Source organism: Manis javanica, chromosome 3 (assembly GCF_040802235.1).
Source record: "Manis javanica isolate MJ-LG chromosome 3, MJ_LKY, whole genome shotgun sequence".
NCBI lineage: Eukaryota > Metazoa > Chordata > Mammalia > Pholidota > Manidae > Manis > Manis javanica.
This window is the reverse complement of record NC_133158.1, coordinates 29303439-29445919: the sequence shown is the minus strand read 5'-3', so window position 1 is coordinate 29445919 and position 142481 is coordinate 29303439. Positions and strand designations below refer to the sequence as shown.

General features: G+C 48.3%; 2 protein-coding genes across 4 annotated transcripts; one reads left to right on the top strand and one right to left on the bottom strand.

Annotated features, from left to right (window-relative positions):
* The first annotated feature begins 4114 nt into the window (after positions 1 to 4114).
* SSUH2 (ssu-2 homolog) lies at positions 4115 to 29991 on the top strand. 3 transcript variants are annotated; one of them, XM_037019388.2, is made up of 12 exons: positions 4115 to 4244; positions 12133 to 12231; positions 12549 to 12630; positions 14097 to 14226; positions 15481 to 15541; positions 16589 to 16713; positions 17277 to 17339; positions 18952 to 19037; positions 20364 to 20456; positions 21000 to 21105; positions 23530 to 23637; positions 27729 to 29991. In XM_037019388.2, exons 1-12 carry the CDS (start codon positions 4217 to 4219, stop codon positions 27873 to 27875), a joined length of 1128 nt encoding a protein of 375 aa, XP_036875283.1. In that variant the 5' UTR covers positions 4115 to 4216; the 3' UTR covers positions 27876 to 29991. The 3 variants fall into 3 exon arrangements, with proteins under 3 accessions (XP_036875283.1, XP_036875282.1, XP_073087068.1); XM_037019387.2 differs by having other exon boundaries at positions 14094 to 14226; XM_073230967.1 differs by lacking the exon at positions 17277 to 17339 and having other exon boundaries at positions 14094 to 14226.
* A 42976-nt stretch (positions 29992 to 72967) lies between these two features.
* LMCD1 (LIM and cysteine rich domains 1) lies at positions 72968 to 125759 on the bottom strand. Its single transcript, XM_017668483.3, has 6 exons — positions 125599 to 125759; positions 97293 to 97381; positions 91268 to 91523; positions 86042 to 86371; positions 74615 to 74830; positions 72968 to 73623 (listed from the first exon to the last, which is right to left on the bottom strand). The coding sequence occupies exons 1-6, from the start codon at positions 125638 to 125640 to the stop codon at positions 73465 to 73467; spliced, it is 1092 nt and encodes a 363-aa protein (XP_017523972.1). The 5' UTR covers positions 125641 to 125759; the 3' UTR covers positions 72968 to 73464.
* Between the last annotated feature and the right edge of the window lie 16722 nt (positions 125760 to 142481).

Below are 142481 nucleotides of genomic sequence, written 5' to 3'. Positions count from 1 at the left end.
TGGCGGCACTTTGGGGTCAGAAGGGGAGAGGAGACAGAACAGATGGCCTCTGTATCTGAATGTCCCAGGGCTGCTCAGGGCGCAGCTTCCACCAGCCCTGGGCACACCTGTGACTCTGAGATGCTGCCCCAGTTCTCAGTGTGCTTCCTACTGTTACCCCCTAAGGTCTGTGCCCTGGAGGGCAGAGAATGAAAACCTGTGGGCTGATGGGAGAATTACCTCACTAGAGCACCTAACCCAGCTTTATCACGTCTTCACCCTGAGCCCAAGAAAGTGCCTTCCATAAAAGGGAAAAGTCTAAGACAGATTTCAGATTTGGGAGGGGGGTGGGTCATCATATTAAACTTCTATTGGTTGCTTCTTGAAATGATTCTAATAGGAAATAAGAAGTTACAACGCTGAATTGTGCTGAGTGGGCTCCTTAAGTCAGTGTTTTTTGAAAGTGTAGAGCACCCAGGTTGGAATCACTTGGGGCTCTTGTAAAAAGAGACACAATCTAGAGCTCTACTTCAGACACACTTAATCAAGAGTTTGGGGGCTGTAGCCTTGATTTGGATTATTCACCAGCCCCTTGGTGATTCCTAGTGACCAGCTGAGAGACAAGAGCCCAGGGCCAGCCCAAGTGAATTAAATAGGAAGCCCAGGGCAGACTAGGAGGCCCGTTTGGGCAGCCACCATTTTGGTGGGAAGCAAATAGCGATGGCCACCAGGGGACAGGGAATCAGAAAGCAGGGGGGCGTTGGCCAACCTGATAGTTGCTGATGGTTTCTTTTGTCTAAGGTGAGGCAGCTTTTGCTCCCTTCTTGCTAGAGTCCGGTGATGGTAGGTTTGATAGAAGTAGTGTGTGCAGGGAAGGCCAATCTATGTTCAGAGTGTCCGTTTCAGAACAAAGCCCTTCCCATTCCGTGGCAGCAGCTGGCTGATCACCTCTGAGGACGGGTCCATATGGAGGCTCAGTGTCAGTCTTGGCTGCGGTCAGACAGACTACTCAGCGGTAGCCAGGCCCGCTGTGACGAGTGGAAGCCCATGTTGCTCTGATCTTCTTTAACCTCCATCCCTGCCATTGTGACCCACTGGGTATTGCCTTCTGCTATTACAGAAGTGGCTGAAGAAAGAGCCCGGCTGGCACGCACAGCATTCATCATGCTGTTAGCTTGATTATTAAAGTCCCCCTCTGCAGAGGTCTCACTTCGGTGAGCATTAATGTGGGATATAAGTATCTTCAGAGTCTTTGCCCATTCAAGAAATCTGTCAATAAACCTCTTCCCCAGACCTCTGTGTCACCAGTTTCTCAGTGATGTTCCTTCCCAAAGTTCCTGACTGGCCAGACAAACCATTTTCCGTAGCCCATGGATCGGTACAGGCTCTTACCCTGTGGCCATTTCTTCTTCCAGGCAAAATGCAGGACCAGATGCACTTTTGGAAGTTCTGCCCACTGGGAGGATTTCCCTTCACCTGTCCCCAGGGGTGCTCCACAGAGGGACTGTCATGCCGCAGGGGCCACTTTTGGGCTTTGAACACAGGTCACACCTAGTCTGAAGCCGTAAACGCTCATGTTCTACTACTGCCCACTTGGTGTAATCCTCAAGCTTCTGCTTTAATGGTCCTTGGGGAGGATCCATCCAATGGAAGGGAGCTCCACTCCCTAGGCAGATCTCCTCTTTCTGTTAAGTTGGAAACAGTCCCCCGTTGAGGACCAGCTCTCAGCACCTCCACAAATCGGGTGAGTGTCCTGAGATTTAGTTATGCTGCCTCCTCCCCACGGCAGCCCTTTAAATAATGGAAGGCTTTTGTGAATTCTCTCTTTAGGCATTTCCCTAACCATCATATTCAACTGCAGTCACACAGTATAATTTCTAGACCACGCAATATAATTTCTAGACTCCCTTTGAAAGCCCTCCACCACCCAGACCTATTTCCTGCAGCATGTCATACCCTGGCATGTCATGCCAGCCTATGAGATTACATAGACTGTACTTCCAAGAACAAACAAAGTTCTCAGACAGTAACAAATAGACAGAGTTAGCTCTTGGACAGCTACATTCATTCAGCACATATTGCATGAGTACTTAACCACATGCAGGACATGAGCAGTGCAATGACAGGCCATGTCCATGGGCCTTTGAGGGCCAGTGCAGAACTCTAAGGAGACTCCTTCTTGGCATCGACGGCAGTGATACAGAGTGAATGTGAAAGTCCTGGCACACAACTGGTATCTCTTCCCCCACCCAAAACCCCTTTGATGCTGGTGGGAGGAGGGACCCCGTGTTACCTCACGCTGGGCTGTGTCCTGGAATTGAGGATGCTCGTTCCTGCCAATACCATGATCCTAGGTAGAGACAACCATGTTATTTGCCTTGAGCTGCTCAAGCACACCATTGCAGGGAACATTCCTATCTTGATGACTAAGCAAGGTTAGAAAGGTCTGGCAGTGGGTTTGCTCCCCTTCCGTGTTTATAAAGCTACTTCTATGTGACCTAACTAGTGCACGGCGGGCTGTGAGCATGCCCTCTGATCTGCACTCCCTGGTTCCTAAGGTACAGCTCTGGGCTGTTCGTGTTTTTGCAGCCTCAGGGTTTCTGGTACCTTTAGTACTCAGTTCTCTTTAACATTCTGTTCCTTCTGTTTGCCATTTAAATAATTTCCTATGATTGTTTTTTTCAAATGCTGAGGAGGGTTTCAGGCAAGCCTATACTGCTGCTTAAGAAGTATTCAAACTGTAATGGTGGTGTATTGTTTTAGTTATCCACAAGTAGGCTGTCATCAAGCTAACTATCATCTGTTCATCTATGTTTAGGCTCAAATACACACACAAATGCATATATACATAGGCACACACACAAACACACATGTATTATGTTTAGAGTGACATACACACACAGACACATAGGTGGTCACCTTGTTACCACGGAGACACTTGCAGACAAGGGCTTAAAATCATTGCTTAATGTATTAAGGTATCAAAAGGCTGTATTCATTCATCAGGAGCTTGGTCTTTCTTGTGTACATGCAATAATGAAACTTACATAACTCTCAGTTTAGGAAATTGAGTGCTCCTGCCAACCATAAGCCCTATCTGCGGGCCTTGGGGGTGTCCGACTGTGTGTAAGCAGCATCTGTCACATTCAGGACTGTCACTAGCATTCTGTGGGGGGTGGGGGGTGGCTGGTGAGGGTGGAAGGTGCTTTGGGGAGCACCTGGGAGGCATCTCCATCTGCAGTGTGGCTGTCTGAGATAACAGACCACTGGCCCTCAGTCACAGGGCTTCCCATAGCTGTTCTTCCTAGGGGGCTATTATGGCATGTCCCCAGGGGCTTTGCTGGATTGGGTGAGCAGCGCATAGGGGACTTGCTTGCCCTATGGAGCAAGGCTTCCCAGGATGGAGAACCCCAGGCCCAGCTACGAGGGGTCCTTGCCAAGGATGCCGGGCAGGAGATCCCAAGCTCTCTGCATCCCTCCCAGGTGGTCCAGGTCCTGGTGCTCCCTGTGTGGCCTCATCCAGAGGAGAGGGGTGGTCTTCAGAGGCTGAGGTTCAAGGAGCTCTGAGCCCCAGTGCCAAAGGCTCAGGGAGAGACCTTGAAAAACCTACTGACATGTCACAGGGCCCTGGCTGGTGTGGTGACAACAGTGACCTGTGCAGCCTGGGTCAGGGGCTGGCTCTGCCCCTGCCTCACAGTCCCAGCCTTGTTTCTTCCCCAGTGAGACGAGGAGGTTGACAGTCGGGGCCTCAGAGATCCCACCCCTATCTTCTCTCCCCCTGGGGAGGTGACCTGCTTGCAGTTTTTACGTTGGTCGGTATCCCTTTCCTGCCTACCCCACACGCTTAGTAGCCTCCCTCCCACAGATGAACAGTATAGCCCAGGGGTCAAGAGCCCCAACTGGGGAGTCAGACAGATGAGGGTTTGACTCCCCTCTCGGGAAAATGGGCATCATGAAAGTGCCATCCCATAGGCTGTGCAAGGACACAGGTGGCTAAAGCACCCAGCATGAGCCTAGCATGTAGAAGGCCTTGTGGGCAGGAGCCCTGAGACCTCTGTGGACCGGGAACAGAGCAGCCGCTCTGATGGACTCTTTCCTTCCCCATGTTTCCCTCTGTTGTATTCAAATTGGATGACAATGGGCCTGATGTTCTGGGAGGGGCCAAGTGGGGTCCCTCAAATCCAGGCAGCCAGAGCCACTGGGAGGGCAGACCCCTCCTCGGCTGGACGTCGGGACCATGGACAGGGACCCGAGTGAGGAGGACAGTAAGTACAGCGGGGAGGGCGCGGGGGAGGGCGCGGGGCGCCCACCTCTGCAGCCGGTACGGGGCCGCGTGCTCCCTCTGCCCGCGGTGCCGTCTCAGGCGCAGCGTCTGTGTTGCCGACAGCGTCCCTTCCTTCCTCCCTTCCGCGGGCGTTGTAAAGCCCATTTGCATCCTGCAGGCTGTTTCTTCCATTGTGTGCCTCTGGGCAATGGGGAAGGATGGCAGAAAACTAAGGTGAGAACTTCTCTCCCTAACCACGGTGACACCATCTGAGGCTTGCGTCTTTATCCTTCTCGTCTGTAGTTGACAGTCCCCCGTCACCCGGCGCCCATCCAGCCAAATGTGAGACTGGTTATCAGGATTCTCATTTCAGTCCCAGTTGGATGCAGTTCGTAGATTAGGTTAATTTTAAACAAATGTTATGAAAGCTCTCCCTCTAGCAAACAGCCTGCTTGTTCATTGCCTCTCCTGAAACAGCCTCGGTGACCCCATCCTGTAATTAATGAGACAGAAATACAAGGGAATTGAAGGACTATTTAAAGAGATGAAGAAGGAAATGGTAATTTTAGGAAGAAACGTGCTATATTTAAAAAGGGTATTTTTGATCCTGAATTTGGAAGGGGCAATGTGGTAGAGTACCAGATTGGGAATTAGAAGGCTAGGGTTCAGGTACATGCTCTGTGGTGAATTGGCTGTGTAATCTTAGGCAAGTCATTGAACCTCTCTGAGCCCTGATTTCCCCATGTATAAATGGAGATTACATCAGGAGTTCTTGATTTGAGGACCATGAAGATGAGGGCAAAATGTGTAAATGTGCTTTTTTTAGGCAAGGGCTGGGGGAGGGGGTGCAGAGTACACAGCTTTCATGTGAATCCCAGAGAGGCCTGTGACACTAGTACATTTTTACCCAATTTGGTGACCTTGAAAGTCCTTTGTAGGTCCAACATTCTTTGTTATCTTTAATGTTGGTATCTCAAAGCTTTAAGTTTCAGAGCTCAAGTGGGATATAAAAAATGAACCATGCTAACTGTAGAGAGAACTCATTTTAACTTCTGTTGGAATTCTTTTCCATACTGAAGCGGGAGACTGTGCAGAGATACTTACCATGTGTTTGAGCAAGGCCTAATCTGATCTCTGATATACTGGAAATTGTGTATCTATAGTCTTATCTGATAAGCATCTACTAACATTTGGATATTAGCAATCTTTCCTCTTCAAACCACTACTCATTAATAGCCTTTCACTTGATAATTATAATTTCATTTTATAATTATCAAAAGCAGTCTTTCATTTCAGATCTAGATGCAAGTCCAAGCTCTGCCTCCTAATAGATGGGTGACTTTGCTCAAGTCACTTAACCTTTCTGAGCTACATTTCCCCCAATTAAAAGTAGAGATGGTATCATCTTGCAAAACTGGTAAAGGATTAATTGGGTATAAAGTGCCTGATACATCACTCATCCCAGGGAGGCATGGGGTAAATGTTGACTCTGGAAAATTATCAGTCATGTCCCCCTGAGCTTTACAATTAAACTGCTATTATTGGAAAATACTATCACCTTTATGTTTCTCTTTTGGCATCGTGCCTTCTGGTAAACAAGGGAGAGTAAGGTGAATTCTTTAGCTCTCCTAAAATTCTAAAACCTCTGATTCTGTCACCCTCCATGCTGTTTTCCAGTATAATTGAACCTCAGGTCAGCACTTAGGGTGTCCTGGAAGGTACAGGATAGTCCAGAAAAGTTTTTAGAAAGTAAGTTGGTGAAATCTAAAACTAGGTAAATTTTTCTTCAAGTTTCAGAAAGGGAGCTGCTGTGGGACTTAGATAATGTAAGTGTCCCTTCTTAGGTGAGAGATGACCACCCACTTTATCCAACTGAGTCACCCTTCCCAGCCGCTGAAGTGTTGTCCCCTCAGTTTTTAAGCCTATAATGTGGGCAACTTCAGAGAATGAGTATCTTCCTTCAATGAATCCCTTTGGGACCACAGCAGGCAGGGATAGAGACCTTCTGGGATGTGGCAGCCACATGGAAGTCACCTGGAAGGCCTTTCTGCAGCTGGGATGCCTCTGTCAGCGTGGCAGCCCAGAGGTGGCATCTCCCACCATTGGCTGGAACACCTCCAGTGACGGGCTGGTCCCCCTCCTACAGCAGATGCTGTCATGAATTCTTTCATGCCCTGAGTTGATACTACTTTCCCTGGAGCATCTACTCTTTAGTCTTGATTTAGCCCGCAGCCCCCACCCCTCTAAGGCTACTCAGAATGTGACTGAGAAGCAACCCTTCAGGGTCTTGTCTTCTCCACCTTGACCAGGGCCTATTTATTTGATGTAATAAGGTTTCAATAACTCTTAGAGGAAGTTGACCTAGCCCAGAGCTGAAGAAGAAAGATCCCCTTCTTTATTCTAAAAGCCATATCCCTTATAATATACCTTCTTTTATTATAGACTGAACCCCTCCCAGAAATGGTAAGCAAGAGCCTCTTCAAGTAAGATGGGCTGTAATTAGAACCCCTGGTAATTTTAAGAGAGGGCTGTTGTCCAGGAACCGAAGGACCTAGGTGGCACCTACTGACTCCTGGGCATTGGCACTTGGGGAGGGGGCAGTGATCTGAGGCCACACCACTGTCATCACCAGTGACCCGATGCTAAGGAGCTGGGGCTCTCCCTTGGCACCCAGGCCAGCTGTGCTCCCCAAAGCTCATTCATTCAAGTGTTCCCTTCACCCACAGTCTTGAATTGGAGATTGGAGACTGGAGAGAAGCTGTCATGGCCAGTTGGTAGGAAAGGTTCCTGGACTTCTCAGCAGGGGCCCAGCTTCCAAGAGCCTTGGTGACCGACCGTGGGGGTCTTAGCATTTCTCACATATCCCTTTGGATGGGGCCATGGCCACCCAGGGCGCTGGCCCACCCCACCACATTGGCCCTGGCTGCGCAGGGCCCACCCGGTCTTTCCTGCAGGCTGCCGCGTTTCTGGAAAGGATTTGTGTGCCCAGCAACTCCTAATGGAAAGATACAGTGTCCTCTTTGGAGAATAAGAAATAAAAAACTTCAGTGAAATCATACTTTATCTTAGAGGTAATCCCAAGGACTTTCCCAAAGCCTTCACTTATCTTTCTTCCTAGTCTTCCCATACTCCATGAGCTCCTTATTTTAGAGAAAGATCAGGCCCTAAAACAGTAAGTGGTTTTCCCCCAAGATTACACAGGGGGTCTGTTGTGTGCTGTGCTCAAGGATGAATTCGTTGGCCTCCCTTCAAGGTGTTTAAAGTCCAGTGGGGAGGCAGACCCTAAATGGATTCTTTATAAAGCTGTTGGGAAAGCAATGGTGGAGAGGGGAACAGAGCACTGGAGGGCACAGAGAAGGGGGACCACAGCCAGGTAGGCCCTGCAGGAGGGGAGGTCTGGGCCGCGTCAGGCCGAGGGAGGTGATGGGGTGTCAAGGGCAGGAAACGCCAGAACGAGGGCTGAGACAAATGGCACAGATACAGCCATCAGTGTCATGAAGTGACCAGTCTCCCCTGGTAAGGAGAGGCCAGCTTAGAAAGCCCAGCCCCCATGTGGCCCTGTCTTGGCACAGTGTGGCACTTTCTCCAAAGCAGGAGCTCCATATCCCAACCAATTGGAAATGAATCATAATTTTTGTTGGGTTGTCTCTTGGCATATCAGAGGGGGCCTGTGTAACTTCAAGGAAAACTCCTCTGGCCCGTCCTCCTCCCTTTTCCTTGATGTTGGTCTCACTCACATGGAGGGCATCGTATTTGCTCCTCCAGATGTTTTCTCAGCAGCTCCCATCCCAAAGCTGCCGCACTTCTCTCTCAAGGCTCAGCAGCCTTGTCTCCTCCCACTTCCTGCTCTGTTCTAGGCCCCCCATCCCTTCGCTCCCAGTTAGCCGTCTTCCCTTCCCCACCCCTGGTCTGGACAACAAGGTTTTTCCCCTGTCATGAGGGCAGACAAGGCTTCTCTTCCTGTCTCCCAGTCATACGGGGCCTTAGCTGCCAAGTTTAGGAGCTTGGATGTTAGCTGTGGGCAGTTGCTTCAGTGCGAATGGCCTGGCCAGGCTTTCTGGTTTTGCTATAAAGGCCTTTATGTAATGTGGCCAATTATTTGGTTTGTTCTTCTTGGCAAAGCAGGACTCTTGCTTGCTTTATCTAATGATCACCTGACTCTCCTTCTCTTTCCCTTTTTTTAAAAATGATTTTCAATCATGGTAAATATAAATAACATAAAATTTGCCATCCCAACCATTTTTAAGTATACAACTCTATGACATTAAGTGGATTCCTGTTACTCTGCAACCATTCATCTCCAGAAGGTTTTCATTTTGGCAAAACTGAAACTCCAAAGCAATTAAAACAACTCTCCGTGCTCTCTCCTCTCTGCTCCTGGCAAACACCATTCTATTTTCTGTCGGTGTGAATTTGACCACCTGAATCTCTGACTCTCCCTTGCATTATCTTAAGTCTAATTCACGTCACAAGGCATTTATGCGCATTGACAGCATGCAAGCGGCGGGGGCTCCCTGTCCTAAAGGCTTTCTCACAACTGTTGGAGGAAACGAGGTAGGAAACAAATAGAAGCAGGATGGCTGTAGGGGGCCATCTGAGCAGAGAGGTGCTACGATTTCCCTGCTTTTAAGATGATTAATACTGGAATCAGGAGCAGGAGACGTGAACTCCTTTTATCCTGTGAAATAAAGGGAATGGCATTTGAAACAAAAAAAGTTAAAGAGGTTATCCATTAATTATGCCTGTCCCCACAGGAAGAATTCCTGTCCATACAAAAGGAAAATAGCTGGTGGCTGGTGAGGACTATCTTGGTTACACTTTGCAAAGCTTTCTGGGCTACCACACTCACAGCCATTTACATGGAGCAGTGAGGTGTTCAGCTAAGTGGAAAGGACACTGGACTTGGGGTCAAGGTCTGAGTTCTAAGTACTACTTGTTGACTCTGCTGTGAATATGTGAGCTTGTTGCCCCAAATCCCATTTCTGAGCCTCATCTTGTTCTATGAAATGGAGCAAACAGTGGTTGTCACGAAGCGCAAAAGAGGTCATGCCTGTACCATCCCTTTGTGAGCCCCAGGGCACAATGAGCGTGTGAGGGTGGGGCGGCCTGGCTGGACAACTGCCCTGGAGCTCAGCCCAGCACCGTGGAAATGGTGATGCGGCTGGCGGCCCCCTCGGGGTGCCCCACACTGGGTGTCACACAATGCCCCCTGACGTTGGTGTTCCTATTGTGCCTGACCAGATCTACACAGGAAATGACGCATCCGCCTGTAGGTCAGCCTGGAGTCCTTTATTTTTGTACCTCACATAATGGTGAGATTAATTTAGCTCTGACGAATTGTAACTGCTCAGAGAGGTCAGGGTGGCTCCCGGTTGATGGATGGGGCTCTAAATTTCCCACCTCTCATTCTTCCCCCTTCTGCGGCTTTGTTTAGTTTGCAGAAGGACATAGAAGCCACATGGCCTTCCCTGCCTTCTAGTTGAGGAGAGCGTCAATGTCCCAGCCAACCCAAGGCGTCCTGGTGGGCAGGGGCCGTCCCGCAGGAGAGGGCAGTGAAGGTCTTGCCTTTCTTTCTGTGCTCAACATTTTCCCTCTTGTCTCCTGGCTGAAAGGAGCATGTAGAGAAAAGACTTTTCCCTCCTCGGGTCCAAGGCATTGATTGAGCATTTACTAAATGCCAGGTTTGGGGCCAAGAGCTGTGTACATGTTGTCTCATTAGATGGGCATTAGCGCCATCCTGGGAGAGTTGACTTCTCCAAGGGTGTGTGGCTGGCACCGTGTCGTGCGTTACGTGTCTCAGACTGAGGCATTTCTGAGGCCAGCTTCCAGCACCGTGCCTTGGGGATCCTGACTCTAATCACCCCTGGCTGCAGTCCAACCCCGACCTTCCTCTGTAATTCTGCTAACTGGGCTCATGGGGACTGTGGTGGATGGGCATAGGCCTTGGGCCCAGTAAGGTTCAAATTCCAGCCTCCACCTTTCTGACCCCCTCAAGCCCATTCACACAGGTGCTAGTGTCTACGTCGGGCCAGGCAAAATGTGGCTCAAGACCCAAATCTGACTGACCCATGACCTGTTTCTGTATGGTTTTATTGGAACAAAGCCATGTTTATTCAATTGTGTATTGCCTATGGCTGCTTTCAGGCCACGTGGAATGAAGGATCAAGACAGACCATATGGTCCACAAAGTCTACAATATTTGCTACCTGGCTATTCATAGAAAATGCCCATCCCTGGATCACTCATGGCTCAAATAGCTTAGGATGCCAGAAAACTTATTAAAAGTAAAGCAAAATTGAGAACTAAGGTCTGAATAAAATTCAGGATGAATGATTAGACTGGAGATGGCAGTGCCCACTCGCAGGCATTGGTCCGAAGCTTTGGGGTGATGTCACTCTGTCACCCCCACTCACATCCCAGGTGTCTCACCTACTTCTCACAGCATCACTTGCTCACAAAGATAGCTTTCCTGCCAAGAAGGGCCCAGTCAACATCTGCATTCTTCTGTCTCAGCTTCCCTTGAAAATTCCCTGCAAGCCCCTCCGAGAGTCATATGTATTTCTTATTGTCAGAGGACAAGGAGGTCTGCTAATCTGGGGGGAGTGTTCCAGTGGGATCGTTCGTTTGTCCTAATGACGCCCCTCCTCCCTCCACTGTTCTTGGCACATGGTTCAGGATTTCAGGCTGTCTCACCGCCTGCCATCTCTACTTCCAGATAACCTAGGCTGCTCCAATTTAGAATAAGATCTGCTTATTTCCCTGCCCCAGTTTTTATTAAACTCAAAAGGATATTGGCCATTGCTTTTATTTTTGTGGAAGCAAAGGGCTGTGGGCTGTAAAGAGCTGCAAAATAAAAGTGCGATGGAGGGCGGGAGGTAGATCAGCTGGAAGTCTGCCCTGAGTGCCCGTCAGTGGTTTAATGCAGAAAGGATCACCTTCCATTGATTATTTATCAGCTCACCCTGTAAGGTCAATTTTCTATCATTAAGCTGGGCACTAGAGAGCCAGAGATATGAGGGATTCTTGCTTCCTAGCATGAAAGGCAGCTAGAAGTCCTGCCCGCCATACCTTCTGGAACCCGGGGTGGGAGGTGCTTTGTGGGCTGTCCACAGTTTCCAGGGACCAGTTCTTATATTCTGTTTTCTTGGAGTCTCAGGGCCGCGTGCATCTGTGTCACAGCCTGACAGATCAAGATGCGGTTTTAAAAGCAGGCATGTTGTAAGTGAGTCCTCCACGAGGCCTGCCCCATGAAAAGTACCTGAGAAAAGATTGGGCTTTGGGGACTGACGGGCCTTGGTTTGAATCCATCTCCATCACTAGCTGGCTGTGGGATCTTGGGCGAGTCACTAGCTTTCTGAGCCCCCGTTTCCACATGGGTAGAATGGGTGGTATTAGTGTTTTAGTTCGGGTCATCCATGAAGCAGACACCAAGGTGACATTAGACGTGCTAGAGGCCCCTTGGAAACACCTGTGAAGGGCAGAGGGGAGAAGGGGCAGGCGCAGGCAGGGGCTGCCCGTCTAGGTTTAGGGAGATGGAGACGAGCATCAGAGAATTGTGACTGCCTGCAATTCAGTACCCGTGTCCTAGAGTCTTGGAATGATATGCTTACAAAGAACATGTCATAGTCACCGGCACAGGGTAGGGGCCCAGCAAACAGGAGTTGCCATTTTTAATCTTTTTCTCATCAACATTATCCCGGCTGTTACTATCACCCCCCCAACCCAGCCAGTCCTGCAGGTGCGTTCTTTGTCCCCAGGGTGCCAGAGTGAGCCAGCCTCCATTCAGCTGTCATGCTCTCAGTAATGCACCCACCTCTCCTGACAGCCTCAGAAGTTGCCATCAACTTTCCCCTCCCTCCTTCAGGCTCTGACTGCCCCTCTCTCTGCAGGTGTGGGGGACCTCAGCTTTGAGGCCGAGAGCCCTCTGGCACCCCCAGATGAACTCCTGGAGAGACTGCCCAGCTATGACTGGCTTCTTCAAGAGGCTGGTAAGTCCATGGGGCTTGGTGCCTGGGCTCATGCTGATTGGAGGCCTGTCTCTAGAGCAGGCCAACCCTGGCCTGGCTCCCCTTTTCCCTGGCGGGTCCTGGGACACCTCTCATCACTGTTGAGGGAATGGGAGGACCCTGTGTCCAGGAACATGCACAGTGTCTTTGTCTGTTTAAGACCAGAATTATGCTGGTTTTAGAACCATCACGCTTGTGTCTCATGCATTAAAATGCAGCATCCTTTCCTTGTTTCACCCCCAAATACCTGTGCGTCTGAGCTGGACTTTTGAGCCCCCTACTCCTCCCTGCTCCTCCAGGACGGCAGATATTCTTCCCACCCTTGGAGGCCCCAGGGAGACCCCACGAGCAAAGGTGCTGGGCCTCGTTCCTGGAACATAGGTAAGCTGCGTCTGTGCCCTGGCCACCCACATGGAGCCACCACACTCGGTCACGCATGGTGAGCCTCATGTCACCACTGCCCCCTGAGAGCCCTCCCCCGGGACCCAGGGGCCACAAACCTCAAGTCTGACAGAACCTCAGGAACCTGGACCTGCTGGGCCAGAGTCCCCAGGGATGGAACCTGGGAATGTGTATCTCACCAAACTCTTTGGGCTGTTTGGCTACCAGGCAGAACTGAAAGCCACAGTCTAGACCAGAGGTTGCAAACTATAGCCCCCGGGGCAAACCCAGCCTGCCACCTATTTTTGTAAATCAAGTTTCGGGAGGACACGGCCATGCTTGTTCGTTTATTTACCACCTATAACTGCTACAGCAGCAGAGGTGAGTGGTTGAGCCAGACCACATGGCCCAGGAAGCCTAAAGTATTTAACCATCTAGCCCTTTACAGGAAAAGTTGGTTGACCCCTGGCCTAGCTCCCTGGAGAGGCCCACCCCTCCTCGCTTAGAGAGGGTTCAGGCCAAAGCACGGCTTCCTTGCCAGCTTTGTTCAGAGGGAAGGTGGGCTGCCCCTTGTCTGGGTCTGGCCTCTCTGCTGGGTGGTTGCATCTTGCCTCCAAGAAGTCTCTGGGGTGCTCCCGGCCCTTCCCTCCCTGGCCACCCAATCCCATGCCCAGCACAGACCCCGCTTCCTTCCTGGAGTTGTCTTGGTCATCTGGCCCATGCACGCGCTTCAGGCACACAGGGCTGTCTGCCAGTCGGGGGTGCTGGAGACACGGCGTGTGTGAGAGGGCTACCCGTGGGGAGGTGGGCTACCATGGAGAAATACATGCAGATGCAAGCAGGGAGGACTTCAGCTTTCTGGAGGTGGTGGTGTTGGGGTAGGGTGGGCTTTACTAAGGAGAGGATGTAGCAGTTGGGTCTCAGGGAGGCTTCCAGGGGGAAGGGAAGCATCCAGAGAGAAGGCCGAGGAAAGGGATATTCGTGTCTGCCTTCCCATGCACTGCCACTCTCATCTAATGGGCTCACGGTGAGTCTCTGGAGCACTGCTGCCCGACAACAGTTCTCTGCTGTGGTCTTCCCACGAGCATTGTTCACAGCACCCCTGGCCAAGGTCAAGGTGCCCAAAGGCAGGGACATCACCTTCCCTGACTCTGTGTCCTAGCTGTGCGACATCTTCCCTGGACTGCAGTTTTCCTAATCTGTACAATGGGGTAGTTAATCTCTGAGGGTTTCTTTTTTCTTTTTTTTTTTGAGTTCTAAGATTCTCTCAGCCCTTCTTCTGAACTCTGCACTTCAGCCAAAGAAAGGTTCGCCGCCTTCCCACCATGGCTCCTGTTCCCACAGTGCCCACCCGCAGGGCTGCTGAGTGCGCAAGCCCTCCCTTCTCCTGGCCTGTCTCCACCTGTGGCCAGCTGGGGTGAGCCCGGAGGCCCTGCCCAGACCCCCTGCCCCTCTGTCCCCAGCAGAGTCCCTGCGGTGACTGAGGAGGTGGCGCGTGAGGCCCTCCGCAGCTTCGTGAGCTCCAAATGCTGCTATGGCAGCAGCGCGGCCGGCGACCTCATCATCCAGGAGCTGCGGCAGCAGACCCTCTGCCGGGTAGGGGAGCCCCTGGTGGGGGCCCCGGCACTGGCAGCCTCAGGGCTCCACGTGGTGGCCTGTGTGGGGGTGAAATGGGAGACAGCTGTTTGGGGGGAGCAGTGCTTGTCAGTGGTGGTGACACTGAGGGCCCTTCTGCCTCTTCTCTGGTCTGTAGCTCTCAGGAGCAACGCAAGAAGTAATTATTATCAGTCTTCCTTGGGAGGCTGGATGGGCTGGGCAGAATGAAAAGAACAGGACATGGGCCTTAGCAAATCCTCACAGTTGGTACGATTGCCACCAGTTAGAGGAGGAATTGGAAGTCCAGAGAGGAGAAGTGACTTGCCCAAAACACGCAGCTTAAAGTGACCATGCTGGGACGCAGACTCAGGTTTGCTAGCACCAAAGGCCTTGTCCTTAAACACACAACCAACCACTTCCCGGTGGGGTGGGTTGAGAAAGGTCTATCCACTCCCCTCCATCCAGCTCCCTCTGCTTCCCCTAGTTATGTCTGTGCCAAGGAATCATTTATTTATCAAGCCTGGGCCTGAAGCTCCAGGGAAATCCTATGTCTGGCACCAAGACCACAGCAGGCACTTACATCACATTCTGCATTGACAGGGCCAGGGGGCAGCTTTTAAGTTCACATTTTCCAGTGTCACTGGTCACTGGCATAGCCAGCCTGCAGTGAGCAGTCACACAGGAAACAGAAGACTCACAGGGAGTGGCTAGAGCCGAGACCTGGGGGAAGAGGCCTCTGTGGAGCTGTGTAACCTTGGGCAAGTCACCTGACCTCTCTGAGCCTCCATTTCCTCACATGTGAAAGGAGGCACCTGATGATGTCCAATATCCCTTCCTGTGCTGTGATTCTGCAGATGAGGATCAAACAGGAGGATCTTGACATCAGGCAGACACGTTCCTCTAAAGGGAACAGAACAGTGGCTTCCAGTGGCTTCCATCTGTCAAAGGCAATTGCTACCTCAAAACTTGCCTCATGGAACATTTTTATGTATAAGGAAATGGGGAGCTGAAATTGCCCTAGTTATTGAACTGGCAGGGGGGATTTCCTGGGTGGACCGACTCCCTGCAGGCATCCTGGGGCATCTGGCAATCGCTGCTGCCAGCCTGCTCCAGGCAGCCCTTGGGTACTGTGTCTGGGGCCTTTTAGTTTCCCTGCTGAGCCGCAGCAGATGGAAGCCTCATCATTTTGCGTAATGCTTTGTCTTCCTAAAGGGCATGAGCGTCAATGTGCTATTTTTCTTTTTGCCTCTGTAGTATCGACTAGAGACTTTCAGTGAATCCAGGATAAGTGAATGGACATTTCAACCCTATACTAGTAAGTGAAATCAGTGTAATTGGGACCAACTATGGCAGGGGCTGGTGGGAAACATCAGGACTTGTCTTGGCCATCAACCCTGAGTAAGATGCTGCTCTGCTCAGAGCCTGGGTGTCTCTGTCCCCAGTAAAATGAGTAGATGGTCTCTCATCTCAGAGACTTTCCTGTGCAGATCTTAGCACATGCATCCTGCCCAGATGGTTTGCAGAAGGCCCTGGAAGAGTCTAGTGTTTGCTCACAGGCTGGTATGTGCACATGGGGCAAGGCTCAAAGGCAGCACGTGTGTTTGGGCATCTGCCTGCCTCCCTGAGTCTCTAGACCCCCAGACCCCGTTCACTGTGCCATCTTACCTTCTGCTGAGCCCCACTAGAGGCTTAAGGCTCTCTTTCTGGAAATCCCGGTGTCCAGCCTTTCTCTGCTCATCACTTTGGTTCATCCTTCAAGACCCAGCTCAGGTCACCTCTTTCGTGAAGCCTGTCAGGATTTCTCCTGCCACTCCCCTCCCCAACAGAATGAATCAGTCTTCAGAGTTTTCAGAGCCCTTTGTGCAACTCTTATCTGAAGCATTTAATATCATATCATGGCTAAAGCTATGGCTATCTCCTTGAAATGAGGAGGAGAAGGTGAAAGAAGATGGTGGGGGTGGCGACGACAGTGATGACAATTCTTGTTTATTGAACCCTCAGCATGTGCCAGCCCTGTGCTGAGCATTTATATGCCTTCTTCTATCTGATTTTCACTACCATCTATACGGTAGGCACCAGCATGATCCCCATTTTAGAGGTGAGAGAACTGAAGGTCAGAGAGGTGAAGTAACTGGTCTGGAGTTACACAGCTAGGCAGTAGAAGAACCTGGAGTCAGACCCAGGCATGTCCAGCTCCAGTGCCTGGGTGCCTTGCCGTGGACTCCAGTGGTGCCCCCTGCCCCCTCCTGTAGCCCCAGGCCTGTAGCGTGGCATGAAGGGGAGTCTCTACAGCACTTGGGGAGTAATGAAAGCTGGTCCTTGCAGCTGTCTCCTGGTCTTAAAATGATCCTTTCTGTGTCAGACCATTCAGTTGATGGGCCACAAAGAGGGACCTCCCCCAGGCTTTGGGACATCGACGTCCAGGTTCCTCCGATGTTCCAGGAAGACACCAGGAAGTTCCAAGTCCCTCACTCGTCATTGGTCAAGGTAACCCTGTGTTATATGACGTCCTCATCTAATGACCTGCCTTGTTTGCACTGTAGAATGTGACACGCATGTAATTTCACCCTCTGAGTTTTCATGGCATTACAAGATGAAGAGGACTTGGAGAGTCCACAGCAAGTTCCGTCTGTTCTTTTTCCCAGAGCGGAAAGACTATTTGATTTAGTGAATAGATTCCAATCGCTAGCTTGTTGCTTTTCCCCAAAATGCTGTCCATTGTTTATGACTTCTATTTCCAAAGACCACTTTAGTTACCTAAGGGATAAAGGACACTGGCCTTTGTAGTTTAGCCTGAGAGCTGAGTTAGGACATGGGGCTCGGAGAACACGTCTCCCATTCTTAGCATCCAGAGCAGGCTGGGCTGGGGCTCTGAGGAAATGGTGACTTTGGCTCGGCATTCAAGGCCCTTTGGAACACGAGTCAGTTGGGAAAGACCATCTTCCTAGCCTGGCCCTGAACTGCTCAACCCCATTTTGGATGGGGACATCACGGGGCTAGGGTGGGGGCTCCTGCACTGGTGTCTGGGAAACAGAGTGTCTCACTCTCAGGAATGCCACAAATGCCATGGACGCGGGCGTTACAAATGCAGCGGCTGCCACGGGGCCGGCATGGTGAGTCGTGTGTGGCCGTTGGTGAGTGAATGATCCTGTGGGAGGAGGAGCACACGGGGACAAAGGGCCGGGCTGCCTGCAAAGACAAGTTGTTCTCTCTTTCTGGGCATCCTGTTCCCACCTGGAAAGTGGGAAAGCTGCCCAGGCTGCCTCCACTGGCTTTTTTTCAACTTGATGGCTTATGATTTTAATTCTTCTCTCCTTTTCCCATCCTTCCACCAACATTCGTTGAGTACCTGCTCAGCGCTGGGCCTTATGAGAGGTCTAGGCCCTGGGGTCCTTCCCACCAGGGACCCTCCATCTGCAGGGCAGACCGACAGGTGACCAGCGCTGGTAGTACAGGGTGCTGAGTGCCGAATAGGCGACACTCAGAGGGCGTCCAGAGGCAACATGGGTGGGTCCTTGTACTAGTTTCCTAGGGCTACCCTAATAAATGACCACAGATGGGGTGGGTGGCCTAAAACAGAAATTAATTCTCCCACCTTTCTGGAGGCGGAGAAGTCCCACAGAAAGGTGTCAGCACGGTAGGTTCCTTCCGGAGGCCCTGTGGGGGAGCCCCCTTCCTGGCTTCTGGCAGCTGCCGGCAGTCCATGCCTTCCCTGCGCCTGTAGCCGCATCACTTACGCCTCTGCTCCCCGGTTACGTGGCCTTCTCTCTGTGTGCCCTGTGTCTCCTCATGGCCTTCCTGTCGGGGCACGGGTCCTGGGATTAGGGCCTGCCCTAGTCCAGTACAGCTTCATCTTAACTAATCACATCACAAATCCTCTTTCCCAATGTCTCATTCTGAGTTCCTGGTGGATGTTTTGGTGCGGACACTATTCAGCCCAGTCCAGGCCTCTAAGCACACAACCAGTGCCATTTGCCTTCTTTGCAGAAACCTCAGAGCTGCTCACTGTCCCAGGAATAAGACCACACTCCCCATGCATTCTTAGCTCTCCCCATGTGCGCCCGATACTTCGGGCACATCCTGCCGACCTGCCACTCTGAGCTGCGCCTCCTCCATCCTCCTGTCCACCTGCCTGCCCTTCCACACTTTGATGCCCACCTTCCTTCTGCCCACTGTGTGCTTGCAGCTCTCCCCACTCAGAGCATTCTCTCCTCCACCTGCCTCTTGCCCGTGCTGTGGTCCTGCCTTTTCCTCCCTCCACCCCTGCTCCCCTCCTCTCTCAGGCCTTCTCCAAAATGTCTCTGGTGCCCCCTCTGAGCCAAATGTGGGCCTGTAGCCTGGGCCCCTCTGGGACCTTTCCAGGGCAGAGCTCCTGTCTGCGGCACCAGGTCCCTTGGCCAGCCGCCCCTCTCCTTGCCCCCTCTGGTCATGGCTCTCTGGCCTGGGGGTAGTCCCCGCGGTCATGAGGATCGGACGGTAGCAGGAGAGGCTGCTGTCTCAGGAGAACCAGGGATGTCAGGATGCAGAGTCCTTGGAAGCTACAGCAGGAGAGGTCCCGAGACACACCATGTCCAACACCCCCATCTTCCAGACAAAGGGGCTGAGGCCCAGAGAGGAAGGGGCTTGCTCAAGGGCACCAGGCTGGGATTCAAACCGGGTCTTAGGATGCCCTTTGCCCTGCCTCCCAGGGAGGTAATGGGGGCTGAGGCCGTGGTGTGTCCGCAGGTGAGGTGCTCTTCCTGCAGTGGAGCCAGACGCAAAGCTAAGCAGCCCCGGAGGTGTCAGATGTGCTCAGGGTCCGGCAGGCGGAGGTATGAGTGGGTTCCTCGGCTCCGAGGTGAAATGCTGTCCCTTATGGGCTTCCGTGCTTTTCATTGTCTGCCTTCTGGAGGGCAGGCAGACGCACAGTTTGTCCTGTCACTGCTGTGTCCCCACAGCTGTGCTTACTAGGGGCTCTGTACATATTTGTGGAGTGGGTGAGCTTTTCTCGAGGCCTGATATTTCAAAACTGGAACTCATGAAGCACTCTGTGGGTTGGGCATAAGGAATGAGGCCCTGAAAGGAGGAGGGGCTGGTTTAAGGAGAGGAGACCTCCTCCTGTTCATGTGGTAGGGAAGTGAATATAGAAGACCACCCAAGGGTGAGATTCCTAACTCGGAAAACTGGGGCCTGGGCAAACCCTTATTTATAACTCATTGCAGGGCCTGAATGGAGGAGGAATCAAGGAAGGTTGGTTGATTGACTAAACAATCAACGAAGTTCCATCTCTGCTTATAGGGCTTTGCAAACAGTGGGCATTATTTTGTAAATTATGTCCTTTAATGTATTTATAAATCTTAGAAACAAAACCATGAGAAGTGAAACTATTCAAAGTTGTGTTGGTATGTGATACTGTTGGCTCATTGAGGCCCAAAGCCATCCTTCCAACAAGCTAAATGGCAAAGCTTTGGCGGGCCTGCCACCCATAGTTGGTAAAGAAGGTCTTTGATTTGGAAAGAAACTCAGGTTTCCTTCATTTACAAGTGAAGGAAATCCAGCTCAAACTGGCTTTAGCATTAAAGTTAATTTATAGGCCCACATAACAGGAAAGTTCTGGAATGTATTTCTGTCATAGCTTCAGGTACAGTTGGATCCAGGTGCTTATACACTGTCACAAGGAATCTGTCTCCATCCCTCACCCTGCTCTCCTTTGTGTTGGCTTCATTCTTAGGAAAGCTGTCTTTTGTGGTGGCAGAAGGGACCACTAGCAGCTCCAAGCTTATTAACCTCAATAGAAAAGGATGTCATTTTCCTGGTAGTTCCAACAAAAGTTCTTGGGCAGATGTCATGACTCATCCGGGTCATGTAACCTTCTTTGTATCAGCCTCTGTGGCCAGGGAGGGAATAGGCTGATTGGCGAGGCTGAGGGGCAAAGCTGGTTATAGAAGGGGTGGGGGTAGCCCAGGAATGTTGTGAGCTGGGTGGGAGAGGGGCAGTCTCCAAAGTGAAGCTGGGGCACTGCCTCCAGAAGCAGGTCTAGGTGGTAGGCAGGTGGAAGCAACCCATGTCCACAACAGTTGCATGAGGAAGGATTTGGGGTGTGGGGGGTCCTCTGAAAGATGGTCCCATAACTGTCTGTTGGTGTGTGCCCCTCTTAGGTGCAGCACATGTTCGGGGCGGGGGAGCAAGACCTGTACCACCTGCAAGGGGGAGAAGAAACTGTTGCACTTCATCCAGCTGGTGATCATGTGGTACGTGGCAGGGAGCCGGGGGGCCTGGCCTTCACTGGTTTCTGCAGAGAAACTCTCCTGGGCTGGGGCTTTCTCAGTACAAGGACCTGCTGGGAGAAAAGTGCTTAGAGCAACCTGGAAAGGGGAGAGATGCCTGGGAAGAGGCAGCGCAGGGTGGCAGAATGCTGGCAGGCTCTGCAACAGACCTGTGTTCATATTCCGACATCAACACTTTCTAGCATAGCAGTCACTCAACAGCTGGGCATTCCCAAGTGGGTACAGAGTCCCTAAATTCCCATCAGGGAAGGCTCCATGCATGAGGGGCCTTTCCTGTCAGGCACCTTGCTGAGCACTTCCCAGGTGAGGATGAAATTACGTAGCAGAACTGTTAGGCCTTTACTAGTTTCCTATTTTACAGATGAGGTTGCCAAGGCCCGAAGAGGCAAACAACCTTCTCAAGGTCCTGCCAGTAGTAATGCAAGCCCTCCAGCCAGATCTGATTCCAAACCCATGTTCTTAACCCAACACAGCACCTACTCCCTCCCTCATCCTTTTCACTTCCAGGAAGAACAGCCTGTTTGAGTTTGTGTCTGAGCACCACCTGAACTGCCCCCGGGAGCTCCTTGCTAAAGCCAAAGGGGCAAACCTGTTTAAGGATGAAAACACCGTGGTAAGGAGGGCTCTGCAGAGCGCCACAGAGAATCTGGGCTTCTCCTCCCCTCCTGTCCTCACTGCTGGCCTTCTGGCTTTCTGTGCTGCAGCATTCACTTGGAAAGACAGGTTGGGTGGGAGCGGGGGGTGCCTGGGCAGGACGAGGCATGTGAATTTCACATACTCAACTCTCCCTTTTTCTCCTTCTCCCTTTTTCTCTTTCTCTCTCCCTCTCTTCCACAAACCTTGAGACCCTCCTTCTACATGAGGCACTATTCTAGGCCTCAGAGATGCTGTGAAACAGTCCCTGCCCTCATAGGTCTTACAGTCTGTGGAGGGAGATAATGATGACAGCTTTACCACAATGTCAAATGGTGGTGAGGGTCACTGAGAAATTTGCAAGCAGGATACAGATACAGGAAGGGCTGGGGATGTTGTTTCAGCTGCAGGCAGGGAAGTGACCCTGGGCAAGAGCCGAGTGCAGGTTGTTGGGGGAGTGGACCATGTGGACATCTGAGAGAGGGCGTTCCAGCAGAGGAACAGCAGGGCAGAGGGGCTGGAAGGCTGTGAGCTAGGCAAAGCAAGGAGCTAAGACACAAGAGGTGTCAGCAGCCAGATGAGGGAGGGTCCTGTAGGCTAGGGTTTGGTAAAGTCTGGCCCTTGGCCTGCTTATTTACATAAAGTTTTATTGGAGCACAGCCATGTCCATTTGCTTGCATATTTTCTGTTGCTGTTTTTGTGTGACAAGGGCAGAGTTGAGTAGCTGAGACAGAGGTCCTGCAAAGCCTGAAACTATCTGGCCTTTTACACAAAAGATTTGCCAACCCCTGCTGCAGGCCTTGGCAGGGCACTTGGCCTTGATGGGATGTCTGAACGGCATCCTTGTGTCGTTTTCTGAGAGTGATGCCAGGGTTCTTGTTTATGAAGCCGAAGAATGAGTTTCACAAACACTCAAGGTAGGAGAAAAAGGTACAGGCTTTTATTTAGAGATAAAGTGAAAGGACAGAGCTCCAAGCTCACGCCAGGACGGGACAAGAGAGTCTGTGATGGTGCGTTGTCTAGGGGTTTAATCCGCAGCTGAGGATTTTGGGGAATGTGAAAAAAAGGCCTTTTGGGGAATGTGTGGACTTGCACCACCTGCCCTGCTCTCAAGGTGGGCTGGGCTATTGTCTGTCTGCTAGGGCTCTTTACAGTGAGAGATACCCTGGTGGAACACTCAAACATTCCAGGCCAAGTTGCTCCTGGCCTTTGACCTTTAACTGATCTCACTGAAGATGTCTATATTCTTAGTCTGGTATCTTTCCCTAGAGAATTAGTGTGACCTTGACTTTGCATAATGCTTAACACAGAGTTTCAATAGGGACTTCTTTGCCCATTGTTACATTGTTCTGACTGTAAATATTCCGCCCTGCTTTTCCCAGAGGCCCTCACCCTACTCTGACTACACCCTCGGTCCCTGTCCCAAGAGGGCCAGGTTCTCAGTCTGGCCCTTTCAGACTGGCTTCTTTCACTTTGTAATATGCATTTTTAAAAATTGAGATATAATTGACATACAACATTGTATTAGATTCAGGTGTACATGATTCATTTGTTTAATGTATAAACTATATAAACATATAACATATATAAGCAAACATTTTATTTGTGTATATTCTGAAATGGTCACCACCATAAATCTAGTTAAGATCTGTCACCACGCATAGTTACAGTATTTTTTTGTGTGATGAGAGCTTTTAAGATTTGCTTATTTAGCAACTTGGAAATCTGCAATACAGTATTATTAACTATAGTCACTGTGCTGTACTGTCAATCCCCAGAACCTACCTATCCGTAACTGGAAATTTCTAACTTTTGACTTCATTGCCCCATCTGCCTCTGGCAACCACCAGTTTGTTCTCTGTATCTGAGTTTGGGTTTGATTTTAGATTTCACATATGAGTGAAATCAAATTGTATTTGTCTCTCTGACTTACTGCACTTAGCATACTGCCCTCAAGGGCCATCCGTGTGGGTGTGGCCACAAATGGCAGGATGTTCTTTCTTATGGCTGGATAGTATTCAGCCTCCTTTCTCTGCCTCAGTCCCTTCACTTCCTACACGCTCACCTCAGGTATCTGCCACCCCTCCCCTCCCCGGCCCCCAAGGCCTCCTACCCCACCCAGGCCTGAGTTAGGCAGCAGTAAGTTTGCTGGGGAAGGGAGTGGGCCACAGGTGCTCCCCATCTACAGCCTTTTCAGGTCTGAACGCCCCAGGCTGTCACGTGGGTCATCAGGGGCCTGCCTACGGGTAATTCCCAGCACGTGTGTGATCCTGGCACCCATCACCCCCACCCCACCGCCCCGCCCCCGACACCCCCGGGGCTGGTTCTTCAGTCTGCATCCGAGCCCCACGCTCCAGGTGCTGATACTGGGTCAGGGCCCGAGCTGGAGTTGTTTCCCCCTCAGGTGTACCCCGTGGTGGACTTCCCACTGCGCGAGATCTCTCTGGCCTCGCAGAGGGGCATCGCGGAGCACAGCGCCGCCCTGGCCTCCCGAGCCCGCGTCCTGCAGCAGGTGAGCCAGGCGGGGGCCTGGGGCTGCGGGGAGGGGAAGCTGCTGGGTGGCCTGGGCTCCCTCTGTCCTGCTGGTCGCTTGCGAGGAAATGGGCAAGGACGCTCCCTCTCTGAGAACAGACGGGAGGCAGGATGGGGAGGTGGTTTGAGGGTGGAGGGGAGGCTCCGGTAAAGAGAAGAGAGCGTCAGGGCCTGACCTTAGGGCAGAGGCGGAGCGGGCAGGCGGGACCCTTGGATGCTGAGAGATTTTTGGATCTTTACGCTCTAGCAGTGGGAAGCTATTTATTGCAGGGTTTCAAGTGGGAATATGGCTCCCTGTGATTTTGACTGATTCTAACCTTGCCTTGGAAGGGAAAGCTCCGGATGCAGGGCCACAGGCAGGCCTGGAGCCCGGCACCCTGCCCCTCAGGACTTCCCAAGGGCGGGTGGCGGCCTGGGCTGAGCTTGCTTTGGTGCTGCGTCCTGCCGGCCACTAGGTGGCGGAGGGGCCTCTGGTGTCCCAGTGTGGCCCTGAGCCAGCCGCTTCCTCCGCCCCGCAGTCCCTTTCTCAGCAGTGAGAGATGCCACCATCGCCTCAGAGGGTCCAGTGGGGATGAGGTATAATGTGCCTAAAGCGCTTGGAAGCTGCTGCTGGAAATGTCTGCTTTCCTTCTTTTCCCTTTGCCATGAGTATTCCCCCCTCTCTCTGCACACCTCCCTCTGTTTTCAGGAGAGAGAAGTATGCATTTAATTAAAAATGAATAATGACCACCATGGAGCTGGGCTGGAAATCATTATTATGTCCTCAGAAATCATGGAATCAGGGCATTGCAAACTCAAAGGCCTACCAGGGCTGGTGGTAATGTGGGAGCCCCTTATCCAAAGAGGCAGGCCACCACGTACGCTGTGTGGGCCCACGGGCAGAGGTTTCGGACCTTCAGAGGCCCTGAGTTTTACATGAAGTCTTCCAGTTTTTCAATATTGAGGACAAAATTATTTAAATGCTAAGAATACTGTATGGGCCGATAGGCTGGCTTTGGCCTGTGGGCCATCACTGGCTACCCTGGTCTAGTCCAAGCCTATGACTTCTCCAGAAAACCAGAGGAGGCCCAGAGGGTGGCAGTAGTTTACCCAAGATCACACAGCTTCTTAGTGGAAAAGCCCAGGAGTTTCCCATCTCCAAGCTAAATGTTATTGTTCATTGCATTCAAGACAGCACAAACAACTCTTAGGAAAGCCAGTGTAGGTTTGTGGGGATATCTGTGTGGGCAGGATTTAGGGCCCTTTTCGCTGGGGTGGGCAGCGCAGGGACAGCTCAGTTATCAGAGTAGGGCTCCCGGCCCCTCTTGCCTTCCGCAGGCCTCACCATCCTGCGAAATGAGAGGGGGCTGGCGGGGGGACCCTGCCTTAGGTTGGGCTCTGCAGAGGCAGCTCCGAGACTAGGATTTGTGTGCAGGATGGTCATGAAGGAAGGGCTCTTAGGAGAAACCTGGAAACGAGTCTGGGAGCCAGAGTGGGCAGGGGAGGCCACACAAGGGCACCATGGAGGTGGCGGCCTAGCCTTCATCCCGTCCCAGGGGAGTTCTGAGCGCCAGCCACACCCAGCAGCTGTCCCCTGGAGGTGAGGGAGCTGGACTTGTGCTCTAAAGCACCGTCCAGTCATCGGGGACCTCCTCCTAGGCACTCCTGCTCGCCGTGGGGCAAGTGGGTTCCATATCCACAACTCTGAAGAAGGTTGAGTTGTGAGCAGCAGGGGTGTGTGTGCAGAAGCGGACTCCAGGGGATGCGAACAATGCACGAAAGGTCCCAGAATGACCTCTAGGGGAGCTTGCTCTTGCAGCACTAGTATTCTGCAGTGTGGGTCACACGAAGAGCCCCAAATACCGAGTTGTTACTCTGGGAACGGAAAGAGGATTAAGGACATGACTTAGCAGCTTGTAGACACCAGTGGTTGTCCTGGGACTCTTACTTCTGAGACTGATGATTTGAGTCCCTTCTGGACCCTTCATTCGGCAACTGGGGAAACCAAGGCCCAAAGAGGGGAAGTGACCTGCCCAAGGTCACACAGCACGTGGGTGGCAGGCCTCAGTCTGGAAGCTGTGTCTCCAGGGGCTTTCCCCTGTGGCTGAGTCCTGTCTTGGGCGACACTAGCCATTTGTGACCCAGTCCTGGAGGAAGGGAGAGAAAGTCAGGGGAAGGGACACATTTTCCTTTAAAAGGGGACACAGTGGGAGAAGAGGGACTTCTGTGAGTCATTTTCCTAAGTCATCCTTTGGTCCTGGATCTGTAGACAGATTCATGCTGAGATTTTGTTTGGGAGTGAGAAGTTGGTGAGTGGAGTTAGCACAAGGAGGCGCTGTCATGACACTGAGTCCCGGTCTTTACTCTCAGGCCTGGGAGCTGCCCGTCCCAGGTGTGCAGGCAGACGAGGGGATGGTGACCCGTGGTAAGGGGCAAGATAACCACTTGATGGCAGCTGAAGCCCTGACCAGTTTGTGGCCTCAGACTCCGTGACCTTGTGAATCAGAAGCAGATGGGACACTTGGTGTGCTAAGCTCTCCTTCTGATCTCAGTGCAGAAGTCTGGAAACAAGCCTGTCCAGGCTTTCTGAGCCGTGATGTCAGCTCTCATCTCCTCTTGCCTCTCTGTTCCCGTTTTGGGTTTCTGTATCAAAATATTAAGAGGGGTCTTCTACCTTTTATTTCCCCAACTACCACTTGGAGATCAGCTTCTGGACACCGAGTAAAACAGTCTCATGATCTCCTTTGGTGGTCTTGGCAACCATTTGACATAGAAGTTTATAATCCCCATTTTACAGATGAAGAAACTGAGGTTCAGAGAAAGGAAGCTTCATGGAAGACACACACTGTGACTCTTGAGTCCTCTCGTCCTGCCACGATGCCGCCTCTCAGCTGCCCTGCCAATAGAGTCGGGGACCTGCTTCTCAAAATTCACCCCCTAGCCTATTTCCCCTGGGGCCTCTGGACCATCACCTGCAGTGGAAGGACTTGGGGCTCTTTTCTGGAGGGGTACAGCTTCTTGCAAGTCCAAGAGTCTGACCCCGGGCCAACCACACCACCTCCCTCCGGGGTTGGGATTCCCACATCATGTCTGAGCAGCTTGCACAGAAGAACTTAGGGGGTTGATACAGAGTCTGGTCCACAATACAACCTCAGAAAGCTTGTTTCCATGATTGGGAGGAGCTTTCCAACATCAAATGTTTCTTTAGTCGTCCATACAGAACAGCGCCAAAAACTCTCAGAGATGGGTGTCTGGGAGGAGGCCAGTGATTTCTCCCAGGGAGGGCCACTACCTCCGTTCAGGACCCCTTGATTTTAGAAGGTTGTTAGCTGCTCAGAGAAGGGGCCAGAGAAGAAGGAGCATTAGGCCCACCCTGTGGCCGGGGGTGAGTGCCGGGGGCTCTTGGGCAGAGTCCATACTGCAGAGGAGATTTGAGCATTACGCAGATGGGGCTTGACCTAGATGATCCTCCAAACCTGAACCTCCGTGAGTCCACGGGCCTCAGTCTCCCCATTTATAAAAACAGGAGAATATTTGAGAAAGACTTTTCTCAAAGGAGGGTTGATGCAAAATCATGTGGTAGGGGAGGGAGGGAAGGATCTGAGAAAAGAGCCTAGAGCAGTCCAACCACCTCTGGAATTTGGTGTCAAATGTTTTATCTTGAAATTTAATTCAAATTGTACAACCCACTCCTTAATATCTCCATGGCTCTTTTACTATAAAAATGCTTAAATTGACTCTATCTTCCTACCTTTCTTTGCCCCTCCACCCCATCTAAAAATTAATGCTTTTGGAAAATGTCCTGTTTGGCTGGTGGCTTTTCATATGTGGGACTCCCCTGGGGATGCCTGTGCCCCCAGATAGAGTCAGATAGGAGGTACAGAGGAGAAATCTTGGGCCTGAGCTTAGGGTGTGTGAAGGAGCATGATAGGAGCTACATCTAGAAAGGCAGATTGGAGCCAAAATGCCAACTTCATCCCATAAAAAGCATGAACTTCATCCCATAGGTAGTAGGGAGCTACTGAAGGTTCTTGAGCAGGTGAGTGATGTGAACCAAACACTGAAGTTTTTCTTGGCCAATTGTTTCCTCAGCGCCAGACCATCGAGCTGATTCCCCTCACGGAAGTTCATTACTGGTACCAAGGGAAGACCTATATCTACTACATCTATGGCACCGACCACAGAGTGTACGTGGTAGACTACCCTGAGCAGTACTGCTGTGGCTGCTCCATCCTCTGACACGGCACGGCTGGCCCCAGAGCCCACAGCTCACAGGGGCCCAGGAGGACAGCCAAGGCCTCTGAGGTCACTCATCACTGGCTACACTGGACAGTCACGTGCAAACCATGGTATGTCGTTCCAGATAATTCATCTATCATCTGTCAAGCCACAAGTCTTTCCAGAGCCCCTCTGGTGGAATCCATCATGTATGTAAACTACAAGAATTAAATTACACACATTCCTTTAGGACAAATCACTTAAAGGTGGGGGCTGGGCCTCTGGTCTGCAAGCTAATGCTCTGAGTGAGTGTGTGGTTTGACTTTGCTCTTTCCTGGGCTCGTCTAGGTGCTGGTATGCCTCTGTTAGTGTGAGTCTTTCACTGAGCTTTGCATATTGAAATGTTTAATGATACACACAAACTGACTGCTCCTAAATGTGTACCCAACAGGATACGTAGGCATGAAGTACAAAATTTTAGTTCCCATTCTGTGGGTCAGGAATTAGTCACAGACTTGGTGGAGATAGTTTCTCTGTTCTATGATATCTGGGGCCCCACCTAGATTCAAAGACTGGGGTTGTCTCAAAGGCAGGGGGCTGAAATCCTCTTAGGGCTGGCTGACTCAGATCTGGTGGTCGATGGTGGCTGGGACCTCTGCACATGTTCTCTCTCTGCAGCCTGGGCTTCCTCACGAGATGGTGGCTGTCAGGGTAGGTGCTCCTCGTGCACATCCCGATTGAAAAATAGACATCAGTTCTCAAACTGAAGAGCAGACTTGCTGTGTTGGATGGACTGAGGGTCTGTGTGCTGATCCCTCGTACGGTACCCAGGTCAGGGTAGATTTTGGAGAGTCATTGTGCATATATGCACATTCTTATATCATGTGATGACCTTAGAGCCCGCCCATGGAGTAGGACGTGAACTGGTCCTGTGCACCAGGACCTCCCACCTGGTGCGGTGAGGCTGCGTGGTGGAGGGGGTGCTCTGCAGACTGAATGCCCTGTCCGCCTCGGAGGAGGCCAGGTACGGGGGCCAGGCAGGCCCTGTGCACCTGGCTGTCACCCCCTGTCATCTTACTGTGCCTGCCTCCACCCTGAAGGGGACTGCTACAGCCCAGGAGGGCCGTTCTGCGCCCTCTTGGTCCCCAAGCTCCTGCCAGCCTGCAGCCCTTGTCGCCCTTGCTGTGGGATGATGTGGCCATAACAGGTCTTGTTGAGGGAGGCTTGGGGAGCCTGAGGCCATCGTCCAGGGCATCGCTGACAGATGATATGCAAACTGGCACCTGCCTCCTTACCTGTTACCGTCTAGTTCCAGGGCCTCTCTGTTCAGTCACTGCTGTCTCTCAGTCTGGCCACACTGCACCTGGTGGGGCCTGGCTGGCAGGAGCAGCAGGGTTCAGAGGGGTGTCCGGCTTCCTTGGGGCTTCGTGGAAGACAAGGGAGCTTGCCTGAGAAGCAAGGGGTGGTGCCTGGGAGACTGTGAGACACCTGACCCCACCCCAACAAATCCACGAGGCTCAGATTTTGCCGCCTCCAGCTGCTCCCACTAAATGCCACAGGCTCAGCAGGTTGGGGAGCCCAAGGGCAGGGCAAGGGCCACCCTTGGGTCAGGAGCACTCTGGTTCCTGGGGGCAGAGCCTGGTGGTTGCAGGGGAAACGGGGAGGGTTGTGCTCCAGTCTGAGAGGCTAACGCCTCTGGTCCCTGATGTCCCCACCGCCTACCTCTCTGGTCCTCAGAGGGAAGCTTCTGCCCCTAGGGGGCATCGCGTGCATGGAGGGCATGGTTCTCAGTTGGTGTAATGATTACAAACAGCCCTGTTGGCATTTGGTGGACAGAGCCCAGGGAACCTGGATGTCTAGCAGTGCTTGGCGACATTGTTCTGTGAAGTGTGTTCCCCACCTTACATGGCTGGCAGCTACCCACTGATGGTCGCGTAGAGCTGAGTTGGTTACACAGAATCTCTTCATTATTACTTAATGTAATGCTACTTTTTATTTAGACTTCACCTCTGTTCTTAGGTTTTCACATATGTCTCGTTTGAATTGGTTTCTGCTCTGTCACTTCCTTCAGGTCCAAACTTGTGGCCATCTGATGACTTCATTCCAGCTCATGAGCACTAGCACATTGAAATACATGTATTTAAAAAACAACTTGTTTCTTGTTTCTCCTTTATATTTCACTTTGGGAATTAAATTGCTTTAAAAAAAAAAAAAGCCATGGTATGTAAGTGGGCTATATCAGAATATCATTTTAGAATAAAAAGGGACCATTAACTGTGTTATGGTTGAGGCCCCATGGCCTGTACACTCCATTGGCTTGTGAATCTGATGAGAAAATCTGGCTGCACTAAAATGGGTGTAAAGGGCTGCTGCTCCCAGTGAGCACCAGTGAGTCACTAGCCAGAGGGCCCCTTAGTTCCGATGGTTCTGGCAAAATCTCTGATGGATACTGGGTCCTCCAGCTGTTTGATAACTGTGGTGTGTTTTCCCCTGCAGGGTGGTATGTTTTTACAACCTTCACTGCAGCCAGGATGACTTAATTTTCTATTTCTGCCTCTTTCTGTTATCCTAGGGTTGAGTTGGCTGTGAGTGTGCAGTCATAAACCCTATTGAAGTCACGGGGGTTGGGGAGAGAGGAGAACCCGAACCCCAAACTGGCCACCACGGAGTGTGGCTTGGTCCTGATTTGATTATGCTGTAGAATGTCAGACTCAAGGGGTTGCTTTTTCTCTATTGCTCAGCCAAAGGAGAACACTAGCCCTGTGCTTTGTCAGTCCCCGACAGCCACCGGGTCTCTGCCAGGTGACCAGAGCCTGTGCTGGGCTGATTGGGGGTTTCCCAGCACCCTGGAGGCTCTGCCCTGTGCCTGTAGGGAAGTAGGAGAGGCTATATGCGCAAGCAGAGGGAAATGAAAGCAGCATCTTGAAAGTCTGGTAGCTTTACAACATCAGGACTTCCTCCCCCACCTGGGTCCCCTCCCTTCCCTCCAGATCCTTCCCCCTGCATAGTTCCCCAAGCCCCGGGCTCCAGCGCATGGTCAGGTTGTTGTACCGTGGCTGACATGAATTTCTGGCTCATGTGCAGCCCTTGACATGGGGAATGATGAAAGAGCCGTGCATGTTCATTGTCAGGCCGAAGAACCTAGGTGGGGTCATGTTTCTCAGGAGGGAAGACGCTTCTAGGTTCAGCAGCTTGGACCCTGAACCCTAGGCTCCTTTTGCTCACTGGCCATTTAATGGTCAGGAACTGTGGGAAGAGCATGGGTTTGGGGTCATCTATGCTCCAGTTCAACTTCTGCCCCTGCCCCTTACTGGCTGTGTGACCCTGGGCTCTCGAACCAACCTTGCCGACCGAGCCTCAGTTTCCTTGTCTGTGACCTGGGAATGACGTTGCTTGCTTTGCAGGGTGGGTTGAAAAGAGATCAAGGGGCTGGTTTTCAGCATCAGTAGGTGCTCAGCACCCGGAAAGGCCACCTCCTCCCTGAATGGGGCTCTTTGGGGGAGCTGTGCTAGAATCCTTGTCACAGCACCCTCCAGGGGACCTGTGAGCCGGATCCCGCAGCCCCTCTAAAGAGCTCATATGTCAGGGAAGGTTGCACATGGGTTTGTTCCATGATTTGACTGAACGTTCCCCCACCCTGCACTGGCCTGCCGGCCCCCTGGGGCAGGGCTGCACTGTGCTCACCACTGGGTGACCAGCATGCAGGGCGGAAAGGCCCTAGGGCATCCGACTTGGGGTCCCTAAGCTGGAGGAGAGTGTTGCTCCTGGTCTTTGCTTTCAAGTCTGGGCCATTTCTTTGCTTTTTCCCCATCAGCTGATGGAATTGAGACTTCCTGTTAAAGGAAAGATCAGACCTGGACGTGGGAAGCTAATCTTTTAGGCCCAAATTGGTCACTCTTGTAGTGACAACTAGTTTCTGTCCCATGATCAGAAAGGCAGGAGTTTAAGGGGACTGAGACACAGGGCGGGACTTTCTGTAAGACCGCGGTGTGGTGCAAAGGCACATGGTGTGGCCTCCATGGTCACAACCCCAGGGTTCACATCCTGCCTCACCTGCAGCTCACCTATGCTTGCCCAGAGGTTGCCATCTGTAAGAGGGGAGCACTGACTGCTAGGATTGTGGGGAGACTAAATGAACAGTGTATATGGTGTGCATGGCACACACATTCCCAAGGGATTTGAGCTGTTAGTATGAGGAGGGGCTGCAGGATGGGGCAGGGATTGGGACGGAAAGGGCAGACCCTCAGCACTGGGGGTAGAGCAGGAGGCTGCTATGGGCTGAATATTTGCGTCCCCCTCAAATCCATACGTTGCACTCCTAACCCCTATATGAGGGTATTTGGAGGTGTGGGGCTTTTGGGAAGGGCTTGGGGCATGAAAGCAGAACCATCAAAAATGGGATCAGTGCCGTTATAAAGGAGCCCCTGGGGAGCTCCCTCACCACGTGAGGTTGAAGTGAGAAGATGGGGCCATCTGTGAACTAAGAAGCGGGCCCTCTCCACACACCAATCTGCCGGCACCTTGATCTTGGACTTGCAGCCTGCAGGACTGTAGACCCCCCAGTCTCTGGTATTCTGTTACAGCAACCCAAGCAGACTAGGACAGAGGGTTTTGTAAGCACAGAATCTGAGGCCGTATGATACAAGGCAGTAGTTTTCAAAAGCTAGTCTGAGTATTGGGGCCTGACTGCACCAACCTCGCCTAGAAAGTTATTTAGAAATGCAGATCTCCAGGCTCGCTCCTAGATATACAGGGTATTGGTGGCTGAGATTCTGTAGTTTTTGCCAGTGCCCCAAGGTGATTCTTAGGCACCATCAGAACAGGAAGTTGACTTTTGGAGTCAAAATAATTGGGCTTCGGAATCAGAGCTCTCATCCTTTAACAGTTCTCAGCTCACTATGAGCCTACCCTCCCTTAACTTCAGTTTCTTCATGTGAAGTGGGGGGAATTCCTGCCCTGTGTTGCTTTCAGAGTTGTTTGAATACTCACATGAAACATAGAATGTGAAAACACTGTAGACTTAAGACACCACAGAAATATTCTGCTAGGAGTGGGCAAGACAATCTTGATGCTTCCTGGGCAACTCTGTCCACCAGGGGGCAGCAGGCGCGCACCCATGACCTCCGGGAGCCCTTCCCCGTCCAGTGAGCTGCGCGTCTCGTAAAGGTGTTCTCAGCTTCCCGGGCCCTGGAGCCCCTTGCAGGCCCCAGGGTTCAAGGGAATTGAGGAATCTCCGGAAGTTTCGTCAGAGATGCATTTACTTAGTATAGTCATACTAAATGCATTTACTTACTATATTCCTGTTAAATATTATTCATTAGCTCCAGTTAAACTGTTTTATCCTTTCAAAAATCCACCATGGGAAATGACAGTGACATTAGGAAGCCAGGCTTGAGGTACAAAATTAGAAGTTAAACAGTCTAGGACAACACTTTAGTTCTTGAATCCAATTCATTTACTCACTTATCCATTCATTCAGTGGACATGGATGGGCACCTTCTCTGTGCTGGGCACTAACTGGGCCAAGCAAACCAAAGGTGAATCAGGCACTGATCTTGCCTTGAGGACTCCAGTTCTTCAAAATAATGGTGAACATTTTTGGAACACCACCCACGTGCCCGGCACTGTTCTTTATGTGTCAACTGATAGGAGTGCTGCCAGGTAGACAGTATTATTATCTTCACTTGACAGAGGAAGGAACTACAGCCCAGAGGAGTTAAATCAAGGTCTCACACCTAAGGGAGAAGTAGGGATGTGAATAGGTGATCTGGCTCCAGAGCCCACCGTTTGTCTGGTTCAGTGGGAGAGGTGGACATGGTAACGATTTAGCATTAAGAGCCATGAGAAACACATGCCTAAGTTACTCCTCATTCCCGGGCATGCTGGTGACACCTTCCTGAACTGGGCAGTGGGGAGGTGACCTCTGCAGCCCTGTGTCTCTGGCAGGTGTGTGTGGGCGGTGGTGGGGGATCTCTAAGGTGTGTTCTACATCGCCCCCTGGTGCTCCCCGCTGGGACTGAGCCCACGGCAGTTCCCTGCTCAGTAAGGCACGTTTCCTGTCTTCCTTTCTGCTCCGTCTCACTTCCCCACATCCCTACTATTGATCCCCAGACTACACTATTCCCACTGCAGTCCTTGGCTCAGGACCTGCTTCTGGGGAAGCACTGCTTGTGGCCGCGTATCTCCCTGACTTTTGTATTCTTTAAGCAACAAAACCTAAGTCTGATTCACAACTGTGGCCCCAGCTGTGGCTGACTGGAGCTGACTTGGAGGCCCCGGAGACTTGGGGGTCATTGATTTGCCCTGTGGGGAGCAGCGGAGGCGGGGAGAGATGATATTTGCGCCGCTGACTCTGGACCGCCCTCTTTCTTTGTTACCGGGCATTATCGCTCACTGGTTTCCTCCTGCCTTTGGAACCCACACACTTCTCTGAGGTCTCAGAAAGTCATGATCCAGCCCCACGCCCCGGATTCCAGTGCCTTCAGAGCCCTGTACTTTCACAGTCAAAGCATTTTCTTCCTACATATTTATCAGCAGTGTTAACCAGCTGATTGCTTCTGTTGGAAAGTCTGTAGCCATCTGAGGTCATAGGTCACCACCCGGGGCCTCCATGTGCACATCTGTAAAACGGATGGTAATGCTCCCCTCACCAGGCGTTGTGAGTCTCCGTGTAATAGGGTGAGGACGCCTGGGTGGAGGCGGCACCCTGCCCGGGGGGAGCCTGTGGCCAGCCTGGAGCTCATCTTGTGAGTGGTGGTAGTGCCGTCACCAGCTGCTTATTTTTAGCCCCTTCCCGGGTGCTGGGCAGTCTTTCAGTCTGACCTTTGTCCTCCGTGATGGTGTCCTGGTTCCTGGAACATACCAGAAGGAGCATTGCTCCGCTTCTTTCCCATTCCTACACCCAGTAAAAAAGTGTTTAACCCCAGGGGCTCACAGCCAAGCAGGCAGCAAATGCCACTGTGCTTCCACACATGGTGCACTTATGTGGGTGTGAAAGAAGAGATGACCCCCAGGGACTCCCGTGGATAAGCGCAGGCCAGCTGACAGCGGCAGCACGTCCCCCGCCTCCCCCCAGGGGCCTGCGCGAGGCTGGGCGGGCAGCTGAAAGACCTGTGGCTGCTGCTGAGCGGAAGCACACTTGGACAGAAGTTTGGGGCCCCACTTTCTCTGTTGCCAAGCTGGCTTGACCTTCAAGGTGGGTTGGGCCCAGGGCACCCCTTTAGCCACACCCGAGAACAGAAACAGCCTTATTTTAGAATGCACATAATGGTCTTCTGTTGGCTCCGTGTCTGCGCCCTTGTCCTGGGCAAGGTGACCAGTGGAGCCCTGTGTGATCTTCCACCTGCCAGTCATTCATGGGGGTAGAATTACTTTTGCTTCATGTACTAGGTGGTATACGTGGTCCACACACTCACCACATACGAATGATGAATTGTAAAGTTGCCCCTACACTTGAGTGAATCCCAGCTAGCTTGTCCTAGCCCCGAGGCCTTGGCTGGTCAGGCTGCGTGGACTCAGTTTGCCTCTCTGAGGAGGGGGTATTAATAGTGGCTGCACCTTCCAGAGCTGTCGTGAGGACTGGAGGTAGGAAATGCCTGCATAGCCCTCGGGACGGCACCTCGCACCGACTGAACACTCAGCAGTGGTTACTCTTCTGAATCCAATGTCGATGATGATTGCTTATTTCTTCTGTTACTTCCATCTTGGAGATCACCGTGAGAATTAAATGAGAGACTGCTTGGTACAAAGTGCTCCTTGGAGGGCAGTTGTTGTTTTGTTACTCTGTTTTCCTAAGTTTTTTTGCCTTCATTTGGTCCCTGCTCTAGATCTGAGAGCAAGCGGGGATTCCTTTTCTCCTTTGAAAAATGTCGAAACAGATGCACAAAAAAGTAAAATGCCTTGTTCCAGGTTTCCTAAAAGGTCAGGGTCAGAGTCATGACTGAAATTCACAGTATTTGTGCTTGAAGTCCTGCGTCCTCCCTCCTAGCCTCCATTACTCCAACTCTGGGATCCCTTAAACTGTCCTGTTCTGTAGAACATAGCCTTTTAGACCACACCAGTCACTGCCTATTTACAAACCACTTTTCCATCTACCTTCTCCATCTGATGCACTTACTAGTCCTTTGAGGTCCATTTACTTTAAGACCCATTTCAAAGATGAGAAAACTGAGATTCAAAGAGGCTGGGCTTTCTACCTGAAGCTATGCGATAGGTTGGAGCAGCCCTGAGGTCTTCTGGCTTTTAGTTCTCCAGAAAGGAATTGAAGGGAGTTCCTCCCAGACCAGAGGAGGCTGCGATTTCCCAGGAAGCACTGCCCTCCGCAGAGTACGGTGCTTCCCTCTCTGGCCAGCTCTGGCAGCTCTGGTTGGCGCTGAGGGCACTGCTCTAATCCTGGCTCCACCCCCTCTTGTAACCATTGACTCTGTGTTAGGCTGCCATGTCCTAGAGCCCAGACCTGCCTCACTTCTCATTGCACAGACCGCATGTGACATCCCTGGCCTCCTTTTCCAGTATCTGACCCTGGCTGTCCCTAGGTCCAGCCTCCTTGCTCTCATCCCAGATCTGCCAGCTTGCTGTCACCTATCCACTGTGTGGCTAAGCTAGGGTCCTCACCCATCACATTCTGTGGCCTCCAGACCAAGGCAGGGCACCCCAAGATGGGAGAGGGAGGTGCTCAGAGGGGCAGTGGACATGTCACTGATGTCACCAACAAATAGTGAGGTAGATAGAGCAGAAAGAAAATGCAGATGGCACGTGGGTCCTGGGATACTTGGCTGCAAGCAAAGGCCAGCTCACCCTGATGGGCATGTGGTCGGCATCAGAACTGGAAAGCCTCAGGGTGGTTCTGGCCCATGGCATGAGTGTACCTGGAGGGTCAGACAATGCCATAGGAACCTGTTTCCCTCTGTCCCTTGTCCTGCAGCCAAGAGCCCACAGCTTTCCTGGTTGCTCCACAGAAGGGTCTAGAACTGAGACTCACTGGGCCAACCAGCCTGGCTTGGGCCAGCCAAGAGCCAGGCCCTGTGGCCTGGGTGGTGAAATAAGCTGACGAGCCTGGCCTGAATCCAGGGGGTGGGACCGCCCCCGTGAAAACTTCCTGGATCCAGAAAGTGGGGAAGGCTGATTCTCTTAGGAAGATCTGGGTGCTGTTCCCAGGAAGAGAGGGGTATCTACATAGGGAAGTGGCCAACAAGCCAGGGCAGCACCTGCACACGCTCCAGACATGGGGCGTTCGCCGGCTCACCACTGTCATCCGGAAATGGGAAGCTTGGACCTGTTGAGTGTCACACAGGATCTTGACAAAAACCCAAGTGGGGACTGAGGATATGGGGGCTGGGCTGAAGGTTCTCTGTCTACACCGGCCTGCGTTCAGTCCGAAGCTGGGCAGGGAAGTTGGGCTCCCAGCTTCCCTTCCCTCCTGTGGCCCACGGGGCCCACTGATGACCACTTTGCCTCAAAGCAGGGAGCTTCTTCAGGAAGACAGAGGGCTCGTTGCTTCTAAGGGACATTTGCTATGTTCAGGGAGTACAGAATGCAACATCTTCACATAGAGAGAGAGTGATTGGGACAGGCTGGGCTCAGCAGCTAGCGTGGTTTGGCGATGGGCAGACATGGGCAGGTGGCTTTGAGTCTGTGGTTATTGGTGGGCACATGAGAATCTAGATTTTTGTAGGGAAACAGATCAGATCTGCTTATAAAAACATGAAAATCTTCCTGGCTCAAAGCTGCTTATTTTTCTCATTCCTCCAGCTCTGCTCAGAGTGTTTTCTTCAAAAGATTCCCTCAGTGGCTGCCCCATACAGTTGCAGAAAAGCCTCCGTGGCTTTGCCCTGGGGCGTAGGGCTGTAGACGCAGCAAGTGATCCTCACCAGGACATGGGATTTGTATGTTTATCCAGATCAATTAGGAGAAATGATTTTTTGCGCAACACTTCCCAAACAAGACTTTGCAGCTAGTAATGATATGGAGCTGTGTAACAATGCATGACAAAAATATGAAGTGAGATGAGAAAACCACTTGCCAGATTGCCACCCCCCCCCCTCCCCCGGGAAGGCACCGTATGGTTGGGAAGAAATGCTGGGGTGACCCCTTGGAACAGAGGGCAAGATGTTCTCTCAGTTGCTCTGCATAATTAAGGAGGGAGCCATTTGAGGCTGGGGAGGGAGTGACTGGTTTTCAAAGCCTGTGACTGTGTGGAGGAAGGGCACTCAGAGAGAGGGGAGGAGGAGCACGGCCGGGAGGGGCCTGAGAATGCTGGCAGGCCCCGGGGAGCTTTTCAGGGGAGATTCCGGGTGCCAGGTGATGTGGGCCTTCCCTGGGAACGTCCACATTGTTGGTAGAAGTTACTAAGAAATCTTCAAATGGTCAGTAGACTGAATCTCTTCCATTTGGTCCTGTGGCCCTGGGAGGCCATACCTGGGGACTCTTGCCCTCTGGTTCCTTCTTTTGGGTTTGGCCAACAGGTAGCTTTGGGTTTGCCCACGAGGAGTTCCGTTACATCTGGTCAAGGCATCAGAGGGATGATGGGGGAGGCTGCTGTGGGGGGATATTTATTTCTCTATTTCCCTTCCACACTGCCTTAGTTTGCTGTGGCTAACTCCAGGCAACTAAATCATCTGTTGGGGCTTCTTTACACCCTGCCCACACCTTCGTAAGATTTCCCTCTATGAAGCCCTCCATAAATGATCCTAATTTGAGTATGCTGGGCTATTTCCTGCCAGAGCTCTGACCAACCCACTGGGGGTGAGTGCATTTCTCATAGAAGTCTGTAAAGGGATGGGTTCTGTGTCCTGGGTTAGAGGCTGACGCAACAGTTCACAGAAAGGACTGCCGACTTCTGGTTACAGGAAACAGTTTCGGGAGCTCTCCGGGGGTCCCCAGGCAGCCGAGGTCACTTGGAAGTAAAAAGTGGGAGCTGCAGTATCAGAGTGGCCCCAGGAGCTCACCCAGGCTGGGGGTCCTTGGGCCATCACACAGTGGTCCTCCTTTGACTGAGGATGGGAACAGCCAGGATCTTGAAACACAGAGAGTGGGGAATTGACAGCTGTCGGTGTGAGATCATTTCACTGATGCGGAAACTGAGGCTGTAAGTGCTTCAAGGTTACACATTAAGTAGATGGTGGTGTTGAAAGATCTGTAGATAGTGGAAACAGGGCTTGGTCCAAGATCCTTACGGTGTCAACCAGAGGAGATGTCAGACAAATAAACAGAATGGAGCAGGCCAGGTCGGGGAGGGCGCAGAGCCCGAGCACTTACAGTGAGCACTCCAGGCAAGTCGGCTGAGAGGGTTCTGAGGTGTGCGGATTGAAAAGGTGCTCCTCTGTTTCTCTGATCATAAAAGCATTGAGATTCATTGCAGGACGTTTGACAGCCGTGACATTAAATAGAAGCCATCCGGGATTTTACCACTTAGATCTAACTCAGTTTCTATTTTCGTGTATTTCCTTCTGGGCTTTTTTTCTCCAATATAGCAGTCATTCTGTTCTTATACCTTTACATTCTACTTCTTTCCTTTAGCATCATGAGTAAACATTATAGATAAATGTGATTTTTATATCAAATAGGTTGCCATAGTTTGTTGATAAAAGTATTCCCATGCATTTAATTTTTTCCTTTCTGGTTTTTTTTGCTATTGTAAACATACATATAATTACATACACATATATAATAAATTAATATATACTGTTTAAAATATATGTATAGTTCACATATATATATGTGTGTGTTCTTGTCCTTTGATGCCATAATCCACTTCTAAAATTCTGAAAGAAGGAAATAATCAGAGATGAACACAGAAATGGAGCTTGTATACAACATTTTATATGTATTTTTAACGGTCCTGTTACATACTAATGAATTGCTTTCCAGAAAAGGTGTACTAGCTCCATTTTCCACCTAGAAAAGTACAGATCTCAGTGCAGCTTTGCCTATGGAGTTTGGAAGGGCCTCTTCTCAAGGCCTGGCCCCACCCCCAGGCCTTGGCCCCACCCCCAGGGCCAGGCCCCACCCCCAGGGCCAGGCCCCACCCCCAGGTCTCCTCTCCCTTGGTATTAAAGGCGAGCCTGATGCCTGTCAGTGAGCACGTGTGGTGGATGACAGTTGCCCTGGTTCCAAGAGTAATATGTATCTATTTTCTATTTCCAGATGTTCTTCCCCTATGGGGCCTATTCCATGGCTTCCTGGAAAGTGATATGATGGCCTTGGGCTTGAGCCCAGGAAGCACGGGAGGTTTTTGGCAGGTTGATGGGTTGGTGCCAACACACTGAGAACAAAAGCTCTGTGTGCTGGGCTCGCATGGGGAACCTGCGTCTGCTTTCCCTGCACTCTGAGGGCAACAGCCTCTAGGAGGCTGCCTGAGCAGCTGGGTCCCTTTGGAGGAGAAGGCAGGATAGGTTTTAGGAAGGGTTTATGTATGGGAGCTGATGGAAGAGGAGGCCCATGCTGGGTGTGGAATCAGGAGACCTGGGCCTGAAGGGACCATTGGTACAAAATGGATGGGAGCATAAGAACCAGATACTTAGCCTTTCTGAGTCTTAGCTTCATCCTCTGTGTGGGTTTGTGGGTTAGTGTGGGAAAGATTTCTAGGGCTTTTTCTAGTGATCACACATACACTCATGCATGTACACACACGTACACAAAATGTCCTAAGTGTATGTTCTGTTGCACATCTCCTTACTGGATAGATCCCAACTCATTTGTCTTTAATTTTCACCTTCCTCCTAGTTACCCTGATGTTGGAAATGCATACAGTGGATTTTTAGTAGCCTTCAAACCCAGGGCTGCCCTTCCCTGAACAAGGCCCTCTTCTTCCCACTACTCTCATGGCCCCATCATTTTCTGAGGCTGGATATTCAATATTAACTCAAAAACATGATTAAGAAGGTTGATATTGCAGAGGTTGAGTCTAGACTTCTCCAGTGTTTATTTCATCACACCACATCATTTTCCTTTCTCAGCACCTGCAACTTTTAAAAAAGAATTGCTGGATGTGACCATCTTGCAGATAGGGAAACTGAGGGTGAGAGGGGAAATATCTAGTCCAAGAACACCCACCCAGCGAGTGGTGGAGCCAACACTAGAATGTAAGTCTCCAGTTCCCAGGCCGGTGCCTTCCTTACTTGACCTGTGGTTTCATAAAGGTAGAACCCCTTTAAGAAATGAGTCTTATGGTGACTCCTCCCAAGTCATAAACAGGCGGAAGTAGTGGGGAGGGGTTCCGTGTGGTCCAGAGCCTCGTCCACTCGGGACTTTCGAAGCAGTTCCGTGGATCCTTACAGTTCGGCTTTGAAATGACTGGATGTTTACAAAGCAGCCCACCCACTTTGTTCACTTACTCTCCCATTCATTTATCCACTCAATAAGCTCGAGAGAAGGGCTTATTGTATGTTAGGCTCCATGCTTAGCTTAAGTGAGCTACATGGTGTCCTTCTAATGAATTCCTTGCCTTTGCCTTTTTTTCTTAAGTTACTCGGAGTCACTTCTGTTGCTTTCCACCAATGAGCCCTAATAGGTGCAAGGAATTTATACTGTCACAGTGGTGGCTCCCCTTTGGAAGATTCTAGGCAGGGGTGTCACCAGGACAGATCTAGGTGCATCTAGACCATGCTTGTGGCTGAATAGTGGGAGGCTTGCCTGGGGAAAGGGGAGATAGGAGGCAGGAAGTTGAGTTAGGTTGTACTGAAGACCAAGAAAGAAATACTAATTACTTTGAAAACCCCGCCTAAGCCAAGGGAGTGAGTGCACCAAAGGCAGGGAAGTGTAGTCATTAAGAGCTTGGACTCTGACGACAGACCTGGGTTCGAATCCTGTCTCTGCCGCTTACTTGGTGTATAACCATGGGCACACCACTTAACCTCTCCAAGTCTGATTCATGATCTGTAAGGTAGGCCAGACAAGGGTCTCTCTGCTTGCGGGCTGTGGGACGATTCCTGGCGGCCACTCAGGTACAGGCTGAGCACAGTGCCCGGCTCGTAGGAGGCCTTCAGTAAATGCTGTTATCTGGTGATGGTGGTGATGGTGCAGCGGGGGGAGGAGGAGGGTGGTGGTGGGGGTGGTGATGAAGTGATGATAATGATACAATAGGCAGTGAAGGTGATGATGAGCGTGGTGATAATGCAGGGGTGGAAATAGCAAGTGGAATTTGAGGGAAAGTCAGCGATGATACCTGAACTTCTAGTCCAGGTAACTGAGAGCCCTTTTGCTTAATTTTTTAAATTAAGGTATCATTGATATACACTTATGAGGGTTTTGCAGGAGCAACATTGTGGTTACTACATTCTCCCCTATTATCAAGTCCCCCCCATATCCCATTGCAGTCACTGTCCATCAGTGTAGTAATATGGAGAGAGCCCTTTTTAAGAAAAGAAAACAAAAGCTTTTATGGATTATGTTCATGTGGTTTTATGCTTTTGTAGAATTTGAAAAGTTGGATATTGGCTCTCTTAACCCCAGTTGGCAAGACTGCCGTCTCTGTTCACTGTGACTTCCCCTCCTGGATACTGCTGCTTGTGCTGGGTGGTCCTGGGGCGGCTTCAGGAAAGGCTCGTGCAAACTTCATTGGCTCCATGTTAAATCGGTCTCTGTGTTTTTATAGTTTGCAGACTTGTGAATTGTATTTACTTACCATTTCTTTACATTGTCTTAAGGTTGTAAAAGGAAAGCCATAATCCTTTCCATAAGTACAAGGGGGGTACAGAATTAAATACGGTGAATATCCAGCCAAGTTATCAGTCTTAGTTAATACTGTTGCCTGCAAGGACTCCAGACCTGAGGCTTGCTCTGCACGTTAAAAAGGGAGCTGAGCTAGTGTGAGAAAGGTGTCACAGACATACTGGCTGACACCAAGCGAGATGTGCTCCTTGCAGTGACTGACAAGGTCCTCCAGAGAATCAGCGAGTGGAGCACAGTACTGTTCTCACTGTGTGAGTTAGTGTTACTTCATGCTGGGTCTCTGGGCCACATAAAGCCACTCCTCAACTGCCAGTGGAACTCACCCTATGCCATGGCCAGTCCTGCCACAAAAACAAGCTGTCGTATCACTTGGTCATATGGCTGCACTATTCAGGACCTGTGGAACTTGACATCGACAGGTGGACACAGGTAAAAATTAGCTCAGGATTAATCAGTTTGGTATCCTCAAGTAGGCGTCATCCCACAAGGCTTCTATTTAGGGAAGGCATCTGAGCAACTGGGTTTGGAATGGGCCGGGCTCTGCAGAGGGGTTCCGCCAATCTCCAAGCAGGCTTGCTGGTGATGTCACTGGCACAATAGTCCAGCTCAGAGAACACTAGGAAGCAAAGGGGACAGGAACATACACACACATTTTCTAGGAGCTTCCCCAGAGGTGCCCCCTTCCCGTGAAGCAGGCTGAAGCCAGCAAACTGGTCTCCCAGAAGAGAGAAGTGAGGATGAGCACCTTTTTGGTCACATTTTTAATGAGTGTGCTTCTCCCAGTCTCTGCCCTGCTCAATAGCAGTTTCTTCAAATGGCTTTCGGAAGGACTTACTAATAAGCACTGACATGATCATGGACACCAAAGGCAATCTTTGCAAAATACCTGCATCCTTTTAAAATACTCTTTCTAGGCTGTGACATCAGCAGAGATGCTCAAAATCTTGGCAGCATCTCCTTTTTTTTTCAGTCTTTAATTATAGAAAATTTCAGACATACAGGAGTAGAGAGAGGAGTTAGTGTAGTGAGCCCCCTTGTGCCCAGCACCCAGTTGTAGCAGTTACTAACTCGTGGCCAGTCTTGTGTCATTTATTACCAACACCAACCCCCCCCCCACCACCACCATTAATCATTTATTTGGAAAGGAAATCCTAGAATTGTGTTATTTCATCCAGGAGTATTTTGAAATGTATTAGGCCAAATGATGTGCCATTGTCGATAGGCAAACATTTATTTGAAGTTGGTTGGTTTGAGTGAAGATTCAGGTGTGGTCCACCCACCGTGGCAGCTTCTTTATGTTGCTGCTTCCGAGGATGCGCATCTCCATCCTTCCTCTCCTGTCCCCCAGGGTTACAGTCATCACGGCAGGGGAATTTGAGAAGGAGGTAAATTTGTCTTGGGAATCCCCAAGCTCTTCTGAGGGGCTGTTGGCTTTGTGGGGTTCCCATCCACCTAAAGGCACTCAGAGACTGTAGATTTTCTACCTATTTAGGGCTTTTTATTCTTAACAAATACAAAATCCCTGAAAAAAAAAAAAGGTTCCAGAGAGGAGAGAGCCAGTGGAATGGATGGTACAAGGGGCTCGTTGGTGCTTCTGGGCCCAGTAGGGTTGACACTTCTGTTTAAGGATTGACTTAGGCCTCACATTGCTCTGTGACTGGCCAAGGCACTCAACTTCTCTGGGCTCCAGTTTCCTCATAGGCCACAGGAGAGAATGTTTGTGTTCACTTCTTATTCCTTTCATCTCCCACCATTAGAATCAACTCTGCCTCTTTTGTTGCAGTAGCAAAATGCTTAGCACATAGTGAGCACTCACTCGTCCGCTGAGCAAACAGATGAGATGCTCAGGATCTTCCCCTCTGAGGTTGCACAGTTCCAGCATACCCAGGACTCACCAGTCCTGCCCACCTCAGGCTGTCTGTGCGTGGCGGTCATTCATCTCCCGTCCCAGACTGTCAGCTGATGATAGAGAAGAAAATAAACCACCGCAACCACGGAGGGAGAAGTGAGCAGGGACGTTGGAGGCCTCTTCTCCAGTGTCCTTGACTGAACGTCCCTCCTGGGCAACAGCCCGGGTCCTGGTGCGCAGCTCTATTCCCATTGCCATTTGGCGTGTGCTGCCTCATAGTGGCCTGGGCCCTCAGGGACAAAAGGCCAAAATCTGCAGCAAGAATGGTAATTTGAGGAAACTTGGCCCCATGCCCCTGGGGCTTCGGTGTTCTTTGGGACAAGTTGAGTGATGATATCATGGACTTAATTACTTTCTGAACTACTAGGGCCCTTGTCTCTGGGCTCCAGCCGGTGTGAGGCCCCAGGGAGCCTAATTTAGGAAGAGGAATCAGTGGGATGGCAGCTGTTGAGAGTGCTGGGCTCCCTCCTTCAGCCAGAGATGTTAAGAAAAACGCCCTTCGAGCCACCTAGCTATAGGGGCAGGTCTTCCTCCTGGGGTCTCTCAGGAAAAGGCTCAGTTCTTAGAGATGCAGGGGCCCACAGAGGTCATCCAGGCTGGCTAACACCCTTTCCAACACCCCTGAGAAGTGGCCATTCTGGCTGCGCTTGATTACGTCCAGTGATGGGGAGCTTAGCCTCCCTGGAGGCAGCCTGTTCCATTATTGGACAGCTCCGACCACTAGACCATGTCGGCCTGACTTGTGCTTAGCCCCGTCTGCCCTGATCCTGCATCTGCTGCCCTGGTTTCACCCTGTGGAGCCACACAGAACACGTTTAAATTCCTCTTCCTTGTGAAAGCAGCTCTCATGTCCGCCCGGGCTTCTCCAGGCTGACCGTAGCCGTTCCCGCCATTGCTCATAGGTCGTGGCTTCTGACTGCACCACCATCCTTATTTTTCGCTGGATGGGAACCAGCTCGCCACTGTCCTTAGTGTTGGGCCCAGAGGTGCTGTTCAGGGCAGGGAGAAGTTGGACTCCATTCTGACCCTCACACATTTGTTATCACAGCTCTTCACATGCAGCGGCACCCTCGTCTTTCTCACACATGCTGCTAAGCTGCACCACCCTCTCTGGGATTTGGGCAGCTGGGTTTCAGGGCCCAAGTACAGGCCTTCCAGTCATCTGTCCCCCCTGAGGTTTCACCTTGTTGGATTCATGCGGTCGCTGCAGGCTGCCTGCATATTTTTGGGTCCTAATTCTCTCTCGACGTTGGCGGCCCCTCTCAGCTCCTTGCTCCCCACACTGGGGATTGGGGTGCTTCCCATGCCCCCCTGGCACTGAGACACGTGACCTGTGGGGCTGGGCATGTGGGCCCCTTGCAGGCTCCATGAGACCACACACTATTCAGCACCCTTTGGGGTGGTCATTCAACGTGTCACGGGTCATAGGGTCATACAACCCCTATTTTTCTCACCACCCCCAAAGGTGCTTGGAGAAGCGAGGTGACAATCCAGATATTTCTGGTATTTCGGATATTTCAGATACTGCACATCCAGTCTGCAAATCCCTGCTCAAGTGACTCTCATGCTGTTAAAGGCACTGGGGTAGGTCATGGTGTCTCATGCTGCAAATAGAGATCTGCACCATCTGTTTGAGGACCGAGTCTCCAGGTTGCCCTGGAACCAGAGGCAGGCAAACCCCAAGGCAGTCTCTGCCTGTGTGGAGTCCTGGGGGCTGATTAGCAGGTGGTGAAGGCTTCAGGCTTTTGGCTGAGGTCGCCAAGAAGGGCTGAGTCCTGGGTGACAGGTGCAGGGAAAGGGGAACCTTCTCCCTCCTATGGGTCTGCATCCACTCACCTGTGGAACCTTTTCCAGAGGCTGGACCTGATGGATTTATAGCTGGAGGAACAGTAGATCTCACTTTTTTTTTTTTGGTTTCTTTTTCTTCCTACCCTCTTTCGATAACCTCCACCCCAAACCCCCCTGCAGTCTGTTTCTGCTCAGCATTGCCGGGGAGGTTGGTCCTCCAGGTTGCAGGTCATTGGGCAAGACACATGTCAGTCACCAACATCCATACCATGGTGAGAGGTGGGCCCAAAGTGCATTCAGTTGCTATGGGAACAGGGAGTTTCTAGGTAGTTCCAGTGTCTGACATTCTGCCCTGTGGTCTTTATAAACCACTGTCTCCCTGGCATCAGCATACTTTGGTGTCTAAATGACAACTTTCCAGATTGACTTTCACACCTGAAGAAGAGCAGAATTCCTCTGTTAGACTCTGGGCTTGGTTTTTGGTTTAGGAAGTGAGCCCCTGTAACAGGTTACTTTAAAGTCAGCCTTGGCCATTTTGGAATTCAGGATGCTACTGAATTTGGGGACAAAGCTTGACGGAGCAGCTAGGTGTGGTCAGAGGGGTATGCTGGAGCTCGGACCACCTGTGGGCTGGGCCTGGAGGAGCTAGATGCTCTCAGGACCTTCAGGGAAGGTTGTGGATTCTCACATCAGTCTTGGGCCTCTGTGGTGGCCCTCTGTGTGACCTTGAGTCTCTTCACAACTCTGAGCCTTAGTTTTGCACGTCAGAAAAATGGGGGTGGTACTCTGAAGTATTGATTGTGAGGGCTTATTGAGTGAGTGTAGTACCTGAAATACAGCAAATGTTGTATTTATAACTTCACTGTTATGCCTCTAATAGCATTACCAGCTCTTTTTAAAAATAGGACTCTTCTAAAAAGCAAAAAAAGAAAAAAATGATAGAGAACATGAATGATGTAGATTCCATAAGGTTTTTGAATTACAGTTCCAAATAATTCCTAATTTGTGTTTCTCACATAGTTTGTATAAGTTTGCGTTTCTTGCTGTTAGGTTTTGTTAGGAAGTCTTTTGAGAGGTGAAAGTGTAGCAGCATTTCAAAGGAAAATACAGCCTTGCCTTTGGGGCAGCTGGGCCTCACCGAGCGGGGTCCTGGGAGCTTGTGAACAGGTGGGCCAGGCCCTGTGCGGCGGGGATCGCTGCAAATCAGGGTGCTCCCGGAGTGCCCGCCTGGAAGCGCATCTGCGTGGCCAGGACGAGAGGGCAGAACAGTGCCGAGGGGCGCACGCAGGCTCTCCTTTCTCTGGGGCTGCTGGTAGGGCTTGAGGGGGAGGAGGGTTGAAGTGGGGAACGTCCTTCCTGTTCCTTTGGCCTTTACTTCCCCTCTCCTATTTTCAAGGGCAAGTCCTGAGTTCTGTGTTCTCCATCCCAGCCTCCGTCCCCACTAGTCCACTCACAGGACTTAGCCCGCCTGGCTGCCAGCTCACTGCAGGTCAGGCTGTCCCTCGCCTGATGATCATTTTTCTCTTGGATCCGTCTCCCTTTCTCCCGAGTCCCGATGTCGCGCCATTTCATTAGGATTTCCCAACTCCGAATTCTGCGATGTGGCCAGCTCATGCCATTCTGCCCTCGGTTAAGTCAGCAGATTTCATCCTATTTTTAGGACCATGCAACAATTCAGGCCTGGCGCCTCCTCTGCTGGCCTGGCAGCCACAATAGACTCTGTTTTCTTTTCTCTTTTTGCTTTATTCTCTCAGTGGCAAAGATAATTATTGTCACAAGTAATATCCAAATACATTCTCACTGGGGAAGATCTTTAAAAATAGAGAACTACAGAAAGACTTTGTAGAGTGAAATATTTAGGTTCCACTTCATTCAGTTCTGACTGTTACCAAGTTTGGCATATTTCCTTCCAGTCTTCCTTCTCTGTATTTATGTACATACAGTGTACTTACAAACGCAAATATATAGTGTGTGTGCAGTAGAGAGTTCAACCTTGCCCAAAGGAGGGCTGCCTTTGCCCTTAGATCCTGGGAGGTGATTTGTACTAGGGCCTTGAGCCAGCCCTAATGACTTAGGATGGGCCTCTGAGTTGTGCAGTATCAGTTGGTCTGCAGATTAGACCAACCCTGTGGGCAGTACGTGAATCAGCCACTCATGCCTACATAGTAGAGCCTCCGTAAACACTCTGAACACCAAGGCTGGGGTGAGTTTCCCTTGGTGACACTGTGCATACTGTCACATATCAGTGCCAGGAGAGTGATATGCCCATGATGCCATTGTGGGGAGGATTGTGGGAACTCCATGCTCAGCCTTCTCCTGGACTCTGCCCTCTTCTCATGTCTGGTTTTAGTCTGTCCCCTTGCCCTGTAATAAACCATCACTGTGAGTATAAGGGTTTTCAGGAGTTCTGCAAGTTTTTCTAGCAAATTATTGACCCTGAGGGTTTGGGGAATGCCCTGGAATTTATAGTTGGTGTCAGAAGTGAAGGTGGTCTTGGGGACAGTGACCTCTAACTTTATAGTTGACCTAAATTCATCACCATGTGTGTGTGAATTTGTGTTTGTGTGTATTTAAAATTGCATAACTGGGAATTCTCTCCAAGGTTCTGTGACTTGAAATATCTCACCTTTCATGTGCTTGGAGGCCCTCTTTAAGGCTTCTATGCATTTGGCCTGCTCACATACAAAATGGGGTTAATGGTGGCACTTGCAAGTATAGGGTTGTTTCTGGGGGACAAATGAAGGAATATTTATTTGTAAAGCTCTTAGGACAAGGCCTACCATGGCATTAGGCCTCCATAAGTGATGATGACGATACTTCCATGACAGAGCATTGAAGTCTAGCTTATTGCTTTATTTTTTTATTTTTTATTTTTTTTAAATTTTGGTGTCATTAATCTACAATTACATGAAGAACATTATGTTTACTAGGCTCCCCCCTTCACCAAGTCCCCCCCACATACCCCTTCACAGTCACTGTCCATCTGCCTAGTAAGATGCTGTAAAATCACTACTTGTCTTCTCTGTGTTGCGCAGCCCTCCCCGTACCCCCCACGCACTATACATGCTAATCATAATGCCCTCTTTCTTCTTCCCCATCCTTATCCCTCCCTTCCCTCCCATCCTCCCCAGTCCCTTTCCCTTTGGTAACTATTAGTCCATTCTTGAGTCCTGTGATTCTGCTGCTGTTTTGTTCCTTCAGTTTTCCTTTTGTTCTTATACTCCACATATGAGTGAAATCATGTGGTACTTGTCTTTCTCCGCCTGGCTTATTTCACTGAGCATAATACCCTCTAGCTCCATCCATGCTGTTGCGAATGGTAGGATCTGTTTTTTTCTTATGGCTGAGTAATATTCCATTGTGTATATGTACCACATCTTCTTTATCCATTCATCTACTGATGGATACTTAGGTTGCTTCCATATCTTAGCTATTGTAAATACTGCAGCGATAAACATAGGGGTGCATCTGTCTTTTTCAAACTGGACTGCTGCATTCTTAGGGGGTAAATTCCTAGAAGTGGAATTCCTGGGTCAAATGGTATTTCTATTTTGAGCATTCTGAGGAACCTCCATACTGCTTTCCACAATGGTTGAACTAATTTACATTCCCACCAGCAGTGTAGGAGGGTTCCCCTTTCTCCACAACCTCGCCAACATTTGTTGTTGTTTGTCTTTTGGATGGTAACCATCCTTACTGGTGTGAGGTGATATCTCATTGTGGTTTTAATTTGCATTTCTCTGATGATTAGTGATGTGGAGCATCTTTTCATGTGCCTGTTGGCCATCTGGATTTCTTCTTTAGAGAACTGTCTATTCAGCTCCTCTGCCCATTTTTTAATTGGATTATTTGCTTTTTGTTTGTTGAGGTGTGTGAGCTCTTTATATATTTTGTATGTCAACCCTTTATCGGATCTGTCATTTATGAATATGTTCTCCCATAGTGTAGGATGCCTTTTTGTTCTATTGATGGTGTCCTTTGCTGTACAGAAGCTTTTCAGCTTGATATAGTCCCACTTGTTCATTTTTGCCTTTGTTTCCCTTGCCCGGGGAGATATGTTCATGAAGAAGTCACTCATGTTTATGTCCATGAGATTTTCGCCTATGTTTTTTTCTAAGAGTTTTATGGTTTCATGACTTACATTCAGGTCTTTGATCCATTTGGAATTTACTTTTGTGTATGGGGTTAGACAGTGATCCAGTTTCATTCTCTTACATGTAGCTGTCCAGTTTTGCCAGCACCATCTGTTGAGGAGACTGTCATTTCCCCATTGTATGTCCATCGCTCCTTTATATTAATTGGCCATATATGTTTGGGTTAATGTCTGGAGTCTCTATTCTGTTCCACTGGTCTGTGACTCTGTTCTTGTGCCACTACCAAGTTGTCTTGATTACTATGGCTTTGTAGTAGAGCTTGAAGTTAGGGAGTGAGATTCCCCCCACTTTATTCTTCCTTCTCAGGATTGCTTTTGCTATTCGGGGTCTTTGGTGGTTCCATATGAATTTGTGAACTATTTGTTCCAGTTCATTGAAGAATGCTGTTGGTGATTTGATAGGGATTGCATCGAATCTGTATATTGCTTTGGGCAGGATGGCCATTTTGACGATATTAATTCTTCCTAACCAGGAGCATGGGATGACTTTCCATTTGTTAGTGACCTCTTTAATTTCTCTTAAGAGTGTCTTGTAGTTTTCAGGGTATAGGTCTTTTGTTTCCTTGGTTAGGTTTATTCCTAGGTATTTTATTCTTTTTGATGCTATTGTGAATGGAATTGTTTTCCTGATTTCGCTTTCTATTAGTTCATTGTCAGTGTATAGGACAGCTACAGATTTCTGTGTGTTAATTTTGTATCCTGCAACTTTGCTGAATTCCGATATTAGTTCTAGTAGTTTTGCAGGGGAGTCTTTAGGGTTTTTTATGTACAATATCATGTCATCTGCAAATAGTGACAGTTTAACTTCTTCTTTACCAATCTGGATTCCTTGTATTTCTTTGTTTTGTCTGATTGCCGTGGCTAGGACCTCCAGTACCACGTTAAGTAACAGTGGGGAGAGTGGGCATCCCTGTCTTGTTCCTGATCTCAGAGGAAAAGCTTTCAGCCTCTCGCTGTTCAGTATGATGTTACCTGTAGGTTTATCATATATGGCCTTTATTGTGTTGAGGTACTTGCCCTCTATGCCCATTTTGTTGAGAGTTTTTATCATGAATGGATGTTGAATTTTGTCGAATGCTTTTTCAGCATCTATGGAGATGATCATGTGGTTTTTATCCTTCTTTTTGTTGATGTGGTGGATGATGTTGATGGGTTTTTGAATGTTGTACCATCCTTGCATCCCTGGGATGAATCCCACTTGGTCATAGTGTATGATCCTCTTGATGTATTTTTGAATTCGGTTTGCTAATATTTTGTTGAGTATTTTTGCATCTATGTTCATCAGGGATATTGGTCTGTAGTTTTCTTTTTTGGTGGGGTCTTTGCCTGGTTTTGGTATTAGGGTGATGTTGGCTTCATAGAATGAGTTTGGGAGTATTCCCTCCTCTTCTATTTTTTGGAAAACTTTAAGGAGAATGGGTATTATGTCTTCTCTGTATGTCTAATAAAATTCTGAGGTAAATCCATCTGGCCTGGGGGTTTTGTTCTTGGGTACTTTTTTGATTACCGCTTCAATTTAGTTGCTGGTAATTGTTCTGTTTAGATTTCTGTTTCTTTGTGGGTCAGTCTTGGAAGGTTGTATTTTTCTAGGAAGTTGTCCATTTCTCCTAGGTGTTCCAGCTTGTTAGCATATAGGTTTTCATAGTATTCTCTAATAATTCTTTGTATTTCTGTGGGGTCCATCGTGATTTTTCTTGTTTATTGCTTTTAACAGCTGATTAAGGGATGTCACTTCTATTAGTGCCTTCTGGGTTTCATAGAGAATAATAGGTTGGGGCGTGGAGTACTTATGGGAAAGGACTCTTCTCCTGCACTATAAGGTCAGATAAATTAGCCAGCTGGTCTAGAACAAGTGCTTATTGAGCACCAATTATTTATCCAGCAAACATTGATTTGGCACACAGTGTGTACAGAGGCCCTGATAACTGTGGAATTATAAAAACAAGTGTTTGGGGGAAAGGAAAAGGGGAAGGCAGTGAACATCCATTGGAATATCTACTAAGTGTCACACGCTGTTAACCTGTCCAGAATACCCCTAGGACAATGTTATGACCCCCATTTTCTAGAAGAGAAAACTGAGTCTCAGGTTCAAAAGCTTGTCTTGAGTTGGTATGGCTGGAATGAGGGTAGAATTAAAGGGCAGATATATTGCATTGCCTGTTCATTTTGAGCTGCGTTTCACTGCTGGACAGGACCTGGACCTTGTTCTGAAAGAGCTCATTGTTCCTTGGAGATAGAGGGGGGGAAAATAAGACAGAACACCCTAAGCTGAGGCTCTTGGAAGCCCTTCCCCACTTATACAGTAGCTTTGTCACTCAGCATGTCATTGGGATTCTCAGAACAACTGTGACATAGGCAGTCATTATTGTTCCTGTTTCCAGATGAGAAAACTGGGCTTAGAGGGGTAAGCATGTCCAGGTTAAGCATCTCGTAAGGGGCAGAACTGGTCACTGGATCCGCGCGCTTTATGAGTGGGGGCAGTAGTATCATGGGAGACCATCTCTGTGACCAGCAGCCACAGACTGGGCCAGGGCGCTCTTGCTCTACCCCAGGACCTGTCCGTCTGTCACCAGAAGGTTGGCTGCATGTTCTTTGACTCCCGGATCTTTTCTCCTCTGGTGTAGCTGCTCAAGTTCTCAGGACACTGAAAGCACATTCCTCCGGGCTCCTGGAAATAGCATCTCAAAATTGAACCCGAATTAAAAAGAAAAGCCTTCCTTAGCTTCCTTTGCAGTTTTATCTATAAACAAATAAATGGCTGCCTCTGGAGAGTTTTCTTCATTTCTTCAGGCATGATTCACCATCAGGTATAGCCTTCCTCTAAGACACAGTAGAAGACTAACGGGAGTATAATTTCTGCCCAGTAGAGTAGGAAAAACCCACATTGAATGCAGGGATGGCCACAGGGCAGTCTGTGAGGAACTTAGAATACTTTTTTTTATGATCTGAGTGTGGACCTCAAAAGTGTGGCTGAGCACTGAACCATCAAAACGGGTCGTGAATGAAATAGGCATTTATTTTTCTATGTAAACCCCAGTTTTTGAGATACTTCCTGACTTCAGTCTCCCTGTGGAGAGGGCCTCGTGGGCAGCCAGATCCTTTGTAAAGACACCGCCATTCCTCCCTCTGACATGGCTGCCGCCAGACTAATGGGCTCCAGCCCCTCCTAGAATTGGAATCTGTTTTTCTTCTTTGGAGTCTCAGATAAGCCTGGGGAAATACTGTGACCATCCTCTCAAGTTCTTATTCTGACAACCACAGAATTGCTGAGATTTGGGGGACCCTTCAGGAAACTTCTACCCTGAGAAACCATTGCATAGAGGAAACAAAAGCAATTCATTTGCCTGTTCATCCAGTTACTTTCAATTGGCCACCTACTGTATCCCATCCAAATTGCTGGGAACTGGGGGCACAGCCAGGAACAGACAGATGTGGATCCCCCCAGGAAGCTCGAATACTCTAATCACTATGCAGTGTTTTCACAGCCACACCCTCAGCTGGTTCCCACAGCAAGTGTGTAGGGGAGGCAGGAATGGCTTGTTCCCATCTTCCCGATGCAGAAACTGAGGTTGGAGTGGGCAGAGTCACTTGCTGACAATCTTAAACCAGTGTTGGGAGCAGGTTTTTCTAAACCCTGGACTTGTAAACCAATAAATTGTGCAAACTTTGGGGAAGTTATGCAGAGTTACAAAGCCTCAGTTTCCTCTCCTCCAAGGTGAGGTTAGAGAATCTATTCTGCAGCATTGTTGAGATGGTTGAGTTAGATGATGCAGATGGATATTACTGGATGTCTGTCTATAGATAACAATATGCTTAAAGCACTGGACATACTGCTGAAAACAGGAGTCTCACCGCCACTGTAATAATACCAGCTGATATTTATTGAGTGCTTACTATGTTCCAGATAATTCCTATTATTATCTCCATTTTACTGTTGAGAAAACCCAAGCATAAGGAAGTGAGGTAATTTGCCTGAAGTTACACGGTTTATTGATAAAGGGGATAAAACAAGTATTCAAGACTTATAATCCAGGCATGTATTACGTATAACGCCACCAACTACACCCTCTTTATCTTCCACCTGCAGAAAGAAAAGGCAGTTATTTTTGAACTACCACAGGAGAGGATAAAGATAATTTCCCAGATAACTTATAATACACATAGACTGTCCAGATATTAGCTACACGTAGACTCGTGAAGGTTCACTAGGGCCTCAGTGTTCTCACCTGTTCCATGGTGCTTATTAGAATTCTCTCAAGTTGTTGTGCATATTAAATGGAAAGAGTCAGCCCTGCTGTGTCCCTGTCCACAGCCGGAGCCTCTTGTCCTAGTGTGTTAAGCTGAAGGGCCATGGCACTTTGTGCTCTGTGTTATGATGCCATTTGATAGAAACAAATCCTTATTCTAAGTCTGCTGCCCAAAAGATGATACTTTATTGAAGCGAAAGGACACCCAGCTGACCGTCTTGGAAATTTCAACTATTTAAATTAAATGCCTGTGTTACTGATGACCCACTGTTGAAATTGAAGACCTGACTCTAATCTCATTTTTAAAGGACTTGCTTGGAAGCCATTTTCTCTTTCTCATTTTGCCTTTAATAACCTGTCTCTTAAAATAATGGTTGGCGTCCCTGTATTGAGGAACATAATTCAAAGGGGGGGAGAAAAACCCAGAAAATTAAAATTTCTTGTTTCTCAGGACACACACAAAAAAACTACTGATAGAGAAGAACTACTGTCTTTTATTCTATCAGTTTTCTGATGTGAGAGAGAAGGAACTTCAGGTAACAGGTTTTTTTTACAGGTTATTTACAAAAGTATTCTTTTTTGTTGTAAACTGTAACAAAATTGACCAATTTTAACCATTTTTAACTACAGTTCAGTAACATTAAGCACTTTCAGAATGTACAACCATCAACACTCTCCATGGCCTGAACTTCATCATCCCAAGTAGAATCTTTATACCCTCCCCCTCCCCCCAAGAGGCTCTGTTAACCTCTATTCTGCTTCCTGTTTCTATGAAATCTGACTACTTTGGGTACCACCTATAAGTGGAATCACACAGTATTGGTCCTTTCGTGTCTGGCTTATGTGCTTAGCTTAATGTTTTCAATGTTCATCTGTGTTTTAACATGTTATGGGCTAAATTGTGTTTTTCCCACATTCCCACACCCCTAGCTAAAATTCGTATGTTGAAATCCTGACCCACAATACCTCAGAATGTAACGCAATAATGTTTGGAGATCAGGTCTTTGCAGAGGTAATTAAGTTAAAATGAGGTGATTTGGGGTGGGCCCTCATCCATCAAGACCAGTGAGTGTCCTTCTTAGAAGAGGAAATTTGGACACAGACACACGCATAGGGAAGATCATGTGAAGACTCAGTAAGAAGATGATCATCTGAAAGCCCAGGAGGCCTCGACAGATGCCTTCCCCACAGCTCTCAGGAAGTGCACAACTGCTGACACCTTAATCTGGGACTTCAGCTTCCAGAACTGAAGACAATAAAATTCTGTTGTTTAACCACCCAGTCTGTGGTACTTTGTTATGAAAGCCCTAGCAAATGGTGTGTGCCAGAAATTCCTTCTTTGATATGGCAGAAAAATCCTCCATTGTATGTATGGATCACATTTTGTTTATCCCATCATCTGTACACGGACACTTGGGTTATTTCCATCTGTCGGATGCTGTGAATAATGCTGCTTTGAGTAGTGGTGTACAAGCATCTGCTCGAGTCTCTGTTTTCAGTGCTTTTGGGTATATGCCCAGAAAGAGAATTGCTGGATCATATGGTAATTCTGTTTAACTTTTTGAGAAGTTGCCAAGTTGTTCTCTGAAGTGGCTGTACCATTTAACATTCCTACCAGCACAGCACGAGGGTTCCAGTTTCTCCACATCATCGCCAATAGTTGTTAATTTACTTTTGGAGTGGTGTGTGTGTGTGTGTTTGTTTTTACCACTTGTTTAACTAGAGGCATTAAAACGAACAACAAGGCATCCCACTCCCAAGACGGCACAGTAGGCCAATCCTCCTCCTGAGAGCAACTATATGCTGTGAATGTAACACAGAGACCGGTACGTGAAGGTTCTGGAAAGTGCACCAAAGTGGGCACATTCTGAAGAGGGTCAAAATTTGAAAGGAGGTCCCAAACACTTAGTAATTTCGAGGTTTATGGCTTTATCTTGAAGGCAAGGTGCTGTCATGAGGAGATGAGCAGTAGGTAAAACTCAAATAGAAATGCCACTGTGTTTCTGGTCTGCATTCCATGGGGCTGCCACGGCCACTGGAGAGTGACCGTGGAGGCCCGGAAAAGACAGAGGTGGAGAAGGAGGTACTCCAGATTCCTCTTCTTCTCCAAGAGGCTCTGACTCAACACTGAACCCAAGTGTGCAAGACAGATGCAAGCGGCTTCCGGCTTAGACTAAACAAAATCAGTTGTGTTTTTATTTAGCAGTAAATAGTTGGAAAATGAAATTTGTGGAAATTGTAATATCCCCAAGAATTTACCCATAAATCTAGCCATGTATATCTAAGACTTTTATTCTGGAAGACATCTGCAATAAGAGAAATGAAAGAAGACCTAAATAAATGGAATGTACCATATACATGCTCTGGGTGACTCAATATTATTGAAATGGCAGTTTTCTCCAAATTGACATATAGGTTCAACACAATCCCAGTCAAAATCCCAGCAGGCACTTGTTGAGCTGATTCTAAAGATTATATATATGGAAATGTAGATGATCTAGAGTCAACCAAAACAATTTTGAAGGAGAACAGAGTTAGAAGACTTTATATTACCTGGTCTCATAGCTATCAGCAATCAAGGCAGTATAGTATTGGTGAGGGATAGATGACAAATCAGTGGAACAGAAGAGAGTCCAAAAACAGACCTACACACATGTGATCAACAGATTGTGAGCAAAAGTGCCAAAAGCAGTCCAATGAGGAAAAAATAGTGTTTGCATTCTATTGGCCAACGTACGTCCCAAGGCTAGTCCAGGATCAAAGGAACAGGGATATGGACTGTACCTCTTGTTGAGAGGGGCAGCGAAGTCACATTGCAGGGGGCGTGGAGACCCAAAGAACTGGATTTCTTTTGGGACTTATTACCTGTTGGAGCCTTTGGGAGCACTTCTCAGACAACTCTGCTCGTCTACCTGCAAAAGCCACCTCCTCTGAGAAGCCTTCCCAGGTGGCTGCATCTCAAGGGGACCCACAGTTACTGTTCACCACACTGCCTTGCCCAGCTCCTTCATAGCTCTTCTACAGTCTTTTTCTTCATTGGTTCATTATCTGCCCCATTAGGATATGATTACAGTTTAACATGGCTTTGAAATAAGTGGGAAAAGTTAAGGCTGGAAGGGTGACCAGAGGCCAGGCTGGGGAGGGCCACTGCCCTCCAGTAAGGAGTTCAGACAGTAAATCAGAGAAAGGAGCAGGAGTTTCGAGCAAGGGTGTATGTTGATAAAATGAGTATTTTCTAACAAGACTCGTTGGCAAGGGCGCTGGAGTAGAATTCCTTGGGAGGAGGTATAAAGGGAGGATTGCAGGGGGTGACAACAGGGGCAGAGTCCCTCTGTGGCAGTCAGAGTGAGAGGGGACAGCCCAGGAGACTTGTCAGTGGGGCTGGGAGGCAGGTCCCTGAAGTTGGATGTGGCAGGACCTTCTGAGTTTTCAAAGGTCTAAGTGCAATTAGATAATCTATGTGGAATCATATCATTTTTCATTGTTGGCAACTAACAAAAATGCTTAAATTATGTTAGAGGATGGGCTATGGGCTAAGCCCCCTCGGACAGCATCATTGCCAAGCATAATATATTCCTGATTTCCTAGGCATAATTGTAACGTAACTTGAGTGCCTGGAATTTGGGTGATGGCTCTGAGTGGCTGGTGTGCGCAGCCCAAGATGCAGTGCTCAGGAGATGAGGCTGGAGGCAGGAAGGCCAGGAGCGAGAGGGCGTCTGCGCCTCGTGGGGAGATGGAGGCAGCCCCCAGCCTTCACGTGGAGGAATCTTGGGTTGAACGCATGTTGAGGGTCAGAGAAGCGCTCCTCACTTCTCTTCATTTTCTCCCTCTGCAGAGTGTGAGCAGTGATACCTACTTCTCAGAGCTGGTTGGTGGAGAAAACAAGGGCCTATAATTACTTACATGCTGATAACCCTGAACCCTCTGCAGTTCTCCACCCTTTGCCCAAGCGAATTCACTGAACAGCCAGTCCCTTAGGTCATGATTATGTATTCCTTTTTCATATGGGGAAACTGAGGCACAGAGAGGCTAAATAACTTGTCCATCTTGGTACCTTTCTGGTCTATAGGGGTGGACCCTGGTCATCCAGTACCAGCCCCGGGGTGACTTAGGGCAGGGGATGGTGTCTCCCCCTGCAGGAGCCTGGCGAAAGCAGCCAGAGCTGGGCCTGGGCTCCCCCTGGCTGGTCTGCTGATGAAAGAAGGGCTCCCTGCACGTTGCTTGCTGTCTTTAAGACTTGGCTGTAGCCCAAGGGAGCAGTCCCTCCCCTGTCAGTATGGTTCCAAGTGCTGGAGTCTTGAGAATGCAGGAAAATAAGAAAAGGCACTTAATATGGAGACATAGTCTCTGGCCTGAAACAGACAGGGTTTTGCCCGAGAGAAGCTTCAGGCCAGGATGGGAGGGCAGTAAGTGGGTGATGAACAGCCCCAAACTCAAATACAGGAATTCTTGTTCATTCCTTCATCAAACGTTTATTCATTCAGCATATATTTCTTGAGTGCTTACTATGTGCCAGGCATTGTTCAAAATGCTGAGTGATAAAGCATAGTTCAGGCCCCTGCTCTATGAATCTCACACCCTAGGAGGGGAACAATAAGTAAACAGGGAGATTAGCAGGGTGCATTCTCTTCATGGTATGTTGCACAAAGAGAAGAAAGCACAGGCATTAATAAATAATAAGAAATGCATGTGTATTAGTCTCTACTCCTGCTTCCCAACACAGAACTCCTAAAACCTTTGGAATTCCCTGTGTGATAGGAGCACTGTTTGTTTTAATGAAGAACTCTGGTTGGATTCAGGGGTCAGGGCTTGTGATCAGAAAGACCAGGTCATGATTAGACACTCAGTACTTTAAGCCCCACTCCCCATTCTATAGAGGGGCTGGAAATGCCCCAACCCCAGGGGGCCCCTTCCAGACCTCACCCTGGGTATCCCTTCATCTGGCTGTTCACCTGCATCCTGTATCACATCCTTTTAAAAATGGATAAATGTGAGTTCTGTGAGCCATTCTAGCAAATTATCAAACCCAAGTTGGGGGTTGCAGGAGCCCTGATTGATACAGCCAGTTGGTCAGAAATACAGGTGACAACTGGAGATATGCAGCTGGCATCTGAAGTGGGGGTAGTCTGCTGGGACTGATCCCTTAGCTTATGGGATCTGACACTGTCTCTAGGTAGACAGTGGCAGAAATGAGTTTAACTGTGGGACTTATGGCTGGTTGAGAAAAAAGCCACTTATCTGGTCACAGAAGTATTCTGTGAGTAGGGAGTATATAGGGAAGGAAAAAACAGTAGTTTTCCTTTAGTCAGTGTAGAAATTTTCCTTTGTGGGACGCTGGGGATGGGCCTTTCAGATAAAGGGGTCAGGGACGGCCTCTCTGAGGAGGAGACAGTGAGCGGATGCTGGACCAGCCTGTGATGATCTGGGGAAGGGAGGAACATCCTTTTGCACAGCCAGTGCAAAGGTCCTGAGGCTGGAACAGGCTTTGTGTGTTACACTTCAAACATTGTGAGAAGGCCTATATGGCCGGAGCACAATTTGCAAGGGAGAGACTGGTCGGAGATGCAGTCAGAGGTGGACATGCACCAGATCTTACAGGCCATGATGAAGAGCCTGGACTCCTTTCCATGGGGAGACATCATAAGGCTGCAAGTAGGGAGCGTCTTGAGCTGACGTACAGCGAATAACTGGCAGGAGACCAGTTGTGAGGCAGCCGAAGCTGGCACCATGTTGGATGACAAAGGTGCCACAGTCCAGGGGCTCACAGCATAGGGAACAGACCATGGGGGACAGAGCCTTAGCACCCCCGGCTCATCTCCAGCTCACCAGCTTCAGGAGCCTGGTGTCCATAACGGCCAAAGGGTTCTCACAGTGCCCACCTTTCTTCCCAGCATTGCTCTCCTGCTGGCAGAAACCATCACAGCACCTTGTAAATTGATCCCTGCAGAACCTGCTAAAGGAAATGCCAAAGCAAACTCTGCCTTGGAGCACCAGGGTTGCTGCTGCCTGGAAGAGCACATGACAGAAGGTTCTGGGCCCTGAGATTCCCTCTCTGTTGCTGTCCAAGTGACTGTGCACAGGGCACTGGTACCCTTGGTGTGCACCTTGAATCTGGGCAGCTCTGCAGGGTGTCTGGCTGTTTTTTTTTTTTCATATCCTATTACAGGTTCTTGTTGGAGTATATGACTTAGAAATATTTCCCAGACCAGTCAGTATTAGTGTGGATTCTGTAAGAACAGGTCAAATTTGTCTCTGGTAGTTTATCACACTGTGCTGGAACTCTGGCTAACACAGGAGTTCTGCCAGCCTGCAGGGGCTGGGCGCAACGTAGATTAAACCAATTGGAGTGATGGGATTTTTGTCTTTGAGCTGAAGCGAGGACCAAATGGCATCGCAGGCGGAGTCTGAGTGAAGAGTTACACTAAAACAAGGAAGACCAGTGTGTGTTTAGCATCTGTTGCTTACTACCTCAATTAAATTATCTGAACTTGGATTTTAAAAAAATGATGAGAAAAAACAGCACAAATAACAATAGTGGCATCATGAATAACTGCTCCTTGTTTCAAGGGTGGCTACTACCGATACAGAAAGACCCCATTGCCAGGAGCCAGGAAAACAGGGATCCAGTCCTGGTGCTTCCTCCTAGCCATATGGTCTTGAGCAAGTCACATTTCTCTCAGGGTCTCAGTTTCCTCTTGTATAAAATCCCTGTAGCACCTTCTATCATCTACAAAACACGGTGACACCTATCCTAGTTGGCCAGCTACCTGCCGAGTGGCCCTAGGTCCGTTCCATAACCTTTCTGAGCCGGAACCTCCTCTTTTGCACAGAGGGGATTCATAACACCTACTCTGGCATAGGTAAAACATGTGCCCATGGCATGGTCCCCAGACACACTTTTTCTAGGCGGTGTCACAATAGTGCCTGCTGACTGAGCTGGCCTCATGTTTCCCTCACCATGCTTTTCCTCTGCTCTGCTCTGAATATCCAGTGATCAACGATGATGCAGTCCAGGAAACAAACAGGGTGGTTTCTGAGCCTGTTTTCCTGAGTGCTGTGGGGTCTGTATGTTTGGGGAAGAAACGGGACTGAGCATAGGAATGAGGCCAGAGGCTGGGTCGGGGTTCACGTGTAGGGCCTGTTATCCGGGTGGGAAATGAGGGTTGGTCAGACAGATGCCCGTTCCCCATGGCACCCCCGGGTTAGCTCCAGGCCGTTTTCCAAGCTGATTCCTTTCCCGGCATCGGGATCTTGAGGGGCCAGTGGCTGTGATCCTCTGCCTGAAAGACCCTGGAAGTGCTCTGCTGGCCAAAAGGCTGCTTCCCCTGGTGGGTTGGCTAAGAAAAGCCCACATGAGGGATCTCGGGGAGAACAGTGTAGCACAGAGAAGGTAAATAGTGTATCTGTGGCAACTTGCTGCACTGATGGACAGTGACTGCACTGGGGTATGGGTGGGGACTTGATAATACTGGTAAATGTAGTAACCACATTGTTTTTTCATGTGAAACCTTCATAAGAGTGTATATCAATACACCTTAATAAAAAAATTTTAAAATATTAAAAGAAAAGAAAAGGCCACATGAGGAAGTTTCCCTTAGCTCTCCTTGTACGCACTGATTGCCATACAGCTTGTTTGCACAGAGTTTGGGTGGTGGTTTTTGCTCACAGCCTGTGCGAGGAACTCTGAGCTGGACACGACCTGCGGGGCTGGGGTGGGGCCATTAACTGTGGTTTTATAACCTTTGCCCCCATTTCTACCTTCATCTCCAGCTACTGCCCTCTTCCTACCCAGTCCCTTCCCCTAATAACACACCCTTTCCTGTCTCCCTGATTTGAACCATGTGGTCCAATTGTCCTAGGTGCCTTCTCTCCTCAACGCCCTTCCTTAAGGACCTTGCCGGAGGAGCTGGCCTGGCAGCCTGGGGGAACCTAAGGGCCTCTATTCCTGCTCTCTGCCTGAGCAGCCCACGCTAGCCGGGGATGAGCCCTGTGGTGAGGTCTGGTCTAGAGCTTTTCCTCCTGGATCCTGGGAGCCCTGGGGTCTGTGGGGAGGCTTCAGATATTGCCATCACTTTGTAGCAAAAGCTGAAATGTGGGAGAGTGTCTGTCTCCTCTCCCCTGCTCATTCCTGCCACCCTGCTGTCATTTATTTCATATATAAAGAGACTGTATAAAATTTCATTGCTATTAACAGTTCAAAAAAATGTCTGAACATGCCTGAGTTAGCCTCTTAGGTACCACTGAAAGAATGTTCACCTTAAACCAGATTAGGAGAGAATCCCTATTTCTTCTGGGAATATCAAATAAATAAGCAGGCCATACGTGACTAGGCTCTTTATAAATGCATACCTTATTTCCTATCTGCTAACCCATTCGATCTGCAGCAATGCTGAGGGAGTGGGGCAGGCCAGATAATATCATCCATTTTGCAGGTGGTATTGAGGTTTGGAGAAGGCTTGTGACTTGCCTGTGAGTAGGGAAGCCAGATCTGAGCTCAGACTTTCTGCCTTCCAGGCCAGTGCTTCTTTTGTGTCATATCTAGAACCCCCAGGAAGGAGCCTGGAGTCCAGGTGACCGAAAGAGGGCCTTGGCTAGGAAAAGCCTGAACTAATGAAGGGCACCTGAATGCACCACCCCAAAATGAGTTCAAGGCCATTGACAACCAGCAGATGCAGGAAAAGCTGTTAAACAGAGAAGATCCAGATTAGCATTTATAATTCCTCACCGTTTGGAAAGCTTCCTAGCATGGAGGGTGCACACAGTGTATCATAAAACCTTGGCCCAAATTGGGTTTGCCTTTAAACTTAAGGATGAGAAGACATTTGAATACAGAGTGAATAGTATGGCAGCCCAAGGGATAGTCCTCAGGTCACTCTTGGGTGAACCTTATTGGTCCCACCTTGTTTCTTCCTAAGAAATCCATAAATCTGGGACCAGATCTCAGCCCTTTGCATAGGTGGCACCCCAGTTCTACCATTTCACCTTTGCAGGGAATGACAGCCATGTAAGCGCCTGGTACTGAAGATGGCTCACCAGGAGAACTGAGGAGGGCCCACACTGGCCTCGCACATCCGTAGGAAGGCCTGCAGCGGGCATGGCCATTTCTAGTCCGCAGGACACTTCTGGCTGAATCGGCTGGGCGGTGAGCCGCACCCTGTGCACAGTGCCCGCGGTCCCCGGGGCTACGGCAGAGGGCAGCCCCCGCGGTGCGCTGGGGCGCAGCCGACTGCAGGGCCTCCCTGTGCCCCGCATGCCGCCTCAGAGGGCCCAGAGCCAAGCCCGCACCTGGGCCCAGAAGACACTTGCGGCTCCGTGTATGGAGGAAGCGCTGAGTCAGAAGAAAAGGTGCCCCCGTCAGGCCTGCAGTGGCCGCTACATACTCCCTGATGCGAACGGTGCAACAACGTCTCACCAGTTCCCGGGAAGCGTCTCCGGAGACATTTAAACTGTTGCTTAGTCCAAAATAAGGAGTTTTCGTCTTAGGCTGTGAGTCTCTCATCTAGAGTACTTGGCATTTTCTTCCAGGCTCCTATTTTAACAACCCTTTGATTAAAAAAAAATGTTTTCTTTAAAAAATGCGTGTATAGGTATAGTGCTCATTCTCTCAGATCCACACACTCACCTGGAATTTGTGGTAATTCAGCCACTACTGAATTGATTTACACGAGTCCTCTGTGGTGTGAAAACTACTTGCAGGGACGTAAGGGGGAGAGGGGGAGACAAGTTTAACTTCTGAAAGGAAATGACTGTTTTCATAACCTCTGGACCCAGATGAATCCAGTCCATTTACGGAAGCAAGCCACAAAGTTTCTCGTAGATGGAAAGCCTTGGTTGCCCTGACTTAGAAACTGTCACATCGTGAACTGGGAACATCGTGAACACCATGTCTTGAACCAGCTTCCTCTCTGAGGTGGATTTCTTCATAGGAGTTGTTTCCAGAGTTGTTTACAGACTCACAGACTACAGCACTTTACTGACTTTGCAAGACGCAAGTTGCGTTTTTAAAATACTATTTCATAAATTGCAGTTTGTATAAATAAAGAGCATTTCCCACCCAGTTTGTCTAATCAGCTGAGGCAGGAGTTTGTGAACTATGGCCTACTGGCACAATGGGACGCACCACCTGATTTTGTAAATAAAGTTTTATTGGAACCCAGCCATGCTCATTTGTATGCATTTGTCTGTGGCTGCTCTCCTACAACGGCAGAGTGGAGTCTTGCAACTTGGCTTGCAAAGCCTAAAATATTTACTATTTGGTTCTTTATAGAAACAGCTGAGCCCTGGCCTCAGGTTATAGGGGATGCAAACTGCCACCCACAGACCAGTTGTTTGTATTCTACAGGTATGTTTTGTTAGTGTTTTAGAAAGTGAAGCAACAAGCAGTCATACAAATAGTGTGTGTTGGCGCCTGGCCTACTTCATGCATTAACATCCTTGCCCAGTTCCCGTAGGCCCTGGAGCACTGTCTCTGGTTAGCAGATTCAGAAAGGGTGTTGACTTGGAAGTCAAGTGATCTTGAGCTTGCTGTGTGACCCTAATAAAGCTGTTTGTACTCTCTGGGCTTAGTTAACCTTTTCAGGTGAGGGGCTGGATCACCTGGCTTCTAACCAGCCCTTTCAACTCTGACATGCTCCAGCTCTCCTGCACCACATGTGGTCCCCAGACCAGGGCACCATCACCCAGAGCTTGTTAGGAATGCAGAATCTCAGGACTTTGCTGAGACCTACTGAACAAGAACCCACATTTTAACAAGCTCCCTAACCTATAAATGCTAGGTCTGAGAAGCACTTTTCTAAGCATGATCTTCCTGGTACAATGTGAGTAGCAAATGCTGGCTCCACTTTCTAAATAGCTGACCTTAGGGGATTTCAATACCTGGGTTGTTTTTGTTCTGGGGTAAGTTAGGTGAGACATAAAATGTACGATCCTATTATTGTGATACTTCCCTAGGTACTCTTTTAAGACTTTGTGGGACCCATTGTAAGTCTGAGGGTCAACAGAGCCACTTGCCATTCATAAAACATATGCAGCACAAATGCAGGGCAGGCCACACCTGGCTTTGAGATGGCAGGTAGGCTTTACCAGTAAAGAAAGACTGTAGTGTCTATGTTCACAATTGTGTGTGTGTGTGTCTGTAGTGGGATGCCAAAATCTCTCAGTAGGAAGGTCATATTTAGGTGTTTGCCAGAGGGTCTTAGAGATGAAAACTAAGAAAATTACAGATCACATATATTGATGAGCTTTAAGAAACAAACCAGGATTTTTAAAAATCACTGTTTTCAAGAGCAGAGGAGATTGCAATTGAGTCATACAAACAATAGCAAAATCGATCATAGCTGGTATTGAGCACTGACAGTGTGCCAGGGGCTGTTCCAGTCTTTTAACATGCATAAGCCTAGTTACTCCTCAGACAACCCTGTAGGGTGAATTCTATTACTCTCCTCATTTTGTAGGGAAGAAACTTGGGAACAGAGTGAAATGACTCATCTAAGGCGACACAGTAGAGTCAGGATTAGATTTGAAGTGTCTAGCCCTGAGGCCTGCACTGTCAACGACGATGTGATGCCACTGGAAAGGTTGGATCTATTTGGTGAGCAGGTGGGAAGGACAAGGCTGGCTAGTGGCCTGTTTGCCAGGAGGCTGGGGGATGTCTCAGGGGCGATCAGGAGCTGGGATTCTGCCGGTATGCAGACAGGTCTGAGTGGATGATTGTGTTGTTTGTTCCTTTCCTCCTTTTGGGCAGGAACCAAGTCTCTTTTGTTCACTATTGTATTTCTAATGCCTAGTGCAGTGTTTGGGGCATAGTAAGTGCTGAGTAAACACATGGTGAATGAATGAATACCAGAAGGAACTAGTGAGTGAGTGAGCTGCCTTTTGTTCAGGATGTCTCCTGAACGCAGAGTCTGACCTACATATAGTCTGCTCAAGGGCCACATCAATCATGCAGTCAGCTGAGACATCTGGAGGGGGGGGGAATCATCAAGGGCTTCCTGGAGGAGGGGGCGTCTGTACTGTGCCTTGAAGCAGAGGTGAGACAGGGTGGCCTTTCAGGTAGGAACAAGTGTCGAAAGCTCTGTGTTTGCAGGTTCTGGTGCGAGATGTCACAGACACCTCCCCTGAGGAGGGACCACACAGGCGTGTTGAATAGACAGATGCCTTCCTACTTGGCCTGGGGCTTTGGCTGGAGCATGTTCTTGCATCCAGCTTTGGCAGCAGATGGTCCCCTTGCATCAGCCAAGGATGCCTACCTGCCCACCTGCCCGCCCAGGTCTGCCCCCTCTTTCCTTATCAGCTGAAGATGAACTCCACCAGGCTCTCCTGTCAACACAGCACAAACCATTCCCTTGTAGGGCAAAGGCTTATGATTCTTTGCAACAATATTTCATAATTTATATATTTGATTAAAAACCAGAACTCATGCCAGCAGCCTGCATAATTTAACTTATTGGGATCATTAGCCGCTTGTGTCACTCTTCTATTTTAAAACTTTCCATATTTGAACTCATGGAAGTACATCCTTCACATTTATTAAACTTTTCCCATAAAAACATCTTGGTAAATCTCCATCATCTTTCATAGAATTAAAAAAAAAAAGGCCACAGTAAAAACCCTTCAGACATTTCCTTTAGGGAATACCATTTTATTTAGGCCTTAAAATACATTTGTCTTTTCTGCCAGTAATTAAAAAAATATCAGTACAAATGAGATTTTTAGTGGCATGATAATTACTTCAAGATGAGCTTTGTGACTTGGCTTCTGTCCTTGCTCTTTGCTGCCCCTCCTTCCAGGCCTCTCTGGAACCTGCCCTCCCCAGTCTTGGAACCATCTCAGCCCCTCAGATTCCTGGGCTTGCTTTCCTTCCAGCTTCTCGGCTTGTTCCTTTTCTGCACTTTGCCCCTATCATTTTATCTACCCTTTCTCTCTTTAGAGAGCTGAGCCAGCTCCACTTTGCCCATAAAGCTTTTTTTTTTTTAAAAAAAGCAGGCCTATTTCATGTGATTTCGGTGAGGGGGTTTTCTATGCCCAACTCTCAGAGGTTGGCTGGCAGGCACGTGGTCAGGGCAGCCAGTCACAGTATCCCAGACCTTTGGGCACAGAAATTGGTTGAAGGATAAACAGGTGATCCATGTTGGGCCAATTGAAGTCCTTCCCAGAAAGCCCCAGAAGAGACAATTTCTTTTCAGTGGGCTCACTGGCTCCACAGGTGGAAGGGGACCTTAGCTGCCGCTGGGGGCATATCTGCTGCCATTTGGGTGAGCCTGCCTGAGGAGGAAGCTGACATGGATGGAAGTAGAGGTGGGAGGTGGAAAAAAAAACAGCAGATGCTTAACCACAGGATCGGCACTACTAGATACAGTTGTTCCTGAAGGTGGTGTTTTTGTCTTGACCTTTCTGACTAGAAATTGTGGAATGTGCATTTCCTCTACTTAAAACATTTTTTAAAATTTAAACTAGTTTGAATTGGACTTCCTTCACTTGCAACAAGAGAGCATGGAGAGTATTTTCTTTTGTTGGCATGTCCAAATCTTGTCTGTTGCTCTGGAACTAACATTGTCCCAAACTCAGACCAAAGAAACATTTTATGCTTATGCCTGTGATTCCTGTTACAGAACAGGAGGAATGAGACCAAAGGCTCCTTTTGCTTCACATTAGCAGGATCTGACTGAATGCAAGTTGCAGCTGAGGAAAAGGAGCAAAGGTGTTTCTGCCTTCAACAGGATCATCCCATCTGGGCTGTTACCTAGTTTCATCTGTCATGTAACTTTCTTGTCTTTGAAGCCAAACCTTCTGGGGCCAGGTTCTGATAACCCAGAGAATCAAGCATTCAGGTCACTGTCACTTGTGTCCCCATGAGACAGACCTGATTACAAATCCCAATGAGGTAGGGCATGTAATGGCTCCGGAAATGTGTAACGCATCCGAGGTGAAGCATGACGTGTTTTGCGTAGCGCTCCCATTGCTCTGGCTACAGTCAACAAGATGCCACTAAGGAGCAGTTATAAGAGGAGGAAACATACTACACCGGGGAGGAGGGGGGACACATACCGCCCTGCGTAAGATATAAAGAGCTTGTCTCATGTAAGGAGAAGCCCGGAGATGAGTTCAATGACTCGGGGACGTAACCAAGGACCTCTCAGCTCCATCCTCCTCAACTTCATGGCTTGCTCATTTGTCTCCTCAAGGTTCTAGGATGGGTTGGAGTTGCAACCCCCTGGTACCTAGTTTACGAGGAGGAAACTCCTTGAGAAAGAGCTGATTCCCAAAGTTGGGGTTAAAACAAAGCAAAACAAAACAGAATTTGTCAGGAATCCCTTCTTGTGCTGGAATGAAAAATTGTGTTTAAAAAAATGATTGACACCTGTCGAAAGGACATTACAGCCAACATGAAGGAACGTGCCTTGGCCAAATTTGGGACAATTTGAGGATGAAAATAAGTAGTGATAGTAATAGATGACAAACAATTTAATAAAATGGAAATATGTAACTCCAAACTGATACAAATAATGAATAAATAGGGAGAAGATGGAGCTTTTCATATAGTAGGATGCTAATTAATTAACATGGAAGGACTGACTGCATTAGAAAAACCAACATTTGGCAACTTTCACAGTAATAATTCAGTCAAGCAACATCAATGGATACTAAGAACCAGTGGGGGGAATTTTGATGAGGAACAGGATATTAAAATAGTTTCAAAATACCTTCCCACAAAATACTCATTAAGTGCAAACAGAAATGGAGTAACTTTACAATGGAAAAGCCTAGCATAATCAAGTGCTTGGATTTAATGTCAACTCTAATGGAACAGATACAAATCTTGTATCATCTGACAATGTGCAATGAAAATAGCATCACTTCTGTGGCATTCCTACCAAAAATGTGTAACCTGAATCTGCTTATGGGAGAGTGTCAGGCAAATGCAATTTGACAGACACTCTACTCAATCAGTGGCTTTTTAATCTTTTAGGATGCCAAGATCATAAATGTCAAGGGAAGAATAAGGAACCTTTCTGAATCCCAGAAGACTGAAGAGACAGGAGAGCTAAGTGGAACACACAATCCTGGACCAGATCTTTTTTGTGGGAACAGCTGGTGAAACTTGAATTGGATCCGAGGATTAGATGATAGAATGTTCATTCCTGATTTTGATGGTCGTTTGGGAGTTAGGTAGGAGAACATTCTTATTTGTAAATTATTTGCAAAATATCCAGGAGTGATGGGGCATTGTGTCAGCAACACCCTCAAATGGTTCAAGGAGAAGAGTTCTTTGTTTGAAGTTTGAAATTATATCAAAATAAAAAGAAAGCAGGGCTATTTCTTTTCATTAAGGGAAAAAAAAAAAACAAAACTTTTGCAAGCAGCTTCCCCATTGAGTAACATCTGACCAGGACTGAGTCACATGCCTTTTCCCCAGCTGCAAAGGAGCCTGGGAAAGTGATTTTATATGATGGGAAGCGGGTTTTCCTGGCAGGAAGAAGGAGATGGGGGTGGAGAATGGTAATATGGAGGCAGCCAAGGGCGTCTATCTCCCTCGGAAATTTTTACATTTGCTTTAGGCCATTTTAGGCCCCAGTGCCATTACCAAGAGTGACCCACCCAGGAGCCCTAGACTGTTGATTCTCTCGTTTAGTTGACCCCTGTAGGATTGGGGAACCAAACATACTGAGACTACCTCTCAAGAGGTCCGTAGGAGGAGCTTTCTGTGAACTAATGATGATAATAGAATCAGTGCACTAGTCATTGTAAGTCTGGAGTATTGTGGGGGCAGAGGGGAGGGGAAGGCCAGGGAAGCCTCCCTAGACAGTGGTAGCGATGGAGGGGGTGCAGCTGCTCATCCTGCTGGCCTGGGGCATAAAATCATGGACAAGTTAACATTGCAACATTTTAAAGCATAGTTGTTTGAATTCTGGTGCAGAACCCCACTCAGTTGTGCTGGCCCCGTGGAAGCAGCTGAGCACAGTGCGGGGAACTCCAGGAAAAGGGAACAGCCTGAGCAATGGTGCAGAGGTAGAGACAGCATGGGGCACATCCAGGGACCTGCACACTGTTCATCCAGCTTCTGAAGGGAGCAGGAAGACTCAGAAACTGGGATACAAAGGGATACAAAGCTCAGAAGTTCCAGCTTGCTCCTGCGTGTGCAACAAGGAGTCCCTGCATGTTTTTGTAGAGGAGTGTGTGGGGAGGACTGTGTTTCTGTGTAGAGAGGGTGAGTCTCTGGCAGGGAGACTCACTGGGAGACTCTTGTCAGTCTGGGGAGAAAACATTCAAGGTAAAATAAGACCTCAGTGATGGGCGGGGGGGAGAGGAGGGGCTGTAATGAATGACCCACCAGCTGGGCAGGGGAGTATCAGAGAGGATTCGGGGGTTCCAAGTGCAAAGATGGGGTGCTGTCAGTGGCCATGGGGCAGGCAACAGCACATGATGGTTGGTGTCAAGTGGGGCTTCTGCTGGGGACATCATTTTTACCCACAATGGTGTGGACAATGTCACCAGGACAAAAGTCACAGGCATCATGCTGGGGTGTCAACCGAGATCATGTATCTGATGACCTGTCTGGCCAGCCATCACTAACCCCTGCTTAAAACTCTGAAGACTCCCCAGGGCTCCTAGGACAGAGACCAGTTTTTTCCATTGTCACAAACCTGGTGCACTTCTTGTGCTTCAGCACCAACCTCCCTCCCTGTACCTGCCACATCAATCTTCCAGGGAGACTGTCCCGACTGTATTTCTAATACCAATAAATAGGCATAGAATAAACTGATGCTGCTCAGCCACAGGGCCTTTGCACATCCACCCATGTATCCATGTTTAACTGTCTTCCTTTCCCTCTTTGCCTGCTCAGAGTTTACTAACCCTTTAGGTTTCAGTTCAAGTGCCACCAGGTGCATCTCTCTTGAAGTCCCTGGTTGGACTAGGTCCAATCTCTTTCCTATGTACCTCCCCTGTGTAGCATCCACAGTTGCTGTGATATTACACTGACTGGTGGGACTATTTGTTCAAAGCCCATCTCCCCCAAGACTGTAAAATCCAGGGGGCAGGGGCATTGCTCTTTCAGTGAGCTTTGTATCCCCTGTACTTAGGCTGGGAAATGCACCTCTGTAGTACTCAGTGAATATTTGCATGAATGAGTGAATGAATGAGAGAACAAATGAGTGAATATTGCATTGGTGCTTCCAGGAAGGGACTGCGAAGCAGGTCATGTTTGAGAAACAGCTTGCGGGACAGATCAAATTTCAATAGACAGAAGTGGTCTTCAAGTAACCAGGACAGAGCTGGCAAAAGCACAGAGGGTTTGATGAAAGGGAGTGTGTGAATGTCTGACAGAAATAAGGACATAGAAAACTAGAGAAGGCCAGAAGGAGAGTCAAGCCAAGGTGTGGAAGGGATTCAAGTGTCAGGGTGAGAACTTGGTTCTTGACTTAGGAGAGAATGGGGAGCCACGGAGGGTGGGTGAGGAATACCCACCCAAAGCTTCTCTTTGAGAAGATGGACACTGAGGGTGGCTGGAGAGGAACTGGAAGCCGAAAACCACCGTAGAAGAAAATTGCAGTAGGTTTGGTCAGGCTTGCAAGCACACTCCTGGGGTATTGCAGATGAGAGGGCAACTTAGGTGGGGGGGATTTAGGAAACACATAGCAGGAAGTTTAGGACAGAAAGAAGGCCATTGGTGACCATGCTGTGAGCTTCTAGAAGCTTGTGTGCTTTTGTTCTTACATCCCCAGTAGAAAAAGAAATGTTTTTTCTTAGAAATCATGGGAAGAAAACTAATTTGGGCATGCAAATTGCTCAGAGAGGCCATAAAAAGAGAGAAAATATGGCTCCAAGGCCTCTTCTGTTTGGCTCGTTCAGTGTTCAGTTGGCAACGCTTAAAAACTGGAGAGATTTCTCACAGAAATTCTGTTATTTCTTTGGGTCTGGTCCCACTGGTCACCACGTTCCATGGGACAGCCACTGGCTCAGCTTAGGTGGCCCAGTGTGGCCGCTCCCCAGCACTCTGTCTGGAGTTCTTGCTCCAGAAGGGGTTCACTCATTACACCTGTCTGGGCTCTGAGGGCAGCTGAGTCAGGTCCCTGCTCTTTAAGTAGCTGATCACTTCCCAGAGGCCGCACTTTGGTGTCCCATGAAACACGACTCTCACGCTTCTGTCAGTGATCTGGGGGTACCTGGAACTGGGGGAGAGGGGTTCTGCTGGAGGACCTACACTTCCAAAGGAGATCTGATGAGACACAAATAATGAAGAGCTGAACTAATGCTTACAGTGCCTTCTGCCAGCACCAGCATTCAGGGTCCTGGGCTAAAAGGATGCTGCAATATCTGCCGTGGCATCAATAATTAGATCAGGGTGTATGTGGACTCCATAAAACTTTTATTGCTATGTCTATCATGCCAAAAAATTTACTTATTTGAAATGCAAATCCCACTTGAAAAGGAGGCAAGAAATGATTGTTGATCCCAGCGTGTTCCTGCAGGAGCTCCCGCGTTCACGGAAAGCAAGCACATTCTACAGCTATGTGATTTGATCACTCAGAATTGCATTCTGGGAAACTCCTCCTGGAGATGCCTCGCAGGATGCCAACTGGATCTTTAGTTTGGTGGCTGGGAAAAAACAACAAAAATAAAATAACTCCATCCTAAGACTTCTCAGAATATTTCTGGCTTTGAATCTATTGAACTTCAAGGATCCATCAGCAGCCAACCTAGAACATATGTGTATATATAATCCCACTGGAAAAAAAAATCACGGTTTTTGTTGTTTGCTGTCCCGTCAGACCCTCAGGATGGCTCGGCACACGTGGCTTCCCTCCTCAGTGGGGCCCAGTGGGACCGTGGATGGGCAGCCCTTCAGGAGCGTTTGGACTTGCTGCACGTTGGGCACAGAAGCTGGCCTTTGGTGATGATGTACGCCCGGCCGCTCAGCGGCTGCTCACAGCCCTCGCACACGAAGTGCTTTCGGTGCCAGGCCAGGCCCTCCACGCGCTGGTAGTCCTCCGAGAATATTATCTGGGGAGGGGAGTGGAAGAAAAGCACGACTCAGGTTCTGTCCCTAAGTAGAGTCAGTGCATCCAGGGCAAGCTGTAGGATGGGGGTTCATCCCCCCGACCCCCCCTTTCTTGTTTTGACCTTTAAATGCTTCAGTGGAGGAATCTGACCTAACGCTCAGGCAGTAAGTACAATATTCAGTGAAGGTCATGGTTTGCATCTTAGCTTCTCAAGAGAGAAAAAAATCTTTCTCCATTGGCAGGTTTTCCTTATCTAGCGTCTGTGATATTCTTTGGACCAAACTCAAAGCCCAGTTGTGTCCCGAGGCAGCCTGATGACAGCTAGGCGGCCAGTGGCTCGGCTTCAGGGGCAGGACACACCGGGCCACTCGGCCTTGGCATACAGTAACACTTTGGGACATATACATGGTGAGCAACAGAGCAGAACAGCACACTGGCTGAACGTGCCTTCTGATTCGGGGGTCAGAGAGGAGTCAGGGATGAGGTTTCACTTACATATTTACCAGCTGCCTGGCTGTGGGCCAATTGGTTCCACTGACTCACATCAGCAGGTCAGCTCTGGGGTACTACCTTCCCGCAGCTGTGGGCCTGGGGAGCAGCCGCCTGGCCCAGCCCGGGGCAGTGTTTGAAGGCATTAACCCCTGTGTCCTCCTGGTAGCCCCGTGGGGCGGCACAGCCACCCTCCCATCTTTTGAGGATAAAGCCGAGGCATGGGGGTTAGGGAAGCACTGGGCCGACAGGCAGAGCCAGGACTGAGTGTGGGCGGTTGGTCTCCTGGCCCTGACTCCCGGGAATGTCCCCGAATGTCCCCCCCGAGCCCTCACTGAGTGCCAGGCCTTGTGCCCAGCAGTCTGCGGCATTGCGGCTGCCCCACCCCGGCCATCCCGAGGCTGGGGCCTGAGCCCTTTGAGGAGGAGACTGAGAGCACGGGTCCCTGCCTCCGTGGTGCACACACAGCCCTGAGGCCGCACCCCCGGGCCTCGGGCCCTCACCTCGTCGCAGCCGGAGCACCGCGGCCGCACGCTCTCGCAGTAGTGGCGGCCGCACCAGGGCGCGCCGTCCTTCCAGAAGTAGATGAGGTCCACCAGCGGCTCGGAGCACTTGGAGCACACGAAGCAGGCGGGGTGCCACTGCTTGCCGTAGCCGGCCCTGTCCGAGTACACCACGGGGCTGTCGGCGGCCGCCACGCCCTTGCAGAGTTCGCAGACCTAGGGGCCGGGGGGCGCCCCGTGGAAGCAAGGCCGTCAGAGAGGACAGGGACAGGGCAGAGTGTGCCCTCCGGGCTCCCTACACCCTGGAGGCCCCTGAGCATGTTACTGTGCCTCTCCCTAAGTTTTCCCACCTGCAAAGTGAGGCAATAATAGGTAGATGGTGACGACTACATAAAGAACTTATTTAGCCCAGTGATTCTCAAACTTTTTGTCCTCGGGACCCTGTGTCCTCTTAAACATTATTAAGAACGCCGAACCGTTTTTCTTCATATGGATAAATAGCTGTTGCTGTTTACAACAAATGCAAACTGAGAAAAAAATTAAGTATGTATTCATTGAAAAAAAATAATGAATTGACATCTTAACATAAATGTTTGTAATTAAAAATAACTACCGTTTCCAAGACAGAAAAATTATTGAGAAGTGGGGGCATTGTTTTGGAATTTTGCAAATCTCTTTGATTGGCTCAATAGTGGCTGGATTCTGGTACGTGTTTTAGCTTCATCTTTCATATTATGTTGTCTTCTTGGAATTATATGAAGAAAATCTGACCTCACACTGATATTAAGTTGGAGAAGGAAGGGAGGAGCATTTTAACAGCCTTTCCAGGTAACTATGATATTCTTCTTTGATGCTACATCAAAACCTGGTAGTTTCTCAGAAGTTAGTTAATGTGGAATCTGAAACCCTATCATTCAGCCTTCCATCCTTGTTACATTAAACCCACTGGTCCACCTCGCACTTTGGAGGATCTTTCACCCATGCATGATCATTTTTAGAATGAACGTTACATCTCAGAATAGTTCTAGATTAAAAAAAGAATTGCAGAGATGGTCAGAGACTTCCCGCATATCCCACACCTAGTTTCCCCTGTTCTGAATATCTTATATCAATGGGGTACACTTGTCACAGTTGACTAGCCAGTACTAATATGCTATTATTAGTGAAAGTTCAAACTTTATTCAGATGTCCTTAGATTTTGCCTGCTGTCCCTTTTCTCTTCTAGGATCCCAGCAGGGACACCACATTATAGGTAGTCACCACGTCTCCTTAGGGTCCTCTGGGCTGGGATAGTTTCTCAGACTTTCCCTGTTTTTGATGCCCTCGATGGTTTGGGGGAGCTGTGGTCAGGTTATCTTGTAGAATGTCCCCCACCTGGGATTGATCTGATATTATTGTCATGGTTACTTTGGAGGAAAAACACAATGGTAAATTGCCATTCTCATCACATTCTACCCAGAGCACAAACTCAATCCATAAAACTTTCACGTCATTTTTGAGTTTTCTCCTCCTGCTCACAAGTCCAGTGGTGATGACATTGACACTGCCTTGGTGCAGGTCTATGTCCAGCATTATGCTTAGGCTTCTGCGCTCCCTACTAATACCCCTTCCACAAAGCCCTAGATAGTTACTCCGCCTTCTGGAGTTAATCTCCCTTTCAGGGAAATCATCTTCCCCCCCACTCCCAGACATGGTCACAACTAAGGTTCAGAGAGATTCAGAGATGGCTTGGTAATAACATATAGCACACAGGAGGCAGAGCTGGGATTTGAGCAGGGCCCGAGCCTGACCTCAAGTTCTTTGTACAGTGCTGTGCGGCCACTTGGTCAGGTGTTAGCAAACTGGTTGTGGCCAGACCTGCTGGCTGCCTGTCTTGTAGGACCCACCAGCTAAGAATGGATTTTACATTTGAACTCCAATTCAGTGAAATGTTTTCTCCTAAAAAAAAAATCCCAGTTTTCTCATTAGTAGACCTGTGTTACCGATGGAACTGTATCCTTCCCAAAGTCGTGTGTTGAAGCCCTAACCCTGAATGTGACTGTATTTGGAGGTGAGGTCTTTAAGGAGGCTGTTAAGGTAAAGGAAGGGGACAAGGATGGTTCCTGAGGCCAGGGAGGCCGGTGCTCTCCCAGCCTGGTCCAGCCCTCCCACCGTGGGTAAGTGCTCTGTCAAGGCCCCGTCTCAGGCATGGCTCTTCCTTCATTGCTTTGCCAGTATCCCCACTCTTGGTCTCATTCCTTCCAGTACCAGCCCTCTTCTAGGAAACACCAGCACAGCCAGTTTATGGAAACAAGATGTCTGGGTGAGCAGTCCTGTCAATGTGTGTCGGGAGCTGATTTCCTTTTCTGGCCTCTGGGCTGTTTCCCAAGCCCCCTTCCCTATGGCCTCCAAGGATGATGGCGCCTATGGTGTCCTGGCTCTCCCGGCTCTGGCAGCCTGCTGGCCTCTCCGCCCCTGGGTGCAGACTGGCAATCAAGAGTTGGGATGCCCAGCTTGCTCGGGACCTGTGATCTTGCCTTTCTCATCACAAACTTACACATTACAGCCCTTGGTCCTGAGGTTTACAATTGCTAAATTTGCAGTGGGTGGATGAAAGCAGGGCTAGTTGTGTGACTGGGACAAGTTGCTTTAGTTTTTTCACCTGTCAAATGGGGATACTACTAGTAATATTAACATCACAGGATTGTTGCATGGATTACATGAGATAACAGAATTAATGGACTTTTCAAGGATGCAATAATGATTAGCTGAAATCCCTGTTATCTCCACCCCAGCTTCCTTATAGAGGAGGAACCTGAGGCTCTGGGATGACATCACCTTCCCAAGATGATCAAAACACGCTGGAGGCAGGATTCACTATTGGTTCAGAGGCCCAGGGTTCCTTTTGGTAACACCACAAGCATGCAGACTGGCAGGAGGTTATTCCTCCCACCGATGAGCTTTGCACTTTCCATTTCCACTCTGTCCATCTCTGCAAGGCCAGAGAATCAAGTCATACGAGTTTTGTTGTCGGTCATCACCCTGGGCCTGACTACACTCAGCCCCCTATCCCTTCACCCCCACGAGGCAGGGCTTCTCAGGCTGGCATGGGCCCCAGCATCCCCCAGGGGGCTTGCTGAAACACAGTGCTGGGTCCTGCCCCCAGACCTGCTGATTCAGTCAGACTGGGATGGGATACAGGAATTTGCAAGCTCCCAGGGGATGCTCTTGGTATCAGGGGATCACACTCTGAGAACCACTGTCACAGAGTGCCCCAAAATGACCTTATATATAAGCTCAGCAAAAATGACATCACTAATTTGGCTCAGTTACAGCAGGAGATATTTTGAATTCCTGGAATGCTTAAATCCTAGACTATTTTAAGGAAGCTCAGTGTGGCCACTCTCAGGCCCCTTCCCCTGTGAAGGAGAAGGGGTGGTCAAGTAGAAGTCCTCTGGGTCTGTGTTACAAGGCACAGAGAGGAACACTTACATTAGCATATCCATTGGTTCTCAGTCACACTCCCGACTATGTAAAGTGAGAGCTTGCTCCGGAGAATCTGGGAGACTGCTTTGCCCTGGTGGGAGGATGTTGGCACAAACCTTTCATAGGTGGAACAAACAGGAGGCTTACCCCTGTACCTCTGAAATTTTGCTGCATCCCTCTTCAAATAGTGATGGATTTTTAAATAAAAGGGTCTAAACGAGAGAGTTTGAAAGTTCTGTACTTTTAGGCCTTTGCAATCTGTAGAAGCACCTGCTCTGAGAAAGTCGAGGAGCGTTTTAGATTTAGCTGCCTCAGAAGCTAAGACCGTGGAGGGTTGGGGTTCCCTCAGTTGTGGTGTGTAGAAATGATGCTGGGAAATTCTTGGATACCTCCGACCAGGGGGTTGTCTGAGTCCCTTGCTTAATGACCAGCTTCTGTGGACCAGAATGTGGCAGGAGGGGTGCTATGGATTCTGAGGTCAGACGGGGTCACATGGCTCCCACTGGGCTCGCTCCATGTTTGTGTGCCGTGGAAGCCCTGGGCCGGCAGGACAGAAGCCCTGGGACCTCTAAGCTAGAGCACCACCCACAAACAGGAAACCCACAGAGCTCAGGAGAGGCCCAGGGAGCTCCCACTGGTCCAGCCCAGCTGTCTGCGTCTTCCCAGCATCAAGGCCAGACATGTTAGTGACCAAGCTTCAGAAGATTCCAGTGCCCTCAGCCTAGGAGCTGCTCCAAAGACGCTGCATAAACAGAGACAAGATATCCCCACTGAACACTGCCTGAATTGCTAACTTGGGAGCAAAATAGATATTATTTTCCTTAAGCTTCTCCATTTTCGGGTGGTTTGATATTTGGCATTAGGTTACAGGAACATCAGGTAATTCAGTGGGTGTGCAGAATTATTAACACCTCTGCAATGGAAGTAACCAAGACACAAAGTGTTTCAGGCAACAGCAGATTAGGGACAGTGGCCAAGGGTTAGGCGGCCAAAGAACTGTCTGTAAGGACTGAGCTTGCTGGCCCTGGGGGAGGCCACAGCAGATACAGAGAACCCTCCAAACCAGCAGTAATCTCTCCGTTTACTTCTGGGTTGCCAGAAGTTTGGTCCCAGTCATGCTGTTCTCTTCTGGAAGGCTCTTATCTGCAGGCCTGCCCAGGCTAAACCCAGAGTACTTTATGAAAACCTCACTCTTACAATATGGTAAACATTAGCACAAGGGCCTTGAGTTCAGGCACTGGGTTCTTTCTAACACAGATACTCAACAATGTATTTATAAACAGCATCTCCCCATTTCCTCTTATGGTGATTATTCACCATCTTTGCTTTGAAAGCCTTCTGTATCCCTGAGTTTTGTTTCCTTTCCTTGTCTGGCCCAGTGTCATTTCTGGCATCCTTGCCTCTTATGTTCTGTCCCCCAACATGGTCATCTTCCTGAGGCTTGTCATGGTGCAGCAGGACGGGCTGGGGTGAGGTGGCTGGGGTCACCCACTGGCTTTGGGGTGAGATCAGTCCCACAGCTTCATCACTGGTGAGCCCTTGGATGAGGCAGCTACCTCTCTGAGCCTCAGTTTCCCCATCTGAGGGAAGGGGCAGGACCTGGCTGGTGGGAAATGCTTTACATGTAGTGGTCACTGCTGTTGGCTAACCACTTGGCCTCAGGCTTCTTCTTGGGACAGGTTATTGAACATGGGGCTCTCTGCCCAGCGAGGTAAAATGTCAGGCATTTCCAACCGAAGCTTCCTCACTGGCCGTCTGGTGAAGTTGGGGGAGGGAGTCAGGAAGGCTTCATAAATACCACACTTGGAAAATAAGACATCAGGCCTGGGGTGTCCACAAATCCAGCTTTGACAACCCTGTGGGCAAGGACTGGCCTCCCACAAAACGGATGTTGCAGATTTGGGAAGGGCCGCGCGTGTGGTCATCTCTATTGCAACGGCCTCGCATGGGGCCTGCAGCTGCTCTGGAAATGGGAGCTTTTGTGATTTGGAGTCTGTGGGGTTTGGAGTAAAGAAGGCCTGAGTTCTAGTTCTAGCTTAACCTCTCACAAGCTGGGGGACTAGAAAAGGGTATACTATATCAGATTAAATAAAGTAACAATGTGAAGCCCCTGGCACAGGGCCTGGCATCACCTAGGCAGCCAGTGAATGGCAGATAATACCCTACTCCTCCATGAACTTAAAATAGCTAAATAAAATTGGGTAAACCCAAAGTAACTCATAAGTAGCTAAAACTATTTTTTATGGTTTGTCCAGTTCTGGGGTCAAAAAATTATATCTGTGGGCCAAGTCCAGTCTGTCATCTGTTTTTGCAAATCAAGTTTTATTGGAACACAGCCATGGTCCTCTGTTCAGATATCGTCTATGGCCGTATTAGAGCTACGCGGACAGAGGTGAGGAGTTGGGGCCGAGACCATGGGCCTCACAGAGCCTAAAATAGTCACTGTCTGCCTTTTACAGAAAAAGTTTGCCAACCCCTGTTTTAGTCAATGGAATACTATGCGGCCCATTTGGAAAAAAAAATATGCTTATGAAGCCAATGTGACAACACAGAAAAGTATTTATAGTATAAAAAGTGGGAAAAAGGGAATTTTTTGTGGGGAAAAAACCTCCCTTTAATGGCATTAAAATATCTCCACCATAGAGAAGGAGGGAGGTAGAGGCTGAGAAGCCTGGTACCCACAGTGATTTTTGGGGGCTGCTTCCCTGGGCCTTTGCCCCTCCAGCTCAGCCAGCCTCCCAGGCCAGGGGGTGGGGGCAGGCATGGTGGTGGGGCAGCGGTTTCAAATTCCCAGAGAGGCGCTGGCAGGAAAGCCAGCCTCCTGGAGCCCACAAGCCAAACATCTGCTCAGACAAAGATTCGGAAGTCCCTTGCCCACAGATATGCCCCTCGCTGGGGCAGGAGGCGGGCTGAGCCGCCAGCGCTGTAAGTTTCCATCTGGGAGGCGGAGCTCGGTGGGAGGGTGGAGTCCCGGCCCCCCACCCCTCCTCTGTGGGTGCTTGTGGGGAGAGAGAGGCCGGGGGTGACACTGTACTTCCCAGGATGGCCTCCTTCCCCTCACTGTGCCTCCCCCCAGGCACTTGTTGGTGCCACGACTTGGCCTGAAATAGGGAGAGGTGTGGGGGAGGGGCCGGGGGCACCCCTGGCCAGAATGACAGATTCTGCAGGGTGAAGATTACATTCACTGCTTGTGCTGGCTTCCTTTCCCCTCTCTTCAGTTACAAGCTTGGGGTGTAGGGAAGGGTGGAAATTCCTGGGCAAAACGGCCATGCCCAGGAAATCTGTATATTTAATTTCTGAGAAAATATCCGGTAAGCTCTCTAAACACAGGGAGAGGTTTGGTGGAGCCGTTCACGGTCAGAGCCTGGAGGCCACTGCCTGCTTGGCCCTGGCACCCGGCTTCCATGCAGGTGGGAGACATGGGGAGTGGAGGGCCTGGGGCGTGGCCATGGTGTGACGGGGTCCTGGCCGCTGGGCTTGGCAGCTCCCTGGCCATGGAACCCTTTGAAGCCCCCAAGACCCCTGAGAACCCATTGTTGGAAGGTTGGGGTGGGGTGGGCAAGTCTTTCTGCCGTTCTTGGCACACAGACATGAGGCCCCCAAAGTCTTCACAGGGCTGGGCTGCGAGCTGCTCCAAACACTGCCGCTCGCTCAACAAACACAGATCCACATACGTCCTTGTACCCACCATGCCTATTGTTGTCCCCCACAAACCACAGGAGGGCTCAGCCCCCTGCAGGACTGGTGACACAGAAGGACCTGGGATGGCATCCCAGCCCCACCTCTCATCAGCAAGCCTGTTCACCTCTCTGTGCCTCAGGTTCCACATTTGTGAAATGGGTTTAACAACCCAGCCTCCCACTGGTGAGCTTCGAGAGAGGCATGAGCCCGCTGTGCAGTAACAGTCCCCCCACCCCCCGCCCCCCACTCCTCCCTGCTCTCAGCTTGTCTGCCCCTCCCCACGCCCCTTCCACGTGCACACAGTGGGACAAGGGAGGGAGGCTAGGGTTTTGTAATGGCCTCGCTGATTTAAAGGACCTGCTTTAGGAGTGACAGTGGTGAGTCCATATCTGGGATTTCTCTGCTCCCGTGTTTCCTCAGGAAGGATGACCTGAAGGCGTTTCCCGTGGCGTCCAGCCTCCCCCAAGCTCAGGGTAGTGAGGACTGCGCTGAGCCGGGCGTGGGCTCTGCAGCTCTTGGGGTCATGTCTCCGGTGGGCCACAGCGAACGGTAGGCTGCCCTGCCCTGTTGGGTGGGGCCTGTGTGAGGGCGCTGGGTGGGAGAGCTGCAGGAGGGCTGCAGACCCATGAATTGTACTTGGCTCTGAGGGTCTGAGCAGCCCTGGCCACAAGGATGAGCTGCGCTCAGTGGGCACCGTTCCCTGCCACCTGGCTGGCCGGTGGCTGTTATCTGGGTTCATTCAGATCTCAGTTCATGGGTGGGAGTTGCACACAGGTGACTTGGAAAAGGCTTTCAGCAAAATGCTTCTCTGGTCTGGGTGACCCTTTCATCTGAGGACAGTCTGGTGGAGGCGGGTGGTAGGGAGGGCTTAGCAGCATGGAGAGAAGTGGGTGCTCAGGGCCTCAGAACGGGGGTGGTTGGGGTCGGGTATAAAGAAGTTTTACATTCTGTGCCTGCGTTTCCAGAACTCCCTATGGACAATTCAAGGAATGTGAGCGTGCTATGAAGCACTCTCAGAGCTGGAATCCCTAAGCCAGCAGGCTTTATAAATCTAGAAAATGTACCTGTTAACATCTCTTGGACCCCCATCATATACCAAATTGGTGAAATCATTTTTGCTTAGCTTATATGTAAGGTAGTATTTAATACTCTTTAGCAGTGGTTCTCAAAGTATTCTCAACTTGGGGGACTCAGAAATGCAGATCCTCAGGCCCACCTGCACCTACTAAGCGGGGAGTTCTGGGGTGGGACCCAGCTCTCTGTAGGTTAACCAGCCTTCCAGGTGTTTTCACTGCCAAAGCCTATCAAAGGATTTTAGAAGTCTTGCCACAGAGAAAATCAAGTTTGTTCGCTCTAATGCCTCCAACACTTAGATGGCCACACGGCACAATACCCGTTAGCTTTGGGAAACAGGAAAGATGGGCTAGGGAGACAGGGTGGTTCGAATCGGACAGCTTTTCTTCATGTCCCTGGGTGGCCGGGAGCCTCCAGTCAGATACTCTAGAGCTCGTACTATGCCAGTTCCCAGAAAGCCCATTAAAATGGCAGCTGCTCACAACAGTAATAATAGTGATCTGTCTCAGGATGATGAACAGTGCTAAGTTACTAGTGGAGTTTGCTGTGACATGTTTCATGTGTCCCTCTTTTTTTTTTTTTTCCATAAAAAATCCACCGTTTGGATTTAGGGTGTCAGTTTGAGTCCCGCAGCTTCCTCCCCATAGCTGGGTTCCCCAGCTGAATGCCCTGAACACTTCTAACAAAGCATGTCGCTCAGCAAGGGAGCAAAAGTCAGGCTTCGTGCCTGACGCTTGGTTCCACTACGTGTCCTGCACACCTTGTTAGACAAATGAGCGGAGTGCAGCACCCAGGGCGGTGGCACCCAAGTCCACTCAGTGTGGCCACTCACTGGGGGTAAGGCCGAGCAGTTCAAGGTGCCAAGTTCATGACCACACCTAACTTCTGGGTTGCTGGGGACACACAGTTGGTCTATGACCTGGCAGGCTATCTGGCTACTTAAATGAGATTCACTCCTCAGCTTCAAGGAGATAAGCAGGGAATACAGTTAGGAGTACCCTGGCTTGCTTTCTCCCTGGAATAGAGGACAGGCAGGGTTTTATAACTCAACGTTTTGTAGTAGAAAGGGGATCGGATTCAGATTCTGCCCCTTAGAAACTGAGGGGCCTGGGGAAAGTTACCTGTCCATTCTGAATTTGCGATGCCTCACCTGTAAAATGAGCAGTGAGACTCACCCCACCGAATAACTGTATGAATTAAACAAAGACCCAGCGTAGCATTTGGCACAGAGCAGGTGCTTAACAAATGTGGATCCCATCAACTTCCTAGGCAAAATGGCCATCGAAATTATCCCCATCTTTTGAGGCTCAGTGTAGCTTGGCCATTCATTCATTTGTGCATTCATTCATGGACCACATATTTACTGAGCACCTACTATTGATATCAGTGGTGCCTGCTGAAGACACAGAGATAACAAGACAAGCCCTCAGCATTTAGAGGGGGTGACCAACATGAATCCACTAATTATGGAATTCGCTACCTAATTAAAATTAGGGCTAAGGTATGGAAGGAGAAGGCTGTCTTCCCCAGCTAGCTCAGTCCAGCAATTATTTGCTTCCTTCAGATTCCCTGTTTACTGTCTGGTCTTGTCGGTTAAATGTTTCCAAAGTGTCAGAACTATTCCTCAAGTTGACTGTAGTCAGGCCCTGGGATTTCAGTCTGCCTTTGCCCCACTTCCATGCTGTACAAATATGTGGGGCTGAGTCAAGGATAAAATATGTCCTCAGATCATATCTCCCTTGGGATGGCAGTTGGGACATCACAATGACAAGGACATCACCTTCCAACTTGGAATTGCATAGTCCTTAAGGACATGCAGCTATCTGAAGGTGGGCAGAAGACAGAACTAGGGAGGAGGTGAGCTTATGAAACATAGTAACTGGCTCTAATTGTTCTTAAGTCCCTGGGACATATACTCTTCCTGAGAACTGGGTCTTTTCACCACCATCATCAAATTTATGGTAGTGAAAATAAGTTTCGTCCTTTGGGTTAGAGACTCCGATAAACATCATGAGGCCCTAGCTCACTGGATGGCAATCTCAGGTGAACCTCCTATAAGCTGGGGGCTGCAGATGCAAGATGCAGTTTTGGGATAACAAGTTGAGTCACTGCAGCCAACACAGAGCTCAGTCCTGTCTGAATGTAGGAACAGTGTCCTTTAGGCTGGCATTTCCCTGGGGTGTCTGCTCACACGGGGGGCCGCCAGCCTGTTCCCTGCAAGGCAGGTAATTTGCTTGAGGGCTCTGTGTATCAGATTATTTATCACCAGATGTCAAATAGAGGCTATTGGGGTCACTTGGCAGGTGGGTTGCAGGGTAAAGCAAAAAGTAGAAGAGGGGCCCGTGGCCACGGAACTTAGCAAATGTCAGCCCCACGTGGCACTAGTGTCAAGCTAGTTCTTCTACCTCTTCTGGTGCAGATGAAGACAAACCTGCCTATGAGGCTTTCCTCCCCGGACCCTGGCCTCTCTGTGTTTTCTCAGAGGGCCTCCAGCGGCTCACTCTCCCACAGCACCTCCGCCACAAATATGTGGGGCTCTCAGAAGGAGCCTCTCAGAAGCATGGCTTGGATCCCCTGACGCCATCCCTGAACGCCTGCCCGAGCTCCCCACACCCTCTGAGTAAAGTCTTAAATCCATAGCTTCCTCCATTCTGAGAATAGTGTCCTGCGTTTGTTTGATCCCTGGGGCTTGGCCGACAGGATGGGCCTGTCACTACTGGGGTGTGGACCGGGTGGATGGCCCGATTTCGTGGGAGCATGCCCCTGCCAGCCCATGTCCCCTGCCACCAGCACATTCCACCTTCAGTCACACGGGACTTTGTTCAGTCCCTACACCACCATGCCCTCTGGAGCTGAGGGCTCTTTTGGCATGTGCTCACCCCTTTAAGGCAGCACAGGACCTCCCCACAAAGCCCGAAGGCCTGGATGAGTCGTAGGTATTCCTCAGAGGCCAGCTTGGGCCTCTAAGCCCATGCTCACCCCTGAGCCCAGTTAGGGGCCCTTTCTCTAAGCTGTGACCGTGTGACTGCCTGTGATCTCCACTGGGTGATTTAGCCTCTCCAGGACAGTGACCTTGTGTTATTTTCCACGGACAGTGCTGGCACAGAGTCAGTGAGCCTCAAATGGCTGCTGGCAGCCCGAGTGTGTGACTGGGGGAGAAAGCCTGGAGCTGCTGGTTTCAGCCAGACTCGGAGGCAGGGGACTTACGTATTCTTTGGATGGGTCTCCGATGCTGCCGTTGGTGGCCAGGGCCGTGGGCTCTGCGCCCTCTGGCTTTCCCTGCTGCGGCCCCTCCTCCTTGGGCAAGCCGCCCTGCCCGGGGAGGGCCACTTCTCCCACACCCAGTGCTTCACTCTTATATTGCTTGATAAATTCTTCCATCAGTTTCAACTCGTTCTCCAAAAGTCCACGGCAGCGAGAGGGGTCCTGGTCATAGATGGGCAGCTGGTGCATGAGCTGGCGGCGGCGGTAGTAGGCACCCTCGGTGCCCGTCACCGGCTGCTTCTCCTTTGGGATGAGCTCCATGTACTGCAGGCCCTAGGGAGGAGGGGATAAACCAACTGTGATTCTCCAGCACCAGGCAGAGATCGAGCATCCGTGAAGTTTCCAGCTTCTTCAGATCTTTGCCGAACCCAGGGACTCTGAAGGAAGAAAAGCTGTGAATTTTGGTAACACTCAAGAGAGGCCTAAATAAGTGTTCATTGTCCCCACATTCACGTTCCTGATGAGAATGGTGTGATTTAAGTAGGTGTTCATTTCAGATGTGCTGGCTCTGCTACGTGGATTCTGTTTCCCTCAAAAAAGAGTGTTTTTACTTCTTTTACCCCATGGCAGTGCTCCTAATTAAAAAAAAAAAAAAGTCAATCTAGTTTAAAATAGCTTTTCTTAGAAAAGTGCAATTAAATCATTATAGGTGTAAAGTACTTTATAATGGTTTAATACTTTAAAAACTGGCAAAGGCACCTTCCCATAGATTGGACAAGTTCTCAAGTCAGTAACATTTCTACATCGATATGCTTGGTAATCATGCAAACATTAATGTGCTTGTAGATAGCTGTCCACTTGGCCTTTTTTTAAAAAAATAGAAATGTTATACTTGGGTGGGTCCCACAAGTAGGAGTGGGTCCCACAACATCCCTAGAAGGAAGGCACTAGTATTACCTCTGGGAAACAGGCACAGAGAAGCTAAGTAACCTCCTGAAGGTCACACAGCTTATATGTGGTAGAGACAGCTTTGAACTCAGCAGTGTGGGTCTCAGTCCTTCCATACTATGTCTCTAGAAGATGGATGATACACAAAGAGAAGAAAAATGTCCCCCAGTCTCTGGGGGGGCATTTCCTTTTGTCATTTTCAGGGTGAGGCGGCTGTGCAAGTATTGCTTGGTGTCACGATTCTCCAGTCCCTGGATCTGGCTATGGCTCTGGCCTTCAAGGGTTTGCATCCACCCTGCTCAGCTTTACAAACACACATTGTGGTAGAAGTCCTGGGGTGGTGACCTTGCCAGCCAGCCACTTGTTGATCCCTGTATACACAGTGTCCTTTCACGGCTCTTTCTTATCTGTGGTGTAGGTGTCTGTGGCCAGTAGAGTTAATGGATTCCCAGCTGGGGCCCTGGAGACAGGAAGCTTTCCTTCCCAGGGACCCAGCGTTCCTGTTGCAGCTCAAAGCTGTGTACCAGCTGGGTTGCAGCATTTGGCCTTTGCTTTCAAGGCCACAACATTTAGCCGCCACTGGTTGTGCTTTGTGGCTTGAGACTCCAGCCACCTTACCTGGCTGGTCTGAGTCTCGCCTGGCTGGCCAGACCTCTGCCAGGCCTTACCTGGCCTCACCCAACTGGCCTATGACTCTTGCTGCCACTCACTATTCACATACCTGTGGCAGACATTATTAATCAAGCCTGATGAAGGTCTCAGGAATCACTTCAACACAGGCCTTCAGACAGTCATGATCTATTGGTGTGGACTTGGGAAGGTGTCCAGGAGAGAGGACCGGGTTGGAGTCAGCTGCCTGTGCTGTTCAGAGCCTGTAAGATACTCACCCAGGTATCTCTCCAAGAAGCTGTTCCCAAAATCTTTAGCAAGAAGCCTTTTCTCCAACCAGGTGGAAAGACTGGTTTAGGTTTTACGTTTTTCATGAGCACCTTTCTGAGTCATTTGGTGCTCTGCTTTCTGGCTGGAACACATTGGGTGAAGAATCAGACTTTATCAGGGGAGGAATCCAAAGTGCAGAGAGAAACCTGGAAGGGAAAGGTGCTCCACGGTTGGGTGTAAAACACAGTGCACTCTGGATTTGGAAGACGCAATCCTGATTCTGCTCTGATTCTTCTCCAGCTGTCAAACAAGGATAGTAAACGGGTTTCCTCTTACATGTCAATTCCGGTCACAGTGGCTACCTGCAATGCTGTGATGAGGAGGAGGCTGAGACCCAATAAGGGTTCCATGGGGACAGTGCTCTGACCAATCGGCAGCGCCTGCCACGGGTGTGGGAGTGGAGGACAAGGTATGAGAACCATACCCGCATAGGCACCTCAAAAGCCTCTGCCTGTCCCCCTAAAAAGGAGCTGTAACGTACTCAGCAAACAGGAGTAACAACATGTTGATGAGCAAAATGCTCAATGGAAGTTGGGTCCCTTGTGTCCCTTTTCTCTCCCCCCAGATCCTGCCTAACCCCTCCCTATCCTTGAAAGCCTTCCCTATGCTAACTCAGGGTACCTGGTCCTTTCTGCCTTTCCTTCCACCCACCCAGTTCCCCAGGCCTGCCTCAGCGGGCAAGGCCTAAGAAGTCAGAGAGGCCTGAGTTCAAGACCTGGCTCTGCCAGCTAACCAGTTGTGAGACATGGCTAGTTGTGTCACCTCTCTGAGCCTTGGTTTCCCCCATAGGTGAAGGTAATACTAGTACATCTCTAACGATGTTTGAAAATTAGCAGAGATCATACATGTATAGCTCCTGGCATGGTGCCTGGCACATAGTAAGTACCCAATAAATATTAGTCATTACGTTTATTGTTCCAGTCTTTGAAGGCTTAAGAACTTGTCTGGTTTTCATTCTGACTGGGAAGGATGACAGCAAGATGTGGTCCCATTTCCAAAATACAATCAGTGCCAATCACTTGGTAGTTTAAAAGAAGACAGGAGGGTGAGTGGGAAGGGAGTTGTCCAATCATAGAAATGCAGGGCATTTCTTGGGCAGGCCAGATGCAGGGCAGACAGAGTGGCTTTTATACCGTGGGGTTTTATGAGCCAGCATTAATCACGGCCTGATGATGCCTGCCTCTGATTAGTTCGGGGCCACAGCCTCAGGGGTTTTCGCAGCCAGTTCCTGACGCCCACAGCCAGCACTTTTACGAGCTGCTTGCTTTAGTTTCCACTGACATCTAGGAGACCCACTGATGGCTAACCCAGGCTTGGGACTGGACGCGGACCCACAATCAGAACCACCCGGCACATTCTGGAGCTACTGTTGTTTGACCCACCCTCTGTGACCCAGGATCTGCCCCTTGCCTAGTCCCTAGAACTGGTGAAGGCCCATTAACCTCTCTGTAGTTCCTTACACATAAAATCATTCCTACCTCATAGGCTGGCTGAGCTTATGAATACTGAAGTGTTCTTTTAAAATATGCTTTTCAAAAAGTACAGCTTAAAAAGTCTCTGCCTCTCTTCACTTTATCTAGAAGGGATTTTTTTCCCTGTCTTAAACTGCAGTTTAGAAGTGTGCTGCTCCAGCTCTGTATGGTGAAGGATCAAAGTTTGTTTGGTTGATCTGTCCGCCTATCACAGAATGATTTGTGGGCTCTCTGCACATGGCCAGAATGGAGCTCATGCCACATGAAATTTCCACGTGAATCTGAGCACAGTGGATTTCTGTTCAGTGAGAGGAGCTCTCTGATCCCATGCTTGGATGTTGATTGCTCCAAAATCTTCCCCAAATTCATTCTCGATTTCTGTGCTTCTCATTGTGGACCAGTGACAAGGGTTTTTTGGAGCACTGCTGGTACACAGACCACACATGGAATGTCACCGGCTCTCAGCAGGTACTCATCAAGCCTACTGCATGCCCTGCAGTGCAAGGTGCTGGATAGGACAGTGCACAGCACAGCATGGGGTCTGCCCATGTGGGCCTCCCTTCACTCCAGTGGGGGGGGGGGTAGATGATAGCTCAGCAAAGACATGCAGATGACAATTACAGCTTGTAAGAAAAGCTTCTGAAGAAACACTGGAGAACTGAGAGAGAAAACGTAGCAGGAGGATGGGTGGCATCTACTGTGGGTTGTGTAGTTAGGAATAGCCTGTCTGAGACCAGCTGTCAGAAGCTGTGCGAAGAACAGGGAAAGGCTGTTTCAAGTAGAGGGAACCGCAAGTGCTAAGTCTCTGAGATGGGCATGAGCCTAGAGTGTTCCAGAGCAGGAAGGAGGAAGGTCAGTAGTCAGTACCTACTGACAAGGGCACAGCCAGAGCCGTGTGAGTAGCCTGCAGAACAGGGCTGTGCAAGACCCCAGAGGCTCTCCTTTTCTCCCAGGGGAGACTGAATTACACTCCAGGCAGGCATCTCTAAAATTATAGGGCCTTTTCTTGTCTTAAGTATACAATCATGTAGGCCCTGGTCCCTCCAGGTGTGGTCTGGGGCCAGCACCATCGGCACAGGAGCTTGTCAGGGGTGCAGAGTCTTGGGACCAGCCGGGCCTCCTGGGTGTATTCCTGCAAGCTGTCCAGATGATCTGCGTGCTTGTTAAAATTTGAGGAGCACTGGTCTGGCCCTCTGGGGTTTGAGGGTGACTGCATGTGACAGTACCTGGGGGGTGGTAATATAAGTGCTCACGTCTGGTAATTCTGAGCCTGCACTCAGGAGCTTCTGATTTAATGGGCTGGGGTGAGGCCTGTGCATGGGGATGGACTTTCTATGGATTTTTTTAGTGGAGAGCCAGAGTGTGACCTTGTGAAGTCACTTGCTCTCTTTGGACCGTCTCCTTCTCTGGATGCCTCTTCCCAAGGTTGTGAAAAGCTAGGTTGGTTTTCCCTTCTGAGCCCAGGAGGCTTCAGCTGCTAGAGAGAAGCGAGGACCATTTCTGTGCTCTCCTACAGGCTTGTACATCCAGCAGATGAAGAAAAACACCTGAGAGGACTGAATGGTAAACCATCCTCTGTTCATAAGTGCTGAGCCCACAGGGAACCAGGAACAATCCTGTACTAGTGCTGGGAGGGCCCTTACAATTCATATAAACACCTCTACCCATTTCATGGATGAGGAAAACTAAGGCCCAATTGTCACTTCAAGATCACACAATGAGGTGGGACCAGGGTTGAAACCATAGCTATTCCTACCATTTTTGTAACCTTGCCCTTTTCTTACTTTGCATTTGAAATTCAGGAGTTCATGCATGGCTAATATTGACAAGGCTGGGAAAACAGCCACATGGATGGAGGAGTCTCTCTTACCAGTTTCTGGGTGACTCCAGGGGGAGCCCACTCATAGGTGATGGTGTCAAAGGTGGGATCTTTCCCAGTAGCAATGGGATTGGTCATGATCATCCGATTCCTCTTGTAAATCCGGATGCCATCCCCACCTTTCACCCGGGCTGTGAGGGTGGAATACTTGGAGTCCATCAGCAAGCGGCCAATTTTCCGGTCATCGTCCAGGTCAGAGCTCAGGCAGTGGTCCTCTTGGCTGCATTTGCATGACTTGCATATTTTCCTGGGGGAGTGAGGGTGATCAGGACAATTCAGGTCAACCTCCAGAAAAGAGGCACAGGTCTCCTGCTGACAGCATTTACCTATTTGAAAGCAAGCTCAAAGTTTAACTTTAATTGCTTAGAAATGTCTACAGCAGACAAATGATAAGCTGAGACCAAAAATCCTTTGGAATTGGAAATTGCCTTTGGGAGAGTCTAGTCTTTCTATCAGCCTGTCTATCTGTAAGGAATGTGGGATATGACTTCTGCCAGTAAAAAGAACAGCATGCTTTTCCTCACAGTAGTTGTGGTGGCAAAGTCTGGTTCATTCATTAGAACACTAAAAGCAGGAGTCTTTATGGCCTGTGGCTGAATTCAGCCCACCACCTGCTTCTGTAAATAAAGTTTTATTGGAACACAGCTATGCCTGTTCATTTATATGTTGTCTGTGGCTGTGTTTGGTCTACTACAAAGTCAGACTCAAGTAACTGCAACAGGCACCACATGGCATGCACAGCTTATAATATCTACTCTCTGGCCCTTTAGAATAGGGGTTTGCTGACTCCTGCTTTAAAGAATTACTGAAATCATCTCCCAAGATTCACGAGCCTTGGAGCATCAGCAACTTTTGAAACCATTAGCACTTATCCTGAAGTTAGCATACAGCTGGAAATTTTCTTCAAGAAACTGGTGGACAGGGGAAGGAACGGAGCTTAGAAAACCCCTCAGGCTGGAGAGACTGATGGTCACTGGCAAGGTCTTGTTGTGAGGCCTGAAGAAGGAAAAGCATCCCAGGGGAAGGTTCATATTCCCTTGAAAGCCTGCCACTTCTCTCTGACAATTAAAAACAAAAGCATTTGGCTGCTTTGTGTCATTCTGTTAAGGTTTAGAAATCCAGAGAGTTTGTGGTGTGAGAGGAAAACTGCTCCCCTCCCTTGCTGGCCCGTCACGTTAGGCGTGCTGTGTCTCAGATGCTGTAATGCATGTGATTTAAGAGCTTGTTAAGTGAAGTGAGCACTGTCAGGACCTCTGCAGGGATGGGCAGCCCTAAGCAAGGGCTCCCACTGCGGTTGCATGAGCACCTCACAGCCAGCCATGCCCCAAGGAATCCTCCTTTTCTCTTTGAAACTCAGGAGACTGATCTGTTTAATCATGTCACAAATACTGATCGTGGGGCTAGCAGGGCATGCATGCCCTAATGGTCTACATCAATTCCCAACCAAGGTCAGTTCTGTCCCCCAAGGGACATTTGGCAACATCTGGAGACATTTTTGACTGCCACAATGGGGTGCCACCGGCTTCTAGAAGGCAGAGGCCAGGGACGCTGGTAAGCATCCTATAGTGTACAGAACAGTGCCCTCTACAACAAAGAATTATATAGGCCAACAAGCACCTCGTCTAATAGGAAGAGAAGGAGGTCTCGTCACAGCCTTCATGGAGCCTACAGATGGGGTATGAGAGGGAGAGAAAATCAGATGGAAACTGCAGCACAAAGAATAAGTTTGGGCCGTAGGAGGAACTGCATATGCCCTGGGGTCATTGTGCTGGTCTGGACCAGTTTGCCCCGGATGTAAGTACCTAGCCTTATCGGAATGGGCTCGGTGCTGATCAGTTTGGAAAACAGTGGGTCACAGAAGGTTAAACACATTTCTTGTGTGCAAGGCTGCTGCTTGGTTTTAAAGGGACAATGTGCAATGGGACTTTAAGTGGGGGAGAATGCAGCATTCCCAGCATTACGTGAGGAGAAGCTTGCAGCCCAAGTTTGCATTCAGCGGGCTGCAATTTGAGAAACATTAAAATTGGCAATCTCAAGGATAATTCCAGTGCTACAAAAGAGAATAGGACTTCAAAGGGGATGCAGGGCAAAAACATCTTTTCTTTGTGACCTCGTAAGAAGGAGTTGCTTGTGGCACTGGGGCCTTTATTCACGATCAGTAGTATTCTCTCAGCTCTCCCTGTCGTGAGCCAGGCACGGGGAGACTGTGTTGCTAAGAAGGTGGGTGTAGCTCTGTGGGTTTGCTTGTGGGGAGTGACAGCAGGAGAGCAGGAAGCGTAAGGAGTTGGGGGGAGGAAGGGAAGGGAAGCTCAGTGTTGCCATGCGTTCTGCCACCTCCCCAGTCCTCCCATACGTGGAGCTGGATGAGGAAGCAGCCTTTGGCTTTTTTGGCAAATGTGGACTGTTAGGATGCCTTTAGAGATGTTGGCAAAGGGACACACTTTGAAATGGTAAATGCTGACGAACAGGAGATGTTCTCTGAGATTGTACCAACATCATGCCTCCTTTGATTCACGTTCTTCATGTTGCCAAGCGTGTTGCTGGGACTTTAGAGATGAGGAAGACACTGCTGTGGCCCCACCCTGCTTATTCCAGGCACCCAGACCGAAGAGGGTACAGACACACCCAGAAAGGTGTTAAGCAGTCATTTCTACAATCTGTCACAGGCAATCCAGAACACTGGAAAATTTCAACCTTGGAATCTTAGTTCTAGCCCGAGCACCAGCCCACCACAGGCCACTGGTCTTCTTATCTGGAAAATAAGTGGGTTGGTCTACGTGAGGGTCTGGCAAACTACAGCCCATCGGCCAAATCCAACCCATCACCTGTTTTTTGTATGGCCTGTGAAGTAAGAGTTTTAACATCTTTAAATGGTTGAAAAAAATTCAAAAGGCAATTACTGTCTTGTGACATGTGAGGATGATGTGAAAGGAGAATTTCTGTGTCCTTAAGTAAAGACTGAAGGGAACACAGTCACATTCATTCATGCACGTATTGTCTGTGGCTGCTGTCATGCTACAAGAGCCACAAACAGTGTGGCAGGGCCCACGTGGCCAGCAAAGCCTGAAGTGTTTACTATCTCGCCCTTTACAGACAGTTTACTGACTCCTGGTCTAGTTGATGAGTTTTAAAACTTTGCTTTGCATCCGAATCACCTGGGGGTGGGGGGGTGGGGCATGCTCTGTACACTTGGGGATGCCCCAGCTAGTCAGATTCACAGGTCTGGAGTGGGATCCAGGTCTGGGGACTTATAACTGTTCCAGGCACCATCCTAATGAACCCCCAAAGTGTGAGATACCCTAGCTGGTCCCTCTTAGGGATTTAAGCAGCTCAGGTTTACTTCTCAAGGTAGATTATTCCTAAAAAGGCACAGAAAGCCCAGCCCCTGTGACACAATTCCGTGGCCAGGTGAGAAGAGGCAGTTAAGCTACGGGTCCCAGAGCAGCTGCTGAAGCTGCCGCCACCGAGACAGGACCTCATCAGAAAGGCTGCCGCAAAGAGCAGATCGGGCAACTATCAAGAGAACCTATGGATGTAAACTGTGATTTGATGAACCAGCAGTCTATCTCCCCTTTTTCATACAATGTCCCCTGTTTCCCTCAAACCAGGGTTTTTTTCTACTCACCAAAGTCTTTGTACATTATAAATGTAAATAAATAAAGCTATTAGAATAGTAGTAAAACTTACAACATCTCTGTATGTAAGGGAGAGACTTTGTTGGACTCTGAAAAGCCTGGAATCCTGCAGGTGTGTGCCCCTCTGCCCAGCTCGGCACCCAGGAGGTCAGGCCAGGAAGGCAGGAAGCCCCACCCGGCCCCTGGGAAAGTGGGATGCTGAAGGCTGCCTGGAGAACTTCCCCTTACCTTTCCATGATATGTTATTTCTGAAAGTCTGCTCTCGTCTTCACTCTGTCCCTTCCTCTCTAAGTAACTCTGCTATCTCAGCTGCTAATACAAATACCATTCTAATTCTTCTAACCACGTGAATCATGCATTCAATTACAGTTTGCTTGAAACTATGGAATTGTAATGCTGCAAGGGGATCGTAGAGCACATTAGCTCCCATGTTTCTGTTTTTCAGGTGGGAAACTGAGGCTTGGAGAAGGGAGGTGTCTTGTTCAAGCAGAGTCAGCATGCGACTTTGTCCTGTGATTATTAGCTGGGGTACTTCTGCACTAAACCAGGCTGGCTGCTACTTTGATCAGTTACATAACTTTCAAACTACTAAGTGTATGAAAAATTCAGCCTAAAAATTGGTGATGATACCATTTTCCCCCTAAGGTTCTGGGACCTCACTGCTCCAAGATGGCTTGAATTTAGGTCCCTGGGAAGGTGGTTCAAACCAAACATGACATGTGATATGCAGGACCGACAAGCTGCAATCTGTGTCGGTGTCTCTCAGGGATAAATTCACCTGATGTTCAGATCATCTGTAGGAAGATGAGGAAATACAGGGTCTAATACAATGCTGGGAGCCTTCATCTTCCAGCCCTGAGGAACAGGGTCCAGAACTGCCCTTCTGCCATAAACAACTAGACATCCAGATAAAATCTACTGAAAGACCATTCTCAAGTGTCAGACGACAGGCCTCGAAGGACTGTGATCCTTGGGAGAAACCTGATTGGACTCACCGAGTGGGAGCATTTAGGGGACATTATCCCCCTGCCCCAAGAATTCTAACAGGGGGCATCCTAGCTGTCTTCAGAGAGCTGACAAGAAACCAGTGTTGTTCTCTGACCCTTGATGGCAGATTTAGGACCAACGTGGTGAAATGAGAGGGAAGGTGACTCTCGTCAAGGTCAGAAAGAGCACACATGGCCAGAATAGATGTGTGGGGAGTTCCCTTAGGAGTGAGTGTCTTGGCTGTGGGAGGAGTTTGTGCAGGGGATGGGAGTTGGCACCAGATGAACTTGAAGGTCCCAGGCATATAGATGACCACACAAGCTCCTCTGAAGTCAAGGACTGAGAGGGGAGGGGGTCAAGGAATGATCTGGGCTTGGAAAGCTCAGGGTCTGCAGTATTACATGCAGATGAGGGTGAGCATGGGTAGTGTTTCATGCAGACTGAGTTTGAATCCTGCCATTTCATAGCTGTTCCCCCATTATCCACTCTCAGTTTCCTGATCTGTGAAATGGAAATACTAGTACCTACTGTTTAGGGTCACTTCCACAGTTTAATATAAGACTTAACTCAATAAATACTTTTGTAAATTGCCATTCCACAATGGAAGTCAACATCTCTGAGACTAATGCCTCCCAAATTTTGCTCCCTGATGGAGTTCCCAAGGCAACCCTCTGGCAATGGAGATGAAAGCTCCTTGTTTGACCTCATGCCCTACAGAGCATAGCCTCTCCCCCAGGGCTGCAGGGACAGTCACAGAGCTGCCCAACTCCAGGGGGTGCCGCCCACAGGGACACTGATGTGAATAGTGCCCGATGTTGAGCAGTGTGGCAGCTCTTCCTCTTGTTTTTAGAGTCCTCAGTGAGAACAAAGAGAAGAAAACTGCAAAACCCAGTCCAGCTGGGTTGTATGGCCCTCCCTCAGGGATATATGGACACCGGGTCCTGGTTTTTAAGTACTGTGGACAGAGCGACTTTCATTTCTGTCCCAGAGGCACTCTTGAGATCAAAACGCAGCAAAAGGGATGATGGTGCAGTAGCGGGAGATCAACCCCACGTAACCCAACCCCATGTAGGGCAGCAGATCCACCCAGGGTGGGCTGGACACCAGCTGACAATGGCCCACGTTTTCCCGGCGCAGTCTTGCTGGGCTGAGCTTGGCAGCCTCAGCCGGACACAGTTTGTGGAATGCTGAGCTGATTCTCTGCCTTGGTTTCCCATGGGCTCTGCTGTCGTTTCTGAACTAGACCGAGCAGGGGTGCCTTCCGTCCAGGACCCTTCCTCCCCGACAGCGCCATGCTTCCTAAGCCATCCAAGCAGAGATGCATGGCCAGCATTCCCAGAAAGGACAGCCAAGAAGTGAAGGCAGGCAGCACCTCGCCTGACAAACTCTCTTACCTCCACGAGTGTGGCTCGAAGCCCGAACACGTCCCCTTGCATCTCAAACAAGGCACACCTCTTGCCGACTGCTGCTGGCCCAGGGACATCTGGAAAAGGAGACAGAGAAGAGGGTGTTTTCCTTCCAAAAGTCTTAGACTGGGGATGCTGGCATGTTGGCAGAGGGGTTGTGTGGGGGTCAGAGGGCTCGGGATGAATAAGCCATCACTTAACTGTTTACCAGGAACTGAGACCAGCTGGGAAAGTGGCCACAGGGCGGGCAAGTGTCCACGGGTGGGGCACTTCCCGATAAAACTACAATGGAGGCTCATTCCTGGCCTCTGGGGCTGTTGCCAGACACCAAGGATTGTGTTGGAAACCCGCCGCTGTGAGGCATCATCTGCTCCTTGCCCACTCTCACCAGCTTTCCTGATCCACTTGTCAGTGGGATGGAATCTTCTAGAGAGAGTCTCTTCTCCCTCATTTATCCGTAATTTACTGATACGGTGTGATTAAACCAAAGCTACAGGCACAAGCAAACGTTCATGCTGCCAAGTGTTTACAGCCCAAAGTATAACTTAAATATTTTGCTAAAACATGGAAAATCACGAGCATTTGAAATCTGGTTGGAAGTCCTTTGGAAGAACCATGCACGAGACAGGTTTATTATTTGTTACCAGCCATTGGTAATAAAAACATGCTGGCCGCCACCACTGCTGCGTTTAGACCCAAAATGACTCTCAAAAGGGGTCTTCAAACCAGCATCACTGGAAACCTGCCAGAAACACAGACCCTCAGGCCCCACCCCAGCCCTTTTGAATCAGAATCTACACTTGAACAAAAATTCCCAGGTTTCATATAACATTAAAAGGTGGAGAAGAAAGGTCTTAGTATATGAATCTGCTGGCTGAGAAACTGTCCCAATTCCCTCTTGGGGGATGACTTGCTACAGGTATGCACATGTATTATAATTTATGTTCAACTATACGATAAAGGAACACGTTTCTCATTCAACCAGCGTTTGCTGAGTCCTTTAAGCATTTATTTATCATCTACTGTGTGCCAGGCACAGGGATACATCCTAAAGCTCAGGTGTGCCCTAGAGGAACTCACCATCTGGGTGGAGATGGAGAGGGAAACGCATACTTATCGCCTGCTCCTGGACGGGCTAAGTCTGAGGCAGGGGAAATTGCCTGCTGCACAGCAGAAAGGTAGGGGCTTTGGAGCCTGAGAGACCAGGATTCCAAGCCCAGCTTTGTGACCTAACAGTGGCACTGGCCTTGGGCAAACTGAGTCTCAGTTTGCTTACCTGTCAGATGGGAGAGAGACTGTCTGTAAAGAGTCACCCCCATCTTAGGCCCTGAAAGTGGCAGATGCTATTATTCTACACACTGACTTCAGGTGTACACAGGAAGGTGTGAAAACACCTATATGGGAGGGAGGCTTCTTGGAGGAGGCGACTTGACTGGGGCTGTACAAGATGAGCAGGCAAAACAGGAGAAAGGGCTTCTTAGAAGGAAGAGAATGTGCAACGGCCAAAAGGTGCACAGGTCACGGCAGGTAGGGCCCTGCAATCTGAGCATGTTCTTTGGGACAGGACTCAGCTACTCTCTTTGCTTTTCAGTGGGGAAGAAAAAAAGCAGTGAAACTTGAGAGGCCATCCTTGTGGCTAATGTTCGAATTCAAAAAAAAGACATGGAAAAAAGTCATTCCCAGCTCCAGAGAGTAAGGACCATGTCACACACATTGGAAGGGAGGCATGTTCATATTTGTGCTACATTCATGTTAAAATTGAAAATCAGGAGGATGCTCACCACCAACGCATCGTCCTAAATGGGAGAGCTTTCATTCATAGGCAGAACTTTACTCCCTAAAGCCATAGCCTATTTAAACAGTCCTTGCAAACCTCTGCGTCTCCTTGGATTGACTCCTTGGATTCTATTAGTTGCAATACAGTGATCCCTTCACACTGAATATTTGAGTGATTCAAGGTTATTTTGGGAGGTGTTCAGTTTATGAATAAGGCTTCACCATTGGACGACGGTCCTAGACAGATCCAGAGGCAGCAAAGCTGGAAAACAGGAGAGCTATGTAGAAAGAAGCATTTCTTAATCGTCAGAGCCCTCTGTGCGCTGGAGCATTATTGTTCTTCTAACAAGTGGCTGATTAAACAGCCACCCCCACAAGGGATTAGTCCCGATGCCTCGCTGGTATAGCTGGCTGCTGGCTCTGGGTCTGGCACAGAAAGAGCAAAGTAAGGCAGCGGAGTGGAGCAACGGCCTGCGGGCCCTGCGGAGGCAGCCCTGACATTTATTAGCTGTGGGGCTGGGGGCGGCTGGTCTCCTCGCTCACCCTAAATGGCTCCTCTATAAAATAAGAACACTGGCCTGGATCTGGGTGGTCCAAAGCCTGTTCTGCAGAGCCTTCGTTCTGGGAGATGTTACAGAGTGGTTGTCACATGGCTGGGGAGGGAAGGATCACAGGATTAGATAAAAATGGGTGCACAGGATGGCCAGTGGTTTCCAGAGCCTGTGAAGTGTTGGTTTAAGTTAGAAGCAAGGGGAGAGGTAGAGGGCAGGCGGCTGTTACAAGCTAAGGGGCTCCAGGCTTTAGGATTAGAAGGTCTGGGTTTTGGTCCCAGTTCTATCCCTTTCTTCTGCTGGAGTTGGGCAGGTTTTCCTCACCTGTGCCATGGGGATGATAACCAGCCTGCCTCTCAGGGCTGCTGTGAGGCCCAATGGGCTGGCACGTGGGAAGGACTCGGCATGCGTTTCTCATGCACTGAGTCCTCGCTGCCATTACTACACCTTGTGTAAACAGCCTGAGAGACTCTCTGAATCAGATGTTCTCAAAAAACAATTTTCCTCCAGCTTCACAGTTCTGGGAAACTTCAGACAAACCACTTTTCCAAATGCACACCCCATACACTTTCTTTTTCTCTACTCTGTTTCATTTATGTAAATGTTGCCTCTCTGACAAGGTGCAGGAAGCAGAGAATTGGCCTTCATTTCCACCCCGCTAGTGGGATGGTTTCCATGGCGACAGAAGTCTGTGGGAGAGAAAAATAAATGGCCTTGTGAGGAAGAAACAGATTTGGGCCATCAGGCCACACTTGGAGCCAGTTTCCTGGCTGACAGTGTAACATAATAAATAGCCATTTGTGTGCTGCAACGACATTCATGCTGGAGCCAGACAGACCCAGGTCTCTCCCCCACAGAAACGAGGGTCCTGTTGACTGAGGAGCCGAGCACGTCAGCCAGAATAGTGTTCCAAAGGAGATATTCTGGTTTGTAAACAGTGGGTTCCTCTGACTGGACTCCATCTCAGATGAAGGATGGTGCAGTGGCTCACAGTAGCTGAGAATAAGAGGACTTAAAAGGAACCATCACTTAAAAATAAAAGGGGGTTCTTGGAATGTAGCATCTATTCTGTCCTCTTTCTTGAGGGGAGAATAAAATGTTTTGACAATTTTCTTTGGCTCAGGATAGTAGGATGTGGTCCATCTGATGGTGTGGAACTGAGTTGTGTCAGGGACTTAAAAGGACTTAGATCAGACCTGGGCTCCCTGGGGATGCCCAGGGCAGGGGACTCCGCCCTCCTCCGAGCATATGCCTTCAGGTGAGCCTCAGGGAAAGCCTTAAAGGGGAAAAGTGTCACCAAGAGCAAGTGCAGGACCGAGATGACGAGGAAGTGAAAAGGGGAAATGCAATATGGAGTCTGGGGATGAGCTCGGGGCTCCGAGTTAGGAGGTGTGAGTCCCTCCCAGCTCAGCTTCTCTCTCCTTGTGTAGCTCAACTTCCTCCTCCGAAATATGGTTCCCCCCTGCCATTTTTTTGCCCCAGTATTAAAAGGTGGTTTGTAAAGTGAAATAAGTATTTACCATTGTTTAAAAAAGTTACCCAAAACTTGGACGTAAAGCAGAAAGGTGGGTGGCATGTCCTCTCGGTGTCATAGGGGGCAGACATTGGCACCCGCCCCCTGCCCCCCTCCATACAAGGATTATCTAGAGAAATTTCCTTCCTTCTACTCCAAGACTTGGTGAAGTTAGATGTGAACTTGTGGGTTTCTGTCCAGTAGAGAGACACATAATTTTTGTCCTTTTGAAAAAGATAAGCCCAAAGGCCATGATTTATTGTCCTGGAGGACATTAACTAGACACCTGACCTATGAGTCTTGTCTTAACATTAGATTGCCTATAAATGCCTAGCTCCTCCAATGCTTTTTTGAACTGGTCTAAATATCTTCCTGACTCCTTCATTAATGAGTTGAATAAAATCTTCACTAAGTTTCATTTTATATTTCCGTAAGAATCATGACTTTGCCATTTTGAAAATTCTGTCTTATCATCCCATGTCCTCCTGACGGTCCACAGGTTTGCTTTCTGAACTGGGGGTGGGGGCGTTCTGAACTGACACAAAATTCCATTCCAAGTCATCTGCTCTGACGTGTCCTTTGTCTGTAAGCTCTATACACATATGTTATTCAAGATTACGGGTCAGCATGCTCTGTGATTTACACCCTCCCTAAGCAGGTCCCAGGAGCCACTGTGGTGTGAGGGTGGAGATGGGTGGGGCGGAGTGAAGTTATATGAGAAAATTCCGAAAACTAGGATCATGTGCAGACTAATGATCCCAGAAACTACCCTCAACATCCCCAAAATAATGACAGTGTGGTGGTCTACAAGGTGACTTTGCTTCCTGAAACATTCTCCTCCTTTACGAGGACAGCCCTGCGAGGTGTAATCATCACCCCCAGTCTGCAGATGGTGCAAGCCAGTGAGTGAAAAGCGGCGTGCTGTTCAGAATGGTCCAGACTGGAGCTCTGTGGTGGGTGGGGGCTCGGTCCTAAATCTACCCTCATCTGACTGGCCTTAAGCGAAAATGTTCTGTCTTTCCTAATGATGACGTCTGTAGCTGACACTGATTACGAATGTCTTACGTGCTCGGCATGTGCCAAGCATTTTCATAATATTTAATTTAAGCTTCTTGATGGACCTAGTAGAGGGGTACTTGTGTTCAGTAACCTTGTGTTCAGGTAAGAAACAGGCCCAGAGAGGTTAAGCCTCTTCTTCAAAATCCAATAGCAAGGCAGTGGTGGGGCCAGGAAGTGAGACCAGGCAGGTCCTATTTCAGAGCTCTGCCCCCATGCAGCCTGCTGTGACACCTCTCCACCGAGGGTACAGTGCTTTATGAAGTACATTCACATCCCTTATCTCCACTTGGGTTTCATAACAACGCTAGGATGTTGATATTCTGCATGTGGTTCATGAGAAAAACAAGCTCATAGACCAGGCGGGATTTGCTGCTCAGGACCCAGTTCACACTCATGCCACTGGAATCCAGATCCTCTGACCTCCTCACACAGCAGGAGCGTCCAGACCCCAGACGGCCTCCTGCGAGTCTGGCCTTGACTCTGGGCCTCAGGCCAGCCGGGTCCAAAGGGGTGGGCCAGTGTGTCTGCAGGGGTGGGAGGTCCTGGGTTAGGGTTGTGGGCTGTGGGACAAGCTCACGGTCACCAGGGTCTCAGAAATTTCTACCATCTGACCCTGCTCTGCTAAGTCAACTAAAGTGTAGATGGCTAAGGCAACAGACAGGCTTCAAGGGCAGTTGGAGAGGCCGTGTACAGAGGAGAAAGTGAATCAGAAGCACGGACAGTGCCTGTGGGAGAACAGCACCAGGGCAGAGAGCTGGAGCTCATGCCCCGCCCCAGGTTGTGGGGATGGCTGGACAGGCAGTGGCTGGCGGGACAACAATTCAAGACTGTTTGCTAGAAACTCTTTTACCACTGAAAAACAACAACAACCCACATTAACCAAGAAGCAAATCATTCCTGGGTTTATTCCCAACTCTAGATAGTTGGTCTATATTAAGGACAATAGCACCCATCTCATTTTGGAGTTGTGCTGAACCACTGTGAAAGGGATGAAGGCCGCGGAGTGCTGGATGAGGTGTCCCTATAGTGTGGTCCATCTCACCTGCCCTAATTCACCTCTCTTTCCAGATCATCTGTTTTTACTCAGATTCCCTTTCCAATCACCTGGGCCTCTTGCAGTTCTCCTAAATAGACACTCAGGGTTTTGCTCACACTCATCTAAGCCTCAGAGAGCTTCAACCCCAGCCACTCTTCAGGGACCAGCTCAAGTCCCATCTTTTTCATAATAAAAAGAATTAATAGCAGCTGTAATGAGTACTAGGCTTTGCAGTTTTCCAGTTGCTGAGCCTGAGCCCTTGTAAATCTTACATCAGCTCTAAGATATCTTGGGGTGGTTCTCAAGGTGTTCCCCCAGCAGCATCTGGGATCTTCTTAGCATTGCAAAGCCTCCACTTTCACCCCAGAACCGCTAACTCAGTCGCCGTGTTGGGCCCAGCCCTTGCTGCTTAGGCCCGCCAAGGTGATCCGGATGCACCACTAAAGTTTGAGAATTGTCTACTTTCGCTGGTGCCCTAGGCTGAACTGGAGATAGCTGAAGGGTAACTGATTGCCTGGATCACTGATTCAGGGCCTGGATGCTGGGCTTTCGGTGCTAAAACCAGGAAAGCTCCAGGCAGACCAGCATGAATTGGTCTCCCTAGTTAAGGGGGTTCAAAGGGATTAAGTGAAAGTGGTAGGGCTGAACCCAGGTCTCTGAATACTGAATCTCCATTTTAATTTAACCAGTGCATCACTGTACTTGGCAACCCCAAGGAGCCTTTTCCAGATGTTTTGGGGCCCTTACACTTATGTCTCAAAGAACTCATATAAATCAGAATTACAAATGCAGTCAGCTTCAGGAAGGAGAAAGAGCGAGCTGTGAGCTGGTACTCCCACAGGGGGATTGGTCTGGTCTGGGTATGTATGAAGGCAGTGCTTCTCAAATGAATCACTGATGAGCATAAAGACTGCCTAGGATTAAGATAACATGCTGATTCTGGCCTAGCCATTCTGGGGCAAGCCTGGTGTTCCACAGTTCTGCAGACCTCCCAGGGGAAGCCAGTGCTACTGGTCGGGACAGGGGGGACGCTCTGAGCAGCAAGGGGCTACAGCCATGCTTCCCAAACTTGTCTGCACATTCCAGTCATCTGGGGATTTTTTAACACTCCCAAAGCCCAGGCTGCCTCAGACCATAAACTCTGGGGATGGGCCACAGGCTGCAGTCATTTTGGAAGTTCTCTGGAAGATTCCAATGGCAGACAAGTTTGGGAACAACTGAGCTTCACCATTGTACCCTCAGCCGCTCCAGTGCAGACCTTAGGGCTCTCAGCGCTGTGCCTCCCACTCTGCAGTCACAGACCGCCATTCCCTATAAGGTGCATTTATTTTGTTTATTTTTTATTTTTTTATTTTGGTATCATTAATCTACAATTACATGAAGGACATTATATTTACTAGGCTCCCCCCTTCTATAAGGTGCATTTTTAAAGCACATCTGACTTCTGTTATTGTCATTCTGTTCTGGTCCCGTCTGCCCTGGCACAGGCCTGACTCCGAGGTGTCTGCGCCAAATGCAGTAACACTCTTATGAGCCAGACAGAAGGGAAACCACAGCCCTTCCTCTAAATTTCACTGGCTGGCTGTTCCCTGGGGGGGTTCTCAGTGATATTGAGACCCTTTGTCAGGCCTAAGGACAAAGGTCTTCCTCCACAACCCCGGGGCTAAAGCAGGGACTTGGAGAGTCTGCCACACAGAGGTGCCCAATGTGGGCCCAAATGGTCACAAGCTGCATCACAGAAAGTATTTTTTTTTCCCTTTTGGAAGTACGATCCTTCTGGGGTGTGGTCTGGCTGGGAGGTACCAGGGGGCCTTGCCCTTGACTTTCCTGTTCCAGAACCCCAGAGTCTTGACAGGCATCTGGACTTCTTCCACTTTCTGAAGCGAAAAAATGAGTTGCCAAAACAGGGTTAAAAAATACTAGTGGAGCAATGACATCCATACGCCAGCCAGGACAACGACTGTCCGTCCATGCCTCCAGGCCTGCATTGGCTGTCTTCCCAGAACACAAGCCCTCCCCGGGGCCACGTCCTGTGGGCCCCCAGGGGTGGGGGCTGGGGCCTGGAAACCCCCGCGTGCTAGGCGAGCACCACACTCTCCAGTCTTGTTGCTCTTCCGTGAGGGTGACCCTTGGCGCCCTATTCCATGCCACCTATTCTGTTTTCATGTAACAGGGATGCTCCCTATCTTGCCCTCTCCAGCCTTGAGCAGAACTGTTGCTCTGTTTATCCTCTGGCTTCTGGCTTTCTCACCACCCCCACCCCCAATGCTGGTGCTCTGCTTGGGAGAGCCTCAAGCTGGGGCTCGGGGTGTGACCCAGAGGCCCCTGTTCCCCAAATATGAGATGAGAGAGGAGGACTTGGAGTCTAAATCCTGGAGGTTCCATCTGTCCCTTCCAGCCTTAAGAATGTGGTACAACAGGCAGAGGAGTGTGAGGAGCAGGCTGCTGGCAGTCTCACTCCTTGTTCATGTTTCCATTCGGCTCCGTCCAACCTATGCTCTCTGTGATGATGTCCAAGTCGTTCATGGGAACATCTTGGATGAAGTGCTGCAAAGACCTCATCTCCCTCGGAGATCATAGCTGGGGGCAAAAGTGTTCCTCAAGGGGCCCAGCGTGGGTGTGTGAACGTGTGCCTCGAAAGCCGCGGTATCTACCCCCAATTGTTCCCTGGGCATTTTTGTTCCTCTGTCTAGACTAGCGTGGATGGGAAGAAATCTCTCCAGTTTAGATACCCTTTTCCTGAATTGTGTAATGAGGATAAAAATGCACAGACTAAACAAATTAAGATTAGCCCAACTGATCTCGTACTTAGAATTCTATAGATGGCAAACTTTCTCTTTTCTTTTTTTTATCTTTTTAAAGACCAACACTATTTAAAGCACCAGAAGAGGAAAACATTGGGTGGGTGCTGAGCTGATTGCCGAAGTGCCGAGGGGTCAGTGTTTCTGGGTACAGATTCGATTATTTTTCCTGTTACAGTGGTTTGTGTATGTGAACTTGATCCCGTGGACCAGCTGTGGGTGAGTTAATCTGATGGGTTTAGTTTGTGATGCTAGGAGTGCTTGGTATCCCAAGTAAAGTTTTAAGCAAATGCCCATGAGAAGAGTATGTTTTCCTCTCTGTAGGTGATAGCATTTCTGTTGTGGTTTCATTTGGTTTCTGTCTGCCAAGGAAGGCTGTCCAGGTTCAATGCTGGGAGAATCTGAGCTTGGGGAAAAATATACTATGTTTTCCTTACTGTCCTCTCCTCCTTGACATGGCATGTTTAATACATAAAATTAAATTACAATCAGGGCGGCCAGGAGGGAGAAAATAATTCACAGAACGTGCTGCTCTGGAGTGCATGGAAGGCTAGAAGGATGCATGGTGGTCCCGGAGCCCTTGGGGGGCAGGGAAGGGGGCCTGATGGTCCCGGGTCTCTCTCTGCCCTGCTGTCCCCAGAGAGGGTCCCCATCGTTCTATGCGGGCTGGAAGCCCCCTGCCAATTCCTCCCAACACTGCTTCAGGGAGACCTTGATTTCCCCAGACCAGGGAATCCCTACCCACTACGTACAGCCTCTTACAGAACATCTACAGTCCTAACGACTCATCTGCTTTTGTCTTCCCTCTAGGGGAGGAAATGATGGGAGATGACCAGGGTTTACATCAGGTGTGAACATAAAGGGTTATTCTAGCTATAAAAAAAAAGAAGTAGCAAAGCAAATCTATATGCAGAGAGGGAAATGCAAAATGAAAGGCTTCTCTGGTTAAGAACCTGCTCTGGCTTCCTTTACTCCCCCCACGTTCCCCAGCAGCCGAGCTTCCCGGTTGAGGCTCATTCTGGGAAAGCAGGAATGCCCAGTCCCAGGCCATGAAAGGAGTAAGTATGAGAGCCGGCGGGTGGCTGGTTCTAAAATTGCCCCCCCATCCCAACAGCTGACCCTATCCCTAACCATCTGCCTCCTGGAAGTCTCCTGATTACAAATGAATGATTGCAATCATAGTCCTGTTATCTGCTGGGTGGGCTAACTGGGCCTATTAGTAATGTCTGCCTCTTACCCATGGTATCAGTTGGCATAATGGAGCAGACACCATGAGTACTCAGTGAGGCAGGAGAGGGGATTATCTCCCTGTTTTTCTTGTCCTTTTTTTTTCCCCTTCCTTTTCGATAACTGTACCCTTTTGTATTTTTAGCACTTTCATCAAAAAATAGGCAAAGAAGCGATAAGACTCAAATCAGTACATTTTTCAAGGGTTTGTAGCTCCTAGAAAGACCTGACGTGAGGGACATTTGGATGAAAGAGTGGTGGCAGTTCTATGACATAATTTGCCTGGCTGTTCTCCTCTCCCGGTTGGCTTTGGCAAGAACGCTTGAAATGGGCAGTCTCATTTCATAGAATATCCCTTTTATCATCTCCAAGGTGATGGGGCTGGGGGATCACTTTGAGAAAGAGGCTTATGGAACAAGGCAAAAAGTTCCAAATCCTAAACTCAGCAACTGATGGTGGATGACTGGATGTGTGTGATGGCACATGGAAAATCTGGGAAGATGTCAGCCTCTGCCCAGGACTGACGCCTTTGTTTAATGTTCCTTTGGCAGGGTGAAAATGATGGGAAGGGGGTAGGAAACCAGCTCTGCAAAGCCAGCGTCTTGCTGATAGCTGATGTTTACACGTGGTTGTATTCAAAGCAGGTCCCCAGTCTCATGCTTAAGAGGCCTTGCTGGGCTGAAGTGATAGGAGTTTTAGGACTGAACTAATACTTTCCTTTGACACCAGCTGCCTTTGGACGAGCTACACTCACTCCCCAGGCTGACATGGAGAGCGAATTGCACCAACACAGGGGGGCAAGACTATTCTCTCCTGTTTTTGAGAATTGCTCCTTTCTAGGCAAGTCAGCCCCATTATTTGAGGGGCTCACTGTTTAACTGACATAGCCAGTGGGAGGAGGGTCCTCTGGTGTCCCCTCACCTGGACTTGCCATGGATCTTTGAGATCACTCAGGTTCCCAGAGTGTGAGCATTGTTTTCATTGACTATGAAAGGGATTTCCATAGGGCAAGAGCTGCCCCGCATTTCTGGTTAAACTGTTCCCAGAGACCCCTATCAGTGCACTCTTTTTTCCTTGAAGTTGTCTTTTTTCTTTCTTGTATAGGCACTGCCAGCGTTTGGGAAGATGTAAGTAAAGCCGTTAGCCTCACTCCAAGCCACAAGGTATCCAAACTGCCCCCGGGGGAATTTTATAGAGAGATTTACCAAGTAGCTTCAGGGAAATGGAGAATGAAAGAAAATCAGGTCCCTACAGGGACTCTTTACCTCCCCTCCGCCCAAATGAGAACAAGCTGTAGGTGTCTCCAGGCCTAATATCCTCAGGTTACACTAGGAAATTTAAATCTAATCAGTTTTATGGTTCTTAAGATTTTGGCCCTTAATGACTCCTTCTTAAGTATAAAACTGTAAGCTTGAGGCCAGCAATATTTACTTCTTATACCTCCCCCGTTTTACAAGACTTGCCTGATTTTAATAACCTGACGCCTTCCTATAAGGATGTAAGATGGTATGTATTATGTGTGTATTTGTGTACGTGTGTGTCTGAATTCTTGCGACATTACTGATCTTCCCAAGGAGAGCACACTTCAGGGGGAGTTAATTATGGAAGTGGGGGAGATTTACCAAGCCAAGTGGGAGAATTTTTAATCTTGCCTATCTAAAATCTTAATGTCTTAAAAGGAAATTTGCTGTGTAAATGCACAGCACTGTTATTAAAAGTCTGAAGGTTTTGCTTAGGCAAATGATTCGGGCTGGGTAGCTCAGGCCTCCTTTTTTAGGTTGACCTTTACAGCAATGGAAGCATTGAGAGAGACACACACACACTCTCTCTGTCCCCCTTCTAAACACTGGTGCCTAGATGTTGAAAACCATTGTGTTCTAGGGTAGTGCCTTTAGCAAGACTTGTTGGTTTAAAACAAGCATCCTTCTTATAAATGACTTTCTTCTCTCTTCTTTGCTATCATATGTTTTTAAAACGAACATGAAATACATTTTCAAATATTTCACCCTTTCCTTAATTTCCCCCTTACATAATGAACTAGTTGTGTTTTATATAGCTAAATTCTACATGTAAGAACGTCTGACACAAGAAAATCATAAATTCTTAGATATGAAAACACCTTCAAGAGTATCCAGGCCAAGTTTTCCTAAGCCCAGTTTTATGAAATAAGAAAATTAGCAGATGGTCATTCACTGTGCAAATAATTCACTTGCAAGGTCTCGCCTTTGAAGCTCATCTAATACAATTTAAATGTAAAACCAGAACTAAAGAAGCCAAGTTCCTTCCCAGAAAATTCTCCTGAGGAAAATTAAAACTATTCATAAAACCGTGTGCCCCAGGGAAGATGCCAGATTCCTGTATACCTCTGAGCCCACCCATGCGCAGTTCCCTCTGCTTGGACCATTTCTCTCTCCCTTCACCTAACAAACTCCTACCTATCCTTCAGGAACCCCTTCCATATGGTTATAGAAAACCCCCTGCTTCTTTGTAGTACCCATCATGATTCTAATGATTTAATTAGGGATATAACTCCTGGATGTCATTCTTTAGTGCTAAATTGTAAGTTTTATGGGGACAGGGTGCTTGTGCATCTACCTCATTGCTCTCTCACCAGGGTTTAAACTCAGGGCTTGCACAAAATACTCCTGAACAAACATTTATTTGAATAGCCTCTTTTATAACACTTGCATTTCTGCCTTTGGCTAGTGCTGCTTTAATGCTGCATTAAAAGCTGACAAATAACAGATATTCTGTATCTCCGGTTGCTGCCTGCCCGGGGAGTTGGAAGAAAAAAGAACCACCATAGCTTCCTGGATTCTAGCTTCCTGTGGTCACCCAACACTGTGAGCCAACCCTTCTCTGCCCCCTTCCATGGCTTCTCTCTCCCCTCCAAGGTTTTTGCACGGGCTCTTGTCTCCTCTTGGTACTCAAAATGCTTCTCTCTTGTGCATGAGTCTACCTAAATGGCTTTAAATATTCCCTCCATTATCTCCAGGAGCATTTTCAGCTGCTGGAATCTCTCTGTGGACAGACTGATGGCACTACCAATTGGTTCTGCCATGCTAATGTTGTCTCTGCCCATCCAGTCACCCATACCTGCTGCCTGGATCTCCGTCAACTGCTCAAGCAAGGAGACTTGAAAAGAAATGCTCTTCCTACTGGGAACAATCCAGCTGTTCCTCTTGGAGGGGCCAGCTTCTGGTCTGTGTCATCCCTTCTGGGGTGGAGCCCAGAAGGCAGGAGATGTTGCCCTGATGGGAACTTCTGGAAGGTGACTCACTAAAGGGAGGAAAATCAGACTTCTCTAGAGAACTCAGAAGGTAGCAACCACTGGCTTCCCCATGAAGTGGACAATATGCAAGCACCAGGAAACTGAAAACTCAGGCCAGTCCATGAGGATCATTAAGTTCCGCAGGTTTTCCATGACAACTCTGGGCTTGGCTTCCTGCTTTGGAATATCCCTTTATCCACTCCTGCCCTTGAAATGATTTGCTGGCAGAGTGTAGGGGGAGCACCCTTCAGGCTGGAGCTTAAGGATTTGAACCTGAGCCCCAGATACTTTTTTCACGACCTGACCCCAGTGAGCAATTTCTGCTTCCTGAGCCTCAAATTTTTTTTCACCTTTAAAATGAACTAGAATCCCTACGAGCTTCATGGGGTTGTTGTGAGAATCAAATATAATCACGCACATGAGATGGTTTTGAAATTTGGAGAGTGCTGTAGAGATCAGGGATAATCAAATATTAAGTGTTCACAAAACCCTATGTTCCTACTTCGTGATTTTTGTCCTCAAAATGCCATTTGTGTGATCATTTACTTATTCAATTTTTAAGCTTATTTCCTGAAAACACACCTTTATCCCTGAAATGAATAAAAATAGGAGATAACCATCTTCTGGTGATTGTTTTGTAATACACACAAAAAAATGAATCTTTGTGTTATACACCTGAAACTAGCATAATGGATGTCCATACCCCAAAAAAGCCCTGCTTTCAGTAAAGAACATTAAATAAAATTTTGCTTAATCTGTTTAAAACGAAGTAGATAATTAGAGCATTCAGATTTTTTTTTAAATGGGGCAAATATCCAACAAAACACACCAGTTTCAAACAGCAAAACTTTGAACAGAGTTGTGCGTTCCTTCAAAAGAGTGTTCTTGGTCACCATCAGGCATCAAGGGCTTGGCCAAAACTATAAAGCGCCGAGAGGTGTTGATATTAAGCATTTAAAAAAAGGGGGAAGTGCCAACTCTGTGTCTTCAGGATGAGAAATATGATGGGTCCAGGGTCTTGCTGAATTTCTTGCACTTCAAAGAGCATGGACTTGGCAGCGATTCTGCTCTTTTCCTGAGTTTGGTCAGTGTGGCCGAGGAAAGGCAAAACTTAAAATCCACACAGATGGAACTTTTCCACTGGCCCTATTTTGGTATAAATATTCATCAAGGACTACAAACTTAAAAGTAGATATCGGTCTGAGCTGTGAGTGGTTTGGACTACATTTTAGCCAATTTCCAGTCTCCCTGCTGACTCTTGTCTCTCAGGAGAGCCAAGTCCCCTGAGACGTGGCTGCTGTTGTCCCGAGACCCGGGCCAACTGCCTCTCCAGACCCTGGACTTCAGTGGGAGTTTGTTCTCAAGAGAGACTTCCAGTCAGAAGCCTCACAGGGGGCCTCAAGGCCCAGATGAAGGCTGGAGTTACTTGTCTGAAAGAAGAAGACCAGCGCTTGGCTCATCCACCATCCTCAAGTCAACCCTTTTGTAGACAAGCTCGAAGGAGGAGAATAAAACTTGGGACCAGACATCAAAAAGCCTGGGTCTGGTGTAGACAGTGCCATCTCCAGCCCTCTCACTTTCATCTCCTGTTCATCCCTAGATTTTTCCTGAATCCTCCCAAGGAGCCTCCTCCCTCCCACGCCTACCTTGCCATTTCTGATCTTAGCCCATGAATCAGAAGCCTCCTGCTTAAGCCACAGGACTGTGGGCACCCCTGCAGGGTGCTGGCAGAGGCTGAGGTTCTCATTGCTTTCTCCTGTCTTGCATCCTCTGTCCTCAGTTCTCTCTCCTTCTTTCTATCCCCCCAGGACTGCCTGCCTCTTGGCAAGGAGGACCAAGTCACTGTTACTGTTTTAGGATGCCCTTCCTTCTCTCTTCTGTCCTGGTCACATGCCATTTCCTTTTCTAGCCTTTAATATTACTGACTCTTACTGTATGCCAGGGCTTCAAGGGGACCCAACGGAGGATAAGACATGGTTCCTGCCCTCAAGGAGCTTACACATGGAGAACTCAGGCACAGATAGGATCTCACGGCACACAGGAGTTAAGCAGGCAAGACAGTGATTGCACAGGATCCAGGGCTGTTCAGGAAATGAAATGTGCATTCAGTAGGAGAGGGAATCCATGCTGGGAGTTCAGAGGAGGGGGAACTTGGGCTGCACTGACAGTATCATGCAGGCACGTACGGAGGAGTGGATAGGATTTTGGCCCACGGAGACCAAGGCCTTTCGGCATATGCATATGAGGAGGAAAAATAATGTTCAGGGAATGAGTGACACATCAGTTCAGGGGAAGCAGAGTGTGGTGGTGAGAGATAATTATGGCTGAGCAGGGCCCCATCAAGTAGAAACTTTAATGTCAGACTGAAGTCAGTGCAAAGGGTCTGGGGCAGCTCTCTGGGACAGAGCTGTCCTTTAAAATGGTACCTCCATGGGGCTGCAGCAAGAACCTAGCCCTCAACTCCCCTGTCCCTATATCCTTCTGTTGTATGGATATATATATATATATATATGATCAAATGCTATCTTTAAAATTTTTTACCAGCACTTCAAATAAAATTTACATATACTAAGAATTCACAAATCTCAAGTATTCACTTGATTACTTTGCATGTATATCCCATGTGTCCACCATCCAGACAAGATACAGAATACTTCCTGTGCCCCAGAAAGTTCCTTCATGCCACTGTGTAGTCAATAGCTACCTCCACTTAGAAAGATGTCCACTGTTCTTTCTTCCATCACTGTGCATTGCTTCTGTCTGTCCCACTATGCAAACAGAATTCTACAATATGTAGTCTTTTGGTCTGACTTCTGCCCAAATATTCAAGATTAGCCATGTTGTTGCATATATTAGATCTTTTTTTTTAAACTAATAAGTACTTTTCTGTTGTAGAAATCTAAAATAATTGGTTATCCATTCTTCTCCTGTTGATAGCGTGTTGAATGATTTTTAGTTTTTTTTCTGTTATGAGTAAAACTGCCCTGAACATTCTTGTCCAAGTTTTTTCTGTGGCCATCTTGTGAATATATTCCTAGAAGTGAAACTGCTGGGTCACAGGATAGGTATATATTTAACCTTATTAGAAACTATCAAAAAGTCTCCCAAAGTGGTTGTATCATTCTACATCCTCTCTGGCAACGTGTGTGAGTTCCAATTGCTCCACGCCAACACTCGATTTTGTCAGTATTTACTTTTGCCATTCTGTTGGGTGTTTAATGTGCTCTAATTATTTTTAATTTGTGTTTCTCTGGTGACTAATGCAGTTGAGTATTGAGTACCTTTTCTATCACTTATTAGCCATTTAGACATCTTCTCTTGTGACATGCTTGTTCAAGTCTTCACCTATATATATATATATATATATACATATATATATATATTTTTTTTAGAGGATTGAATTCCTTTTTAAAAATTAATGCTTTATAGGAGTAATTTAACTAACTGGATAGTTATTTAACTATCTGGGTGTATACCTTGTCAGATATACATACTATGAATATTTTCTCTCTGGTTTGTCTTTCACTACCTTAGTGATATCTTTTAATGAAAGCAAGGCAATTATGATGACCAGCTTTCACATTTATTTTTTGAGCATTCCATCCATGGGGAAGGCACCAGGATATAAAACTTAGATTACTCTCTTACTGTTCTAGCATCCTGTACAGAAATCAGCTATCAAAACTTGGCAAATAATTGTTAAAAGCTTATAAAAAAGAGGTTAGTCACCTCTATTTATCAAGGCTTTCTTATCTTCCTGCTTAGCCTTCTCTGATTTCTCATTAGTCTCCTCACCCCTCTAGTGAATCAGGCACTTTGTGTGTGGAATACCGCTCATTTTTCACGAGTATTTATTTTTGACATGGGGTGGGTGTTCTTAGTGCTTTCGAGTTGGCTAATTCCCATTTCTCTTGTCATGTTTTTCTACTTTAAAAAGCTCTCTTCCAAGCAACAGGAGAGTTTGGTAGCACAGAAGTGACCCTTCCCAAATGGGTGGGATTGGAAGAAGAGGAAAATGCCCTGCCCACCTGGAGGAGGTGGCACAAGTCACAAAGCTGATGCCAAAACCAGGCTGGGGGCTGGCTGTGCGCCTTCTCACTCAGCTAAAAGCTGACACTAGGTCTCCCAGAGGTAGGAACTGACCCAAGAAATAGGTGCTCAGACTTTAAGCCTGACCAATGTGTAGGATGACTCTGTTCAGGGAGCCAAAACTGGAATGTTAGAAAAAAGTGGCCATTGAATCCTTGAACTAAGGAACTAAGGAAGAGAACCAATGGGGAGAAGTTGCAGAGAGATAGATTTGAGCTCAAACTAAGGAAGAGCTAACTTATATTCAGAGGGGCTCAGAAAAGCTTATCTTTCCAGATCTGTGAGTGGGGCTTTTATAGCATCTGGCTGTTCAGTTGATCTCATGTGGAGGGGGCAGTTGGACAAAATGGAGTTTTTAGAAGCCTTTCTGAATCTGAAATGCTATGAGACCCCCCAATTCTCACCCCTGCTCTTCTGCTAACAAGCTGTGACCTTGAGCAAGTTACCTAACCTGCTAGATCTGTTTCCTTATTTGTTAAACAAGAAAATTGACCTAGGGAACCTCTAAGGCCATTTCCACCTCTTAAAAACAAATCCTAATTGCTAAGATACTCAATACAAGCATTATTCAGAGGAGTATATGTTGATTTCCCTTGTGATGGCCCCAGCCCTGGACTGGATCTGAGGGGCTGACAACAGCTGTTGTAATTAATGTGAAATCTTATTACAGGGTGTGCTCGACCCCCTCCCCCCAACTCCTGCCCGCTGGGCTGTCGGGCCTGTTTGCTGTGTAGGAGGAGAGACCTGAGAAAACACAGCCTTTCAATAAAATCTCCCCTCTCTCTAGGTCTTTGCAAACACAGGGATGATTCCAATAAATTTCATTTTCCAGATGATTGGCAGGGGATCCTCTGGGATTTCTTTCCTCTGTTTAATGTATCATATGCAACAGACAAAAATCAAGAACGATCATCCCAGTGGCATTTCGATATCCAAACCATGTGTTTTTTATTTAGATGCGTCGTCTGCTCTAAAACATGGCAGGAAGGAGCCCGGGTTTTCAGACCAAGTCAGAAATGTGAAGTGAGAACTGTGCAGAAGGCATTATTTGGATGCAAGATTATGTCTCCTGTCTCCATATTTCAAAATACTTAGTTTTCTTCTGCACAGTTCATCAAAGAATCCTGCTCGGGCTTTCTTTTCCTCTAATGCCATTTAAATGGCTTCAGAGTTTAAAAAAGGTGAATGAAACTTGGGGCCCCTAAACACATCATGGGGTGCTGAATTGTATTTTCATGTTCTGCTCACACGTGCGGTGTGCAGAATTTCCACAGTGTGTTTATGTGTATGCTCCTTTTTTTCCATAGATACTACATATCCTGTTATCTTTTGTTTTCTTCTGCCACAACACAAGTCTACATCTTCATGCAAAAATTCAAACTCAGTTGTGGGGAGTTTGCTGGAACTCCTGTGCTAGGTTTGGGAGTCTCAGGTGATCAATTGCCTAAGAAGTTTCCAGCATTCCAGCTTGCAGGCCATGCTACCCTATTACCCTAAAGGGATTCAGAGGCAAGAGGCTCAAGTTCTCAGATGACAAAATGCAAGATGTACATCTGTGGATGGATGGATACATAGGGATGTATTTTTCCACAACTCAAGATAGATGATATTCCGCAGGTTAGAAAGCAGGTAGGATGGAGACTGTGCATGTCAGACTTGGAAGGCATAAACCTGAACTGTGTCCCGATCCTACAAGCGCATTCATCCTTGTCTTTCAACACCCAGTTCAGATGTCTCCTGCTGGGCATGCCTTCCCTGACCTCCCAGGTAAGGTTAAGTACTTCCTCTTCTGATCTCCCTCAGTACCCCCCCACTGAGGAACTGCTGGGATTCCTTAGTGACCAGACTGGCTGTTCGTTTTCTGAAACCATCAGCCTCTGGGATTCCTTTCCCTTTACTCCTCCCCCCTTCCCAGCTCAGTCTCTGACATATAATTGCATAATATATGTTTGCACAAAATAACTTCTTGAAGTTGGCCAAATCAGAGGAGGGTAATAAGTTTTATTGAAGTTTTATTCTCTTTTCACTCTCATTAGCTTTTTGAATAGTGATCATAGTTCATGTTTAACATACATCTGTTATTCACCAAGTACTGTGCTTACAATCTTAACAGATTATTGTTATAAAGACAACTTTAGGCCCATTTTATTGATGAAGAAACTGAGGCACAGAGGTAATGTGACTTTTCCAAGACACTAGGAAGTAAGTGGCAGAGCTGGGATTTGAACCCGTTTTGTCCACTCCAAGAGCATCAGATCCCAATCCACTATAGTTGTACATGTATATGTGCATTTATATTTGCATATATATGTGTATGGGCATGTAGAATACCACTAAAGCTTTATTCCCTTGGAGGTCTTAATATATTGGGGCTTTTCTGGTTGTCTGACGTGAAGGCATCCCTTCCCAGAACAATGTGTTCAATGCTTTATAAAATAAAATATGTAGGATTACAGACAAAACCGGTATTACTGTAAAAGTATCAACATATTAAAAAAATTTGTGATTTAGGAACTTATGTGACTTTATTAAGTTAATTAACAAGGTCTAGCAGTGGATTTAATTATTGTCATTTCAGAACAGAGACAAATAGAAATAGCACACTGGGCATCTATCTTAGCTGCAGTAGGAGATGACAGTAGATTTCCACTGGTGTCAAGGGCAAAGAGCCTAGATCCTGTTATCTTTTTTTATGTAAATGTCAGGCACAAAGCACTGAATTTCAGTTACAGTTTTGGTATTAAGCATGCAGTATTTTTATTTGTTTGCATTCCTAATCCCCTCAATTTATCCACAGACCTCTGGTTAAAAACTTTTCCTCTATCCATGGACACGATTTAAAAAAATTTCTCTCCCAGATTTCCTCTAAACCAAGAAGCCCCCAAATACTGATCCCTGTCCTCATTAGAGCCAGATCTTCCTTAGTAAGGACACTAGCCTGAGCCAGGGCGGGGACTGAGGTGGTGACAGAGGTGGGCCTCAGCACGTGGGCGGCTCCCCTCCCCGGGTGTAGGCAGGGCCGGGCTCCACTTCCCTACAGGCTTCCCGCCAGCAGATCAGCCAGCTCAGTCACCTTGGTAGTCAGCCCTGTGGACCAGTACCTGGAAACACCACTTAGTCATACAGCCCAAATAGATGCTTCTTCTTAAGGGCAAGTTTCTTACGGGGCGTTAGTCAGCCAAGAGCCCTTTCTCCACGCTCCTGACATCCACATCACTAAGGTCAGAGCCTGGGGTGCTGGGCTGCCTCTGTGGACATAACCTGAGGACAGACAACTTGTCTACCACCCCAGGTCTGCAAGGTGACTGAGGAGGCCACTGGGTACAGGTTCCCTGAGGCTTCCTGGGCTCAGACTTCTCATCACTCAGTGCCCAGTTTAAAATGTGTAACCACGGGGAGAATAATTACCATACTCCTTCCGCTCTTACACTGTAGAAATGACTAGGGTGGGGATGTGCCTCAGATGTGTGCAGAGCTGGAAAATCTGGGGTGGGTGTTTTGTGTGTGTGTGTGTGTGTGTGTGTATTGGGGACGTCAGGGAACACACAGAATCACAGAACACTGACATTATTTGGCCTTTCTCCTACCTTTATGAGAGATGAACTCCACAAAACTCAAATTTCCATGGCAGGGACCAAAACTCTCTTGTTTGTTGTCTCGAATTTAGTACTCAGCACAGTGCCCAGCACATAATAGATGCTAAATGATTATTTGCTAAGTGAATGGGTGACTATTCCCTTGTCTTATAAGCAAGATACCTAAGGCCTGGTGGGGAAAAGTGCCTGTGTAAGATCACCCAGCTGGGGCCCAGGGCTGCTTGGGCAAGGGGAGGGCTGCTTTTTGGAAGTGTTGCAACTAGGCACCCAAGGGAAATTGTTGCTATTGTCATGATTTTGCATATGATGTGGCCTGAATATATTTATGGCAAGGTCTAAGTTTAGCTACCAAGAGAAAATCCTGCAATCTGATATGTTAGAAGCCACATGTCACGTAGGTAAGCTGAACTTGGTCTTCCATGTTCCAGCATGTCACTACCTATGGGGTTTCTGCACTGTGCTGAGGAGAGCAAATACCAGTAACAGCAGGCGGAAATGTTTTTTTTTTTAGCACTTACTATGCATCCATGCATTTTATGTGCTCCATTTCATTAACTGTTGTTTAAATGCAGAATGTCTATTAACTCTCTCAAATGAGAACTCAGAGGTCCAGAGAGGATAAGCAACTTGGTAAAGGTCACAGACCTAGCAAATGGCAGAACAGCAAGTCACATCCACGTCTCCATGGTGGCAAAGCTGTGTATTTAACCACCCCTCAAAATGGCCCCTACACCTTGAAGTTCATAGCTAAAATGTTGGCTTGTCTGTCTGAAGTTTGAAAGCTATGAAGCTGACACGAAGTCAGCACTCTAGGCAAGGAAGTGACTGGATATAGAAGACACCCTTTACTCCTTCGTTCATAAAAGACGCCGTGAGTCAACACTCCTCTTAGGTAACGTCACATGTAAATTTTGGAACTGCCATTTCCCTCCCGCGTCCCATTGGTAACATGAAGGGATTCGACCAAGCAGGTCTCTAGATTCTGCTCAGCTCTTTTAAATAATGACTCACTCACATTTTTCTCTGCAGATTAATTTTACAAAGGATCCAGTGTTTTAAAACAGCAGCAGGAGAACCAAAGCCAGTCCCTAAACAAATCGTGTGGATTTGGAACAGCAGCCACAGACCGGCCCCCAGTGCTTCTCTGTCCTTCAAAAAAGTGACTTGCCAGATGGAGCCTTTGGTTTCTTGCCCCTCAGTGATCTTATTTCCTTTTAAAGCATGTCCTGGTGGGGGTTCAGGCTGTGTTTTGCTTGGTCCTGATTCACGTGTCTTTGGGCGGACCGTGAGTCAGGCTGACCAGGCATGTAGAGATCCACATTCTGGAGCCTAAGCTTATCCCCAAGCTAGAATTTCCTGGAAGCTCTGGGACTGGGATCTCTAGGTTTTTGTTTGTTTTGTGGGTTTGTTTGTTTGTTTTTGTGTTTTTTGGTCACTACATCTTAAGTAACCTTAGGATAATATTGTGTGATTTTTTTTTTTTTAGATTGTGTCTCTAGAGTTGTATCTGTCTCCTAGAAAACCAGGAAGCAGGAGAAATTGAAGACAGCCCTTGTTCTATACCTGGGAAATGGATTTGACTTGATGTGGGAGACACTGTACACCTGAGTGACCTAGAGAGAGAGGTACAGAGGCCTGTAACATTTGGCAAATGCCAGGCAATTCCTGAATTGGGCTATGGCTGTGCAGGAAGAGCTTGATCTCTATGTGAAGCTACCAGTACTAATCACAGCCCCTCTCCTCCTGACTTCTGCTGATGCAAACTTTGTCTCTTCTTGGAGTGGAAAGAGCTTAAGTTTTGGAATCGGAGAAGACAGGTTTGAGTTCTTAACCTGTCATATGATCTTAAGCAAGACATTAAAACCCTTTGTCTTAATTTATTCATGTTAGAAAAGGATATTAATATTTTTGCATGGTAGTCCTTATGGCTAAAGGAGATGTGAGACAATGTCAGGCACTCTGTGCTCTCCAAAGATGTCTTTCCTTCCTCTATTTTGCCTTTTCTCAAACTTGTCTATCCTCATAGAGAGATGAGTCTTCCTATAGAGCCGTGAGGGAAGAGTCCAAATAAATTATAAAAGTAAGACCAAACATGTCCCTTTTGAGAAAAAAGAAACCCCTCCTGAGTGAAATGTTTGTTTCTCATATAAAGAGCAGACCATGAACCAAAGGGTTGTGAGAGTTTACAAAGCTTTGTGATTGTATTGTTTCTGTTTTCGTGAAAACACAACTGAATTTCCTCATCAAATATTTAGGCTTAAATACCAAATATAAGTTTCAGACAAGGAGTCTTGGTGCACACATGAGACCCAACTGCTTATTCAACTCTTTCTAGAAAAGCTTTATGGAAAGCAATTATGGAGCTTCTGCAGATCTGTGCTATTGACACATGCACGTGAAGCTCCAGGAAGGGTTCAGGACACCTCGAATGTTCCATGTGAAGCAAAGGAAATGTCATAATCTGGAGGGACTCCTGTGGAAATGGCTGGCAGCCCTGCGCCTGGTTGAGATTATAAGGCAGCTGCCAGCCAAATCCTCTCCCTGTTAGCAAACAAAAGGGGAGAGGAGCTATTTCCAAAGGAAGGCCCTTAAAGCACAACAGCTGTCTCGTCCTTCTAGAGGTCCTGAAAAGCTGTTCTACAATCGTGCTTCAGTGCAATGGAGTTTGAGGCCTGTGTTTCATACTCATTTTTAATTTGGGAGACAGTCTGGAATATGGGACAGGTAGGTGGACTGAGGGAGAAGGAATTCCAGGTCTCATCCAATGTCTGTCACTTCCTGGGAAAAGTGACTTTTAAGGCACCCAATGAGTAAATGCCTGCAGTTATTATAATGACTCAACCCTTTGCCAGAAAATTTTTCTTTTAATAAATATTTAAATGGTGTTGGGAGAAAACGGGGAGATAAGAACTGGCAAGGTCTGTACTTATCAGGACAGATTTCCGCTTTATTATACACACACTGTCGAAATGTGTAAGTTGGAAAGAGTTTCCTTCCCAAAGTCAAATCAAATACCTTTTCTGGAGCCAGGCTGACCCTGTGGGTTGCAGGAGGAACTATTCCTTCCCTTCTCTGCTCCACATCTTATCCTCCCGGATGTGGCAGAAGTGGGGGTGGGAAAGGCAGATGCACAGTGACCCTGTGCCACTGTCCCTCCTTCCTGGTCCCCAGTGTTTGCTGAGTTCAACATATGCTTTCTCTTCCTTGTCACCTTTGGTCAGTTAATGTGGAGAGCAGAGCAGTGAGAGGATCTTCACAGGGAAATACCCAAATACCAGTGTTTCACTGGGAGAACTGTGGGTGAGCCCTGAGCTAGGAGAAGCTCTTAGAACTGAGATGGTTTAAATTAGAGCCTCAAAATGATCTGTGATGAATCCTTTTCCTGCCTCCCACCACCGCAGGTGGCAGATACCTTGGTAAAAGCTACCCGTCAGCCCCCAACCCCACATACGCAGACATGTCTGTACAGTATGACAAGCCTCTGGGGTTTACAAAGGAATGGTTTCAGCATCTGGTTTGGGAGATCCTTCAAGAAGGACTTAGATAATTTCTTTCTTTTTTTTTAAAGTAAGATTGTCTTTCGGGCCAAGTTGCTTATACACCTATGGGCATGTCTCCAACGCCTTGGCTATTAAGGTCTCTAACTGACAGCTTAATACATTTTTAAGACGGAGGGAGCCAACGACATTTCTCGAGGAGCTGTGTTTATGTTGGACCGGCTGCCCAGGCAGCCTGCCAGGAGCTCTGCCCGCCGCAGGAACTGGAGGTGCAAGAGGGAAGGGCCGGGTACAGAGGGGAGGATGGAGCTGGAGGAGGGAAAGGCAGAGGGATGTGCTGTGGGGGGTGGGGGGAGACACCGGGCTGGGCCTGGCAATGCGTTTAACCACCATGTCCGGCTCCTCCCGCTTTGCATTCAAGGGTGAAAAATAGGACCTTTTGGAGCCTGGCCACTGGCACACGCACCGTCAAGAGTGAACATGCTTTTAGCTGTCTTTGTTCCTGTTCGTTCTAAATTCCTGAAAATCACTCCTTGGTGGCCAGGGGGCCTGTATCCTTGTGGAGCCCCCTGGGCTTCAGCACACCTCCTCAGCCATCTGAGGCAGGGGGCTGGGCCCCCTCTGGGTCTCAGTGTCCTTATCTAAAAAGCAAAAAGAGCTCCATGTTCCCTTCCAAGTGTAAAATGCTATGCTTCATGCCTGGTAAACTCTGTTCTTTGTAAGTAGATTTTGTATCACTGGGGCTAGAAGGAAGACAAGACCATTTGGTCACTGCCCTAGCTTATCAAGGCTGAGCAACTGGCTTTGGTTCAACTGATTGCAAATTACTCTTTAGATGGGACAGTCATCAAGAAAAATGCATCTTTCATTCACCAAAAGACCCCTTTCTACATTCGCACACCCACTGAAATATACTATTATCACAGAAAAAAATGACGACGAACTCTCTTTGAGAGCTCATGTGCTGAGCCCTGTATATCCATCAATGCATCAAATGACCAGTCACCTTGGGAGGTAGATGGCTGCTCCCATCTCACCAATTTTCGGTAAGGGTACAGCCTCAGAAGCTAATTAGCTTGCCCAAGAGCACACAGCTAGTAAATAGGAGAGTCGGCATCTGAACCCAGATCTGGTTATAAGAAGACCAGTACCAGTATTCTTAAATACACTGAATAAACAATGCAAGAGAAAATCTACAGTTTTGGTCAAGGTCACCAAGAGAAATGGCACTTGGTCTTTAAGGCCGTTTGGACCAAGGAATGTTGGCTATTTCATCATTCTCAGGGAACTTTCTGTGCTAGGATGTCTTCTCTTTCCCAGTAGGAAAACAAATAATGGCTCAAGAGCAGCCATTGGGAGCATTTGACTTAACACATTAAAGAGGAGGTAGGGAACCCTTTCTAAGCTCTGCCATGAGACCCAGGGTGAGTCCCTCAGTCTGTCTGGGATTGGTTAGATGATCTTTAAGGCTACTCCAGTTTTGGGATTTTATCTTCTCTCTTGAAAACCTTTTTCTGACTTTCCAGCTTCTGGGGATCCCCTGCATCCCCCTCCTCTTGGGGGCAGGGCAGTGGAGACAGCTTCTGTGACATTCTAAAACCATTTCTCATTTTGTAAATAGGTCCCTTGCAGCTCTGAGTCTATGAAATCGTTTCAAAATGCCAACGTGTGATTATGCATCCTGAAGCCAAATATTATTAACAACCTCATCCTCCAACCCCACACTGTTGCAGGTTTAAAAAGTAAATGTGCAATAAAAGCTTCTCAGCATGCTGTTGATGACACAATGTTTAATCACTGTTTTAACAGTCAGCAAGAAGAGCTTCTCCCCCACTCCCTTCCATTCCCTGGACTTCTGGAGTTGAAGACTTTGGTTAACCTACAAAGTGGTGATCTTCCTCCTCATTGTCACAGTCCCAAGAGGTAAAAAATATCTGCCCTTTCATCTCTACCCACCACATTCTTTTCCTAAGCCTGTAATTGGATCTTAAAGGAAAATAAACCCTTTGCAGGCCCAGGAAGTTGGCACTAGAGGGTGACAAGAAGGAGAACATGTTCCACCTCTAATCCAGATAATCACACTCTCTTGTGCAAAAGAAAATAAAAACAAGTCTTCCTCCGAGTGTTTGGCCTCAGCTTGTGGGGAGGGGAGGGGCATTTCCATGTACCCTATCCTCCTTCGCATATTAACCACCAGCCAGCCTGTAGTAAAACCCCAAATCATCTGACTTTCCAGAGGACACTGGGACTCTGCCGGCCCCTTTAGCTCTGAACTTTTTTTTACCTCAGCTGAATTTGGGAGTTCAGACACACAGATACCCTGGTGCTACAACAAGTTAAAAAACAGTAACGTCCAAAATGTACTGAACACTATGATCTTAGATGGACAGATATTCAGTGGTTCCTTGGCATTAGTACTGTTGTGTACAGCTTGCTGTGTTGGAACAGAGATGAGCAGGAAAGGTTTACCTTCAAGGGGGTTAGAAAAAAAATGCTTCGTAGAGAAGTAAGAGCCATGCATGCATGACTCATTACTAGGTAGAAATTAATAGGTATCTTACCAAGGACTAAAGGGTTATGAGAATTCCATAGACGGAGGAATGACTTATTCTGCAAATAGTCCGGCAAATGGGGTATGGTACATTCCAGAGAGATGCCCTGATTGCGCCCGACTTGGTGTACACATTCAGAAGGGTCCTCTGGGCTCCTTGTGTAGGAGTCTGGGGCGGAGCCGTTGGGCAGTGGCTCAGCTATAAATCAGATGTGTGAATGCGGTGCCTCTAAGTGGCTGGCTTACATTTTTATTTTTATTCTGACATAGTGGTGTTTTGTTTTGTTTTGTTTGCCTGTCATCTACCCTACAGGTGATAGCAGATTTCTAGGGAGAACTTTGTGAGACGAAGTCCACTGAAATCAGAGTTTAAAAATGACTGCTTTGAGAGATTAACCCACAGGGTATCATCACTGTTACTGCTTCTGGGAGGTTGGTGGGGCCTATTATCTCCAACTCAAGAGACAAGGAAACTGAGGGTCAGAGAAGTGACTGGGTCATTATGGTGCAGTTAGAAAGTGGTGAGGCCAGGGTTTCCATGCCCAAGGCTTTCCTTATGCTCTGCTGCCTGCTGGAACCAGCTCTCTGTGACCCTGAGCATCAGTTTCCCCATTGGCTTAGGACAGCTTTCTGCTCCCTTCCACTTCACACTTCCTCTAAGACTGGACTGTACCCTCTCCCAGCTGCACTCAGGTAAGTAACAGGCTGGTACTGGAGCTATAGGCACAGCTGTAGGGCCCTCCTGAAATAATCCACCCCTGACCTTCTGGGCTCCGGGCCAGCCCTTCTGGAAAGGGAAACATGCAGACTCTGGGGACAGAAATTAGTTCCCTTGTGCTGGAACTGCTGCCACTGTCAACATCAAAACTGGCTTTATGATGTGCATGTGTGTGTGTGTCTGTGTGTGTGTAAATCACAAAACACTACAATCACAGCAAAAGGGGAGATTCCTTGTGAGTAAATATCACACCCTCCCAGCCTTCACCCCAATTACCAGAGGGGGAACAGAAGCGGAAGGTAGGGTCCTCCCAACCCACCACTATAGGATTAGCATTAAAAAAAAAGTTTTACCTTATTTAAATTTTAATTAGCGTCATCGAAGAACAAAGATCCTTTGCAAACATATTACACAACTGCTTGTAAGAGTAAAATCTGGGGTATGCCTGTTAGCTCACACATGCATTACCAATTGTTCTATGTTCTGTGAAGTTTTGGAATTTAATGAATTTTCCTCTCCTTAACTTTTAGGCAAACCTCCCCAAACACATGGTAGAGGAAAACGGGGGAAAAGAAAGAATCTGGTAAGTACAGGCAGATCCCAGCTCACCTTTTGAACGCCTGGGTTGAGGTCCTTAGCCACCTTTGCCATGTTCTGAGGTGGAGAAACAGCGCCTGGCTTCTGCGGCAGAGGCGCGAGGGCGCGCAGCGGCGGGGACAGCGGTGGCTGAATGGCCAGGTTCCCGGGCCGGGGGGGAGCTCTGCGAGCAGCCGGGCGCAGCGGGGCCCTTTAATTGGAGAGTGGGGCTCCCTCTAAAACCTCGCCAGCCAATCCGCGCCGGCGCTTGCACTTGGCCCGCCAATCCCAGCGCGTGGCTCCCCCCTCCCTTTGGGTGGCCTCGGCCGGGAGGCTCCTGGGGAGCAGAGGCAGCGCTGCCTTGACGTCAGCGCGGCCGCGGCCCCTGCCGGCCCGGGCGGCGCACATCTGCCCCTCGAGCGGCAGGAATCCGACCCCACGCCCTTCTCCTTGTAAGGAAACCGGGCAGAGGGTGGGGCGGGCTGCTGGGCCCCGCAATCTATTCAGGTCAAAAGGGAGAGCGATCAAACAGGAAAGGCTGTGGTATTTTTAGTGAGCTGGGTCCAAAAATAAATGCTGAGCTGCGTTCCCCTTCCCACCCTTTCTGCCTGTCAAAGGGTGGGGAGGGGAGGGGGCAGGTGGTCTGCGGCAGCACTGACTCAGCCTGCTCAAGCCTCCCCCACCCTGGGCAACCCCTCCAGTCACCAGAGAGGGGTTCAGATTCCAATGGGTTACCAATTTTTTTTTTTTAATTTGATGTTTGAAAATATTAGCCTGCCTTCTGTAACTTCTTTAGAGGAAGACTCCCAATTCAGTGAGGAAGAGAATGCTATCCTGGTTTTATAAATGCCCACCTGTACCTCTTCACACCTGTTCCTGTTCCCACGTTGTCTCCCCATAATTATCTCAGGTGTAATTATATGGCCATGACGAAGATTGCTATTATCAGGCCCATTTGATAAGATGAGGAAATAGGATCAGAGAGGGTAACTGATCCAAAGCTGAACTTTTCAGCAAGGCTGATTGAGTGACAACTCACGTGGGGGACGGAACGAGGCCAAGCATTACAAGCTGTAACTAAGAAATTCATATTTTTTGCAAGATGTTGGTGGATTGCTCACATACTTGGGATGAAGTATCTTGTAACATCTAACATCTCCTATAAGACAAAAGCGGCCAGGTCTTCTGTGGCTATGCCATGCTGTCTGTCTGGAAGCCCTCATCTCTCTGTTGAGCCAGTTCCACAGACCTGGGGTTCCCACAGGCATTTTACCTGCTGGGATGCAGAATGAAACGCAAGCTCTTTTTCACCCTGGGGAGAATACTGTTTTGCCGGCCATGCGTTTTTGTTTTTTTTTGTCCTGTAACTCACGTTGCCAGTGCCCCCTACCAGAAACCAGGGCTCAAGTGCTAAAATAAGACCAGGTTGCAGGGAGCCTGAGGGGGCCTCTGAGTACCTCCTGTGGGACTGATTTTGGGGGAGTGGGTGAGCTGCAGGTCACATTCTAAGACTTTTGCTCTTATTGGAGGTAGTTTCCTTCCTAAAGCCTTCTCCAGTTTGGTTCTTAGCACATCATTATCTCCAGTAATCCCAAATCAGGACCAATGATTCCAAATCGTGCTTCTTTTTTCTCATTCCTGGAAAGGGCTTTCTGTTTTCCAGGTGATTACCCTTTTCCAAGATGAGGGATGGCCTTTTCTCCTTTCATGGATTTCTGCAATGATTGATGTTTGTTTTGCTTGCCCCCAGCTGTACACACAGACGCCCAGGACACACGTGTCGAATGAATGAAGGTTATGTTCTGGCTTTTAATCAGCAGTGAGCAGGCCAGGCAGAAATAGGGAGAGATGGTGCAATGCTCCACCCTGTCTGGTTTGTCCAAACTTCCCAGGTGGGCTGCATGTTAAACTCCTGTGTAAATAAACGGTGGCCAACAGAAGCCTGGCCTGGGAGAGGTTTCCACGTGAATGGGCCTTTCAGTAGCAAATCCTAGGAACAATAGTGCTGAACTGGGATGTCATGCCAGAAGTCTTTATATTTCAGAGCTATGGGAACAGAAGCCAGGAGAATAACAAAGCCAAGCTTTATCCCTTGCAAACTAGGCAGAAGCCTTCCCAGTGAAGTCATTTCTCACTGCCTTCCAAGCCTGCCTTTCTTGCCCCATCTTGGGAAATCATTGCTCTGTGGAATAATTCTGATTTTATTAACATTAGCTCCAAACACAAGACCTCCGGCCTCTCTCATTTTTACCCTTGGCCCTAGTTTCAGTGAAGGAGGCTGATGTGGAGTCTGTTTCTCAGAATGTAGGAATGAGGAGCTACTGCTTGGGGTTGCCCAGTCTCTACCTTCTGGAAAAGAACCTGTGTGGGCACAAAGGTGGTACCCAACTCCCTGTGAGAGGTGGCTCTCTTCCTGGCTAAGGATGCTGTCTCTTAATCTTTAAAACATACTTTTGAGCTAAATATTTAGGGACCTATATTCAGAGTCTCGGCTGGACACCTGGACAGACTACTATTATTTGAGACTGTTCTATAAAGTAGAGGAGATGTGGCCATTACACCTCAGGCTCACTCCAGCTCTGAGATCTGTATGTTTCTCTTTGGAAGAAAATGGAGTACCTTTTGCAGCTGGGAACAGTAGAGAGATCTGATTTCCCAAGGCTTCATGGCTTTGTGGTGCTGGGGATTATTTGAAGCCTCGGTCATCCATCAAGCAGTTTTGGGGTACCTGCCTGAAGCCATGCTTTGTGCTAGGTGCTGGGGACATCCAGGTACATAAAATAATCCTTCCCCTTCAAGGATATGTTGGTCTAATAAGTATCAGTGCGGGGGGAGGTGTCTCTGGTTGACAAAGCACTTGTCTTACTTGAACGTCAAGACAACGATGGAGTAATTTTAATTATTCTCTCATAATTCCAATTATTTCTCTGGGAGAGAAATGGAGATTTTGGACAGTCAAGGGTATTATTCAAGGTCACACAGCCAGTAAGTGGCAGAGCTGAAGTTTGAACTCACAGCTTCTAAGTCTGGACTCTGTCCTTCAACTATACCACATGACCTCCCATAATAAATCTCAAGGACTGATTGCAGGGAAAAGAGAAACTATTTGGAGTGAGATGGCGGTGGTGTCATCATTATCAGAGGGTTTGTCCTAACTGGGATTTTTATATTCTGAGTTTCATGCTTTTTCACTGTTTTACCTGTTCATTCATTCAACAAACATGGTGCTGAGAACTATAATGGGTTAGGCCCTAAGCTGAGGATTCACAGATGGTGAATGGAATTGGGAAAGTTCCTCCCCTCACCCAATTTCTATTCTAGTTGGGGGAGACAGGCATTAAACAGGTGGATACTTAAATAAGGTAACTGAGGATGGCAGTGGTGCCTCAGAGGAAATAAATAGAGGAGAGATTCACTAGATGTGTGGTCCATTCAGATTAGGTGGTCCAGGAAGGCCTGACTGAATGAGTCAGCTATGAGTAGAATCGCCATGGAAAGAACATTCCAGAAGGATGGAGTCATGCATGCAAAGACTGTAAGGTGAGTATGAGCTTGCCGTGTCTGAGGGATCATAAGGTTAGTGTGGCTGGAGGGTAATGAGGGGAAGATGCATGAGGGGCCTGGGGGAGATGGGTAAGGACCAGTTCACACCGGATCCTGCTAAGCAGTTTAAATTCTTCTCTGAGAAGAGTGGGAAGTTACAGATCAGTGCTTTCCAACTGACACGTAATGTACACCACACGTCATTAAAAAAATTCTGATAACTACATTTAAAAAAAGGAAAAAAAGGCAAGCTATTTATAGTACCTTTTGTTTTAAACCCAGTAGATCCATAATGTTGTCTTTTCCACCTGTGGTTGATAGAAAACATTACTGAGATGTTTTACATCCTTTTTTTTTTACACAGTACATCTTTGAATCTGGTGTGTTTTACACTTAGAGTACATGTCAGTTCAAATCAGCCACATTGCAAATACTCAGAAGCCACCAGTGGCTGCAGTGTTGGACAGGGTGAGTATAGAGAGTTTTAAGTGGGGGAGTGACAGTGTCTGATTTACTATTTAACTCACAGCAAGGACTCTCGAGCTACTAATGTAGACCTAGCTGGTTTCTAACAACCCCTCATTATCAGATGGAGAGACTGAGGGACTGAGATCCAAAAATTACGTGTCTGGTTGACTCTGTTTTTCAAGCACGGTGCCCGAAGTCAAAGCCAGAGAAAGGCCAATCAAGACCTTCATACAGGACACTTCAGGAAATCCTGGACAATCATGGTTTTGTAGCAGGCATGGCTTAGTCATTTTAATATGCAAACATGAGTGATAGTTTCTATTTGGTTATGATTTTTTAAATGTATTGTGTTCAATAAAACACTCAACACTTAAGAGTAGGTAGATATAAATAATCTAGGAACCACACAGTATATTTTAATGTGTATTAACTGATATAAATAATGTAGGAACCACATATATACTTTAGTGTGTGTGTGTATGTGTGTGTGTGTATACACCATGAATCACTTAATATAGTTTAATTTGTATTGACTTGGACTGTGATATATACCACATATATGACTCATTCATAACTTAAGTTTTTTGGTTTCTTTCCTGCCATTCCTACAGTAACTTTAATTTTAGAATAACTAATTTTTGCCAGATTTTTGGATAGCCTCCTAGATCAAGAAAGGCTTTGCCTATAAGGCCAAAACATTTGGGTAAAAACAAAACATGATTGTTGGACCTGAATATTCTCGTGCTGTATAGCCTGACTTTGACAAGGACAGTGGAAGACACAAGAAGAACCTGTCTGTTATGAAGGAGCACTGGCTCTAGAGTCCAGATCCCTGCATTTTGATCCTAAATCTAAATGATCCTCTACTAAAAATGGTGTGGCTGACCATCATCCACAAGGCCACTTGCAACTTAAATTTATTATTATTTACTGGGAGCAACTCTGATCGACTTGCTCTAAATATCGGATACATAGCCGAGGGGCTGGTGCAGTGAAGCCGCTCCCTTCTTCATCAGGTTGATGAGGGAATGGAAGGAGGGCGAGATGTAGACCCAGAAAACCTCTCTGTGTGTTTCAGCTCCATCAGGGGAGCAAGCTCAGTGATGAAGAGTCTCTGAAAAATGAGGTTAATGATCTTCATTCCTCCTGCCTTACCAAGTATATTTATTGGTCTGTAACTGTCTGTAGTGGGCAGGATCCTAAGAGGCTTCCCAGTGATCCAGGTCCTTGTAGAATCCCTTCCTGCTGAGTGTGGCTGGTGCGCGTACGTGGCTTCTAACCAACAGAATGTGGCAAAGGCGATAGGGTTTCACTCCCCTGACGGCATTGTGTCTTATGGCAGAAGTGAAGGGATTTCACGGATGTGATGAAGGTCTCTAATAGGTTAGCCAAAAGGGAGATTGTTGTCAGTGGACCTGACCTAATCAGGTAAGCCCTTTACAAAAGGACCTAGAAGGCAGAGATGAAAGAAATCTCTACCTCTGTCCTGCTGGCCTCTAAGAAGAACGCTGCCATGAGTTCCACATCTGGAGGGAAAGGAATTCTGTCCAATGCACAAGGCAGAATGATAAATGAGTGTTGTTCTAAGTTGCTCAGTTCATGATAATTTGTTACACAGCATAGAAAAATGAGTACACTGTCCTCCTCTTCACTTTTGGATCTGTTACCAAGACTTAATTACCTGCTGCTTCTAGGGGTGAAAAAGTTTGGTACCTCTTTTTGGAGGAAATACTTCTCCCCTCAATTCTCAAAGCTTCCTGGGGCAATAAGTTACATGAGTTGAATGTGTCCTTTTTTAAAGCAGCATTTACTCTTATCAAGGAGACAGTTCTAGTTATGATCCTGAAGGACTCAACCATATTACGCCATTACTTTCCATACATGTCATATTTAATGCTGCAGTCAGCCTATCCATCGTGTGTGTGTGTGTGTGTTGTTGGGTATCGGGATGGAAGGGAACACATGCCTGGCATTTTCTGTATGCCCTCAGTGTTTTGTGGTTAATACTTGAACAACTCCAGGTGGCAGATGCTGCACTTCCTATTTACAAATGGGAAAATGAAGCTCTGTTGGGTTATATAAGTTTCTCAGTGCCTCACAGCCAGTTGGGACCCAGACCTAACTGGGGTTGCTCAGGGGATTCCTAGCTTCAGAGTGCAGGCTTAGCCTGGATGAATGTGGAGAGGCAGGACTGCCAGCCTTTGGGGATTGTTCTGGATGTTCTCTGTGCTCCCTCGCAGATCTGCTCTCTCCCCACACCCTCTAGCTCTGTGCCTGGCAGGCTGACCCAGGGACTCTATGTCTGGGTCTCTTTGCCCCCTTTCCATAGGATTCTGCCAGTGAGGGACTCCGTGGGAGATCAGAGGTGGGTGCATTTAATCTCCCCACTTCCTCCTTGTTGTCCTGGGATTTAGAGGTAGTTGTGTTCTCTACCGATAGCCATAGCTCCTGTCAGCCCAGGGACAGCTCTCTCTCTCCCTTGGCTCCTTCAGGGCTGGGGGTGGTCTGTACTTCCTCATTTCAAGGGGGTTCCCTGGACTCTGTTTTCACCTTCATTGATAGCCCTTTTTGTAAAACTCCCTTCAGTTACCCCTTCAAGTGTTTGCAGCCCGGAGCCTGATTCATACAGAAGCCAAAGTAGGTTTTAGACATGATCCTGTTGCAACCTCTACCAGGTTACTGAGATACAGACCACCCTGTGTGTTTCTCAGGTAGTCTTTTTGGCTACTGGCACGTGAATTAGTCAAAAGGATTTAGGGCTTGGCAATTAATTCAAATAGGAAAACTACCTAGTGGTGCTGGAGAAAGCAAGACAGAAATTTGGGGACCTTCTCCCTGACAAGTCTGCCCACTACTTGTGTGTCATGAGGGAAAGACTGACTATGGAGTTGTCCTTGGGCCACTGACGGGGACTGTAAGCACGTAACTCCCTTGTGCCTCAGTCTCCTTATCGGTAAAATGGGGCTTATTGTGAGAAGTGAATGTGGGCCGAGTGCAGAGCAGGGTGTAGGCCCTGCCTGTCCCCCAGATGTGAAGTGCTCCCATGCCAGGGTTCAGCCAACATGAATCTAGTCTTGAGTCCTTGGAGATGAGGCTGGAGTGTGAGACACCGGGGAACTTGGAGCAACTGCTGAGCTGGTCCCCCTTCCTAAGCCTGAATCACTGTAATCTGATGACCTGCATGGAGTTTGCCACCAAGTTGTAGCAAAATACTTGTGCTCTATGTGGCCCACTGGGAGGGAGGTGTTGGTATGACTCACTGAGGAGAAAGCGTACTGAAGGGGATTCAGGGGTGATGTTGGAGATCCAAGATCCTAGTCTGAGAATGATTTTGATCTTTGTGGGAGAGGCGTAGGGGAGGAGGAGCTAGTTTGTGTGTGTTTTGGGGGGATGGTTATAAGACGCCCATCAAAGGGGAGATTGCCCAGCTTCAAGGGACATTCTCAGGATAACTGGTTCCAAGTGTCATTTCTGACACACAAAGCCACTAACACAACTTCACCAGGCTTATGCAATACCTTCCTGAGACAGGTGGTCTTATCCGCATTTTACAGAACAAACCGAGCCCTAGGGACATGAAGTGATTTTCACAAGGTCACAGAGCTGATTGCAGAGCCTGAATTTGGACCCACATGTGTCAGACTCCAGAGATGGTACTGATAAAAACTACAAAGCAACTAACCATTTCTTGGGGGCGTCTACGAGGTGCCAAGCTATGCTAATCACATTTACTTTCTACAGTATAGGGTCTGCATCCTTAGCATAGAAATAAAAAAAATTTCAACCCTTCTTCCCCAGTGCACACTTAACACTGAGGTCTAATTATAGGTAACCTTCAACAATCTAATTATGGGGACTAAAATAAAATCCTATTTTATAGTAACTTTCTACATACCAGATAGTGGTGAAAATCAGGCCTACTCAACCCATCAGGAAATCTCTAATTAGTGGGGGTTTGGTGGAAGTATTATAGCTCCCCTGTTTCCCAGGAGAACCACAGAGACAGAGAGGAGATAAAAATCAGTATAGTTAAAGCCATCATTAACATCTTTTCTCATTATCACATTTTCTATTCTGTTTGCCGTGTTGGCATTTTCATTTTCCAAAGCTCTTTGAACTTGCATTATCTGGTGACATTTCCCTGTGGGATATTGAAATCATTCTGTACTCTGGGGAAAAATGATGAAGGTGCTTCTGTATGTTACCTTTGGGGGCAAAGTTGCCGTATGTGAGTTTTGTTCAGATTGAGATGTCTGAGGTTCTATCTGTTCACTTGCATCATTTGCAATCTGGAACCTGTTCTGTGACTTGGGCTCAAGTTCCAAAAGCAGAGTGAATTGTGAAGGAGGGAGGTCTGGCCTGAGGCACATCCCCCTCTTTCTTGCCTTTCCTCGATGATGAAACTGAGCAGCCCATTGTGACCTACTCCCTTGTGTCTTACTGCACTCTCAGTGCCCTGTCTAGCCTCCCCCCTCACTGGCTTCAGCAGCCCACTATTGGGAAAAGAGTAAGGTTTTGAAGTCAGGCGTATTTGAGTTTGAACCTGATTCTACCACTTCTTAGCTGTGTGGACATAGTATAGCTGTATGGGGAAATTTTTTTCTGAGATTGTTTCAGCTGTAAGATGGAAATGAGCCCAAATGGGTTCCCCATTATTACTTCCTCTGTCTTTAGGGGAATGAAGCTATTGCACTGGGCTGGTTTTGCCAAGATTCTTTTATTTGCACCCTGCAGCAGATAGTGGTGGTTACAAGCAAGGGTAGATGACTAGGGAGCACCCACCCAAAGCAAACAGAGGAATTGGGAGTTGGCCAGGACCTCTAAGGTATTCCACCCTGTTTCCTCATCAGGCTTGGATGCTTTCTGGGTACAAGGGCCCAGGTTTCACCAGAATGAGTTCTAGCAGTTTGGGGCAGTTCTGTTTAGAAGTGCTTCATTACCTTGGGCTGACTTGTCTTCCTAGAGCTGTCACCCATCTGTCCTTTCCAGCCTCTGGAATCTATCTGGTGGCCGTCCCTTTCTCACACGATGACAGTTGATCTATTAGAAAACTGCGGTCACATTTCACCAGGTCTTGTCCCTGATCTCCCTTCCAGATGTTAGGCACTGTTTCATCCTTAGTTATATTCCACCAGTCCATTCCTCTCTGTCGGCTGTTCACCTTGCCTCCTAGCTCAATGGCCGTGGAAGGTAGGAGCGCCAGCTTTAAAGTCAGAGAAATTTGGTTCAGATTCTTTCCTGGGCACCTACTGGGAACCTTAGCTCACCTCTCTGTAAAATGGGAGCAGTAATATCCATCTCATAGGACTTCCAAGCAGGTTAAACATGCTAATGTGTAAGAACATGAAGTCTGGTGCCTGGCATGGAGACAATGTTTGATACCTGATAGTTGTATTATTATTATTTGCTAATATCCAGGTAGGTAGTCACCATGCCTGGTTCTCTTACAAAATCTTCCCAGTGGCCTTTAAGGTTTTGTTCAGCCTGGATTTGGGAGTTTTTTATCCTGTCTTACACAAGAAAAATGGCATTAAATAAGTGTTTCATTTATTTTGTTACAATCGGAGATTCTTAGGAGGAGGACAGGATAGTCAAAATACTGTTCACTGTTCATTTTAAGTATTTTTGTTTGAGGCAAGTTGTAACTTAGAAACAATTAGGATCTTCTATGGCCGACCATGTACATCCTAAGAGACCCTCTGGGAATGCCGTGGAATGTCCAGACGTCTGTGGGCAGAATTCCAGAGCTTCTGAAAGATGAGCATGTCGTGTGGCAGATGAACAAGGTATGAAGACACCAAATCCCCCTGATGAAGTCCAGCAATGCCTTGCCACTGATCAGACTTTCTGGAAAGACATGATGAGCTCATCCAGAGGAAAGGGGTGGGTGGGAGATTGCAGGAAAGATTCAGAAGTTAGGCAAGGCAAGATCTGGGGCTTCCTGTTGATTCTCCCAGTTGTTCTCATTGCCAAAGACACATGGTTTGGACATGATGTCATATGACATGGACAGACGTGCCGAGGCCAGAAGCTGTCAAGCAGATCCTAGTTATGATGGAGGATGGGAAGGATGGGCAATTTGAGGGCCATGTGAGTGTGGAGCGAGTAATGTTTTCCAGTAGGGCATTATCACCCATCCCGTCATTGATAGAGGGAAAAAAATGAAATTTTAAGATATTCAAAACCAGTTCTTAACTATCCCCCTAAGCACCCTACCTTTCCAAGTTAAAGTCCTGTATTGAGCAGTCTCATTATTTGTTATACTAAGAAAGTCTTTTTATATCATCCAGTTGAATTTAGATGATCAGTTTCAGTTATTCATTCATCAGTTCATTCATTCATTCATTCAATCATCCAGTCAGTCATTCAGTTATTTGTTCTGTGGTTCAGCCAGTCATTCAGTCATTCAACAAATGACTATTGCACAGCTCTTTCTGTACCAAGAGCTCCGCAGGGTGTTGTGCATACAGCAGTGAAAAAAAGAGCCATAGGATCTATTCTTCTGGGGAAGACAGATGTTAAAACAAGCCATTACCAGAAAGGGTGATGAATAGGGAGCATTATGATAGGAAGAGGTTGGGCCCTGCAGCGAAAGAAGTTAAGTTTGGCTGGGTGTCTAAATAAATAACTCCAAACACTTGTCTTTAGAAAAAATACAAGCTAACATTTGTGGAGCCCTTGCCATGTGGCCAGGCACTGGATCAAGTCCTTCATGGAGATGGTCACATTTAATCCTCCTAGTAATCCTGACTTAGGGACTCTAAGTGTCCCCATTTCACAGATGAGGAAGCTGAGGCCCAGAGAGGATAAGCAACTGTCCACAGCCACCTTGAGTGGAATAGTGGAGCCAGGAGTCGAATCCTGGCATGGCTGGTAATGACCATGAATGCTTTTTTCACCCATGTTCCCAGGAACTGGAAAGTTTGTAACAAAAGCCAGTGAGAAGTGGGGACAAAGAGAGCCTCTGGACCTTCCTAGTCTGCTCTCAAAGAGCAAGGGCTTGCAGCCCCTGGGAACAAGAGCAAGAATTTGGGGTGACCAGGTCAGAGGGCATCTTGGGGTGAGCTTTTTCCTGCATCCCAGAAGGCATGAGAAAGCTTTGCGGGAAGTTGTAAGAATAGAAAGACCTTAGGCAATCCAACCCAGAAATGAATCAATCTTATGCTCACATGTACATTTTAAATGTGGCTAGAGTAATATAAACCAAATTAGAAAGCCTAATGTCCACATGGCATCTTTATTTAGTGCAAAGCAATCCATCACACACACTTCTTTTTCTTCTCAGTGATCAAAAAAATAGAGCGACTATGTCATTTTTGCAAAAATAGGTCCTATATTTCAAAAAGAAAATGGATTATTTTCTTAGAGAACCTAGCCTTCTATTTTTTCGCTCTCCTTATGTCCCCAACTCCAACTCGGTAGTAAATATCTCCTGTCCAGATGTTAGACCGTTTTGAGCTAATTTGGAAATCTTAATGCTTAATTTAGAAATGATTCATCTGCGGGCTGAGTAGTCCCTAAGTGTGTCCAGGGATGGAGTGGTGGCTGGTGGTGGGGTGATTCAGGCTTGCCAGGGAATGATCTGTCTTCTGTCACTGGAGATGGTAGTGAATTGCTACGATGACTCAGCTCGAGTCTACACAGCAGTGCATACAACGGAGTGCTACCTCATTAGCCTCTCTTGCTGTCCTCCACGTGGTTTGGGATGAATCTGCACACAGGGGCACCACTGAGTTTGTGCCACATGTTCTCAATGAAAGCGTGAGTGAGTCATGTTCCCCTGTGACTCCCTGTAGCTCTGTTTGGGATCCTGCACTTACCATAGGCTTAGTCCAGACATCAGCTCCTTCCTCAGAGGGATTCTTTCACCCAGCATCTGAATCATCGTGAAAGATCTCTTCCTTCCTTTCTCTTCTCAAGAACCAGGAGCCTTAAAATCCAACTAATCTACCCATAGCCAGTATTACGGCAGTGGTTTACCTCTTCTTGACGTGAACTAGTACCACTCTACTAGTGCAGTATTGCAACTACCATCCCCATCACCGTCACCACTACCGCCTCCGTCCTTTCTCTTACTTACAGTCAGTAGTATTTGGGGACATTCACAGTGTTACTACTGGTAGTATCTACTGGTTGAGTTCTTTATCTCCATTAATCCTCATACCAATCACATGTGCTAGCTGCTGTTTGGATCCTGATTTTGCTTAGGAATTAAAACTGAGGCTCAAAGAGGCAAAGTAACCCACCTAAGATCTCACTCATTGTTAGTTAATGGCAGAGGCATTATCTAGACCCAAACGACCTGACACTATGCTTTTAACCAAGACATCGGTGTTTCTCAGTTCATGATCTTTTTAACCACCTTGTATCATTATGTCACCCCTGTTCTGTTATTTACATAATCCTGGCTGCTTGGCACTCGCCGTGCTCATATGAACAAGGCTGCAAGAGCAGGCGCGTCATTTTCAACATGCAATATTTTTAACCTACTGATACTTTAACCACAGTCTGCATCAGCCATCAAAGTAAATCCCACGAAGGAAACCAGAACCCCTGCGCCCACAGGTCTCCTCTCTGTGGCAGGAACTTTTCTTGTCAATCTCCAGGCAGGAGTGCCATTCTCTGAAGTAGTTCTTCCTCTTTGCTACATGACTTCTTTCCCCCTCGTATTATAATTTTGTTTCCTCTTGGGAGGCCCTCCGTTAGGTCTTTCTAGGAATACTCTGAAGGCAACTATGAGGTTTTGTACAAACTATGTCTCTAGGCTGAACAACTCTAACCTCTGCCCAGGAAGGTGTGTTTAGAAGTTGGAAATTATCCCATGCTTGCTTAATTTCAAGGGGCTTCCAGTGAGTGGTGACTCCTACTATAGTGGCTCCTGTCCTGGGGACCCCACACTGGCCCTCTGGTCACCCACCTCTTGCAGGCCAGGCTTAGCTTCCCTGCACCCCAGAATTCCCTTCTTGAAGGGTCACAATCCCACTTCCAGAGCAGAGTGGGCCTCTTGCTTTGGGCCATTCCCTCCAAGGACAGACCTTGTCACAGTTTACCCCAGGCTCTGGGGTTAACCATGAAGTGGATGTTTATGGGGTGTGGATGGAGTTTGTGTCTCTGCACAGTTGACAGCAAGACCACTCAGTGGGTGGGACAGAGACAGACCAAAATCCATAGGGGAGTCTAAGAACTTGGAATGCAAACCTGGCCTTCCAGGTTGTTTGGAAGACATTTATCATGATAGGAGGATAGACCATATTTTTCTTTAGCCATGGGTTAGTTTGATTTATAACTTCTGTATATTTAGACAAACATTAGATGGGTCTCTGCTTAAGCACTTTTGTTCTAGTTTCCTCAAGTGTTAGGGAAAGGCCTGTTAGCTTCCACTAGGGTGACCTGTCATCCCAGTTTACCTGGGCCTGAGAGGTTTCCCAGGATGCAGGATTTAAAGCGTAAATGGGAAAAGATGCAGGCAAACTGGAATAAGGTGAGTTGATCACTCTAGACTACCCACTGTCTATGCTCTAGTAACTGCTAGTGATTTGTCTAGCTGCACAGGACTCATACTTCTTTCTGGGAGCAAGAAGCAACTCCTATTTACATTTGCATCATAATAGCACATGAGGAATTCCATTTAATGAGAGACCTGCTCTCAGAGTCAGGAGATAATTAAGGATCATTTAACCACAGGCAAGCCTCCAGTCTCCAGGACAGGACACAGCCACTAGCAGTGGCCTTTGTAAGATTGCCACTAAAATCAACAGTGGGCATTTATCAACCACGCGAAAAAGAAACATCATTAGAATTGTTGCTGGAAGTCGAAATAGCTTTCTGCACCTTGGACTGTCTTATTTCTCCAGGAACAAAGAGTTAGGGGACGGTTTTATATGACATTACTTCTCTCAGTTCCTGGTTCCAACCTGGCTACATCCCTCTAAAGCAACTCCTTTCCAGAGAACCTAAAGGTAACTAAGAGCTGTGGACGTTTTGAGGTATTTGGCAACTAAAAAAAAGAGTGGGTGGAAGCATCGTTAGCCAACTTCCTAGGCAAGATTGGGAAGTAGGTGAAGTTAATCTCCACTTGTGCCACTGCTTCTACCTTTTCCTGCATCTTGTTTCCTGAGTGCTTGGGAACAAGTTGCTCACTCATTCACTCGTTCATTCATTCAGCAAACGAGGCCAAGACTAGTAGCATTCCAAGCAAAACGCCTTATGTAAGAGCAAAGGCCCTGTGGTAGCAACATACTTATCTGATGATCTAAAGGCAGAGTAGAGAGGGGTGGGCTGGGAGAAAAGGAAAGTGGAGTGAGATGGGGGTTCTGAGAGGCAGGTAGGGGCCAGGCCACATAGGACTTAGGGGCCACAGTAAAGACTTCAGATTCTATCAAGTGCAATGGGAAGGCAGTGTGATAGGCTGAACAATGATCTCCAAAGATATCCACACTTTGGAACCTGTAAGTTTTTTTCTAACATGACAAAAACAGACTTTGCAGATGTGATTAAGGACTGTGAGATGGGGGAGTTACCCTGGGTTATCCAGATGGGCCTAAGTGCCATCACATGCATCCCTGTAAAGGAGGCAGAGGGAGAGTTGGCACAGATAGAAGAGGAGGAGACAGTGTGACTATGGAGGCAGAGACTGGAGTCCTGTGGCCATGAGCAAAGGAATGCCAGCAGTCTACTGAAGCTGGAAGAGGCAAGGGACAGATTCTCCTTTAGAGCCTCTGCAAGTTGCCTGGCCTTTGCTGACATTCTGATTTTAACCCAATGCTAATGGATTTTGAACTTCTGGCCTCCAGAAGTATGAGACAATACATTTTTGCTGCTTTAGTTTGTTACAGCAGCCAATGGAAACTGATGGTGGCAGTTCTTGGCTTTGGCTGGTGTAGAGCGTGGTGTGATTGGCATCGTTCAGGGACCACTCTGAGTGCTGTGTGGAGCAGAGATCAGAGAGTGGCAGGAGTGGGAGCAGAGGAGCCAGCTGGAAAGTTCTTGGCAGGCATTCAAATGAGGCGTGATCCCACAGTGGACAAGGAAGCAGGGTGAACCTTCAGGACTGTCTCTGGAGGTTGAATGACAAGGCTTGCTGACAGATTTCCATGGGGAAGGGCAGCCTGTGAAAAGTCATCAACGACTTAGTCTGAGTGTAAATGTGCTTTTTCTTCTGAGGAGTACTCATAATTTTAAAAAGAAGCACAAGCAAAACCCAGCAATGGGATTTTGGGCTCTATAATATCTTAAAGTAGAGAACAGTGCTTAGTGGGTTGTGGTCTTGTGGGATTTCCCTATAACCCGTTGAGTTAGGCAGCTTAGCTGACCACCTGCTCTGTTTATAAGCTGTCACACATCCTTTTTTAGAAGTAGATGGGCTACAAATCAAGTGATGATATTTTCTAGGTCATTGCAAGGGGAATTTCTGTGACATTCCTGGCTTGGGGAGGCATCTGAAAGGTGTGGTTTGAAAGCCACAATATTGACAATCTTATGACATTTCAAAGGTTTCCTATACTGCCTCTCAAACTTTAGCATGTATCCAATTCACCTGAGGAGCTGAGAGATGGAGCAGATTGGAGAAATGTAGCTCCAGAGATCTGGATCCTAGGTCAGGGCGAGACTTTTCAGACTTTTAAAGATCCAGATTCAGCAGATTTAGATGGAGCCGGGGATTCTGCATTGCTGACACAAACTCCCAGGTGATGCTGTCATGTCTGGTTTCTGGACCTTTTCAGAGCTCTAAGCCTCCGTGTGCAAAGCATGAGCCTGACTCCAGTTTGGATATGATACCTCATGTGTCAGAAACACAGGGAGCCTAGATGCATGGCCAAGCCCTTCTGTGCAATGGCCCTGCTCTGAATTGGGTACAGCAGATCCCTTGCGTCTCTAAATCACCGCCACTCTGCACTTTCTCCTTCTGAGCTCATAAATGCCTCCTTGCCAAACCCAGCAGGAGCCAGCTTCCCAGACTGGGTTATGAGGCTGAGGTTTGCCAGGCTCGCCCCTTCTCGGAGTGCGGTGGGCCAGACGACTTCCTCTGCCCAGCGGCGTCTGTCTTTCTTGGGGCCCCTTGAGGATTGGCACGCCACAGTCAGCAGGCTGTTTCTAACACACAGTCCTGGCCATGTTCCTCCCCTGCTTGAAACCCTGCCCTGGCCCTGGCCAAGCTCACTGACCTACCCGTGAAGCACCACATCCATCTCCAGCTGCTGCAATCTACTACCCAGCATATGGAACTGCCATTAGTTCCTTGTTTCATATGCATGATTTCTCTCCAGGCCTGAGGTGTCACAATGGAACTCAGAAAGCACCCTCAGCGGATGGGGAGGGACCTAAGGTGAAGAGAGAGGAACAGGATCTGGCCGTAAAGGGAGGCAGTGCAAAATAGTAGTTAAGAGCACAGGCTTTAGTATAAATCTCATCATGGCCACATCTCAGCTGTGTGACCCTGGACAAGTCTCTGAGCCTTAGTTTTCTCATCTGTAAAATGGGGGAAAATGAAATCTCTCTCTCAGGGCTGTTGGAAGTGTTCAGTGAGCTAACATACTTAACAGGAGTAACTTTGCACCAGGCCTATAATAAGGGTGATGGCTAGCAAGTCAGATGAGCCCGTGCTGTGTGTCACTGTCTTCTCTCCTAACCTTCCCTCTCCCCTCTCTCCTGGCTCTTTTTCTCAGGATCTTGGGGCCCTCATAGAGGAGGTACAGTTCTTGACATTTCCTCTAGGTGACATCCCACAGGGCCACAGGGCTGGGAAGTATCGATTGTATTCCAGAGACTTTAATATTTGACCAATAGGAATGGTTTCGGGCTATCCACTTAGCTACATTATCAGCAGCGCTTCAATAGGAAGTGAATGGAAATGCTCCTTATTCCAGCCATTAGTCCAAACTTGGAGCAAAAAGGAATCTCTAGGT

Excerpts from the sequence above, each read along its gene's own strand:
- SSUH2 (XM_037019387.2), top strand. The coding sequence starts at position 4,217 with ATGGACAGGGACCCGAGTGAGGAGGACA. Across the intron at positions 17,340-18,951 it reads GCTGCCACGGGGCCGGCATG|GTGAGGTGCTCTTCCTGCAG; the intron begins GTGAGTCGTGTG and ends GTGTGTCCGCAG. Across the intron at positions 19,038-20,363 it reads TCAGGGTCCGGCAGGCGGAG|GTGCAGCACATGTTCGGGGC; the intron begins GTATGAGTGGGT and ends TGCCCCTCTTAG.
- LMCD1 (XM_017668483.3), bottom strand. The coding sequence starts at position 125,640 with ATGGCAAAGGTGGCTAAGGACCTCAACCCAGGCGTTCAAAAG. Across the intron at positions 97,382-125,598 it reads TCAACCCAGGCGTTCAAAAG|ATGTCCCTGGGCCAGCAGCA; the intron begins GTGAGCTGGGAT and ends CTCCTTTTCCAG. Across the intron at positions 86,372-91,267 it reads CTGGAGTCACCCAGAAACTG|GGCCTGCAGTACATGGAGCT; the intron begins GTAAGAGAGACT and ends CCTCCTCCCTAG.